Source organism: Mastigoproctus giganteus, chromosome 8 (genome assembly GCF_048544385.1).
Source record: "Mastigoproctus giganteus isolate SK-2022 chromosome 8, ASM4854438v1, whole genome shotgun sequence".
In the NCBI taxonomy this organism is placed as follows: Eukaryota; Metazoa; Arthropoda; class Arachnida; order Uropygi; family Thelyphonidae; genus Mastigoproctus; species Mastigoproctus giganteus.
Genome location: NC_143582.1, coordinates 37139614 through 37271019, shown reverse-complemented (window position 1 = coordinate 37271019; position 131406 = coordinate 37139614). Strand labels below are relative to the sequence as shown.

General features: G+C 36.2%; 1 protein-coding gene across 1 annotated transcript; it reads left to right on the top strand.

Annotated features, from left to right (window-relative positions):
* The first annotated feature begins 11022 nt into the window (after positions 1–11022).
* Positions 11023–131188, top strand: CCT8 (chaperonin containing TCP1 subunit 8). Its single transcript, XM_090379859.1, has 17 exons — positions 11023–11160; positions 24934–25024; positions 48793–48872; positions 56532–56663; positions 61732–61801; positions 75633–75761; positions 79635–79696; positions 83186–83323; positions 84406–84477; positions 93633–93806; positions 100129–100216; positions 103152–103267; positions 104064–104135; positions 117616–117708; positions 122938–123009; positions 126260–126379; positions 130932–131188. Exons 1-17 carry the CDS (start codon positions 11101–11103, stop codon positions 131004–131006), a joined length of 1644 nt encoding a protein of 547 aa, XP_090235985.1. The 5' UTR covers positions 11023–11100; the 3' UTR covers positions 131007–131188.
* The last annotated feature ends 218 nt before the right edge of the window (positions 131189–131406 follow it).

Here is a 131406-nt window from a genome sequence, read left to right as displayed (position 1 = left end):
CTATAGGCATGTTTTCAGGTTTCGCTGAAACATTCCCCTTATGCGTTGCACTATTTCACCAGTGACACTTAGGCAACCCATAAATCTTCCCCGTAGATCTAGACTTTAGTCTGAAATTGCTTTATACTAATTGTAAATCGACTTTCGTTGTGGTGGGTCCATTTTTGTCGCTTGTACAAATCACATTGCACACTAGTCACCGAATTTTTCTTTCTAAACTGAATAACGCAAAATACTTTTTTCTTTTTTTTTTACCACGAAGATTTTAACATGTTCCCTCTTGCGGATCTGACGGATATTACATTTTCGGTCCGGATTTAAAAATAAAAAAAATTAGTTTATAGTGCTCTTTCATCCGAAGGCATATTTTATTTTCATTCAAAATTTTGAACTGGCCTATCATATAATGGAAAAAGAGCGCGCGCGCGCGCGCGCGCACTCACGCACGCACTCACGCACGCACGCAGTGTAATATACTGTATTTACACTTCATAAAAATGAAATTAAAAAATAAAATTCAAGGTTGCCCACTTCTGGCTAAAATTATTACATATATTCAATGATGGTATGAAGTGTATCTTCATACAATCAACCAGAATCAAAACAAAATGCAGTAAAGTGATTAATGTTCAATACCCCAAGAATCCAACCAAAATTTTGTCATCACGTTTTTAATGGAAAATGTAGTTCAGCATAGCCATTTTGTAGAAACACTAAAAAAAAAAAAAAAATAATAATAATAAAAAAAAATAAAAAAAAGTGTGTGCCGAGCATGCAAAGCGGAAGTTAAGTGAAACTTCTTTAGGCGAACATTTAACACTTGACCAAGGATCCCGTATTGATCGTATGAACACCGCAGGCGATGAATCTGCATGAATGGAATCATAAGAGATATTAGACGTTCCGTTACCAAATCTAGTTTCGACAAGTGCTGTGGCATCGGATGATATTTAAAACCATTTGACTTCGATATAGCGGGAATCACTTTGTTCTTGAGAGAGCCACGGCAACTGTTACAGGCCGACATTTGACTTACATCCTCATTTGGACATGCTGTTTGAAGAAGATTTCGAGCTGCTACAATCTTCACATCGTTCTTGAACCAAAGCCGATCACACATGGAACAGATTGAACCGAAATCGTTATCCAGGAATGTATGTTTAAACTATGTGTGGATGCTTCGGTGTTTCTTAAAATCCTGTTGCTTGCACCTGCTACGTGTTGAACGATATGATGGAGTACTTCTAGCAGTCGGTTTTAGCTCTTTCGATTTTTGTTTACGACTGGGCTTCGAGGACACTTCGTCGTTTTCATTTGCAGTACAGCTTCCATGACTACTTCTTCCAAATTTATTTCTGGGGAGATGTAAGGCTCTAAAGATATGGATGGATCTTCTCCAGCTTCTTTGTTCGCTCCATCGCACGGTGTAATTTCTGATGTCGAAATAGTTTAGATCTCTCCTTTGTACTCAATGGAGGGAGTTTCGGTGGTCGCATTTCACGCCTTACAATGCTCACTATTAGTCTTCGGCATGTTGAATTATAATTTTTTTCCGTCGAAAGTTTTTTTATTAAATACCATGTTGAGTGACGAAAGAAATACATGACGCAATCAGTAGGGGCACTGATTGGGTCATGAGTTGGTCGTGCCTGGTACGGAGTGGTACAATGGTGGGGGGAATAATGAATAATTTCGTGTCGCATTTTCTTGGCGAGGCGATTTTTGTTAAGCGCGGTAGTACAGTGGTATCGTCACTTTCCTCCCCACACCGGGTGGAAAGGCCTGGGTTCGAATCCCGTCGATGACGCGAGGAACTTTAATGGGCTTTTTTTTTTTCGCTCCGTGGCTGAGTTAGTCTGTCTCAGGCGTAGATAGATGGTCCCCCCTCGAGAAACTGGGTTTTTTTCGTTCAGCAAAACAGGCAAATCGACCAGAGAACACATGCAATTAACAGACATAAGACACAACATGGCATATGAATTTAACTATTCGAATAGCCTAATATAATTTTAATATTATTATTGGCCATATGGTGCAAGGAATCTGAGGCTTATGCTGCACCAGCCAAAAAAATTTTGAGTTACCCTGAGAAACAAACACACAGAGAGATAGGTTCGTTTTTGGTTGGATTGGTTCACTGTTCGGTCAAATCACTTTACAATGGACACTCCATAACAAAATACCGTTCACTATATGTACTAAGCGCCGGTCATGTGATCACGTTTACGAATTGAATTTAATTCGATTAACGTCGATTCTAATAAGCGAAAATAATATTATCTGCAGGCTATAAAAGTAAAGATATGAAGCACAAATTTACACTTTATTACCTTACCAAATAAGAATATTAAATGATACGTGAAAATAGGAAGAATATTTTCCACAGGTTAACAAAAGAAAAAAAAAAAAAAAAAAGGTCAAGTAAAACCCCATGCATTCCCAATTACTAACCGTGACTAAAGCAGATTAATTTCGGTGAGCACACGAAAACCAGGGAATTTAGCCTAGTACGATAGCTCACTGTTCAGAATGTCTGCAATGCATTTAATTATGGTCAGGGTCTCATTTTTCGTTGCTTTTTTTGTCAATCCACGAATACAAGTTACTCCCAAGAAGTTTCACTTCAAAATCTCGCTCTTCCTGTGCGTAAGGAATACGACAAAGGAAAACGTTGAAAATACGGATCTTCTTTGGAAAGATAGGAAAGTCAGGAACATTAATCGCAGCCCATAAGAATCGAGGAAGAAAAGAAAAAAAAAAAAGCAGTCCCCATTTTCATTTATAATTAAAGTACTGTAGAAGAAACTGAGGAATTAAATTACACATTACTATGTAATTAAATTCTTTATTGTTTTTAATCCACTTATTATGCTTCAATAACTTCTTTATGTATAAATTATATTTTGTAATTTATGTTTTCATGAATGTTTGTTATATAACTTCTTGTATACCACAAAATAAAGTCTTGTCATGAATAATTTCTAAAAGAATCATAAATATTTCCTACAAACATTTGACTTGAACGAAACAGTGTGAAGCAAGTGTAAGCAATATCATGTAGATTATGGGGAATTTAGTGTTGCAAAGCCGAAGCATACTGTCGAGCTTTATTTCCAGACTAATCAAAGCTCCTTTAATGCTAACTATCCACTCAAACCTGAGTTAAGAAAAAGAAAACAGAGGAAAACTGAAATCAAAGCCAGCAGTCAATTTTCACTGTATCCATAATAAAATCTAAAAATGCCACTAATGCTTCTCTGAAAATTTCTTACTTGAACCGTTTCAAGATGGTGAGTTAGTATTAGTATTAGTATTAATACTAATAGTATTAAAGTGACAAATGATGCAAGAAGGCAGGCTTATAAAGCATCAGCAAAAATATAAATAAAATAAAATAAATAAAATAATAATAAATAAATTTTAAAAAAATACCATTTCACCATCCAACCCCTCTATAGTTTGATTAGTTTTTCCTTGAATTTATTCAAGATACCACTTCCACAACAACGGTTGGAAGTTCCAGCAATAAACCATCCGTTGGCATTGAAACTAAACTAACCTTAACTACCGAACCTGAACTAATCATCACAGACGGCCTAATCTCCGCACACCTATTCTGCAACCATCCTTCCTCAATTTGAATTTATTCCCCCTCATGCACATAGTCTGAGAAAGAGGTAGAATCCCATCAGCGTGAGTTGGCTAAAGCCATTCAAAGTCTTAAACACCTCAGTCACATAACCTCATTCGCGTCCCATCGATGACGTAAAGAATTTTATGGGCCTTTTTCACAACGTGAATGAGTTAGTCGGTCTCAGGCGAGGACAGCATGATTTTTAAATCCCGGAAACTTGGATTTTTCGTCCAGCAAACAGAAAATCGACCACACAACACACGCAATTTACAGACAAAAAACACGGCGCATTGTGGCCTTAGTCGCTGATGCTCCTAACAACAACAACAACAGCATCAGCAGCAGCAGCAGCAGCAACAGATCACCTCGCTGGTGTCTAGTCTCCAGACGTTGCAATCTACAAAAAAAAAATTGAAGCTTTTCTTGGTAAGCGCACCCCTTTGTTTTCCTCACCCATCTCATTGCCCTTCTCTTACACGTTCCAGCAACTCTACATCCTTCCTAAAATGAGGCCTCCAGACCTGTATGCCATACTCAAGGTGTGACCTGATCATTGCCTTATACAATGGGATAACCAACTCCTTATCCTTGTTAGCAAAATGTATTGACAAATCTCCATGAGCTTTCCTGGCAACCTGTCTGTGCTCCTCAGAGAACTTCATATCAGGCTCCACAATATTCCCAGGTCCTTTTCATTTTCCACTACCTCGAGTGTAGTAACATACAGTTGATATGCTACTCTGGAATTACTGCTACCCATGTGCAGTACTTTGCATTTGTCAATGTTAAACTTGAATTGCCATTGCCCATCTGCCTAGTTTTTCTAGATCATGTTTCAGCAGTATACTTTCATTACTGTCGTTAACTACACTGCCAACCTTTGTATCATCTGCACACTTATATATTAAGTCCGAAGCGTTCCCGATTGATGGTCTTTTTGCAGAATTTTCAACAACTGTGAGATTATGCAGGCAATACAAGACTTGCAGTTATCCGATAAGCAGTTATGAGAGGATATAAGCAATTTCAAGTGACATGCAAACTGAACGGAAAAATGACTTGGAACTTTATGAATGCTTCTCACCGCAGTTCGTTGAATAAACAGATTTATCGGACACTGCACAGTTAGCAATCATGGTGAGAATGGTATTTAGTGACTTTACTGTAAAAGAAGAGCTACTAAAAATGTTGCCTATGAAAAGGCCAACAAAAAATTAAGATATTTATAGAATATTTGAAAATCACGCAATGGAAATGGCAAATGTGACATCCACAAGCCTGCTTCGATCACTGCTGATGGGGTACTAGCAATGTTCGTCAACATCAATTTATTTGTTGCCCCCTGTAAAAAGGACGAATCCTTTTCTGACTTTTTATATTATTACTGTATTATTCACCAGGAAACTCTATCTGTTAAAATTCTCCCGTTTGGACATCATGAATATTGCTAAAAAATAATTAACTTTATTCAGGCTGAGCCTTTGCACCACCAAACTTTTTAAGACATTGCTCAAAGAGTTTAAAGAAAAACTTTTGATCTCATCTTATAAGCAGAAGTGCGATGGCTGAGTGGAGGTAAAGTTCTTGCACGTTTTTTTAAGTTTGATTGAGGACAAAACAGATTATATATACGAGGGTTTCCGAAAAGTAAGGTAACATATATTTTTTTTCTTAATAATGGTGAAAGGGAATGACATGAAACGCGGTGGACAGATAGACTCATTAATAACGTTCAAAAAGACCGCCAGCGCAGTGTTGCGGTACTGTCGTCTCACAGCAAATTCCAGTTGCAAAATGGCGGCTACCGTGCGAGTGTGGTGCAAAACAGGTGTTCGTGAAGTTATTCGCTTTTTGCAAGCAAAAGTCTTCACCAAGTGACATTAACCGTGAACTGGTTGCTGTGTATGGCGAAAAGGTGATGACAAAGAAGCAGGTGTATTTTTGGTGCAATGAATTTAAAGCGGGCTGTGTTACGTTGAAGATCGACATCGGGCGGGCAGGCCTTCATCGAGCAAGATAGGAGACAACATTTCGCGCATTAAGGGTATCGTTCTTGTAAACAGGCGAGTGAAATAGCACAAATAATGAACGTGAGTAAATCGACTGTTCACGAAATTGTTAACAATGTCCTTGGCTTTCGAAAGGTGTGCTGCCGCTGGGTGCCCCGGTAAAGTGTAAAGTGTGTTTAGGATCAAGCGGCACCAGGGATTTCCCAATCTCCGCGTAGTTTACATTGTGGGTGAACCAGTTGACTGGAAAAGACATAGATTCAAAAGTGTATGGACTTTGTACATGTATGATGCCTTGTACCGTTGTTCATCTGGTCATTTAGCCGCCAGATCCCTACTTAGGCCCGACGTTGTCCCATTTTCGCCCCGTGGAGGCAGACCAGGTACTCACTAGTATATAGTTCACTCTGGCAGGTCCTGCCACCTAATTTCCTGAGATTTCAGTGGCTAGGACCTAAAAAAAAAAAAATATCGCGTCAGCGTCGCGGGGAGCGCTTGAAGTCCAAAATGTTGGGCAAAATTAATTTAGATTGGTGATTTTAGATTGTCTGGGGCATGTTCACGTTGCTGTCAGATAGAGTGGAGTGAAGGCTGAAGACTGGGGGAAAGATAGACAGAAATATGGAGCCGAAAGGAAGGCAACTCCAGTTTACAGTGGGGCATGCCCATGCCCCACCAGAGGGAAGAAATAGGGTGACAGGGGGGAAGGGGCCAGCAAACTGTCCCCCCCCCACTCTGCCAGGAACAGGTAAGACAGTGAGCCAAACAAGGGAGCTGGCTCAGGTTGCCAATGTGGCCTGTGTGCATGAGTGGGAGCAAACCAGACCATAGGGTCAGGTCCACACCATCCAGAAAAACTTGAGGCCCAGCAGAGGCGATCCAATGTTGGTTTGGCTGAATAGGTTGTGCAAAATGTCACAGTTGGGAGTCATTCATGGGACTGTTGTCCCGTCCGGTAGTCAATGTTCTGGGAAGTGGAGTTTTGTCACTTCTCGTAAGAGTTCCAGTTTTGTCTTGCATGAAGGATCAAGCAGTGAAACCTGACATCTGGTTGGGGGTCTCTGAGAAGCTTTGTTTGACACATCTATTCGAAGTTTGCAGGCAGAGGAATGGTCAAGCGTCTAGCATACAGGTTCTGGGCAAACTTGGTGAATGCTATATATGAGGCTTCATCTTCCAGTAAGTAGTGTTCTCGGTTTTTGGGATTAAGGCGCACTTGGATGATTAATTCAACACGAAGATCTTCATAAAATTCGCAGTCATACATCTGGTGTCGCCAGGTCTCCACAGAGCCACATGCACACATTGGGTTGTTTTCGAGTCCGAGAAGGTGTAATTTGTGGCGGATCGCTCCATGTCCTGTTAGGAGATACGTGCTGTACAATCTAGGGCAAAGCCATACCGGATACTGTGGGTATATTTGTTGTAGATCGGGGAGGAACCTCCGCGTGACTTCCCCTTTTGTGGAGGTCGTCCAGTGCTGCTGCCATATTGATCGCAAATAGATAATTGTCAGAGGAGGACAAAGCAAAACGCATGTGGATGTGTCTGGAGAATTTGTTGCGATACAGCGACGAAGGAGAGGATTTTCTCGCTCGCATAGTCATAGCAGACAAAACGTGGGTTCATCACTTTACTACGGAGAGCAAACAAGACTCCATGACCTGGAAACATTCACAATCTCCTGTGCGCAAAAAATTCAAAACAGTTCCCAGTGTCCGAAAAGTAATGGCCAGTGTTTTGGGATCGCCAAGGCGTTCTGTTGGTGGATTTCTTGCCGAAGGGAGGAACAATCAATGCACAGTTTTACTGTGCAATGTTGGAAAAACTGAAAGCCAACGTTCGACGGAAACAACCAGGACTCCTGACAAGTGGTGTGAATTTGTTACACGACAAAGCAAATCCACACACTGCCCACACCACTCCTGAGTGGTTGCGCCGTAATCGTTGGGAAACTCTGTCACATCCCCCCCCTACAGCCCAGACTTAGTGCCTTCAGACTTCCATTTGTTCGGCCCTCTAAAAAAACACCTTTTAGGAAAGCATTTCACCACGGATGACGAAATTCATCAGGCGGTGCGCTGTTGTTTACTGCGTGTGGGCACGGACTTCTTCAGTACTGGTATTGATAAACTGATCCATCGTTGGGACAAGCCCATCAATAAAACTGGAGATTTTGTGGAGAAGTAGTGCATGTTCACTTATTTCTTGGTGTGTAATTTCAACTTCGTATTATTAAAAAAAAAACAAAAAAACTTTCCATTTCGCACAGCCTTAAATTTATTTAAGCCATCAACTTCCGCAACAACAGATGGAAGTCTATTCCAGCAATCAACTACCCGCTGGCTAAAGGCAAACTTCCGGACAGCTATTCTACAACTGCCTTTCTTCAATTTGAATCTATGCTCTCTCAAGTTCTTAGTCTGAGCAAGTGGAAGTATCCCATGAACATTGATCCTGCTCAAACCATATAAGGCCTTCTACACCTTGCATGTGATCTGATTGAGATATATAAGGCCTTGAAAGGGTTGAGCAAGCTGAATGCTGATGGGATGCTTATTATTTTATTTTTTTTTCTTTGAGGGTTTTTTTTTTTTTTGGTTGATGCTGCATAAGTTTGCTTTCTTGCATCATATGCCTCTACTAATGCTCATTCTAAAAGACCTGGGTTCGAACCCTGTCGAAGACGCGAGGAACTTTATTGGACTTTTTCATTCCTTGACTGAGTCAGTCGGTCTCAGGCGTAGGTAGCGAGGTTTCCGCCCCCCCCCCCAGACACTGGAGTTTTTTCGTCCAGCAAAACAGGCAAATCGACCAGAAAACACACGCAATTTATAGACATAATACATATATGCGTATATGAAAGAAATTACGGGTGACCCAAATATTACAATTTGAATTATTCCGCAGCACAGTTTGTTTCCCCCTTGTACTGAGCCGATTTTTCACTCCAACCGCATCAATCGGCCAGCTGTTCCAGAACTATCACTCCCTTCTTTCGAAAATACTCGATGTAATTTATTCATATTTTCAAAATATACGACCGTCCCTTAAGTAAACACGAAAGAAACAAGAATTTCGTTAAGTTTCAAGCCAGGCCCTGCAAACACTTTGTGGAAGTTGACTCTATGTACAATGTGATGCTATGCACTATATCTCGATAGTTATATACTAATACACTGGTGTGCAAAACTTAAGGAGCAGTCAGGTTTTCATCTGTAGCTTCTCATAGGAGTGGCCTGGATATGTGGATATGGGAAAAGCATACCAAAGGAACCTCGTGAGGTACAGATGAAGGAAACAACACCAACGCAACAACGGAAACAAAACGGTACAGAGGGACTTTATTCAAAATGGCAACATAGCCCTGGCTGCCATGATACAGATGCATCACTGCCAAAGATGGAACAAAGGTAAGAGGTGGTCCTCAGTAGGAGATATGGCCACCATTAATGTCGATGCAGGCTGCCCATACTTAGAACAATGTTCCTGCCATACTTAGAACAATGTTGTTGATAAGTTCTTGCGGTAACATCGTCCATTCCTCTGTCAGCGCCATCTTCAGCTGGTGAACATTTTCTGGTGGGTGTGGATGTGCTGCTAGGCGTTTCCCCAGAGCGTCCCATATGTCTTCAAGGGGATTTAAACGGTGTAACGGGCAGGCCAATCCATATGAACAATGTCCTCACTTTCCAAAAACATTATCAACAGCTGCAGTGCGATGGCTGTGGCGTTATCATCCATAAACACGAACTCGGGACCAATGGCACCTCGGAACAGACGCACATGGGGAAGGATTACGTCAGTAGCGTGCACCGGTTACATTACTGCCTTCCAGTATCTGGAGTTGTGTACGTCCATCCAAGATAACGCCTCCCCAGACGAGAACACCGCGACTGCCATGTCGATCCCTTTCAGTGATGTTTGCGGGGTGATACCATGTGCCAACCTCTCGCTAGATTAGTTGACGTACAGAATCACTGCTGAGACTGAATCTACTCTCATCCGTAAAGAGTACCTTACTCCATTGCGCTGCTGTCCAGTCCTTGTTTTCGACCCACTACTGTAAACGGTGTCTCCGATGGGCAAGTGTAAAGGGACACAGCGTACTGGCCGTCGGGCATACAGTCCACCTTTGTGGAGTCGCCTGGACACATTAACTGCGATATCCTGCTTCCTGTGCAGCTGGTTTGCAATGGATCCCGCTGTCTGGTGTCGGTCCCTCTTGGCCTGTAGGAATATATAGCCGTCATCCTTGGGCGTTGTTTTTCGTGGACGACCACCACTGGTCCTCCGAACAGCTGTACCTGTCGTTCTGAAGGCCGACCACGCACGTGAGACGATGCTATGGGCGATACCGAACTCTGCAGCCACACTCCTCGCACTTCGACCTTCCTCGATCTTCCCAATTATTCGACCCGGGTAAAGTCATCCAGATGTTGGCCATTTTACTGGCCATTTACTGGCCATTTTATTGTCTATAGAACTGTAGGAAACCAATCGAACATCTGTAACAATCATGCTCACTATTTGGTAATTTGCACATAACTGCTGAACTGCTGCTTTTATCTGTTTGTGAGCCCTATCATCACGATTCAAATTTTTGCATGTGCACCAGCTTTCTACTGAACGGCCACAGTTATGCAATCGCGACAGGCTGTTTCGTTTGATTTTGTAGTTGTAACCTTTAGAAATAGTGTTGGTCCTTAAGTTTTGCACACCAGTGTATTACAATATAAGCATTCGTAGAGCCGAGTGGTCAGGAGCGGGAGTAGCACACGCTCTTTGAGTAGACCGAGGTTCAAGCCCCTGATTGCTAAATACGGTCGATCTGCCTACCCACGTTGGACCAGCATGGCATATTATGGTCCATTTCCACACGTATCGTTGAGGAAGCTTCCATCCTGCAGTGGATTGATAATGGCTGTAGTTTACCTTTACCTTTTTTTATTACAATATAATTTTAATTTTTATTAATTATTTATCTATAAATTAAATAAAACTAAACTTAATTTATTCAGTTAGAAGAACATAATTACACAAAATTGCACATTTCTGATATTTGGCTATTGGCATCAAAAGTGCAAGTTTATCTACAGATCACACCATGTAAAACAGGATTTTTCTTTATAGAACTGTCTTTTATTCTTAGTACGTTTAGGAACAACTTAATAATGGTAATTTTTATGCACATAACACTGAATAATAATGGAACGCTTCTCAGACAAAGAAATAAATAATTTTTCTTAAGAACCAGAAGGAATTCCGGGTAATACTGTGTTTAATTAATATTTATTTTAATTTTTTACTAGAGACACCGATAATTTATACTTTTTTGCCGTACGATGGCGCTAATTTTTTTTTCCGGCAAAGGTGGGTTGGTTGGTAGTGTATCTTGTTCTCGTTGGATACCGCATGATCTCTTTATTTGTCTTTTAAGTTATTCACGTTAGTGCAATGGCTCTTCACGTTCCGAAAGCCCCAGGTTTAGCCCAAATGTTGAAAGATGGATCAAAAGTGAGTGTATTTTTCATCCATACCTACACGTGGTCATATGAAAAAAACGTTTTAAATAACTAATCGTGATAAAATGTATCAAAGAAAACTCATGTGCGTCACGCTTGCCATGCTGCTTGGAAATCTCTTTGGCTGTGGTTGTTTTTTTTGGGCGTTTGTCATCATAAATCCCATTAGGAATTTTATAATAAATATGTATATTATTTCTTCTGTGAGACTAATAGGAAGAGGTGAAAAGGGTTTCCCTCCGTTTTTTTGCACCACATAAAACGCAAGAATCGAGTTTTACAACGCATACAATAAATCAATTAACATAAAATTTTTTCCCCGAAGAAGTTTTTGTCTCGTTTTTTGTAGTCTGCGTTTCAAGCATTGGCTGGCTTATGAAATAGTTTGGCCCCCCCGAACCAAATTTATCACACAACCCCCCCCCCACACACACCCTCCAGTCGAGGTACCCAAAGCTCAGATTGTGGGATGGGGCTAATTTTATCCACCATTTTGAAGCTGTATTCCCGAAATTTGATAACTCATTTGTTTACGGTCTTATCCGCAGAGGGAAAGGTGAGAATGCACCTTGACGGGCATACTTCAGTTTCAACCCACTGTCTGGAAACCAGATGGCTGACAGCAGGGGCTTCTTCAGGGGTGAGCAGGAGGGGAATAGGCCTCCCCTAATCAACAATTAAAGAAAAAGAATGCAGGAGGTGTTCTAAAAAAAAAATCAAAAGCCTGGTCGCCATGCCTCCCTTACAATGATACCTGGACACACCACTGGCTGCTGAGTGAAATACAGGGCCAGTCTGTGTAAGGATCCTGTTTACATTCACAATTAAATAAAATTTATAATACAAAATTATCTAGTTTCACTAAAATCATTTTCACCATCAACCAGTACGATAAAATGAAACTATCTGTTTACCCAAAACTGGATTCACTAAGAAAAATTTCGATTTCTGAATTGCTGTTATCTGCTAGTTTTTATTACAAAAATCATTGTAATATAAAAGTAACAATGATATTGACTATCAGTTATGAAAAATGACAAAAGCAGACATCTCAACATTAGTGAGAGCATCATGATAAGTAATGTTCACATTGATATTATTAAAATAATAAAAGTAGAGCTATGCAGTCTGCAGTAGCCAAATTATGATTAGAAAAAATTATATTTTATAGGCTTAGTGAAGATGGTTTAGCAAATATTTGTGTTCAAACTTAAATTGACATCAAAGATCATACTGCATATACTACATACGTGCAAATTGATTCTTGATTGCCAAGTCTGCCCATATTGTATAAAAACAAGCGATTAAGGACACTGTACAAAAGCATGATCTCCATCTTGTTGCTTTGTGGTGACTCTTGTGATCGAATCTTTATTTACCACAAGAAAATTCATATGCATGGTACACCGTTAATACATTGCTTTTTCAGCTACCGGTAAGATTTATGAAGATTTAGATTCCTCTGGCCCCTGCTGGGGAGGTTCATCTAAAACAAGTCATTAAGCAAAATGTCAATAAGTGGTGATTTTTTCATATACTTTGGTGTTGTAATGATAAATGTGTTTCTTCAAAAAAAAAATTTAGTAGGCTTTAAATATATCTATTATCAACATGTAATATTAGTATTAGCTATATAGTGCAAGGAAGCCACAGGCTTTTGTGGCATCGGCCAAAAAAAAATAAGCAGATAAGAAAATAAAATTGTGCTTCCCACTGTGAGATAACTATCCAGTTGACCTTTGAATTTCTTCAAACTGTCAGTCTCAACTACCTGCAGAGGCAACTTGGTCCAGTACTCAGCAACTTCCTGACTAAAAGAAAACTTCCTATAATCTAGTCTAAATATTTTCCCTTGGAATTTGAATTTATGCCCCTAGTTCCGGAATTCTTTATAACAGCAAAAATTCCACCTTCATTCATTTTACTAACCCCTTTCAGAGCCTTATAAACTTCAATCAGGTTCCCTCTAAGGTACCTGGTTGCCAAGCTCAGTAGCCCACATAATTGAAGCCTTTCCTCATATGGTTGCCCTTTTGTTGATCTCACCATCAAGTTGTTTGTCTTTGGACCTTTTCGAGAAGTTTCTGGGTTTTTTTTTTTTTTTCAGATGGGGTTGCCATACTTCCAAATGTGGGCTTGTTACAATTGCCTTATACAGTGGAAGTATGGCTGTCCTATCTCAATATCTGTATGTAATAGGAAAAGACAAACTTTCCCGTTTTTGCATGGATAATGTAAAAACAACAACCTAGCTATATAACAGCATAAGAGAAAATTGAAACTTTGTAGATAAAATTGTAGAATAAAAAAATGAACTTTTTTTGTTATTTTTTTTTTAATCTTAATAACAGAGAGTGAAGCTTCTGTTGTAGGTTAGGGTCATTTAAAATATGCATCTGCTGACATCTTTGTTGGTGACATTTGTATACTTTTTTTTGTCTGCTAACTTTGCTGCTCCTTTTTGTGTCTTCCTATTTCTTAGCAGAGGTAGCTGTTTCAGCTTCTAAGTGGGTGAAGGCTTCTGACTTATTCCTTGGTTTTTATTAATTTTTGGAACAGTGACATTATCTTGCATTGTTTGATTTCTAAGTTCAAGGAATTCTTTGGTAAACAAATCTTCATCACATGATTTGAACAAATCTCCATTCTCAACACATGTCACAAACCAAATATTGGTGGTAATTTTCAAATGTTATAATGAAATATTGAACGAGGTATCCCTGTGTAGGGCAAAGCTAATTGAGCAGTAATGAGAGGTTGTGTACAAAATAGTATAAAGAAATTATATGAAGAGATTACTAACTACCTGAAAAAACACATGGCCTTCAGAATAGGATGAGACACAACTGAAGCAATATTTTTTATATTAATATTGGCACACTTAGCTCAGGATAGAAACAAAATGCTTGTTTTGCTACAAACAGGCCTTTGGCTCCATCAACAGAAGCCATTTGATCAAAACCCAAGCAGAACAATTTTATTGACACTGCCATGCTAAACTTTCTGAATACTACAGGAATACTATTATTATTGTTCTGCCAGTGGGAGGTCCACATATACAGTGGCGGATTCAAGGTAGGGGCACCGGGGCATGTCCCTCCCCCATTGTTTTTTGGAAAATACAATTGTTTAAATTCCCTTTAGCTACAAAAAAGTTTTTTGTTTTTTTTTTTCTCTTCATTGTTAACATAGGATTTTATCTATTTTTGCATTGTGGCTGAGCTGTTTTCAGCTGACTACAGTTGGCAACACTGATTCTAATGTGATTGCCATTCTAATGCACGAAATGGTGCCTCACCTGTCATTTTTTCTGGCAGGACAATTTTATCATTCATTAAGCAGTTCAGGTGCCTCTGTGGGCAGGAGCAGCAGTGCATAGCACACGCTTCTTGATTAGACCGGGGTTCGAGCCCGTGACCACCAAATACAGAGGATGCGGAAAGGTCAGGGAATGACCACCGCATATCCCTGGAGCAATATGGCCTTAGTTGCTAATGCTCCTAAAAACCAAATAACAAACAAACATTAAACAGTTCCTTAGAACCCTCACTTTGTTTCTTAAGTTAAGATCCATAGAAATACTTGATGCCAAAATTGAAGTTTGACTAATAGGCATGCGATACTGGGTTTGCTTCTCTGTCCAAGTCACAAGAAGTTTTTTGATCTCTTCAATAAGTTCATCAAGTTCTAATTGTTTTTCTTACATACCAAAATTCAATCTTATGTTTTTAAAAACTGGCACTGAACCAATTTCAGTATTAGACTTGCTCGCTTCTAAATGCTTGATTATATTTGCAATAAACTTTTGCTTTAACAGACGGCATCCACTGAACTAGGATTTTTGTCCTTATGTGATCTAGCGATGTAACTGTCTCAGGTTGGTAATGTTTGTCATTTCCCTCGCCATTACATCAGTAGGGAGTCATTTGAATCTCTAGTGAGGTTACTGAAGAGATCTCCAGAATCCAAATAAGCTTTAGTCACTCTGCATCGCCACTGTACTACACATCAAAATTACAAGCTATTCTGCTCTATACAAGTGCAGCAAAATATAGTATTACAGTATTTAATGTTTTTTATTTCATAGTACAGCACTTTTCGTAATAGTTACAACTATATGCATTTGTTTTGAGTTTAACAGAACATCAGATTTAGCAGATAGCCCTTTATCCCCTGCATAGTTTGTTAAAGAAAGGTGTTACTGTAATTTAATTTCAAGAGCAGGAGGCTTTCTCCTATATGTTTTCACTAAAATAAGCATTACTGGTGCTTTGCTTTTTCTTTACTGAGACATGGTTATCCCTCAAGATGTATGCTGTCAAGCAAAGCTTAACTGAAATGAACTATGTCAGTTATTAGCTTTAAAGAGAAATAACAAGTTGCTGATTATAAAGTATGTGAAGAAATAAATGTATAATTTTAATGTATTAATCAGTAATTGTATTTTAATTAATTAATTACATTATATACATTGAAAGTAAACAAAATGAAAATAATGCTGGTATGAATGTAAAATTTGGTGATTCCCTTTAGGACATGATATGACTCACTTTGGAAAGCCTGTTCAGCATTTCCCAAACTGTTTGAGGACTCCTGGTAGTCCATAGAGATATATATATATATATTTTTTATGTAAACCCCAAACACGAGAGGTATTAGAACCTATAGTACTTAGTACCGTGCTTGGATTGGATGTTGGGAAGAAGAAAGAAGATATTTGTTGACATTGGACTTGAACTTCTGTAGATTGTAATTTTCGGGAAATACGTATGAAGGAAGGTTGTTCCAAAAAACAGCAGTTGAATGAATAAACGAGGAAGATGAAAAGTTGGTTTTGTGAGTTTGAAGTTGGACAGTAAACGGATGTTGGCTAGTGGCGGCACGTGTTCGGACTGTTTTGAAAGAGAGAGCGGGAATTATAGAAGCCAATTCAGAAGAACAGTGCCCATGGAAATATCTGTAGAAGAGGCATGCAGCAGAAACAGAACGTCTATGAGACAGTGAGTGGAGAGACTGTTAGAGATGAATCATTAATTAACCTAACTGCCCTCTTCTGAACGGAATCAAGAAGCCTGAGAGAGGTTTTGGGGGCACCACCCCAGATGTGGGAACAATATTCCATGGTAGGGCGGATTTGTGATTTGTACAGAGTGAACAGCTGTTTGGAAGAAAAGTAACGTCGAGAGCAAAAGTGAAAACCAAGTTTTTTAGATGCAAAGGAAGCAATATTTGTAATGTGCTTGTGCCAAGAGAGATTAGAAGTCAGGGTAATCCCCAAAAGAGAGATATCCTCTCTCCCCCAGGCATATATAGATATGCCTGGGGGAGAGAGAGTCTGTGAATTATTTCTGAAATTTCTGATAAATATTTAAAGAGGTGGAAGAATTTAAACCACAGAAATAATTTTGTTAAGTTTGGGGTCCATGGAAAACTTTTCAAACTAAAAGGGAGATCTTTATGCCACTAAATGAGAGCTGCTGCTTTATGTTATCTGCTTGCCATAAGAGTTGAGTTTAACATACTGTACTAAAATGTGAAACAGATTTTGTATGAGCTTTGGACTAGAGAAAAAAGTATAGCTCTGTACCATATCCTAAAAACTGTCCATCTAAATCAGAATTTCACTCTGCTTAGTAGTTCATGGGTATGGTGCCATATTGAAAATATTGTTGGGTAATTATAAATTACCCAACAATATTTATTCAAATTCAAATATGTTTATTTGAATTCCAACAGTATATCTAGTGATTTTTTGATAAAGTATTAGATAACTGGATTTGGTACCTCACAAGTAAGTCAATTATATTATTATTTGGAAAGAAACAAATTTATGACAATGGACTTTTGACAATGAAAAAGACTATTATTATTATTAATCACATCAGCAGCCAAAATCCTCCTTACATTTGTAGTTGTACAATATTGATTATAGTAATCATATACACACATTAATTTTTATAAATTAAAACATAAGAGTGTAAATAAAATAAATTAAACAATGAATATTAAAAATATATTAACATCAAAAAGTGCAAAGATTCAATAAATTTAAAGTATAACTGTATAATAATCAGATAATATAATATTAAATGACAAAAACATTTAATACACAAAAGCAGAATAATTTATCTCTCATTTAGATAAATTAAGTTCTTGTTAGTTTAGATCAGAGGTGACAAAATTTTTTTATACCTTGTGCCCCTAAAAATATTTCCTGACTTTCACATGCTCATTGTTTTATAAATTTTATTTATGAAATATCTTGCAGAACAAGTGCAAACACTGTGGGTGACTACCCAGGTGTGAACCAACGTAAGCAGGGGTCGAGGTGTGACGCCCACACCACACGTATGAACGTCACTCCTCTGTGTTAGCCAGGCAATATTAGGTGGTAGATGACTCTCATCAACCGGGCAATACCACCACTTTGCTTATTGCGGCGGCTTGAAGTGGTGAAACCCATTTTAGTCTCCAGAGCAAAGTTCCAGTCAACCCTCCCCATCTCTTCCATCATGCAGTATGATTGATGTCTTTTGAGGTTATGATGAACACCATGGCGAGATCCAAACTTCCTTAAATTTCGAGGGAACAGCTCTAAAACGGTGTTCGCAGGCTGGCCACCAGTTAGTATGCTGGACCGAACCTATTGGTAACTCTCTAGGAGGCTTCCGGATCAGCTGGTGTATAATCTTGCTGCCTCTACTCTGCCAGATAGTGACTGGGGGAAGTCCAAGCAGTGTGTATGGAGGGGGGAATTGTGGAGGCCATGTTATGTCAAGGATCTGGGTATATTCTTACCATGTGTATATGCCATATCCAAAAATTTCATTTCCTCATATAGCATGTCCCCCCCCCCCTCCACTTTTACTTACTATTGAATACACCATGAATTGTCAAACTAATACAGCAAATTTATCTACAAAAAGATCTAAACCTCCCAAACACTTCCTAGTTCATTTCACAAATATACATGGTCTCAGTTCTAATCTCAATGATGTCCATTTCCACTTACAATCTGCCAAACCCCATGTACTTGTTTTGACAATCTCAGCTATCGGTTGATTCAACCACTGCTCATTTCAATTGCTCAAATTATTCACTGTATAATTCCTTTTGCCTCAAAGGTGGTACTTGTGCATATGTCCGTTCCGATATTCTCTGTTAGAGACTTGGTAATTTGGAATCTCCTCTTTTCGATCTTCTTTGGCTTAAAATCTCTCTACCTCATTCTGTCAAATTCATCTGTTGTCTCTACCCTTCTCCCAACTCCACTAATCACTTGGAGCTCTTTGACTTCCTCTCTTTGCCACTTGACTTTCTCCAGTCCAACTTTCCTAACAGTGAGGTAATTTTCCTTGGTGATTTTAATGCTCACAACTCCAGCTGGCTTCCGTTTTCTAGTCACACCAACCCAGCTGGTTGAGATGCTGAGGCTTTTGCAATTACTAATGACCTTGCACAGATTGTTCATTTACCTACCAGACAATCCTAACCACACGGCTAACACGCTTGATCTTTTTCTGACAAACAACCCTCCTAAGTACACGGCCGAAGTGAGTGATCTGAGGTCCTTTAGGCACCTCATATCACAACTTGGTGATTGTCTCTTCTCCAATGGAGCCTTTATCTCATGGCTATTCCCAACCTTGTGTTGTTTGGCATTACAAGAATGCAAAATGGGATGACCTGTGAGATTTCTTTTCCTTGGTCGGATTACTGTTTCAAAACTTCTGATGTCAACGTTTGCTCAGATCATGTCAGTAAAATTATTCTTGTAGGAATGGAATCCTTTATTCCACACTTCACCTTAAAATCTCATCCTTTATCTAAACTTTGGTTTTCCAATAAATGTGCTAAGGCTGATCAAGAGAAAAATGTTCCATATTGTAATTGGCTTGTTTCCAATTCTTCAGTTTCATTTTCTGCCTACACAAGAGTTCGCAACAATTGTAAAGCAGTTATTAATCAGTCCAAACTAGATTTTGAATTGGCCAAGAGTAGAAATCTTGCTCCTTGCCCTAATGGTAGCTGAGCATTCTGATTTCTTGCCAAAGCTATTGGCCGCAACTTTTGCCTATCTTTGCTCACCTCCGTCAAAACCGGATGGTTCTATTGTCACTTCAGCCAAGGATAATGCTGGTCTGCTAACATCCCATTTTTCTTCCAACTCATGTATTAATGATCTTGGTAAAACACCTCCCACCATTCCCAGGACGCTCCATTCAGTGCCTCCTGTGGTTTTCTGTTAAAAGGATGTCGGAAGGATTTTGACGAATCTTGATGCTAAGAAAGTTCCAGGTCCTGATGGTATTTCTCCACTTGTTCTCAAAACCTGTGCTCCCGATCTTACTCCTGTTCTTTGCTGCCTTTTTTCACTTTACTTTCGTATTCCAAAGGTATTTTTCCTCTTGCTTAGAAATTTGCTCATATCCAGCCAGTACCTAAAAAGGGTGACAAATCCCTCCCATTCAATTATCGTCCCATTGCAATTACTTCTACTCTTTCTAAAGTAATGGAGAAATCAATTAACCGCCAACTCTTAAACTACCTAGGAACCTTCTGTCCGATCAACGATCGCCGGTATGGATTCTGTCAGTGTTGATCCACTGGTGATATTCTGGCTTATGTTACCCATTTATGGACAAATTCAATGGAAAAGTTTGGTAAAACACAAGCAGTTGCTCTTGATATCTCAAAGGCTTTCGATCATGTTTGGCAAAGGTCTTCTAAACAAGCTTCCATCTTATGGTTTTCAAACTGTTTTTTGTAATTGGTTATCCAGTTTTGTCTCTGGTTGCTCACTGAGGGTGATGGTAGATGGCTCTGTCTTCTAACTTTTCCGTTAATGCTGGTGTCCCCCATGGTTCAGTTCTTTTCCCCACTCTTTTCCTCTTGTGTATAGGGGCTCACATCTGGTGATAATGGGCTTGGCACACCCAGGGTCGTGCACTGGATATCATCATTCTTATTTCTTGGTGATGTCCTTCTCTCTCTCTCTCTCTCTCTCTCTCTCTCTCTCTCTCTCTCTCTCTCTCTCTCTCTTTCTTTGAGGGTAACTCAGAATTTTTTTTTTTTTTTTTGCCTGGTGCAAAAAAAGCCTCAGGGTTCCTTGCCCCATATGGCTGATGATGGTATTAATGACCTTCTTCCATTGACCAGAAATCCTATCCATAGTTTTGCTGATGATAGCAAATTGCATTCCACTTTCAGTTTGAGAAACCTCGCCATGCTCAATCAGCTTCAACTTCTTGAATAACTGCTACCAATTCCTTAAATGTGAATCTCCAGGTAATTCTCCAGTTGGGCAAAGACAACTTGTTGATTTTAATCCTTCTAAAACTCAGTCCTGTCTTATATCTTGCAAAAAGGATTCTTCTGCTCCTATGCTTATCTTTGGTGACACTCCGAATTCTAGGCAAGATGATATCTCTCTTCGCGGGGGTTACGTTTCTGAGAAATGCCGTGAATACCGAAAACGCGAATGCTCAGTTATGGCTTCCATAGTAATAAAGGGGTTCGGTTCCAAAGTATGAAATATATAAGAAAAACTAGCCTAAAATTTTATCTGTGTATGTATGTATTATATGTACCTTCATAATGTGACTATGTACATAGACAGTACATAGTGAAATGCAAGCATATGATCGAAATGAAAATAAGAAACAATTTAATATTAAATGTAATATTTATTAGAAATTTCAAACAAATCTTTCAAACCAGCGCCTTTGCTAGCAAAAAAAACTTATCCCGCCAGTGCTATCACCAGTTTCGCTAAAGCGTTGATAAAGGAGTTTTGCCTTTTCACGAATGATGAGTGAACTTAACGGAATTTTATTTTGAGTTCGGTCTTCTATCCACAGATTTAAAGCCTTTTCTATTTTTTCTAATTTAACATCATGAGTTACAGAGCAAATTTTTGAAGCAATGAGCGCGTTTTCACAGACACTACAGCGGATTTTTTCTTCCGATTTTTGATTGATCGTACCGTTGACTCATTGATTTTATAATGTTTTGCCACTGAGGAGACACTTTCACCATTAGAAATTTTATCAAATAACTCAATTTTATTCGCTAATGTCATCATCTTTGATCTTTTCACATTTCCCTTGTTATTCGTAGCCATATTTTTGTACGGGTTAGAAAGAACTTGTCCACAATAAAGTCACTTTCTTCCGTTAACACACTCGAAAAAGTCTGTTTTACACTGCAAAACGGTAGATTTATCACTTTTATAAGCATATCAATTTATAAATTGATAAATTTATTCAATTTATAAGCATATAAATTAAAAGCAAACGACGAAACCTTCCATGACAAGCACATAACCACATACTGAACAAGGATTAGCGAGAAACATCCACGCTCGCGATTTTGTCACCCCTCTTCCCCCACCCACTGAGCGCTGTTTTGACCGGGAAAGATAATTTTAACCACGCCCATGTTTTTTTATGGCGGAAAATGTTCACGGCGCTTTAAAATTCACATTTTTTTTTAGGTTTCATTTTATATTAAATCAGGGCCGCGAATGGTGGGGGTTTACTGTATTGCTTCTTCTGCATCTAAAAAACTTGGTTTTCTCTTTCGCTCTCAGCGTTACTTTTCTTCCAAACTACTCTTCACTATGTACAAATTGCAAATCCACCCTACTATGGAATATTGTTTCCACATCTGGAGTAGTGCCCCCAAAACTCTCTCAGGCTTCTAGATTCCATTCGGAAGAGGACAGTTAGGTTAATTAATGACTTATCTCTAACAGAGTCTCTCCACTTTCTGTCTCATAGACATTCTGTTTCTGCTACATGCCTTTTCTACAGATACTTCCATGGGCACTGTTCTTCTGAATTGGCTTCTATAATTCCTGCTCCCTCTTTCAAAACAGTCTGAACACGTGCTGCCACGAGCTAACGTCCATTTACTGCCCAACTTCAAACTCACAGAACCAACTTTTCATCTTCCTTGTTTATTTATTCAACTGCTGTTTTCTTGAACAACTTTCCTTCATATGTATTTTCTGAAAATTACAGTCTACAGAAGTGCAAGTCTATAATGTTAACAAATATCTTCTTTCGTCTTCTCATCCTTTGTCTCTTTCATCAACTTTCATCTCCTCAAACCCGAGAGGTATTAGAACCTATAGTACTTAGTACCTATGCAGGTACTAAGTACTATAGGTTCTTATACCTCTTGTGTTTGGGGTTTCATAAAAAAAAAAATTTTAAAAAACAGATTCAATGTAAAATTTAGCTACGAGTATACATACTCATAAATTAATATGTGCTTCAGTACATTTAATCTCAAAGATTGAAATAAAATATGCTTCGTACCTGAATTAGTAGGATTTGTCCATCTTTTATTAAAGAAGCATTTCACAAAAACACAGCACCCTCTCCTGGCTGGGATGTGCTCTACACTCTGGGAAACTCTAGTTTGCTTAATACATTGAAAACTTATTAGTTACTGTAGAACCTCATAAATACAGTATCTTTGGGATCCAGCACATGCAGATTTTTTAAATTTTCAATTTTTTGAAGGTTATGCCCATACCCTAATATTCAGGGTAATTCGTTATTTTTATTAGATAATGCAGTAGTTTCTGATTCCTGTAATTTCCACAGAATGATAGTCACCAGCATTAAGCAAAAATGTTAACTCATACTGCTGGATTGGTCAATGTGTAATGTACTTAAATGTACTTGCCTAAGGAATAATGGTTGTAGATATGGATGGTGCAATTATCCAGTAATTTTTAATGAGTTATAAATTGCTATATGATTTCAACAATCAAACTGCTTTAAAAACTAAATACATACCACAAAGTACTATAATGTGAACCAGAATGTCTTGCAAAATGAATGATTTTATACATTACAAATGCATAGTAATAGTGACATACAGTTTAAGAAATATGTAAACAGAAAGAAATTGGTGTTAGAAAATTATTAATGGATCACAATGCATAAATATGTTACCTGCTTCTGGATTTTTAAGTATGGGTAGCCTATTCCCCCTCTCTGCCTTGTACAGTCGACTACACTTGGAGAAATGTTCAGAAGTGCCAGATTTATGAAAATTCTGTATTTTTGGGTATTGGATTTTTGAGGTTTCACCGTATTATCTTTCTATACATTAAAATAATTTCCCTCCTAGTGATATTTATTCAGCCAATGGGAGAAGAGGGATGCGGGTTACGTGGTAATATGTAACAAATACTAAAATACGTAACAGAAGCTTGTTTTACTGTTTAAGTGTGGTCATGCTAGATAAACCTCGTGCGTGCACTTTGTTTATTTAGCATGACCATGCGGTACCATTCTTGATTTCCATATGTAACGTATTTATGTATTCATAGCTGGGGAAGAGACACAGTGTTGAAAGCTTTTGTAAGTATTTTATTTTATCAAAAGGAGCAAGCAGGGGACGAAATTCCCTAGTAAATTATTAAAAAAGTTAAAAATTCATGGTTAATATTGGTTTTGTAAAACAAATATCAAGATTGATTTCATTAAGAAATGCATCAGCTCTGTTAATGTTCAAATTTAAGATTTGTTTTAAATTTTATAACACAATGTATTTTGCTCCCTTGGTGGTCCAGGTAGGGCCACCAAGGGAGCAAAATTAATATAGGATAACAGCATTTTAACATCAATATTATTACCTTGGATTAGAGAATATAACTTTCAAACTAACATATACATATTCCTTCTATCTTTCAGTCAGAAGGGAGAGACCAAAAACTTACACTAGTCCTTATAATTATTGGACTGGAAATTTTTACCTAATTTATTAACCAAAAACCTAATGAGAGATTTTTGTACATGCTCCTGCATTTTTATATTATTCCTTCCTCCGTTGGAGTGTGCAGGTACTTTGGAGTAATTGTACAGACTGACTCTAGGTTCTCTCAACACTGTAGATAGCCTGTAGGCAGAGCCGGCACAAGGGCTCTGCCTGCAGGCTATCTACAGTGTGTTGAGTTTCATGCGCCCCAGGCAAGACTTAAAATTTGCGCCCCGGTTGTATTCTGTACCGTCCATAAATCAATCTTTTTTTTTTTTTTTTTAATATATTCTTAATACCGTATTTAGATAATGTTATTTCTTTATTTAGAAATAATTATTACCTTATTTAATTTAAATAATTTTTTTAACCACTAAAAAAAATGGAAGGGCTGGCTACAGCACACAGAATTTTCTGGTAAGGATAGAGTTAATTATTCCATTATATTAAAGCCTTGGTAAAGCCATATCTTGAATATTGTATACAGATTTGAATCCTCCATTCCAGGAAGGATATGTGTGTGTGTGGGGATCTGCTAGAAAAAGGCTCAGCAAGGAGCAACAGTGTTGGCTACTGATATAAAGAAGCATTTCAAGAGTATGTGTGTGACCAGTTTTTATCAGTTGCAATGCGTAAAAACCAGACATTTACATGTAGACATATGAGGTATTTAGAAATTCGAAGAGCTTGAGTAAATTAAATGATAATAGCTGTTTTCTCTTGTAATGGGATGAATTTAAATGAGGAAGTATGGTTGTAAACTGAATATAAGCGCCTAATCTTGTAAAACTAGGTGAAACCAGCCGACTTTTTTTTTTTTTTTAAAGGTTGTTGCCGGAATAAGTCTGATTGCAGCGTATAGATTTGTCTTTATTAATACTAATTGTTTAAAAATGGATTTTATTTTTATTGCTCTTTTTAAATTATTACCTAGTAAAGTTTTAAAATTAGAAAAGGTTGCTAACCATTCTGTTAATATTTTCAATAGCATTTCCTTGGTATCGACGAAGCTGTATTCCGCAACATTGAAGCATGCTCTCAGTTGTCTCAGACAGTCCGAAGTGCATATGGACCTAATGGTATATTTATTTATTTATGCTTGTTTTAAGTTTGCAGTCTTTGAATTTCATTAAATGTAAACAAGACTGGAAAAGTCTCTTTCAGATATGGGTGCTTGGATTAAAGTAAAACCATGTCCATAAAGAGCAAGAAAAAAAAATTTTTTTCATTGTGTGGAGTAAAATTTATTTCACTCAGTATACAATTTGTTAGGTAACCCTTTGTAATGCATCATTTTGGTAGCAGTTATTATAACTTCGTATTTCCTTAGTGCTAATTAAATAGCAAGCATACAGGAGAAATAAGTCTCATTACAGTGTAGTTGTACTGTTTATAGAAAAAAATCACCACTGAAACCATGTAAAATATACAAAAATAAATCCACTAATAATATACACAATTTAAAACATTGAGAGCTTTTCAGGAAAGTTTCTTTTCTCTGGAAATGTTGATATTGACCATCCAGACTTATAACACAAAAATGTTAGCACCATGATGTTGTCTTTGCTAATGCATTCTCAGCTGGGAAACAATGGGAATAGCTCAGCCAACAGCACTTGGTCTTCTTCTGAATTGAAATATTATGGTCTCTAAGATGGATGTTGACATTCGTGTACCCAAACATCTAATGTATGGATTTAGCATTGATTCAAAGAAGCACCTGAGATTACTTTCAGTGGCATCATGAAACAATTTCATTTAATTACTCTAACAAAGGTTGATTAGGTATACACTTTTTTGATTTTGATTTGGTAGTTGTTGGCGCATCGGCTTCTGTGGCCATATTGAACCTCCCAAGGTTTTTGCAGTACTTTGATCCAAGCTCGAGGCGGGAATCGAGCCCGCGACCTTTGGGTTTCCGGGCAGGTACTTTACCCACTCGGCTAGCCCGGTCGGCTTAGGTATACACGTGTTTTAATACAATTTCAGAGTGAAACCCATTTGTTCGCTCTTGCATTTCAAGCTCCTCATCCCGATATTAAAGAGTGCAGTTAAGGAATTCTTCACATATATAAATGCAAAGAAGAGAATGACAAATCAGATTGGACTCGCATGTAATTGAGTGGGATAATGTTAGATACCCCAAATGACGTTGCAGCCTCCGTAGCCAGGTGGGCAGGAGCAGCAGTGAGTAGCACATGCTTCTTGATTAGACCGGGGTTCGAGCCCGTGAGCCACCAAATACGGAAGATGCGGAAAGGTCAGGGAATGACCACTGCATATCCCCGGAGCAATATGGCCTTAGTTGCTAATGCTCCTAAAAACCAAATAACAACAACAACATGACGTTGCAGATGAACTCAACAGTAACTTTGCATTGATATTTACAGAAGAAAAACCCTTTATGTCAATGAGAATGTATGGGAGCAAAGAGGAAAAATATGTTAATTAATGATAATGTAATTAATGAATTTCACATGATTATTTAATGAAAAAAAACTTTTTCGCCTATAGGCGAGTATGGCTCCTGGGGTTGATGGCATGTATCCTATAATTTTAAGGGAGGCAGCAAGTGAGTGCATTGAACCATTAAGGCTAATTATGAGAGTATCACTGGATTCAGGAGAGATTCCGTTGGGTTGGAAAAGTGCCAAAATTATCGCCAATAATAAAGGAGGTTCTAAGAGTGTAGTGGGAAATTACCAACTGGCCAGTAGTGGGGAAAATCATGGAGGCAATGATCGAGGATGGAATTGTGATGGATACGGAGCAAGGTTTTATAAAGGGAAAATCGTGTTTAAGAAATCTGGTTAGCTATTTTATTGGGGTCACTCAGCTGGATTTAGAGAGTAATTTCAACATTTTTATTTAGATTTTCAGCAAAGCATTTGACTCAGTCTCACATGAGCAGTTACTTTATAAACTGGAATAGGTTGGAATCACGGGGAAAATCCTTAGATGGGTACAGGATGGCTTCATTGCCAGAGGCAGAGGGTTGTGATAAATGGTTATTCCTCATATTGGGTTGATGTAAGAAGTGGAGTTCTCCAAGGATCAGTATTAGGACCACTGTTGTTTTTGATTTTCATAAATGACATCGATGAAGGGATAGAGGGCATGTCTAAATTTGCAGATAATGTAAAAATTGGTAGAGTAGTTAATGATCACAGCCAAGCAGAGCTTCTTCAGAGTGACCTAGATAGACTTCAGGGATGGTCAGAAAAATGGCAGCTATTCTTTAATTTAGCAAAATCCAAGTTCTTACACCTGGGGAACAGCAACCCCAAAATAACTTATACATTTGTTGGAGTTCAGCTAAAGTCAGTAGTGGAGGAAAAGGACTTCGGAGTTATGATGCGGTCAGATATGAAGTTCTCCGAGCATTGTAGACAGGTTGCATGGTGTCCTGTCGATGATTTATCGAACATTTGCTAGTAGAGATAAGGACACCATAATCCCATTATATAAGGCTATTGTTAGACCACACTTTGAATACTGTGTTCAAGTATGGAGACCGCACTTAATAAAAAAAAACATGAAACTTCTTGAAAGGGTCCAGAGACGGGTAACTCGCCTGATGAGATCGGCAAAAGGGCAACCATATGAGGAAAAACTTCGAATATGTGGGTTGCGCAACTTGGAAACTAGCACCTTAGAGGAGCCTTGATTAAGGTGTTAAGGCTCTGACCTGCAAAAGTAAAGTGAATGAGGATGAAATTGTCACGGTTATAAATGATTCTAGAACAAGGGACAATTTCAAGTTACGGGGGGAAGTGTTTAGACAGGATTGCAGGAAGTTTTATTTTAGCCAGCGAGTTATAAATTACTGGAATAAGTTACCTACATGGGTGGCTGGGGAAATTCACAGGTCAGCTGGATAGTTACCTACAGGAGGAGGAAATTACATAGGTTATCTTATTTTCTTTTATTATTTATTATTATTATTTTACTCTCTTTTTTTTTTTTTTTTTTTTTTTGCTGGTGCAGCATAATCCTTAGCTTCCTTGCACCATATATGGCCTTTACTACTAAATAATTTGCTATCGTATTGTGTCCCGCTTTGCAAATCCTGAAGAACCTATGATAAATTTGTATGCGTCTGTGAAATACGGAGTTTCAATGCTGTATCCAATTCTCTAGCTATTTCAGAATTTTGATTGTCAAGTGTTTCATCATAAATTTTATGGCAGCATCTGTAGTTAAAAGATTTGCTTCTTTGTGGCATAGCACATCTACAGCTAACTTTATAGGCATTAATGTAGATATAGCCACAGATAATAAATTATATTCATCCTCACAGAAATAAATACTTGAATCTAAATCAATTAAAGCTTTCTGCACATGATATCTCAACTCAAAGCTTTTAAGCATGGACAATAACTGTTCCAATGAGTCTTGGAATATAATTGCATGAAAATTTATTTGCTAAATTCTGCTGCAGTATACTTTTATAAATATTTATCATTTTGGTTGGTGGTTATTAAATCACATAAATCATAAACAATTATTTTTTAAAATTAGTACCGAAAACCGGTATTTTTGTATCAGTACCGGTATTTGAATATCGAAAAAAATGACCGGGATCCCAGGATCTTGGTGTTGTAAGTTCTAGTACAGATTCATACCTAGAAGAATTATTACAAGAGCTGAAGAACATCAATTAAGACATCATCAGTTTATGTGAAATTCAAAGAAAGGTGAAGATTTGTTCGAACTAGATGGACATTGGCTGTACTACAAAGGGAACAAAGGTGGATAGTGTGGTTGAATTGGGTTCCTGATCAACAAAAGATAACAGATTCAACCATATGAGTGGAAGCTATTTCCAAAAGAATTGCTTGCTGTGCGGTTAAACTAAATAGTCGCTATTCTCTTCAAATTATTCAAGCTTATGCTCTTACAAGTAGCTATAGTGATGAAGTTGAAGAATTTTATGAATATGTATTGCACATTTACAAGCAGGACTACTATAAAATTGTGATGGAAGATTTCAATGCAAGAATTGATAACATCCAAAATGGGGAAAGATCTGTCAGCCCATATGGAACCTGGAAAGAGATTATAGAAGCAATCTACTAATTGAATTTGTGGAGGAACAAAATTTGTTCACCATGAATTCATTCTTCAAGAAAAAGGCCCAATGAAAATGGATGTGGAAGAGCCCCTCTTGGAAATACAGTGGATTCCGGTTATTTGGGACAAATATTAAAGAACAGAACCAAATCGAGAAAATAGTCAGGGTTTTCTTTGCTTAATTGGGACAGCGTGCTGTTTAATCAGGGCAGGAGGTCGCAGCTCTCGAGATTACCCTGCGATTGTCTCTGACCTTACCACGTGGTCTGGTCGGATTTCTGAAGGTCACAACCATAAAACAATTAGCAGTTTCCGGTTTATTGGTCATCTCTGTTAGTGCAATCTATTATAAATGGATAATAAACTCTAAATCTTGTTGAATTTGCAATAATACTGACAGCTGGAATTCTGTGGGGTTTTATGTTATTATGGTGAAATGTGTTTTCCCCTTCCATGAAATCTTCAATCATATAAAAAACATAAATTTTCATAATCTTCTCTTCATTCCTATTTTTTAAGTTTTTTAACTTGTTATTCCTTATCTCACTTGCACATATCCTGTTAGTTGCAATTTGTGCGTGTCGTGTTCTTTGTTATTGATTGCTTATCTTTTTTACTGTTTTAAATTTTAACCCCCCCCCCAAATGTCAGTGAACAGAAATATCAACTAGTTAGTGTGTGCATATTAGAGTACGTATTAATTAAGCTATGCATGTGAGAGTAAATTTAGTTTTATTTTGCTAACATGTGGAAAATATTCTTCCAATTTTCACGTATCATTTAATTTTTTAATTGGTAAGGTAATAAAGTGTAAATTTGTGCTTAATATATCTTTACTTTTATAGCCTGTGGATAACATTCCTCCTATTTTTGCTTATTAGAATCACTATTTAATAGAATTAAAATTCAATTCACAGACGTGATCACAGTGACTGGTGCTTACTGCATATCATATAGTGAACTGTACTTTAACTATAGTGAGTCCATTGTAATGTGATTTGATCATACAGAGAATCAATCATTACAGTTGGTACCGTATTTTTAACTATTTACTTGAAACTTTGCATTATTGGAGCAGCTGCTTAATCAGACCAAAATGCACTAGTCCTGATATGTCCCAAATAAAAAGAATTCACTGTACTAGTGAAATTGACTTCATACTGACAAAAAATAAAACAGTATTCACTGACTGGTCAGTCTTGAAGCATATTAATGCTGGAAGCAACCATCAGTTACTCAGAGCAAAAATCAAAATTGATTGCAAGAAAGAATGAAAGAAATTGGTCAAGTCAACTAAAGTAAAGAAATCGACACTAATTAACTATTGAAAAATCGTTAAAACTCTGAACTAGAACTGTCCAATCGTTTTTGTGTGCTGTAAGACCTTCCTGACACAGATATTTCAACCGATAATGAAGTCATTGAGACTATTGTAGACACTACCTATGCCCTTGAACCTACTGTGAAACAAGAAAAACCAAATGGAATATCAAAAGAAACAATTGCCATGATGAAAAAGTGACGAGAAATGAAGCAAAGTGGTAACATAAGGAATAAGGTAGAAATGTGCAAATTCAGTGTTTATCTTGTCAAAGGAACACTAGAAGGTAATCAAGGGCTAAAGAAAGCAAAACGAAAAATGGTTACACACAAGAACCAAATATTTGGTTTGAAACTTGAGGATGGCACAACAGTAAATACTAAAATGAGCGAAAGAATTTTATTGAAATCTTTATAAGGATAAAGGACAACAACTGGATGCAATACCAGGTGCAGAAGCTGTACCAGAAATTTTGGTAGAAGTTATAAAATCAATGAAAGATGGCAAAGCAGCGGGATCCGATAAAGTCACTGTTGAAATGTTAGAAGCTGAAGGCCAGCTGGTATGTAAAACTCTAGCCAAACTATTTTCAAAGTGCCTTTTTACCTGCAGCATGGAAAAAATGCAGAAGCCATCCTACTGCACAAAAAAGGTGACAAGGCAGATTTAAACTACTAACCAGTAAGCCTATTACCTGTTGTCTACAAGGTTTTCACAAAGATACTTTCAAGAATAGGCATATACTTGGTGCAACACAACCTGAAGAACAAGTGGGTTTCAGAAGTGGCTTCAGTACAATGGATCACATTCAACAGCGCAGCCAGTTATAGAGTGGCACAATGAATGCAACCTTCCATTATGTATAGCCTTCGTTGAATATGAAAAAGCAATTGACTCAGTCACAAAACAAGCAATAGTCAATGCTCTAATCAACCAAGATGTGGACAGAGCTTACATCAATATTTTCCAATCAATATATGAAAAGGCAGCTGCATCAATACAGGTCAGCAATGATAAAGTTCAGATAAACATAGAGAAAGGTATCTGGCAAGGAGACACGATCTCCTCAAAACCTTTCTGCCTGTTTAGAAGAAATTTTTTGCAAACTAAATTGGGATAATAAAGGACTCAAGGTAAATGGAGATTACCTGAATCATTCAGGATTTGCAGATGATATTATTCTCTTTGCCAATGATCTTGAAGAACTGCAGCATGAAAGCAAGAAGTTTGGTTTGAAGATGAATATTGAGAAAACACAGGTTATATTCAACAAATTTACCAGACCAAATAAAATCATGGCAGATGGACAAGAACTAGGAGAGGTGGAAAGGTATGTTTACCGTGGACAAGAAATTTCTACAGATGGAAATTAAACAATGTATAAAATTGGCATGGCAATTATTTGGAAAGCTTAATATAGTCTTCAAGACAAACTTGCCACTTTGTCTCAGTTATTAAGGTAGGAAAAATGGATTTAAATTGATTAAAATGATTTGCAAAGAGTATTCTGTTTCTCATCTTGTACAGACTGAGTATTAGCATTAGTTGAGGCATATGATGCAAGAAAACAAGCTTATACAGCAACAGCCAAAAAAAAAAAAAAAAAAAAAACCTCATCCAGTTACTCCAAATGTCTGTCTAGTTCAGCCTTAAATTTATTTAAGCTATCAACTTCCGCAACAACAGATGGAAGTCTGTTCCAGCAATCAACTACCTGCTGGCTAAAGGCAAATTTTCACACATCTTTTCTACAACTGTCTTTTCTCAATTTGAATCTGTGCCCCCTCGGGTCCTTAGTCTGAGCAAGCGGAAGTATCTCGTCAGCATTGAGCCTGCTCAAACCATTCAAGGCCTTAGACACCTCAATTAGATCACCTCGCAGGTGCCTACTCTCCAGGCGCTGCAATTTACAGAACTTAAGCCTTTCTTCATGAGCGCACTCATTTGTTCCACTTGCCAATTTTGTTGCCCTTCTCTATATTCATTCTAGCAACTCTACATCCTTCCTAAAATGAGACCTCCAGTCAGTCCTGTACGCAGTAGTCAAGGTGTGGGCTGACCATTGCCTTATACAAAGGAATAATCACCTCCTTGTCTCTGCTAGTAAAATTCCTATATATCATTGACAAGACTCCATGACTTGCTCTGGCAGCCCGCCTGCACTGCTCAGAGAACTTGAACAATTAATCCCAGGTCTTTTTCATTTTCCACCTCCCTGAGTGTAGTACCACACAGTTCGTATGTTTCTCTTGGGTTACTACTACCCGTATGCAGTACTTTGCATTTGTCAATGTTAAACTTCAGTTGCCACTTCTCAGCCCATCTGCCTAACTTTTCTAGATCCTGTTGCTGTAGCATACTGTCTTTAATGTCATTAACAACCCTGCCAACTCTTGTATCATCTGCAAACTTGGACATTAAGCCTGATGTACCTTCATCGATATCATTCATAAATACACAAAACAACAATGGGCCCAGCACCAAACCCTGGGGGACTCCACTAATAACATTAGTCCACATAGAGCAGTGTCCATTTATTACTACTCTCTGCCGTCTTTCACTCAACCATCCCTTCATCCATTGCAGCAACTTGCCCTTAATGCCATTCCACTCCAATTTGTACAGCAGTCTTCCATGTGCAACAGTATCAAAAGCTTTCCTGAAATCCAAGTATATGATATCAAAATTATTTTTTGCATCCAGTTCCTTTGTGACCACATCATAGTATCCAATCAAATTGGTCAGATAAGACTTCCACTTAACAAACCCATGCTGTGTCTGAACTATGACTGCAGTTTTGGTGATCCTGTATCACCTCTTTAACCAGTGACTCCATTATTTTCCCCGGAACAGAAATTAAACTAACAGGTCTATAATTATTTGTGTCACCCTTTGAACATATTGGGGATACATTTGCACATCTACAGTCCATGGGGAGCTCCCCTGACTCTAAGGATGCCCTCATAATTATGGCTAAGGGTTTGCTAACTTCCCTCACTGCCTCCCTCAATATAACTGGATAGATTCCATCCTCCGGGTGCCTTTCTTATGTTTAACTACAACAATTTCTCCTCCACTTTGCTCTCAGTTATTACAGAATCATTTAGCTCCCTGTTAGAGTTTGATAAACTTCTGGCATTCCCCTCTTTAAATAACTCCTTGTGTGAATGTAGATGCATAATACTCATTCAGTGTATCAGCTACTTGAACAGGATCATCAGTAGTTGAACCATCTGTTAAGTGGACCAATCTGATTCATCCCCTTCCTTCTAGAGTTTACATGACTAAAGAACACTTTGCTGTTTTTCTTTGCCAAAAATTTCTTGTAATCTGCCTAATCTCCTTTGTGACTTGATTACAGAATAGCTTAAGAACTTAAGCTAGTCAATGGACTTAAGCTAGTCAAGCACAAGACCACAGTTGCTGGAAACCTGTTGGGAAAGCCTTCATCGTGCAGTGGGTCGACAGTGGCCAAAGATGATAATGACTGCTGCAGTTAATGTATTGGTGGATTATCAAATAACTTTGATGGTTAAATGATTTTATGGCAGGGAAGGTGAAAGAGAAACTGCTTTGGCTTAAAAGTGAACAAAACACTTGGGACTTATGGAATCTATCCAGTTACATTAAAAGAAGCTGCAAAAGACTCTTGCTTTCATCTTTTTTTCCGGTGTTTACATCAGACTGATGCATCAATACACTGGACTGTCTATTGGTTGTACTGTTTTACATACAATGTTTTTTTTTTTTTTTTTTTTAACCAAAAGTAGCATCCCCTTCCCCTACTAAGACTATTATTAGTATTAGTAGTGACAAATGATGCAAGAAAGCAGGTGTTTATAAAGCATCATCCAAAAAAAAAAAAAACTTCCCACATCACCTGTCTATCCCCTCCAATAGTTTGCCTAGTTCCTCTTCCTTGAATTTATTCAAACTACCCACTTCCCCAATAACAGATGGAAATTTGTGCCAACAATCAACCACCTGCTGACTAAAGGCAGGTTTCTGTACATATATCCTGCAACTATACTTATGTGTGTAGTCTGAGCAAGAAGAATGCCATCAGCATTGAGCTTACTCGATCCGTTCAAAGCCTTCGACACCTCAATTAGATCACTTCACGGGTGCCTAGTCCCCAGATGCTGCAATTTACAAAACTGAAGCCTTCCTTGATAAGACCACCCTTTCCTTCCCCTCGCCAATCTTGTTGACCTCCTCTGCACCCATCCCAGCAGATCTAAGTCCTTCCTGAAATGAGGCCTCCAGACCTGTATGCAGTACTGAACATGTAGCATAACCATGGCTTGTACAATGGGATAATCACCTCCTTATCCCTACAAGCGAAGTTCTTATATCATTGACTAAATCCCATGAACTGTCCTGGCAGCTTGTCTTCATTGCTCAGAGAACTTCATATGTGATTGCACAATTATCCCCATCTCTTTTTCATTTTCCACTACTGGGATTACTGCTACTCATGTGCAGTACCTTGCATTTGTCAATGTCAAACTTCAGCTGCCATTTCTCAGTCCATCTATCTAATTTTTCTAGATCTTGTTGCAGTAGCTTACCTAATATACCTTCATCAGTATCATTAATAAATATAGAAAACAACAATGGGTCCAGCACTGAATCCTGTGGGACTCCACTAATAATTTTAGTTCGGGAAAAGCAGTGTCCATTAATAACCACTCCCTGTCTTCTCCCACTCAACCATCTCTTTATCCATAGGAGTAACTTGCTTTTAATGCCACACCGCTCCAATTTGTATAGCAATTTTTTACTGCAACAGTATCAAAAACTTTTCTGAAATCTAAGTATATGATGTCAAAATTATTTTGTGCATCCAGTTCCTTTGTTACATCATAGTATCCAATCAGATTTTTCAGATAAGTTTTCCCCTTAACAAATCCATGGTCCTGCATTACTTCTTTAACCAGTGACTCCATTATTTACCCTAGAACAGAAGTTAACAGGTCTATGGTTACTCATGCCACCTTTTGATCGTCCTTTGTGAATTTTGATACATTTGCACATCCCCAGTTCATAGGGACTTCCCCCGAATCAAAGATACTCTCATAATTGTGGCTGAAGGCTTGCTTACTTCCTTTGCTGTCCCCCCTGATATAATCGGATAGTTACCACCACCTCGGATGCCTTTTTTATGTTTAGCTTAAACACTTTCTCTTCCACTTTCCTCTAAGTTATCACAAAATCATTTAAACTCCCTGTTAGAGTTTGATAACCTTCTGGCATCCATGTAAAATACTTCAGCTTGTCAGCAACCTGAGCGGGATCATCAATATCAAGTGGATGTATGTGATTCATCCCTTTTATAGTGTTTACATAAGAAAAGTCTTTGCATTCTTTGCCAGAGACATATTGTAATATGCCTTAGCCTTGCCTGATCTCCTTTATGACTTGATTGCAGACTGGTTTATTTATATCTACCATAGGCATCTGTATCACCTGATAATTTATGTGCATCCCATGCATTTTTCCTTCTCTGTCACATGCCTCACATAATTCATCTGACATTCTTGAACAATATTTCTTAGTTGGTATCAAAAGCCTAGTAGTTCTATGATTACTTCCCCCAGTGCTTCCCATTTAGAATTTACTGTTGATAATGTCATCAGTTGGCCTGCCGCATAGAATTTAAAAATTGTCTGAAGCCACTGTAGCCAGCCACCCTTTCAAAAGCAAAACCCTTTCTTGTTAAGTAAATTCCACATCACCATGCTGTGATTACTGTCACCTGGTGAGTCTTTTAATTGCAGAATCTTAATGTATTATGATTACCACATACAAATCTTATATCCCCAGTATCAGAGTAACACCATGTTTCTATTATTGTATACTACAATGTCAGCATTGCTAAGAAGTGTAAACGTGCAATCTATTATAAACAGATAGTAAACTCGATCTTACTGAATTTGTGATAATACTGACAGCTGGAATTCTGTGGGTTATGGTAAAATGTGTTTACACTTCCATGAAATCTTCAATCATAAAAAAAAATTAATTTTCATAATCTTCTCTTCATTCCTATTTTTAAAGATTTGTAACTTGTTATTCCGTTCTCACTTGCATGTATCGTGTTACTTCCAATTTGTGTGTGCCGTGTTCTTTGTTATTGATTGCTTATCTTTTTACTGTTTTGAATTTTAACCCCCACCCACAAATGTCAATGAACAGATGTCAACTAGTTAGTATGTACATATTACAGTGCGTATTAATTATTCCGATTATCACGTATATTCTTCCGATTTTCACGTATCATTTAATTTTTTAATTGGTAAGGTTATAAAGGGTAAATTTGTGCTTAATATATCTTTACTTTTATAGCCTGTGGATAATATTCCTCCTATTTTTGCTAATTAGAATCGCTGTTTAAAAGAACTAAAATTCAATTCACAAACGTGATCACAATGAACAGCACTTACTACACATTGTATAGTGAGCGGTACTTTACTTAGGTGACTCCATCGTAACGTGATTTGATTGTATAGTGAACCAATTGTAAAGCGGGAGTCCATTGTATTTTTAACTTTTTTTACATGAAACTTTGGATAATTGGGACAGCCGCTTAATCGGGGCAAAATGCAGTAGTCCCGATGTGTCCCAATTAACTGGAATCAACTGTATAAGGAAAGCACCTGAGGTGGATGGGCTCTATGCAGTTATATGAGAGGTGACAAAGGAAGTAAGCAAACCCTTAGCCATAATTATGAGAGCATCTTTGAACTCAGGAGAAATCCCCACGGACTGGAGATGTGCAAATGTATCCCAAATTCACAAAGGGGGATCCAAGGATGACATGAGTAATTACAGGACCTGTTAGTTTAACTTCTATTCCGGGGAAAATAATGAAGTCACTGGTTAAAGATGCATTGCAGGCTCATCTAGACAAGACTGCAGTAATAATTCAGACACAGCATGAGTTTGTTAAGGGAAAGTCTTGTCTGACAAATTTGATTGGATACTATGATGTGGTAACAAAGGAACTGGATGCAAAAAATAATTTTGATATCATATATTTGGATTTCAGGAAAGCTTATGACACTGTTGCACATGGAAGACTACTGTACATGGAGCAGTATGGTATTAAGGGTAAGTTGTTACAATGGATAAAAGGGTGGTTGAGTGGGAGAAGACACAGGGTGGTAATCAATGGATGCTGCTCTTCGTGGACTAATATTATTAGTGGAGTCCCCAGGGTTCAGTGCTGGGCCCGCTGTTGTTTTGTATATTTATCAATAATATTGATGACAATGTATCAGGTTTAATGTTGAAGTTTGCAAATGGTACAAAGGTTGGCAAGGTTGTTAATGACAGCAATGGCAGAGTTCTACTGCAGCGGGATCTAGAAAATTTGGGCAGATGGGCTGAGAAGTGGCAACTGAAGTTTAACATTACAAATGCAAAGTACTGAATATGGGTAGAAGTTAGTATACTGCATATGAAGTTTTGTGAGCAGTGCAGACAGACTGCCAGAGCAGGTCATGGGGTATTGTCAATGATATACAGGAATTTTGCTAGTAGGGAAAAGGAGGTGATTATCTCTTTGTATAAGGCATTGGTCAGGCCATGCCTTGATTACTGCATACAGGTTTGGAGACCTCATTTCAGGACTGATGTAAAGTTGCTTGAGCATAACCCCAGGGGCTCACATCTGGTGAGTATGGGCTTGGCAAACCCAGCTGGATATCATTATCCTTCTCTTTCTGGTGATCCCTCCCCCCCCCCCTCTCTCTTTCAAGGTAACTGGGGAAATTTTTTGGCTGATGCAGCATAAGCCTCAGGCTTCCTTGCATCATATGGCTTATAATAATAATAATAATGTACAGAGAAGGGCAACAGGATTGGCTAAGAGAAATGAAGGGGTCCTCTTACCAAGAAAGGCTTAAGTTCCGCAAATTGGAGCTGCCGGAGACTAGGCACCTGTGAGGCAATTTGATTGAGGTGTACAAGACCTTGAATGGGTTAAGCATGCTGAATTCTGATGGGATTCTTCTGCTTGCTCAGATTACGAACCAGAGGAGGCATAAATTCAAATTGAGGAAAGACAGTTGTAGAATAGATGTGCGGAAATTTGCCTTTAGCCAGCGTGTGGTTAATTGCTGGAACATACTTTCATCTGTCGTTTTGGAAGTTGATAACTTAAATAAATTCAAGGAGGAACTGGACAAACTTTTAGAGGGAATGGATGTTTTTTTGTTTTTTTTAGCTGATGCTACATAAGCTCATATGTTTGCTTTCTTGCATCACATGCCTCCATTACTATTACTATAGTATTGCTTGTGGGTGACAGTAACCCCAGAGTTGCATACCAACTGTGTGGTACTATACTCAGGGTAGTAAATAAGAAAGACCTGGTGTTAATTGTGTAGTCAGATATGAAGTTCTCTGAGCAATGCAGACATGCTGACAGGACAGCTCATGAGTTTCTTGTCCACGATATACAGGAATTTTGCTAGCAGGTTAAGAAGGTGATTATCCCATTGTATAAGGCATTGATCAGACCATATCTTGAGTACTGCATACAGGTCTGGAGATATCATTTTAGGGTGTGAAGCTGCTGGAATGAGTACAGAGAAGGGTAACAAGATTGGTGAGCGGAACAAAGGGGTTCTTTTACCAAGAAAGGCTTCAGTTCTGCAAATTGCAGCTTCTGTAGACTAGGTGCCTGTGATGTGATCTGATCAAGGTTTGATTGGATTCTTCCTATTGCTCAGACCACACTCATGAAGGGGCACAAATTCAAATTGAGGAAGCACAGTTGCATAACAGATGTGCAGAAGTTTGCCTTTAGCTAACTGGTAGTTGATTATTGAAATAAATTTCCATCTGTCCTTGTGGAAGTTGATAGTTTAAAGAAATTCAAGGAAGAAATAGACAAACAATGGGAGAGAATGCATAAGCGAAATGGGAGGTGTTTTTTTTTTTTTTTTGGCTGATGTGTAAACTTGCTTTGTTGCATCGTTTGCCACTGCTAATGCTAATTTCTGGTGCTTGGAGGAAATGTGCTTAAACAATAGTGGTGATCCTGTTATACCATAGCTCAAAAGAACAGGGTGTATAAATAGGAAGGGTGCTAAGCCTTGAAGGCAACCATATTGCCCTTAAGTAGTTTCCTTTTAAAACCAGTTTAATAGTAACTAATCTGCTTTGTGGTAGAGTTCATTTTCGCAGTCAGCTCCATTTATTTACCTCTTGGGCTTGATATTCCCCAGAAGATCTAAATTTAGCAGTTGGCATTCTTTTTTCTTGTGTGTGTTTGTAGGCCTAATGACTCTGATGAGTACAATGAACTACTGTACAGAAAAATAGTGGACCAGTAAATCAGAATGTCTGTTATCTTTTTAGATATTGACTGGAACTTGTGAGTTGGTAACTCAGACACTAGCAAACCTTTTGTGGATTTATTGGATGCCTGTTTTCTACAGCAGCATGTTAGAGAGGCAACAAGGGAGAGCAGTATTCTTTATCTGATAATCAGTAGTGATTCTTCATGCATTAAGAATGTGCAGATAAAAGAGGTGCCTCCGTAGCCAGGTGGGAAGGAGCAGCAGTGCGTAGCACACTCTTCTTGATTAGACCGGGGTTCGAGCCCGTCACCATCAAATAGGGAGGATGCGGAAAGGTCAGGGAATGACCACCGCATATTCCAGGGCAATATGGCCTTAGTTGCTAATGCTCCTAAAAACCAAACAACAAACAACAACAGCAGATAAAAGAACCACTGGGTAGCAGTGATCCCAGTTTATTGATTTAGGATTTACTTTGGTAACTACCATTGAAGGTAAAGGGAAGTTTTTGCTTTCGTAAAAGAGTTTGCAGTGGTCTCAGACAGTTTTCAGGTTTTAAATTCTATATAGTGAGATCAACTAATGATGTTACCAACAATAATTTTTAAATGGGAAGAATTTAGGGAAATAATTATAGAAGCTACTAGGCTTTTCATATTAACTAAGAATGCCGTTCAAGGCTTAGACCTAAATAGATATCAGATGAACTAATGAGACACGTGGAAGAAAAGAAAAATGCATTGAATGCATTTAATTATCAGGTGATACAGACGCATATGATCGATATAAACTAATCCGAAGTCAAATCACAAAGGAATTTAGGCAAGCCAAGACAGATTGTGAAAAATTTAGCACTTACCTACATTTTGATATTTTGATACTCCTCAAAAGAACAAGCAAATATTTTAATCTGAAGTCAAGTCACAAAGGAATTTAGGCAAGCCAAGACAGATTGTGAAAAATTTAGCACTTACCTACATTTTGATATTTTGATACTTCTCAAAAGAACAAGCAAATATTTTATATATTTCCTATACTAAACAAATTCTGATTAAAATTGATTTGAATTATTTTGTTTCTAGGCTTGAAATTGTTTTTTTAACTGATTAAGAACAAATAAAACTTGAAATAAATTTAAAGTTTTTCAAAACAGAATACCATATGTGGTGTCTGTCAATTTCTTATTCATTCTAAAGTGTCCTGTTACTCAAGAACGGTTGAAAAACACTAGACAGTCTCTCTGCTAATGGACAAAATATTTTATGGGATAGTGTTACTGTTAACAAAAGAAATCATGCTCATTGAACAATGAGCATGAGCAATGAGCTTGAACAATGCTTGATTGTTCAAGCACACATTCTACATGCTGTAGAATGTGTGCTGTAGAATGTTCTACATGCTGTAGAATGTGTGCTTGAACAATCCCCTTCATTTTAAATGTAGTCACTAACACCTTTATGCCACTGGTATGTACTGTTGATTTATATATCTACTTTTCCACCTTTTTCTAAATTGCAGGAAGACAGCTTTTATGTCTTTCAACAATGGAGGTAGCACCCTCAGTGGCAGAGGATATCAAATTTTCCAGTGGTATTTGTTTTTCATGAAAACATGTTTTTACAACAGCAAAAATGGATGCTCCAGTACAGTCAGTTTATATAGATTTTACAAACATCTCTTCTTTCAATTTACCATCATTATCGAAATAACGAACATATGCCATTAGAAGGGCCTTATTGTCAGTAACCGTGGATTCATCAATCTGGATAAAAAAATTTCTCATTTTTAGTTTGTCAATTGGCTTGCTCTTCAATGTTAACTGACATCTCATCAATTCGTCTTCGAATTGAATTGGTGCTCAATGGCAGTGCTTTTAAAATGCTGCAAGGATTTTGATGTATTACTGTTGAAATTACAGTCTCTAATGTGAGTCATATAAAAGTCTCAGCATGTGTATGAGCACTACCAGTTTTTGAAATGATTTCTGCAATTTTATAAGATACAATCATTTCATTTAACTTTATCAGGATGCTTCCTTTTTAAGTGATCTAAAAGTCTTGATGGTTTCATAGCCTCATTTGAAAAAAAACTATTACTCATAAGACACATTAGGCTGTCTTGAGTCAAAAGGGCTTTCAATAAAACCGTAAGCTAGATATTCATCCAGATACTATCGACACTTTTTCTTTTCAGCACTTGACACGATTCACAATGGGTTGAATAACTACAAAGAATTAAATAAAAAATATAAACTATTTCTATTTAACTCTTATAGCCCAGTTCACTCACAAAAACACTGTGGATCAAAAAACAACTTCCACGAGGAAACAATAAATCAATACTAATTGTCCCTTAGAAAATAGAAACGATAGACTGAAACATTTCCTCATCCCATCCATGTCTCATATATTGACCAATGAAACAAAAGAATAAATAAATAAACCACGCCCCACCAAGATTGCAGCTGTCGGAAAGGGACAAATGCCAAGGATTGCAGAGACATTACCTCTGAAAACACTTGGGCATTTAATGACTATGAAAAGCAAAGATGGTTGAATTAAATCACGCCCACTATCTTCCTTTTATCAAAATTTCTCACTCACTCTTATTGAAATCAGTTGCCTCAGGGGAAAAGAAAACTCAATGAGCGAAATTAAATAAAAGATGTTGTCGGGTGGGGATAAACTGTAATATTCATGATTTTTTCACCCCCCCCCCCAAACCAATTTTTACCTCAAAATTAATATCTCTTTCACCACTATCAGTGGTGAAAATATTAATTTTGTATATGTAAGAATGTGGCCAGAAGATGAAATAGCAATAGTATTTCAGGGGGGGTGAAAAGTGAGGGGGGAAGAAGAATAAAGGAAAGGTTAAATTACACAAAGACAGAAGTTGCTTCAATACCCTTATTAAATTTGTTAATTGTGATGAATTTGAAAAATATTTTTACTCTAGTAGAAATGGAAAAATGTTATGAAATGGCAATACAACAGGACCTTAATTCAGCAGAACATTGCAATTTCTTCAAAAATACAATATGATTGGAAAAGGAAGGTGCACATCTGATTAAATCTATTATGTATTATCAGAACTTCTCTTGAATGTGTGGGTTTTTTTTTTTTTTTTTTTCAATATTATTTTTGAGTTTTTCATCTACAAAGATAAATCTTGTATCACTTAAAAGTCTCAGTTAGGAATTGATTTTATGAATTAAGTAATTGACGAATTTATGAAAATGACTAACTGATATTGTAAATCAGTATGTTATAAGCATGATGATAACAGTTGAATTAGTGGCGTAAATGATAAAGGAGTTTCACTTGTATTTTAATAACTTTGGGTATATGTAACAAAACTATTCCTCAAATCTTTTGAAAGAAAAATTGAACGAAGTGTGACAAATGAGAGATATAAATAAAAGTGCCTGTCACTAGAAAGGGAATTTACTGATTAAATAAATCCTGTGAATGCTTGCATCCCACCTGCAGTTACATGCATAGAAAGAAATATTGAAATAGATGCAAAAACTACCAGTTATATGTCACCAGGAAAAACATTTTTAACCAACTGTAAGGGATGCATCAGGGTTGTAGAAAGCCAAAGGATATAGTTAATGTCAGGAGTATTATAAATTAAATTAAAAAAATTTCAGCTTTTGATTAGATCAACCAATGCTGATATAATAGGACTAACAGAGACCTATTCAGGAGGGATAGGGAGGGTCAAAGGGGGAAGAGAGCCATGCTTCTTATTAAAAGCTCTCTGAAAGTGATCAGACTGCACCCAGAGTCAGATCAAGTTCAGATGAACATTGTGTGTGTGGTGCAAGATGATGTAGTATAAGGAAGATGATAGACATCATATGTTACTGATCAAGTGATTGCCTCATTATGAGCAAATTCAACCTGCCTCTTATAGATTAGAAATTACAATTGACAGTACACTAAGGGGAGCAGATTTTTAAGTCATCATGATGATTTTTATTTATTCCAACATGTCAGAGAAAGTACAAGGGGCTTTAATATCCTTGACTTGTTCTTACCAAGGATCCAAACTGTATCCAAAATTTGATAATGCCAGAAATAATAGAGGGTAGTGACCATTGTCATATAATGGGTACTGTCCAAAGAGATTTCTGTGGTGAAACAAAAAAGGGGAGGACTTCAGTTTTGCAAGAGGTGATTCTGGTGGGTTGAGGTATTTTTTTTTTTTTTTTTTAGCTCTGTTAAAAAATAAATTTTCTGTTTATACTCCGGCATGACAACAAAGTCAGTAGAGTTTACAGTAAATCGTCAATACAAATATTTATCGTATTTAGTAGTCACGGGCTTGAACTCCGGTCCGCTCAATAAACGCGTGCTATGCACTCTCGCTCCTGACCACTGGGCTACGTCAGAGATAATCATATGTGTTGGATACAAGTTCATTATGAGAAGTATTCAAGGAATTTATCCAGAAAACTAAAAATGTATTTGTTTCAGAGGAGAAGCTCTGCAGAAAAAAGATGATTCCCATGTGAATGATGAGTGAGGTTAAGGAATACAAGAAATCATTAACAGAGAGAAAAATAAAAATGGAGGTAACTTCTTTTTCTGTGTGAACATAAATTGAACAGAATAAAAAAAAAAAGCATGGGATACTTCTTATAACAGACTGTTGTGTGAGGTACTGATTTATATGAATGTTATTAGCGTATATTGTCATTCTTCTCTTTCTTGGTGATTCTCTTTTACTTCTCAGGGTAACTCAGAATTTTTTTTTTTTTTTTTTTTTTGGCAGTACAGCAAAAGCCTCAGGCTTCCTTGCACCATGTGGCTAATAATAATATACAGTATATAACAAAACCACTGATTGGGGTAAGACCGAATACAAGAAATCATTAACAGAGAAAAATAAAAATGGAGGTAATTTCTTTTTCTGTGTGAACATAAAAAAGAAGATGAATCAAATAGGCTCCTTACTTGATCAAAGTGGAAAGTCGTAGAAAGCCTAGCAGAAGTTGCCAGTGAGTTGAATAGGTAGTTTGTAATGATCTTTACATTTGTAATAGCATTTGAACCATGAGGAAATAGTAACAAGGACTTATACTGCTGTAAATTAATACCTCTGTCTGTTTTCCTGAAAGACATTTGCTCATTTCACAATTTATATTGTCACATAATTTTCCCCAACTCTGAGACTTTAGTGACATTTGATTTGTTAATAATACCATTCGTTAAAAATGTTGAACCCTCACACTTAGGCTTTTAATTTTCTAGTATTTCAGTATGCACTTGCCTTTGTTGATATTCCATGTTCTCTGTTATATAATCCTGTTATTACTGATATATTTTGATATATCAGTCTTAGAGAAGAGTCTGTGGGGAAAGACTACTGAAGCTGAGTGAAGGCAAGACTGACAGTGGACGGCATACATCCTGTTATACTAAAAGCATTTAACATGAGTATATCGTCATGGTGGGGTTGTTAATGAGATCATTAAACTCTGGAATGATTTCCCTGGATTGGAAAAGCACTAGCATCTCTCCAATCCACAAAGATGGTGTGAAAGACGTGATGTGCAACTATAGACCAGTGAGTTTGACTTCAGTAGTGGACAGGTTCATGGAGTCTTATTAAAGATACAATCCAAAACCATCTTGATAGGAATAGTATCTTTAATGGATTACATACAGCATGGGTTCACGAAGGGAAAGGGTTGGGTGCAAGAATCATCTCTAATATTATTTACCTTGACTTCAGTTTGACACCTTTGATACTGTTCCCCATGAAATGTTATTATATAAATTGAAGCAAATTAGGATTAATAGTAAGATTCTTTTGTTGGATCAAGGGCCGGCTAAAAGATAAGAGACAGAGAATAGTCATAAATGGATATATCTAAGGGTGGACTAGTGCAGTGGCACGTAAACTTATTTTGCTCACGATCCCCTATATTAAATATAAAATTGACGCGACCCCTCAACGTAAACCCCGAGGTAGGATGACCAGATTTTTAGAGAACAAAAATGGCATTTTATAAATTATGTAGTAGAAAATTTTATTCGAGTACTGAGAAAGGAATAAAAAAAAGTTTTCTTTTTAAGTTACACATTAAGATAATTGTTTAATATTTTAATTGAATACAGCAGAAACAACAAATCAAATTCTTATTCTTCAATTAAGATTACAAAACAATAAAAAATGAACAATTATAAATCAAAACAATTAATGAGAATGATGAGCCTGGATAACCTATAATATTTGGTCCGTATTTGGCGCAATGTTTGAAATTACTAATCTCCTGTCATCTTCTGGATCAAGTCTGGAATGCTTTTTTGTTTTTATGGCTGTTAATTTTGAGAAACCAACCTCACATAAATATGTAGATCCCGAAAGGTAGCAATGTTTGTATCACCATTTTCAATAATTTTGGATACTCATCTCGAAGAGAAAGCCAAAATTTTTCCCAAGTAGTCTTGAAAAGAGCACCTAATGCTTTGTCAACGACGGTCGATAAGATCTACCTTTTCCTCAATGGTTATTTCGGGACATGAAGAAACGTCAAAAGCAAAGGTATCACGAATCCAATACACCTTTTTTTCTGGAGATACATTAAATCAGTTGGAAAAATTCTTAATTAGCATTGTTAGGTGGGTGGCAATGATATTCCTAAATTGTAAAATGTCAATATTATAACAAAATCAGAAAAGCATGGGAACATTTCAGTATTATAACACTCAAATTCAGTTTTCCAAAGATTAAGCTTCCCTTTGAAAGTTTCTATTTTATCACTGAGTATTAATATATTTGTTCTCTATCCTTGAAAACTTAAATTTAAATCATTAAGTTTTCAAATATATCAGCAAGGGAACTAAGTTTTTCAAGCCATTTTTGATTTGTAAACAATTGAGCAAGGTTCTGATTTTTATCTGATAAAAACAATAAAGCTTCATGTTTAAGGTCAAAAAGATGTCGCAACACTTTACCATTGGACAACCACTTTCTTATATAAAAGAAGCATTTCATTACAAAGCATTGTGAAAAGTCTGCTATTTAAGCTTTTTTAATAAAGTTTATCACACTTATCACATCTTTCAAAACTTTTTGCAAATCAGTTTGCATTTCCTTTGCTACTAATGCTTCTCTATGTACTTTATAATGCAATGATTCAAAACTATTTGGAGCAATTTCCTTTACTTTTCCTTTTAAACCTTTATTTTATCCTGTTAATACAGCCACACCATCTGTACAAATCATAAAGCCATAAAGCAGTTGTTCTACATTAGATTATTTGTTTGAAAGAAAATATTTATAACATCAAAAATCTTCTCGCTCGTTGTTCTGCCTCCCAAAGCCTTGCAAAATAGAAAATATCTCCCTCGTAGCAGTATCTCACATATACAATAATTTGAGCAAGGAATCTGTGAATTCATTTAACTGTATTGCAAAAATTTGACTTTCTCTCGATTGATTTAATGAACTGAATTTTAAGTTGTCCGCGATAACTGTAATACGCTGCGAGACTGTGTCTCTGAATAGAGGAATGGTATTTAAATCATTGCTGTACTTTTCTCCATTCATAATTGAAATCATTTTATAACAGCAGGGAGAACAAGAGATTCAGCAATAATATGTGATTTCAAATTTTTTCCTATTAAATACGAAACTTCCAATGATGCTCTTAAAGCTTTACAAGGAACTGTCGTGTGTTTCTTCATGAAAGAATTCGGACCTTGTACGGCGTTGGCATGTCTTGTGAAAAGGATTCCATATTTTTCATTATCTCTGGATGTTTCGTATGTGTCTTTTTCCATTTAATAGGTTTCATGCTTTTGTTAGCCAGTTTTTCGTAATGTATTATGCACAAAGGACGTAAAGTAAAGCCATACTTCATAAATTCTTCTTGATATTTTCTATTCTTTTTCATTCCTTTTCAGTCATTAGGCTTATAACACACTCCTACTCTCAGTTTTGCTTTCCCATTGAAGGTAACTGAAGGTAACGCTGCATGATACCTTTAGTTTTCTTATAGATAAATCTATAACCCCAGGGGTTCACATCTGGTGAGTATGGACTTGGTGCACCCAGGATCCTGAGCTGGATATCATCATTCTTCTCTTTCTTGATGACCCCTTTCTACTTCTGACTCTCTCTCTCTCTCTCTCTCTCTCTCTCTCTCTCTCTCTCTCTCACACACACACACACACACACACACACACACACACACACACACACACACACACACACACACACACACACACACACACACACACACAGGGTAACTCAGAAATTTTTTTTGGCTGGTGCAGCATAAACCTCAGGCTTCCTTGCACCATGTGTGTGACGATAATAATAATAATGTCAAAAGAAGAAATTCGATTCAAAGCCACAGCATTAGTCAACACCTACTCGTCCGACTTAGAAGTAAACTTTGTTGATGGATTCCTATTGTTTTCAGCACTATACAAGGACAAAACATCTGTGGCAGAATTAATAAAGGCACAAATAAAAGGTAAACTGATTACTAGTTTCCCAAACATACACATAACTTTAAGAAATTATCTATCCATAATTGGATCGAATGCTGAAGGAGAGTGCTCATTTTTGAAACTTAAGCAAACCAAGAACATGAGCCAAGATCCTTATCATTGTTGGCATTTCTATGTGTCAAGAACTATGTTACAAGAAGCTGAAGCAAGAAACATTTGTAATCTTAAGAAATGTTACAAGTAATCTAGATATTGTAGATTTTGTTTCTGTTTAATTTCAAGTATAATGTTGAAGTTTTATAGTTGCATTATTTTTAAAAAACCTTTTAAACCTTTTCTTCCCTGTTCTTTTACTTTTTTTTTTTTTTTTTTTCCTTCCTTCGTAGGCCCTAAAACTGTCGTACGCCCTGGGCACAGTGCCTAATGGGAAATCCAGCCCTGCTGCAATTACTTGGAGAAACACAGCTAACAGATAGCAGCACTTAGTTGAAATTTTCAAGACATTTCTTCGTAAATGGAGAAATTATTTTAAACATACTTGAAGTGACCCCGTGAAAAACCTATATACGTACATATACTCTGGGCCCATATGTTAAAACGTGTATATATATGAACTCCAGAAAAGGGTTAAATAACAATGAACTAATTTGCTTTTTCTCTTTTTTCAGGCATGAACAAAATGGTCATCAACCATTTAGAAAAGCTCTTTGTAACCAATGATGCTGCAACAATTATTAAAGAACTTGAGGTTTGCAGAACTAATTTTCTTTTACTATAGATGCAGTAAGCAAGTTTAGAAAATGCAAATAAATTCTAAGCATTTGTTACAGATTCAGTATATATAGCATTTCTGATCTTTTCTGCATGTGTATATTCTGTATACGATATTGTATATAGAAGACAGAATCACAATGTTCCAAGATACAATTTGTTAGGATTTCTTAACATTAAGAAATATTTTATTTTATTTTATAACTTAAAATTTCTAGAATTTTTTTACAGTAGATGGCATTTTGGTTACACATGCACAGTGTATTTTATTTTTATACATTCTTGATTTCATATCATTATTTTTCAGCATGTCTAAAAAAGCTATAAAATTCTGAATAATATATGTAATCTTTATTGAATACCATTTGGATATATATTACTGCTTATGGCCTGCTGGACAAGGGCTTAGCTTACATTGAGGAGCTGCACTCCTTTTTATATCCTTTTATTTTTGTTTAAAAAAGCTATAAAATTTTGCCTTTTGTTCATGAAATTGGTTTTAGAGACTAAAAATGATTGTTGAAGCATGGTAAATGCTTCCCCAAGAAAAGGATATTTTAATGGTAATTTCAACTGCTTCAAAGATGGCTGCAATATCATTGAGGATGATGCAAGATATGGGAGATCTTGCACACAACTTTTCAAGTTGGAATCAAGATCAAGGTGTGTTTGTTTTAATTGCGGTCTCCAGGGTTTCTCCTATATGCCGCTGTAGCATCTGAAAAGGCAAAAGCCAGGCTGGAAAGTGTATATATGTAGGTGTGTAAGTATGCGCCTTGTTATGTTGAGTGCTGGCACCTGGCAACTTTGCAGCCAGGGGACACCTGTCCCCTGACTCCATGTGGCCAAGGCTTGGCCACATGGATGTGCACCAGGGTCCACTTTCTAGCTGAGACTCTTACTGGGGCTATCAGGCAAGCCTGGGAAGGTTTCACGTTGGAATATCATTTGATAGTTACCAAGCCATCATGTCTGATATTTTTAACATGACAAGATTATGCAACTTCTCTGTTCCCAATTTTTAACAGCAGATTAGATGGAAACAAGAGTTGAACTTTCAGAACTGGTTGAGATCTGATCATAGTCCAGATTGCTAAAAATAGTAGTGGCATGAGATGAAATATGTTGTTACTTTTATGATCCATAGAAGAAGCATCAGTGCTTTGAGTGGGATGTCTTTGATAAAGAAAAAAATTTGGATTGACAGGTGTAAAGTAAAGCTAGAAATATTTTTTGACTATACATGCTTAATTTATACCAGGTCATACTGTTTATAATACTATGGGCTTAAAAATCATTAAGCATTAAGCACTTGAGAAATGTAATCAAGAGAACCAATCTGTAAGCAAGGAAATATCAGAAATTGTGCTTCTGCTGATTGTGGGACAGAATTTCTGAATACATTTCCAAACACTGTAACTGTCTTCAACACCTTCCTTATTCGTTTTACTTTGTGCTGTGTGATTTTTATTTTATTTTTTCCTAAATTAAAGAACTCATTAAAGGTTGTGGCAACTACAATAATGCAATTTTGGCAGTAAAAAAAAGCTTTTTTTACTGCCGAAGGGAAAATTGCATGAATAGTGAAGGTGATTATTTTTTAAAATTCAGTCTGGGAAATTCTTAACACCAGCAGTTGTCAAAACTACAGAGACTGTTTAAAAACCTAATACTTTATAGGAGGCTACCTTTTGGCTTATAAGTCCATCCTGCAAAGTAACTGCCATATCTGGTTTGGAAGTAGGTATTGTTGGTTGCAGCCTAATTTGTCCTCTAATTGTCCCAACGGTTCTTAGTGAGTTTAAGGTCTGGCCAGTCCAACTTTTCATCTTCATGATGTATGAAATGGAGCATTGTTGTGCTGATACTGATGGGACCCATTTTTGTAGTACTGCCATGGTGTAGGTAGTACATAATTCCAAAACATCCAAGTGTTTATATGGACTTAATGGTTTCTGGCACCAACAGATCAAGCCTGAACCAGCCAAAATGGCTCCATACCATCAGACCACCCCACTCAAGATGATAATCTGAGCAAGAAGCACTATCTGATCAATTACCACACTCAAACATCCATTAGTATGAAACATGTAGAGAGAGAGAGAGAGACGATTCTTTAGCACCTTCTGCCACTGTTCTGGAAACTATAATGTTGGGAATGAAACAACTACAAATACTCTTTCATATCAGTCCCCCTCGATATTGGGTTTCTTCCATTCATGTAGATGGTTGACTTACTGACAGATACTTCTGCAGACAACGTACATGAGGCATGCCTCTTAGTTCATAGACTACGTTCTGTAAGTTGGTGGGGTTGCCCAGACATTTTTTTTACAGCTTTGCATCTTTGAATAACATCCACTATAGTAGATTTTTGGAGGTTCAGATGAGTCCCAGTTGCAAATTGCTATTGACATGGCATCCAGCCATCAACTCACATTAACAGTCTATAAATACCAATCCATTACCCATACTGGCTTCTAACATACTGCTGATGCACAGTAGTCCCACAAGGTTTATATTGGTAAGTCTGAGCTGACATGCATTCATAAAGTGCTTTACACAATATTGAAGGAATTGTGTCAGAATGCCTTTTGGTCATATAGTGTATTCTTAGATCATCTTAAAAATGTTTTATGTATACACATAGAAGTATGTGTCCAACATACAACATGTGTACAACCATATACAAAAATGGTTGTACACATGTACAACCTTGTACTTAGTTTATTATCCCATTGGCAGGTGTCCAGTCCCCTTTCAAATAAATCTTTCCCATTCATCAGCCAAATTGCTCACTCACCTTAGCAGACTTAGTGTGTTTGCATATTTATCCATGTGAAACTTGCATAAGATTTTTGCCCTATCTATGAGCAGATTTTTCTCATCTATGAGCAGATTTTTCTGCTCATAGATAGGGAAACCAATGCAAATCTGAATATCACATAAATTGTGAAATATGAGAGGTGTTTGTGAAGTTGAGACTGCCCACTGCAATGTGGCAAGGTTGGGGGATCCTGAGTTAGTAGTATAGAGAGCACAATTAAATCTAATGTCATGTAGAAAGCAAATATGTTTCACTATGGCAAATGCAAACAATCTCATGTGGTATGGATACTGAGCTAGTAGTGTAGAGATCACTTTTTAAACTTATGTTTGCAGTCATGTAGAAAGTAAAGCATATTTAAATACAGCACATGAAAATGATAATTTGTATTCTTCAAGGCAAAGGTATGTAATTGAGGTGAATTTTGCGAAGCTGGGAAAAGTGCCAGTAGATGATTGAGCTTATCCAGCAAGTTTATATGCTAATTACATTAAGTTGGGCATCAGTATTCAGGTGGTGATAGCATTTTGACCCTTTAATGGGGCTTAAAAAATAAGTTGCATCCACATATGTATCATAGTATGCTGGTCACCAATCAATTTTTTGGGAAAAAAGGCAAAATAATATTTTAAATTCTTAATTTTTAAAGTACAGTAGACTCTTGATTTTCCGGGATAGATGGTAAAAAACAAATCCCAGATAATTGATTTCCCAGTTAATCCAAAAATACAGAAGTCCCCGACATACGTAAGAGATACGTTGCAGGAATTCTTACTTCGTCGAGTTTTACGTAACCATGGAACGACTAATAACATATTGCTACTATATTATTATTGACAAATCTGAATTCAGCGCGATACTTGATTATTAGTTTAATTTTCTGATCCAAATCAATTACTTTCCTTTTCTTGGTAGATTTACTAGTAGTGCTATCACTTATCTTAGTCGGCACCATGATAACGGTCAAAATGAAATTTTCTGTAAAGAACTTCACAGGTTTAAGGCAAAAACTCACCATTATCACCCCGTGCGAGCTCACATTTTATTAAAGCACATTTCTGGAGATCACTACCAAAAAACAATAAAAACAATTTCCACTTTCCGGGTTATTGGGCTTTTCTGTTCGTGCATCTAATTATAAAAGGTAGTAAACTCATCTTATTGCATTTGCAAAAATACCGATAACTGCAGTTCTATAGATTTTTACGTTATCATGGTGAAATGTGTGTCCCCTTCACTGTTATTTGTTATTTATTTTGGTTTTTAGGAGCATTAGCAACTAAGGCCATATTGTTCCGGGGATATGCGATGGTCATTCCCTTATCTTTCTGCATCCTCCATATTTGGTGGTCACGGGCTCGAACCCCGGTCTAATCAAGAAGTGTGTGCTACACACTGTTGCTCCTGCCCACCTGGCTATGGAGGTGTCCTCCTCTTCACTGAAATCTTCAGTCATATATTAAAAAAAAAAAAAAAAAAAAAACATAAATAAATTGTAAGAATCTTCTCTTCTTTTTTTGCTCGTTACTTCGTATCTCATTTGTGCAATCCTTAAAAAAAAAATGAGTGAAAAAAAATTTATGTAAGTCCGGGACTAACTGTATCGAAAAATGTTTAGCAACCTACATAAAAAATAGGGTGATAGATAAAAAACTTACCACGTACTACTCGCATGTCCAATATGATGCTTTCCTTTATTTTTTACGATGTTGTTCACCAACATTATAATGGTTCACCCTTAAAGATTTAACGGATGAACCGTTTTCAAAATTTTCAATAATTTCAAGTTTTTGTTTAACTGAAAGCACAACTCCTTTGCGTTTACCCATCATTTTCGCGATTTCTAAAGAAAAAAATAAAATTATTTACTAAAAAAAAAAATTTCGACATCCGTGACATAAATAACGAAACAAAATTTGTCTTTTTGCTGTGCAACGGAACACAACGCACTAAAACAAACTAAACATTTGGTCTCTTTTTTTTTTTTTTTTTTTTGAGCGGCGGGTGTGAAGACAGCGGGGGTTGCAAGATAATAGATACATTAATCTCCCAATTACAACTTATAATGCCGCTTCTTGTCACTTATTTACGACTTGCACCTATTCTAGTTATTACTTGAATTTTATGATTTCTGGTTGGTTTTTTTTTTTAAATTTGGAGCCTTGAAGTGTCCCAGTTAATCCGATCCCAGTAAATCGAGAGTCTGCTGTATATTGGATGATAGCAACAAATAATATCTTTAGCAACAGTAGCAGCCATGAAATGGGGGAAATTAAAACTGAAACCAAAACTAGAAAATTAACATAGCTATGGGTAAACAGTGGATCTATTGTACAAACTTGGAGAAAGAATTTTTTTAATGCTGTCCTTCGTGAATTAAAAAATAGTCAGTGATGCATATCAGCTGAAAACCCATATTTGTGGAATACTAAAATTCATGCTCAGGAAATTTTATTAGATATAAATTTTTTAGTTTTTTTTTTAAATTTTGGTCATTAGGATACTAGATTGCACTCACTAGAGGGTTAAGGATGGCAAGAATGAACTTCTAAACACAAAGCAGCTTCAAATCAGAAGGGTAACAAGAAGACCTTCTTACTTGAGTGTTATGCGACTTCCATCAAGCAGTTTCATTTTTTGCTCGATTAAAACCAATTGATCTTTCATTGCTCTGGAATATTGAGAACACATTTTTTGAAATATGTAAAGAAACATATTCCAAATGAGTGTGCATTAAAAAAAAATTATCTGGACACTTATTTCTCTCATGTTTTACAGATAAATAGGGATGAAGTTGTCAAAAAAAATATTTTGATTTTTGATAGTGAAACAGCTGATGCTGTGGGATGTCAGTCTACATACATCTGAAGTAATTGAATGGTAAACAGGTCAATTTTTTACAAATGCTCTTTCAGTGCTTTGGACAAGTAAAAATGACATAGCTCCTTACATAAAAGGAAGTGGTAAGAACTCTTAAAATTCTTTCTTTTTTGCTTCACATGACTTGTTTAGCATGTGCTCCACTGTTGCAGAAGAAATATGTTATTTATTTCCTGATATTGAACTGTCGGTGTCTGGTGGCAAGAATATTTTTCTCAATAATACATATCTTCTGTTTTTCACGGAAATTGCATCTGGACTTGCACTGCTGTTCTAATCTATTCTGATGATGTGGAGGAGGGGGCAGGGATTTCTGCTGCATTTTATTCACCAACAATTTTGGTGAGGTGAAAGATATCTGTAAATTGGATGAAGGGATTGTCTTCAATATGCTTCACTAAAAAACTGCTATTGAAGGAGTCAGATCTATCATTTATTCTTGCTTTTAAAATTACTAGCTGTCATGACATCACTTGAAAAGGGGATGAGACTTACTTTGGGATTCCTTGCAAGTAGCTAGTGATATTGTGATTGAAATTAGCTGTGCCCTAGGCATTAAGATGTGCACTGTATGCAAAAAAATGTGATAGTGTTTTTTGCTGACCAAGATTTATAGAAAATAAAAAAGGTTACCAAGATTATTGAAGGTCATTCTTTTGAAATTGATGTGAATCTCATAAATGCAGCATGTTTATACTCTAATCCAGGAATAGAGAATTCCCAGTTGTGGGTGACTAAATCTGTGCTGGCATCTAAAATGCAAGCTGCATCTGGCAATTACATTTTAGGTGCTAGCTGCTGCTGATAAAAATAACTAAAATGTTTATTTTTATCAGTGGTGAAAGATGCACTGGAAAATAATACATATTTTTCATTTTAATAGCAAATACATATTTATGAAGTGTGGCTAGAAAGATTGTGGTATGTATACTGAATGTATACAAAATTATGCATATTCAATAAAACCAACTTTAGAAAATATTAAATTATTCATTCCACAATCCATAATATACAGTGACACTGAGCATGGCACTTGCCTTAAAAAAATTATCACCTTCCTGTTCTAATAAAGAAGCAAATCCAATCCTTGTTGTGCTACTTTCAGAACTCTAAACTGATGATCACCTTCTGTTGTATTTCAGGACACATATTGCAATCCTCCCAAATGTATAGATTAGACTGCCAAAAATTGTTGCGACTCTGAATGTGTTTACCTCTAAGTACCATATATAGGTTATAAATAAATCACATCAAGAGTGTGCGTGCAGAAAAACAGACATAAATTTGGCAAGCATGAAAAAATAAGTTGTTATAAATAAAACATGAACTGAACTGTGGAACAAGTTTAGATGAATTAGATGGAAGCTGTACCTGCTTGGGTGCATATCAGCCAATACACACCTGAACGCCTTTTCTACTCGTTAAGGATGTTTCTCCACCAACAAATGTTTACACTACCAAACACAGTTAACCATTAAACTTAAGTATTTTATTGGCTATGTCCATTAATCAAGTATCCAAGCATTTACCTTATAGTTTTTATGAAACCTACAGCAACCATTGATACCATTAAACCTTACAGAAATAATGCAGATATTGATGAATTATTCCTGTTCCTAAAATGCATTTAACTTTATGTCCACATTTAATATACTTCCAAGTGATTTAATAATGCAGTTTAATTAACAAAAGAACTGTAGCCTCATGACCAATAGATAAATAGGCAAAATTTAGCCTATCTTGCTCTTGCCAGTAAATCTTCATATTAACAACTACAGTAATGTCATAACATTGTAATGACTTAAGTCTTATGAAGACTATTTAATTATAAAACTATAAATCTAAAATAAAGAAACTAAGAAAGTATTTAAGTTTTCAGTACTTTTTTTATTTATTTATTTACTTATTTTTTATCCTCAAAAAATGTAGGTTCAGCATCCAGCAGCCAGAATTGTTGTATTGGCTTCTCAGATGCAGGAACAGGAAATAGGAGATGGAACGAATTTTGTTGTAATGTTTACTGGAGCTCTGTTAGAGCAAGCTGAAGAGCTTATTCGCATGGTGAGAGATATAGCATATTATAATTTTTGTAATTTCATTGTTTTTTTTTATAATCTTAATCCTTTAATACTCTGCAGTTTTAATTTTTATTGATAAACATAAGATGGGGGGAAACTTGTTATAAAAAAAGTGCCATTGAAATTAATGGCACCTATAACTCCAAAGTACTTTGTATTTGAACAAGGGAACCTAGGTAATTCAGACATATTTTACTTTTGCAATAGCAAATCCACTGTAACAGCTGTTGATCACAATCTTGTCTATTCTTTGGTTAGACAAGATTGTGGGACAATTTCAAAATGGTGGGGGGGGGCTTTTTTTTTAAATAATAAAAGGTACAAAGGTAGTTAATATAGAAATTTTAAATTGTTCATTTTTTATCCTGTCTGACCAACAATGTAGGGTTTTGTGAATTTTACTTAAGGATTATTCAAAATACATCTGCAATGAAATTTGAGCTGTGAATTGGCTCCTGCAACTTGTGAAAAGCTTGTTTAATTCAAAAAGACTGCTAAAAGATTCCTACTTAAAATCGTGAATTTATTAATCCGATAGCCCTGGGCTGTCAAGTTTTCGTAACTTTGATCAATTTTGGGTTGTACTTTGGCTGTATATAAGGAGTTTTACTTTAAAATCCTCGCAGTGTTACCACCCAACAACAAAGTCAAGCGATCCATTTTGAAGCCTGGCATGTTTTTTTTCTTCTTTCGATATGAAATTTCTTTTAGACATTCGTTTCCAAAAAAAGTCCTGTTTCATCTATGTTAAAAACTTATTGAGAAGTTTAACACCACTCTTCTATAATTTTTAGAAGTTCTTTGAAAGTTTCGGCTGCTTCTTGATCTGCACTTGTGACTTCTCCCTGGATTTTAAATCTATCTTACCAACTTAAATGGTTCCACATTTTTTTTTTTTTTAAAGGTGAGCTTTCTTCAGATAATCATATAGGCTAATCACTTTTTCTTTAATAATATTTAACTAAACGGAATTGTGCATTGGATATTATCTTCAATAAAATTATTTAGAAGTCTCTCCATTTCATTTATAATAGCCAGCCTAGTTGTTTGCAGTGGAGCAGCTGCCTTTCCCACTGCTAAAATTAATTCTTTACTTTTTCTAATTGTTCTTACAATTGAACCTGCCAGTCCTAAATTATTGCACACATCCACTTGTTGAACGGAATCAATTTGCTTCAAAACGTATAATTTAATTTTAAATTCAGTATTTTTCTTACCTTAGTAGGCTTCATACCACGTCCAGATGCTGTTCCTTTTTAATTCTAATCTGCCATTATTAATCTTCGAAGATGTAACTGCGTTGCATTAATTATGATACAATGTTTGAGTAAACTATCCATTACAGGCGATGTCTAACTCTGAACTGAGTGATGACGAGACTTCGGATAAATGCATATAACGCAAATATTACAAGCAGTATACATGTTTATTTTTTTAAATGTTGATCTTGGAACTACGTAACAAGTCATCATAGTGCAATTAAATTAGCGTGAGAAAATTTTGCACGCTAATTTAAGTTTCAGCGTGGGAAACTTTGCTATTCGTTTTCGACTACATCAGATGAAACGTTTTCATTAAACATGCCAAAATTTCAATCTGTACTTTGGTAAAAGAGCGTTATAGTGAGTTGTGACAGCATTAGAGTGAGATATGGGTTATAATATAAAAACAGCGTTATAGCGAACCGCATTATAACGAGGGCCTGCTATATATACATATATATATACTTATACGTATATTTGAATAATGTTTGATAAGTTGAAAACTGAATCTTTCATAATAAAAAATAAAAAGGTAAAGCAAACATCAGAGGCAGCAAAAAGCATATTCCTCTACATGATGCTTGAAATATAAAAATAAATTAGAACGAGGATTAAAAAAATAATAAAAATAATGCCAGCAGCATGGCAAGACAGAAGAGCGAAAATAGTCAAAATTAAACATAACGATCAAACCAACAGGGAGGAATAATATTAATAATAACTAATAGGGAGGGTAACAAGAGTAATAATAATTACTCTTGTTACTCTTCTCTTCCCTCCCTGTTGGTTTGAACGTTATGTTTAATTTTGACTATTTGTACTGCTGGCATTATTTTTATTTTTTTAATCCTGATTCTAATTTATTTTTATATATATATACGAGGGTGGTTCAATAAAGAATTGCCCTCACCTACTTCCACATATTGCAGAGTCAGGATATTTTGTGTGTAGCATCATACATATCTCTGTACTCATGTAAAATTTCAGCCCAGTGACTTAATTTGTTTTTCTCTTACAGAGCTAAATGTGTGACGAAGTAGCATCAATGATAAAGTTGAAGCCAGACCTGTAATCCGGTATCTGTTCTTGAAGGGGAAATCTCCTAAAGAAATCCATGTGGATATGACTTCTATATATAAGGATGAAGCCCCATCCTATGGCATTGCGAAGCACTGGCATAGGCAGTTTAGGTGTGGTCGGACATCGGTAGAATCTGAGTCCATTCTAGGTTGTCCCCGTTCAGCCATTGTTGACAGCACGATCATAAAAGTGGAGTTGTTAATCATGGAAGATCCAGATATCTGTGCGTGAATTGTCCCAGGAGGTGAAGATTAGTGTGGGCACTGTTGAAACAGTCCTTCATGACCAACTCCATTTACGGAAATTGAGTGCAAAATGGATTCCCCAATTATTGACTGGTTTTCAGAAAGCTGATCGACAACAGAAATCACAAGAGTTGTTAGCCCTGTACCAAAAAAACCTTTTCTCTCGTCTAATCACTCAGGATGAAAGTTGGATACACCATTTTGACATCATGGTTTCCCCCCCCCCCACTAAGAGGGCAAGGGTCCAAGTGTCAGCAGGAAAGGTCTTGCTGTCAGTGTTTTGGGATGAGAAAGGCATAATAATGATTGATTACCTGCTGAAAGGTAGAACAATTACGGGTGCCTATTAGCCAACTTACTCACCAAATTACTGGAGAAAATCAAAACATGTAGGTGTGGCATGCTGTCCAAAGGTGTGAGTGTTTCAAGTCAATGTCTCAGTTCACACTTCTGAAATTGCAACAACACAAGCGGCCACTTGTGGATATGAAATACTGCCCCATCCAGCCTACTCACCCAATCTTGCACCATCTGATTTCTTGTTTCCTTCCCTCAAATGATTTCTTCGGGGGACCCACTTCCCTGATGATGAGACACTCATTTCTGCAACAGAGTCATGGTTCAAAGACCAACCTCACCACTTCTACAAAAATGGTATCCATAGCCTCGTCCATCGATTGGGAAAATGTGTAAATTTGCACGGTGGCTATGTAGAGAAGGACTAAAACCTGTGCCACGAATAAACAGGCTAGCACCTCTTCAGCTAAGTCAGGGCAATTCTTTATTGAACCACTCTCATATATATACACAGTGGGTGGATTCCAGTTATTTGGGCCACTGGTTAATCGGGGCAGCCGTTTATTTGGGACAAATCAAGAAAAATAGCCAGGGTTTACTTAATTTAATCGGGACAGAAGACCGCACTCGAGATTACCATATGATTGTCTCCGACCATATTACCTGGTTCGGTTGGATTTCTGGAGGTCACAACCATAAAACAATTAGCAGTCCCCTGTTTATTGGGCTTTTCTGTTACTCAAATCTATTATAAATGGTTAGTAAACTCTATCTTATTGAATTTGCAATAACACTGACAAATGGAATTCTGTGGGTTATTATGGTGAAATCTGTTTACACTTCCATGAATTCTTCAATCATATAAAAAAAAATAAATTTTCAGCATCTTCTCTTCATTCCTATTTTTTAAGCTTTGTAACTTGTTACTCCGTTCTCACTTGCACTTATCGTGTTGCTTGCAATTTGTGTGTGCCGTGTTTTGTTTTTGATTGCTTATCTTTTTTACTGTTTTAAATTTTAACCCCCACCCACAAATGTTACTGAATAGAAATATCAACTAGTTAGTATGTACATATTAATTAGACTATGCACGTAAGCATAAATTTATTTTTATTTTGCTAACCCGTGGAAAATATTCTTCCGATTTTCACGTATAATTTAAGTTTTTAATTGGTAAGATAATAAAGTGTAAATCTGTGCTTTATATCTTTACTTTTCATAGCCTGTGGATAATATTGCTACTATTTTTGCTTATTAGAATTGTTGTTTATAGAATTAAAATTCAATTCACAAACGTGATTACAATGACTGGCGCATACTACAATCGTATAGTGCACAGAGTAATAATATCTTACTACTCTGTGGTATAGTGAACGGTACTTTACTATGGTGAGTCCATCATAACGTGATTTGATCGTACAGAAAATCAATCATAAAGCTGTATTTTTAACTATTTACGGGAAACTTCACATAATTGGGGCAGCCGCTTAATCGGGCCAAAATGCACCAGCCCCGATGTGTCCCGAATAACCGGAATCTACCGTGTGTGTATATATATATATATGCAGTGCTGCCCAAAATTTTTGAGAATGGAATTGGAAACCAAGGTTTTTGTAACTTACTTAAGTCTACCTTTATAGTGCTCTTCCTTTTGTTTAGACTTAATATACTGGCCCCAATAATTCTGCCATTGTTAGAAGCATGTTCTCCCCCCCCCAATACCCTTCAAGCATCTATGTGACTTTTTGCTGAAACTCTACTATTGAGTAAATGGCAGTTTGTCTACCTTTAAGCCTTGAAGCCATCTGCACTTTTGTGCTTTTGATAAAACATTTCCAAACACTGTAACAGTTATGTGTTTCTGAACCTGTTTTACCAAACTGCGGGGGGGGGGGGGGCTTAATGTAAACTGTTATTGTACATGTTCAGTAAGTAACTATTTAAAAAAGGAATAACAACATAAATGGCATGTATTAAGGAAACCTACCATGAAAGTTTACTCTCAAATTTCACTAGGAAAATTTCATGATGTTATTAGTAATGTTGTTATCTAGCAGTTCTCATAACCTAACTAGTACTTCATATAAATGTTATTTGAAGCTAAGTGACCAATTGAGTCCTTTAAATTTTAATAAATATATAAATATTTTATACTTTTTTATCTCAGGGGTTGACGCCAATGGAAATTCTTGAAGGGTATGAACTTGCATGTAAAAAAGCATTGGAAATACTTCCAAGTAAGTAATGTACCTCCTTTCAAACATGTAGTGTTGATTTATTATTATTATTTTTTCTCATGGACTAATGATGAAAAATGCAGTATATCATTTACAAATTACAGTGTACTATTTACAAATTATGGAAGTTGTAAATAGAGATATCTTCATGATATCAGTATGGGCTTGATCAATTTGATTAGTTTCATTATGGTCTTGTTTGCAACATAACTTGCACAATATGGCCCAAGAGGCCCTTGTGCCAAAACCCCCAAATACAATAACAGCAGCATAACTCATTGTTCATCAATGTTGTAACAAATAACTGTAATTAAAATGACTTCTTAGGTACAAGGGTTATTTCTTTTCTAAATACCTGCTTTGTTTATCTGCTTATTATCTGGACTTATCTAAATGAATGCTTAGAAATACAGAGATTCAAACCATTCATTTAAATAAGTTTCATCTGACTAAATTCATTGACTTTGAGTATATTAGGATGTAGCAGAGATTAAGGCAGTTTGAGATTTTTTTTGCACATGTATAGAAATTTTAATATTTTCTGTTTTGTTTATCTAGTTATATGGAGTGCTTTTTCAGGACTATGCATAAAGAGAATGACATGTGGTTGCCCCGTATCAGAAAGCAGCAAATTGCTATCAGCTCCAGCAATAAGAGGTTCCAGAGATGTGTGATGAAGTCAACGTGTGATGGATGCTTACTATAGTAACAACTGACCAGATCTTTGTGTGCTTATCTCCATGGCAGTTTTTTTTTTTTTTTTTTGGTAGTTGTTGGCGCATAGGCTTCTGTGGCCATAATGCACCTCCCAAGGTTTTTTGCAGTACTTTGATCCAAGCCCGAGGCGGGAATCGAACCCGCGACCTTTGGGTTGCCAGGCAAGCACTTTACCCACCTGGCTAGCCCGGTCGGCTCCATGGCAGTAATGGCTAACTTAATGCTAGGACAGCAAGTGTTTATAACTGTTGTAAAGGGTGTGGGTATTAAATAATGAGACTGTATGCACAGCCATTACACTATGCACCTGTGAAACAAAGGCACGGCAATGGACCTTGAACCTTTCCCTGGTTGTCTGCCAAGTCACATTCCAACACTCTCATTTGCTTTTCAGTGAGACAAGTTTTCATTATCTTGTGTTTTTGCAGTTTGCTGGAAAAACAACAGACAAAAGAACCATGAATCGATCTCAAAAACCTCGATAAAACTATGATGAGAAAAAAGAAAACACGAACTGAAAGTTATGAGTTGTTACATCAAGTTTAAGGGTAAGATACTCTTTCAAGATCTCATGTGTTTGAATGGCATAAAATATTTTTAGAAGGAAGAGAGAATGTGGATGATGGTGAATGACCAGGCCTTCCAGTATCCATGAAAACTGATGAAAATGTGGACCAGGTAAGGACATTGATTAGAAGTGATCATCATTTGAGCATTAGAATGGTTGAATCAGAACTCAATATGGACAAACAGTTAGAAATAAGTTTGGTCAGACTAAATTCGTTGAGTTTGAATATATAATGATATTGCATATAGCAGAAATTAAGACAGTTTGAGAATTTTTTGCGCATGCATAGAAATGATAATCTTTTGTGTTTCGTTTATTTAGTTATACAGAGTGCTTTTTCAGGGCTGTGCACAAAGACAGTGAAATGTCCTTATGCTTGACAATGTTCTTGGAAGAAATGTATGGAAGTGTGTGTGTGTGTGTGCAAGTCCAAGGTAATTATTTTGAAGGGAATAACTTGTAAGGTATGAAATATTTCATTATATTTATTTTATTGCAACAGTCTTGTTATTTAATAGTCACACCTCGTATGCTGTATAATTCTGCTAAGAAGTGTCAGGAGGAATTTATGAGGAAATTTCCCATTATCTGTATTTCACTGGACTATGACCCAGAACTTAGGAAGTAAACTGGGAACCAGAGGAGTTTTATTGGAGAGTAAACCAAAGTGAGATGTGAGTATTAATAGGAGTAAAATTAGTGGTTATCTTGAACATTTGCCGTGAGTCCCTTAAGTGTTTTTTGGCAATCCTGGAAATGGGGGTGTCGAAGAATGCTGCAAGAAGAAGAAATTATTAAAACTCCAACCTCACCAGTGATGTTGCAGTCTTTGCAGCCAAAAGGTACTGTAGCCAGGTGCTATTTTTTCAAGTGATTCCTTTGCTCAGTTCAAAGTGGAGAAATTCACCCAGGATTTACATTCTCCCCCAAGATGAGGCATGATTTTATTTGTATGGATAATTAAACACATCAACATCTTTTAATGGGCTGTGCTCTTTACAGACACAGTTAATTCAGAGAAGATGAGTCCATATTGTACCCATTTCTTAGGGAATTAACAAACTTCTCAGTGCAGGCACTGAGAAGTTTACTATAATAATTAATGATAAACACCAGCCAAGAAATTAAACTGAAAATTTAATATAAAATAAAATAAAATACAATAAAGATTAAAATATAGTTAAAAGCAGTAAAATATCTAAAATAAACTAGGTTAAAAGCGATAAAACAATGAAACCTGGAGCTTTCGGAGACTGCCGTCTCCTTCTTCAACAGCATACTACTAGTGCTAAGACACATCCTTAAGTGGCAGGCCCATGGCACTCGTGCACGTAGTCATCAGACACATGATCTACATTTTCCATGCGCGTATCGGAAACGGAAGTGGCTCAGGAGCGTGTCAAACAGAACCGGTCATCCCTTCTGAGGACAACTGCCTCAAACGGGGTGTAAACGGGTCCCCCTGTCCCTAGTTATACAGAGATCCTAGATAAACGGGGCGACGTTTAAAGGACCGTCTGGGGAACACACGACCGCTATCAAGACTGCTAACTATGCGAGGTCTGCTGTGGCAGAGCATTTCTGGGAAAAGCAGCACCGGATCTCCCCTGAAGACGCGGTCATTACTGACCGCGCCCATGGATTTTGGGAACGCAAGTGGCTCGAGAGCTTGCGAATCGGTTCATCCAGTCACAATACTATTAATAGGGACAGGGGGACCTGTTTACACCCCCAGTTCGAGGCAGTTGTCCTCAGAAGGGATGACTGGTTCTGTTTGACACGCTCCCGAGCCACTTCCGTTTCCGATACGCGCATGAAGAATGTAGATCATGTGTCTGATGACTACGTGCATGAGTGCCATGGACCTGCTACTTAAGGATGTGTCTTAGCACTAGTAGTATGCTGTTGAAGAAGGAGACGGCAGTCTCCAAAAGCTCCAGGTTTCATTGTTTTATCGCTTTTAACCCAGTTTATTTTAGATAATTTACTGCTTTTAACTATATTTTAACTATATTGTAACTATATTTTAATCTTTATTGTATTTTATTTTATTTATATTTTACTGTATATTATTTCATTTTATTTTATATTAAATTTTCAGTTTAATTTCTTGGCTGGTGTTTATCATTAATTATTATAGTATGGAATTTCCCAGCCCCATAGGCCTGTTTGAAGATACTGAGAAGTTTGTTTGGTGAAAGGGTAACAAGTGTCATGGATTATAACCACCTGTTCTCCAGACGTAACTTCCTGTGAATTTGTGGGGTTATTTAAATGATATTGTATACAGAATGATCTTTTCTTTACACAGAAGAACTTGGGAAAAACATTGAAGTTGTAGTGGCCAAACCCCTCGACGTGGGCACCTGTATGGTGAGGGGACCTCCCAGTGATGCTGCTGGTCTTCCAGATTAGCATCACTGGGATCTAACGGCATACCTTGGTTCCAGGGTTACATCGTTGGAATTCGGCATGTGCAGCCGTGCGCCGCGACCCATGGAATTCGGAAAGAGGGATCTTGGTGGTTGAGGGACCCAGCCTTAATACACCACTTTGGCCCCTGCTTCGACAAGACGGGTGGTCCCGGACCGGCCCGACTGGGGTCAATCGGCGGGTGGTTCTTACTGCTAGGGGCAACTGCGTTCCAATAAGTCTCCCTCCCTTTGGTCCTGGGACTGGATCAAGGCTTATTGAAAACATGGGTATGGTGCCTCTAAGCTAACTTGGCATCCCATTCGTGTATGCAGTACCTGCTAGTTCGCGAGTGGGCATCCCCTTGTAGGGCTCCGTGGTGGGTGAGGTACTTAGGGCATCGGAAATTTTTATCTTACTCCTATGAGTAATTTAAATCCTTCTCCTTCTGGGGGCCCCAACAATGCCCCTACCTAATCGATCATCAGAGGATAATGACACCAATTCTGCTAAAAGAGCCAGAACTGAGGAGAAAACACCATCTGTGACATCTCTTTTCCTCATTCTCCATTCCACCGGAGAGCAGTCAATTGGGAAAATGTCACCTTTCTTTATCCAGAAATTTTTATCTTACTCCTATGAGTAATTTAAGTCCTTCGTCTTTTGGGGCCCCAACAAGGCCCCTACCTAATCGATCATCAGATGAGAGTGACAACAATTCTGTTAAAAGAACCAGAACTGAGGAGAAAACACCATCTGTGACACCTCTTTTCCTCATTCTCCATTCCACCGGAGAGCAGTCAGTTGGGAAAATGTCACCTTTCTTTATCCAGAAAGGATTAGAAGGGATGGCAGGTTCACCTAAATCGGTAAAACGGCTGTGTTCTGGAGATATTTTAGTCGAAGCATCAAATACAAAGAATGCTGAAAAAAATTTTGAAAGCCACATCTATAGGGGGAATACCCATCATCGTAACCCCTCATAAAACTCTGAACTCGTCACGAGGTGTCATATCAGAGTGGGATCTTCTTCACGTTTCTGAAGAAGAGATCTGCTCTGAATTAAAAGAACAAGGAGTGACAGCTGTGAAGCGAATATCCATGCGAAAGGATGGGAATCTTGTCCCTACCCAAGTTCTCATCCTAACATTTAACACCCCACGGCCTCCAAGTTCCATCAAGGCAGGGTATTTAAACTGCCCAGTGAGGATTTACGTTCCAAACCCACTGAGGTGTTTTAAATGTCAAAAGTACGGCCACTCACAAACAGCTTGTCGTGGTAACCCTGCCTGTGCTCGATGTGGTGCTAAAGATCACAAGAGCAAGGAATGTCTAGCTCCTAAGCCTAATTGTACTAACTGCCAAGGAGAGCACCCTGCATACTCTCGAGCATGCCAGCGGTGAAAAGATGAAAAGGAAATTCAAAAATTAAAAACGGAGCTGAACATCTCCTACCCAGAGGCCAGAAAACGCATCCAACCAATAAATAGTGGGAAGGCTTCGTACGCCCAGAAAGTTTCTGGTAAAATTACCATTGGGACCCAAACTGATATGACTCTACCCCCAAGGGACTCTTTTACTCCCATTGCTCGCTATTTATTGAGTTCACAAAAGCCCACCCAAAAATCGCAGTCAGTTGCCACTCCAATATCGGTACCTCCCAGTGCTCCAGCATTAACAACAGCGAACACTAAATTAACATCACAGAAAAGTGAACTGCCCACTTCAGGGCAAGAAATAATGGATGTCGAGACCAAGGAGGTACATGATGAGTCAGTCTTGGAACGCTTTGCGGAGGAAGAAATGGACACAGGACAGCATCCACACTTCCCCAGGAAAGATAAATCCAAAACTGACAAAATTAAGCCCTCAACACCTCGGAAGCCACCTGATGGACCCACCAAGTCCAAATAATGGCTAAATTCCTACAGTGGAATTGTCGTGGATTCCGGCAAAATACTGATGACATCAAGGCACTTCTGCAAAAGCACAAACCAGCTTGCTTTTGCATACAGGAGACTTATTTAAAGGAAAATGATGACCCCGCCATGCATAACATTACCGTCATTCGTAAGGATAGAATTGTAGATGGTCCTGCTCATGGAGGAGTCGCAATCCTCGTTGGCAACCAGATCCCATTTCAGCCTTTGCAGCTTACAACTAGCACTGAGGCTGTAGCAATTCGCCTTACAGTGGGGTTCTTATTAACTGTCTGCTCTGTTTATTTGCCACCTGGGATTGACATTTCCCAGAAAGACCTTGATGATCTTATCATGCAATTGCCTTCCCTTTGTTTAATTCTTGGGAATTTCAATGGACATCAATGGAAGGGGACGAGTCATAGAGCATATGCTCACTGACAATGACCTCTCCCTCCTAAATGTGGGAACAAACACCTTCTTCCACATGCCTACCCGTACATTCTCTGCCATTGATCTTTCTATCTGCTCCCCTTTTCTCCTTCCTTCACTTACTTGGGAGGTAGAAGAAAACCCATATGGAAGCGATCACTTCCCCGTGATAGCCACCCTAACTAGTGGTAGACTGTGTCTGCCTTTTTGTTTAGCACGGTGGAAAATTGATCAGTCTGACTGGAATGCCTTTCAACATCTGGCAAATCTTGACATCGCTACAGTCAGTCAGGAGCCAATCAATGAAGCAGTCATGTATGTCACAGAAACGATTGTCCAAGCAGCTGCAATCGCAATCCCAAAATCATCCAGCCGGTTCCCACTATTTCCCAAACCTTGGTGGAATTCCGAATGCACAGCAGCAAAAAAAGCACAAAACAAAGCCTGGGGGATATTCCACCGATATCCCATGACTGAAAATTTAATATCATTTAAATGTGCACGTGCGAAAGCGCGTTATGTACGACATCAGAGCCAAAGGAAATCTTGGATTCGTTTTACATCTTCCATAACTCAGACTGCTAGCTCAAAAGTAGTCTGGGATAAGATCCGGAAAATGAAGGGAAAATATCCACCATGCCCTTCAGTGATCCTCGAGCACAACGGATGTCCAATTGCAGATCGAACTGCAGTTGCAAATACTCTAGGGGAAACATTTGCAATAACATCTTTTCCCGCAGAGTTTTTGGCCCTGAAAAAGAAAAACGAGAAAAACCCACTGAACTTCTATTTAAAAGGGCTTGAATCGTATAACAAGCCCTTTTCACAGGAGGAGTTAAATGCAGCACTCTTTCTCACGCATGCAAGTGCTGTGGGGCCTGATGACATCCACTACGAAATGTTAAAACACCTCTCACCACAATCTAAGGATCACCTTTTAATTTTGTTTAACAGAATTTTTCTTAATAAACAATTTCCGGATTCCTGGTGGAAAGCAATCGTTCTTGCCTTCCCAAAACTAGGAAAGGATCCTAGAAATCCAAGTAACTACCGTCCTATTGCTCTGACAAGCTGTTTGTGCAAGATCCTGGAAAGAATGGTGAATTCTCGCCTTGTATGGTATTTAGAAACAAATGGTCTGCTTTCCAGGACACAGTGCGGCTTCCGAAGAAATAGATCCACTCTGGATCATTTAATCCGATTGGAAACGTCCATTCGTGATGCTTTTATTAAATCCGAGCATTTGGTAGCAGTTTTCTTTGATATTGAAAAAGCGTACGACACAGCCTGGCGATTTGGAATATTAAAAGACCTCTATAACTTTGGTCTTAGAGGTAACCTTCCTCTTTTTATTAAAAACTTTCTTTCAAATTGCCAATTTCAAGTCCGTTTAGGATCCACACTCTCTCGAGTATTTTGTCAGCAGGAGGGAGTCCCACAAGGATCCGTCCTAAGTGTCACGCTTTTTGCAATCAAAATGAACTCTATCACAGAACAACTTCCTCCCATGGTGAAAAATGCCTTGTATGTTGACGATTTTACTATATTTTGTCATTCATGCAATATGAGGGTCATTGAAAGGCAACTGCAGAAAACAATTGATCACATTACAGCTTGGTCTTTGGCTAATGGGTTCAGATTTTCATCACAGAAGACTGTTTGTGTACACTTCTGTCGCAAACGTAATCTTCATCCTGACCCAGAATTAAGGCTTGGGCAAAACAACATCCCAGTTGTAGCAGAATTCAAATTCCTTGGACTTATTTTCGACAAGAAGATGACATTTTTACAACATATTTGTCAGCTTAGGACAAGATGTGTTAAAGGGCTTAACATCCTTCGTGCCCTTTCGTCAACTTCATGGGGCACAGATCGTTTTACCGAGCACTTGTCCGTTCCAAACTCGATTGTGGGTCTCAGGTTTATGGTTCTGCTAGAGATAGTGCACTTCGGTGGTTAGATCCAATCCACCATCAGGCCATCCGGACAGCCACTGGAGTGTTTCGCACATCTCCCATCCTAAGCCTTTACGTTGAAGCGAATGAACCATCTCTGTCTCTTCGACATAAGCAGTTGTCCTTACAGTACGCCTTCAAATTAAAATCCCTGCCCGATCATCCCACGTGGCCATCCGTTTTTGAGCCGCTCTGGGAAAACCTCTACAACAGTCGGACTGCCAACAAACCTTTTGGTATTCGGATTCAAGGGCTGTTGAATGAACTAGACTTGACGGTAGACAATGTTGCCCAGTCACCAAGGCAATTCCTTCCACACTGGCTTGCCTATTTTCCAACTTGTGACTTCTCCCTTAAGATCTGGGAGAAGGCTACAACTCCACCATCTGTCTACCAGCAACTCTTTGTATCACATAGACAGCAGTATTCTGACTTTCTACCAGTCTATATAGATGGCTCAAAGTTAGAATGTTATGTGGGATCTGCTGTTGTGTTCTCTCACAAAACTTTATCCAATAAGATCCAACCAGAAGCTAGCATTTATACTGCAGAGTTGCGTGCAATAGAAACAGCCCTAGATCACATTAAAAATAACAACTGCCAAAGGTATATGATTTATTGTGATTCATTGAGCGTGTTACAGGCTCTAGTATCGGTGAGGTTTAACCCTCATCTGATCCTGTCCAGGATCCGGCAGATTCTTTTTTCTCTCGTGGAATTAGAATTTGATATTCGCTTTTGCTGGATCCCAAGCCACATTGGGATCCGGGGAAATGAATTAGCTGATACCGCTGCCAAATCAGCCATTTCCCTGGATAATCATTGCCTGTCAGTCCCCTGTACAGACTACAGGCAAATAATACGCTCTAAATTATATTCCCAATAGCAAGATTCTTGGCACGGACAGGCCACAAATAAACTACATCACATTAAGCCTGTAATTACGCAATGGCAGTCCAGTCTACGCAGGGTTCATAGAGAGGAAGTTGTTCTTGCTCGGCTCCGCATAGGTCATAGTCATCTAACACATTCCTATTTGCTGAGGGCGGATGACCCACCTATGTGTGCAAGATGTGTAACATTATTTTAACCTTCCGTCATCTTTTCATAGAATGTCCTGTTTTTATAGAAGAACAACGCTTGTGTTTTACCGCTTTCAATAATTTGACTGAACCATTTACACTCAGTCAGATTTTAGGTGACAGAGACAACATGTTTGACGTTTTTAACTTTTTACACTCTATTAATTTTTATACAAAGATCTAAGTTTTATATTTTTACTTTACTTTATACCTTTATTACATAATAGTTAATTGCTCGACGTGGTAGCCTAGGCTACCAAATTGTATAGTAGCCTTTTAACTTTGACTTGGCGCATTATGACCTAAGTTGCCAATGTGCCATTAAAAACTAAATCAATCAATCAATGTAGTGGTCAACATATCTAGAACAACTGAAGCATGTGGGTCAGAATATTTTCAGGTGTGTGGAATGCATGAGCTTATGGATACTAATTTCATCATCTCTAATGAAGATAAGTAGACACTGCCATACTATATTTCATGAAGTCGTGCTCTCTGTCTCTGCAAAAATGCCGGTGAGCACCATCCTGGCTTGTCACTAGTGATGGGAATAACTGACTGATTTCCATAATCAAATGATTAATAATTGAGAGATTTTAATAATGAGAATAATCAGTAGTCACTGACTACTAATCATTCATTTATATCATTTGAATAATATCATTCAAATGATATATATGTATATACAGTGCTTTTTTTGGGATGGTAAGGCATACCGGCACCTTTATTAACAGGACGTGTGACATTTGGATGCAGTGCACTTTAAAATTTGTAATACAATCGATTCCGGTTATTTGGGACACATTGGGACTAGTGCATTTTGGCCTGATTATGCTGCTGCCCCAATTATCCGAAGTTTCACGTAAATAGTTAAAAATACAATGTAACCCCCTTCACGTAAATAGTTAAAAATACAATGTAACCCCCCCCCCCTTTACAATTGGTTCACTGTACAATCAAATCACGTTACGACGAACTCACCATAGTAAAGTACCGTTCACTATATGATGTGTAATAAGCGCCGGTCATTGTGATCACGTTTGTGAATTGAATTTTAATTCTATTAAACAGCGATTCTAATTAGCGAAAATAGGAGGAATATTATCCACAGGCTATAAAAGTAAAGATATATTAAGTGCAAATTTACCCTTTATTACCTTACCAATTAAAAAATTAAATGATACGTGAAATTCGGAAGGATATACGTGATAATCGGAATAATTAATACGTACTGTAATATGTACTTATTTAAAATAAATAAATGCACAAGGCATAATACTTTAAGAGTTTGGTATCTATATAATATCGGTGTTTAGATACACCATAGATAACTCTTAATAAACTACAAAGTAGTTGTTGTAGGCATCATTTGCTGTTTCTCATATTGTTTCTCACATTACAAATGATGCCTACAACAACTACTTTGTAGTTTATTAAGAGTTATCTATGGTGTATCTAAACACCAATATTATATATGTAATATGTACATACTAACTAAACTAGTTGACATTTCTGTTCAATGTCATTTGTGGGTGGGGGTTAATATTTAAAACAGTAAAAAGATAAGCAATCAATAACAAAGAACACCGCGCACACACAAATTGCAAGTAACACAATATGCGCAAGTGAGAATGGAGTAAAAAATTACGAAGCTTTAAAAATAGGAATGAAGAGAAGAGCCTGAAAATTATTTTTTTTAATATGATTGAAGATTCCATAGAAGTGTAAACACATTTCACCATAATAACCCACAGAATTCCAGCTGTCGGTATTATCGCAAATTCAGTAAGATCAAGTTTACTATCAAGTTAACACAAAAGCCCAATAAACAGGTGACTGCTAATTGTTTTTATTGTTTTATGGTTGTGACCTCCAGAAATCCGACCGAACTACGTGGTACAGTTGGAGACAATTGTAGGGTAATCTTCAGTGCTGCAGTCTCCTGCCCCGATTAAACGGCATTCTGTCCCAATTAAGCGAAGTAAATCCTGGCTATTTTCTTGATTGGGTTCTGTTTTTTTAAGATTTGCCCCAAATAAAAGGCTGCCCCAATTAACCGGAATTCACTGTATTCCGTAAATTATTTTCACATGTTTACCTACTATTCAAATAAGTTTAAAATTATTTAACTAAATTTGCATTTTTCACTGCCTATTGTTAAGATATTTCCTATATAAAACTATATAACTATTTTTATAATTCTAAATTACTCAGTTGGACCTCTGTTAAATGAACTCCTTTTATAGCGAATTATTTTGACTTCCCCTTGGAAGTTAGTTCTGCATTTAATATACTTTCCATTGAGCGAAGAAAATTTTCATATAGTGAACGGATTAGGAGAGAATTAACTCGGTACGCACTGTTCGCATTACTGGCCTTTAGGCAATTAGTGCTGCTATGCAAATTAAGAGAGCTAAAGGGATTACCATTCTACAACTTAGTGGTACCTGGAAAAACCTATCCAACCACCTGTCCCTCATATGGAGAAGTCATGCTGGTCAACAATGAGAAGATCAAGGGGTATTCCCAGTGGGCTCTGATCCACCTTCTACTGCAGTGGTGTCCAAACTCTTCCTGTACAGGGGCCATATTGAAAAAAAAATTCAGTTAGATTTCTTTAGTGTGTTACATTTTCCATATCTTGTTGAGTGTAAAAGTAAAATTGAAAATATTCAAAAATTTACATTTAACACAATTACATTTAATGGGAAAAAATTTTTTTTGATAATTAACAAAATTTAAAATGCTGTTTTAGTTGGACACTGCTGTGAATCAACTGTAACCATCCCGTTCGAGAATTAGGAGAGAGTGATTTACTTTTACTCTGACAAATAATCATCTGTTGTTTCGCGGAAGTGCGTTATCCACATTTTCCTGTAAATTTTCCCTATCTCTGTTTACATGGTCACAGTACCTGAATATCCAAATGACACTGACATTTTGGTAGTTTAAAAAAAAAAAAAATGAATAGAAAAAAAAATTCAAATTTAACTACATGTAGTTCAGAGAACTAGTGACAATATTGATGACAAGAGAAGGAAAATGAGGACAACAAAAGTATTAAATCTTCTAAACATGAAATGTTGGCATTTGGTGAAAATGAAGTTTGAAAATTGCCGATTAGGTTACATTTAAATGAAAGAGATGCAATTTGTCAATTTCGGGAATACCTAATTGAAAAGACAGTTTTGGAAGAATTGAAGCATTTGATGGATGCTCTGAATACAATACCAATTTCATCGATGAATGTGAACATGGATTTTTACAAATGAATCTAACCTTCAGCCCAACCAGAGCTTCGTTGATGACAAAACAGTTTCTTCACTACTCCGCTGACCTGCTTCAGAAACGTCATTCAGCAATAGACACAAACAGTAAGAAAAGAAGTCAGCGTAGGGTGTCAGACAAGAACTTAATAAAAATTTGGAATATTCCACAAAAAACTTTATTATGAAATTATTTTTAGGGTCCGTATCTAACGAAAGACCCTTATAAATGCCACTCAGTTGTCTGTCTGTCCGTCCATCTGTTACAGCATTGTATCTCTGAAACCACTCAACCTATTGACTTTAAATTTTGCATGGGTTTGTACATCGTGTTGGCCAACATAACGCCGTATTGATCGTTGTTGACAAAAATTTGTCTGAGAAATGGGGGGTAAGGTGTGGTGGGGACAAAATGTCAACAACATACAGCTTATTATACACCGTTGGAAAGAGCTCAGTGAGTATGTTTAAAATATAATTAAAAATGGCAGTGCCCAGACAGGAAAATGTGAGTAATTTTTGTGTCCCCCCCCCCCTCTATTTACGTCACTAATGGAGCTAAAAATTTAAAAATCACATTAGCTATGCGTTATTCGATGCTTATCAAGGGAAAACTATTCTGATTGAAATCTATCATTTACTTTTTGTGTTAAAATTAAAAAACCAAATTTTTATTGCACTTCGATAGCACGCTCCTTTGTATTAAGTTACTCTCCTTTTGGTTACAAAAACGTTGCTAAATAGTTAGTTAATAATTCTATAAAGGTCATTTATGAATTTTGCGACGAGAAGTATTTTTTTAACAAATTTCAAGGCTGGAGTTGTCCCGGCAAGGTGATACTCAGAGAGCCGGTGTTGAGGCTGCAATGATGGGGTCTTGTACGCCCCTCACCTGCCAGTCGCTTCTTTAGGAAGAAGTCGGAGCCGCTTCTCCCACCCTTGTCATTCACAACAACTGGAAAGACTCAAATAGACAACGTTTTCATTAGTTTCTCAGTTTTAGACCAAGCCAGGGTACTAGAAACTTTTTTCAGTTACCATAAAGCTCTCTATTTGAGATACTACACTAACAACCATTCGTGACTACGGACCCTTCATCATGAGTGCCCGGCACTCAGTATATTTAGAGTACTTTTCATATCCTTTTTTTAATTTTCAATTTTTCCTGATAGCAAAGAATGAGTACCGGCACATATTTTTATACAGGAAAAAAAAAAAAAAAAAAAGCACTGTATATATATATATATATATATATATATAATCAAAATAATTGATTATGATTTTTCAATTTTGTCCATCACTACTTGCCACCAGAGTGGCAGCAGTATGCCTTTGTCATCTCTGTGAATGGTCCTCAACCTGTCTGTACCTTAATGTACTTGTAATTGTGTATTATTATGTTAGCTTGTTCCTCAAACCCATCTTTTTTAGGCAAGTTCACAAATGTTCAAATATATATATCCTTTTTTCTTACTTTTAGACCTCACTTGTTTTGAAGTTGAAGATGTCAGGAATGTAAATGAAGTTGTGAAAGGCCTTAAAACTGCCATTATGAGCAAACAGTATGGTAATGAAGATTTTCTAGCTAAACTGATTTCAGAAGCTTGCAGTAAGTTCCTTGTTATTTTTAATCCCTTATTATTTATTTATTTTATTATTTTTTTAAATTTTAATTTATTTTATTTTATTTTTTTTTTTTGACAGATATAATTAAAATTTAGCATCTGTGATATTTTTCAGCAGATAAATTCTAAATTAGTACCTGAAATACATATAACTATTAGGTAAATTACATTTCATTCTTATTACTTTCTGTGATAGGATAGTAGTTTTGCCAGTTATCATTTGGAAAGATCTGGGTTCAAGTTGTAGTGATGACAGATAGAATTTCTTTAAAGGCACCCCCCCCCTTTCCCCTACTAGTGATTGCAATTACAGGTAGTTCTCGACTTTAAGAGTTAATTCATTCCTACCGCGTGATCATAAAGCGAGAATTAAATCCCATAGACATGATGTTAAAATAGGGGTTACGTTCTCAACAATGAAATTAGTTAGCTAATTAATTTATGTTTAAACAATGATTGATTTATCCAAAGAAATTAAAACATAGCCTGTAAAATCAAGCAAAATTATATTAATAAAGAAATTACTTATGACTTACAAATTTTAAAGAATGTTTATTCTTCATCATTGACTAAATGCACATTCGTTGATCACTTATTATTGGCTCGGCACTCGTTGGTTTCTTGCACAAGGAGTTGTCTTCTTCAGAAATGCTTCAAGAGGTGTTTGTTTCCAAGATAATCTTCTATTTTCTTTATAAATTTCAATAGATTCATAAGCATTTTTTAATGGAACGCATAAATCGCAAACACGATTTGCACAGAGTAACACGTTTACGAAGCTTTAAAAAAAAGGAATGAAGAGAAGATTCTGAAAATTTGTTTTTTATACGATCGAAGATTTCAGTAAAGGGGAAACACATTTCACCATAATAACGCAAAAAACCACACAATTCCAGCTATCGGTATTTTTGCAAATGCAATAACATCAAGTTTACTACCCGTTTATAATTGCTTGCAGTAACAGAAAAGCCCAATAAACCAGAAAGTGCAAATTTTTTTATGGTCGTGACCTCCAGAAATGTGCTTTAGAAAAATGTCACAAAGGCGTTCAAAATTGGTTCTTATAACAGAACATATGATAATGATGAAAGTGTAGTGCATTTTATTGATTTGAATTGGTGCCGACCAGGCTAGCCGGGTGGGTAAAGTGCCTGCCTGGCAACCCAAAGGTCGCGGGTTCGAGTCCCGCCTCGGGCTTGGATCAGAGTAAAATGCAAAAACTTTGGGAGGTGCATTATAGCCATAGAAGCCGACGTGCCAACAACTAAAAAAAACAAACAAATTTGAATTGGTAACTAATACAATTTGCACTATAAAAACGACTACCTTTTCACCTATATAGCGAAAATTTTTACTTCTGAGGTTGTGGAACAAATTGCCAAAAAACAATGTGTTATTGGGTTCACAATACGATGGTGTCTCTGGAACGGATTAATATTGTAAAGCTGGGTACACTGTATTGTATAACTACGCGCGTGGTTTGAAATGCGATATTTATGAATGTTTAACATTAATTTTTTGCAATTAATGTTCATATTTTCGATTTTGTTGATACTTAATACTTTGAAAAAAAAAAAAAAAAAAAAAAAAAAAGGAAAAGAAACTCGTAAAGCGAGAACTGCCTGTAATTGATCTTAAATGGTGGGTTCTGTCTATTGGCCTGTGAAAACATATTTCTGTAGTTATAATATACACCGACCGGTATTAGAAACTGCATGTATCTGACTGTGTAATAAATAACAGGTGCATATGTGTATATGGTATTAGATAAATCACCAAATACAAAATTCAGTTAATATATATTTTTTATTTTTTTTATCACACCTTTTAGAATTGGCTTCTCTGTGCATAGGTGGTGTATGTGACAGATATGCATTGAATGTTTTATTTTCTAACTTTTTTTTTTTTTCTTTTTTCATATAATGTATACTTGCTTACCCTTGCCCTTATGCATTCTTTTGTGTGATTTTGCTTCCATTATATTTGGTTAGATAGATACTGTGATAATATCTGGTCTACTTTCTTAACAGTTTCTTCTTGTCTACTTAGACCCCCAACTCTCTCATCGAATTCTATCTCCTTGCATATCTGTCTGTATTATATCCAGACCATGGGATTGTATTTTTTCATGTTCTGACCTTTTTTGAATGTTTAATTTTCTTGATATACCTATTCTATTATCTTTGATATTTTTCACTTTGATCTCTGCCTTCTGTTTTCATTTGCAGAGTATTTGTGCTAGCCCACCTAAATGTTACGTAAATTGATCACTGCATTATATCCTTTTTTTTAAAATGTTTTATTATTTGTTTATTTTTTTTTTATAAATAAAGTTTAATGGTTAGGGCAGGGATACTTATTTAAATGTATATTTTTTGTAAGATTGAGCATGTTTTTAGTTACAGAACATGGTTCCTTGTATTACTATATATCTTCAATATTGATGCGAGTTTTATTTTGCATATAATTGTATATTTTAATTACTTTACTTACTAAAAGCATTTCATTTGTAAATTGAGTTGTCAAGAATAATGAAAGTAAGTAGCAACTTTAATACAAAACAAAAATTTGGTTGTCTCCAAGAATATTCTAGAAAAAAAAAGAAATATATATACCACAAAATTAATACAGCGGTAAGGGTTAATTGTGCTTGGCAAGGTGCATTTCTGTTGCCTGAGTATCAAGATATCCTAACAGTAAAATGAAAATAAATCATAAAAAAAAAAAAAAAAAAAACTGAAGTGACACTTCTAGTGCAAATACCCAATCCTCTGTTCAAGGATATGCACCCTCACATCCATCAAAGGAAGAGTGCCACTCTCCTTTTTAATTTGAGGCTCAAGACTATCCCTCATTCTCGTTATTATGTTTAAACTTTTTCTGTCATTTTGTTTACCTTAAAGAACTTTATTATAAATTATTGATTTATTAATTACTATATGGTTTAGGCCTGTTAATTGGTGGAATCGACTCAAGCAACTATAAAGGGTGGTGGCCATGGTATATGTTAATTTTGAATTTAGTTTATTTGTTACTTTCATTGTGTATCCAGATTTGGTGGTTGTGGAGGTATTACACTTCTAGAGGTGAGGCATTGCATTTGATTTTTTTTTTTTATTTTTTTTTTATTATTATTATTTGATTTGATTTAAAATTGTTTTAGACTATCTTGATAAGGTACATTGCATTAGTACACTAATAGTTACATTAATCTTGTGCAATAATTACTATTCTCTTTCTATAGTAGTCTCAAAAATAAGTAGAAATTTTCAGTAGAAATTTTTCCATTTCAAAAGAATTATTGCAGTATGTACTTCACTCGGTTAGCTAAATGGAATTTATGAAATGTAATCAAAGTGTTCACAGTTGCCATATTGTCATGCCCCGCCAGTAGAAGGAGGACCTTCATTTAACAGTGGATTTCTCTTTATTTTTATTGTAAGTGAAAGGAAGAAATGCATATGTTGTATGTTATTTTTTCTGTCTGTTTAACTGTCATTAATTGTGAATATTGTTCACATGCTACTAGGTAACAGCTGTGTACTGGTATAACACAATGGTCTCTTTAAAATGGGAGTCTTCACTGTAATTGCGATAGTTAAGGGTTCCCTCCCTTGAGGATGATTTTCCTGCACTACTGGTTTTAATTTGGATAAATCAAAACCTTGACTATCAAAGACTTTATTGCATAATGCTTAAATAATTTCTACTGCTTACATTGATTAGTTGTTTTTCTCATTTATTTTTTAAATGCACTGAAATTCTCCATATTTAAATAAAAACTAATGCACATAACGATTACTAAAAATTGTATTCTTTTTAAAAGTTAGTTTTATAATTATTTTTTTCTTTTTTAGTTTCTATATTGCCTGAAAGGATAGCATTTAATGTGGATAATGTGCGAGTATGCAAAATTTTAGTAAGTTAAAACTTTTCTCTTTAAATAGCAAATACAATTTCATGAAATATGAAAATGACTAATTCATATTTAGAATTAGAAATGTGGATTTCATTATTAAGACAAAAAAGACATAAAATAATTTTTTCCATTTCAAAAGAAATATTGAGTATGCATGTTTTCATTATTTCAGTTTCTACAGAATTGAAATAATGCATAACATCATGTGTTATGCATGTGTTTCAAACAATTTGCCCATTTATGTACAATGTCCTTCTTCCAGTACATCATATCATCTGTTATCAGTGTTTCCAAGTAATACTAGACATTAATAACAGGTGACAGCATGAAAATAGCTTTGAAAATCAGAGGAAATATCACACTTCAGCTTTAGTTGCCCAAGTTGTATTTTTGCAAGTCGAAATTAAAGAAATGCCCCGGAATTAAGTTTCAGAAGTTGATGAAATTGAATCAAGTGATATGCAGATAGTGGAGAGGATATTATTTTATCAAAAAAAGTAATTGAATTTGTTTATTTGATTTTGACAATTTCACTCTGATGTTGAGCTATCAAGTTAAAATGAGAACAAATTAATATGTAGAAGCATTTATGTACTTCATTTTTATAAAACTTATTTTAAGATACTTAAAAAATATTACAAATGAAGAAAAACGGAAAAAATTAATCTTTGTAACAAATAGCAAATCAAAGGTTAGTGAGTCAAACTTAAGTTGGTATGATATGTAGAAAGGATGGGAGAAGGGAGTTTAGCTAAACAGATATTTGAAACAAAATGAATAGTGGTAGGGCCAGATGAAGATGACTTGATGGTGTAATGCAAGCATTAGAAAAAGGAGGGCTTATTCTGGCTAGGGATACAGATCTAACAGGAAACAGAATACTGTGGAGAAAAATAGCTAATGTAAGGCTGATGGTCCAGTAGGACTGATCTGCACTACCATAGGATCCTGTATGCCCACTGAGTATAACAGATTTGGATGATGGTGGTGGTTAAAAATAGGCCCAGAGCCACTCCATGAACAACATAATCAGTATTGGAAACTCACTTCCTTGGTCCCAGATATGATTAGTCAACTTCAGGGGTTAAGAATGTCATTTTATTTTAGCAAAAATAAATAAAATTATTTTTGTTGTTAGATATGAGTTGGTAGTATGATTAAATACAAAAATTCACTCAAAAATATTTTTGAAGTGCATAAAGTACAGAAATGCTTTAAAATTACATACAGTGCGGGCCACATAAATTGCATCACCCTCTTAAACTTTTAATATTTCCTTAGTAACTCCTTCTATAGGAAAAATAGTGATATTGCATTATCTTGTTTATAAAAGCATCCACCTGTTGCTATCTGTCTTCACTTCCTGTTCAGCAGTGGTATGGCATACATCACTTAACCCCAGTGAAGAAAAGCATAATTATTGCTCTTGATGATGGGGAGGGGTTTTCTAGTTGACATATAGTTGCAAAAGTTGGCTGTAACCAGTCCATTGTCAAGGTTACTTAAAAAGAAATGTGAGACTGGAGATGTTGGAATGGAGTGAAACAGAAAAGTACTGCAGCACTGAACAGAGTTTTGAGGCATGTGCAAGTTCCATGGACCTAAAGTCCAGGTGGAAGGACCATAATGGGGTAAATACAAGTGATAAAACTGCCCTAAGAAGCCCTCGTTGACAAAATCCACAAGGAAAAAATGACTAACCAGGCTAAAGAACAAGCTGATTGGACATTTGTGCAGTGGAAGTCCATAATATTCTCTGATGAATCTAGTATAGATTGGATGGTAAATGCTACATTCATAATAGATCTAACAAAGCTTGTCACTCTGACTATTCAGTCAAAGTAAAGTTTCCATTTGGCCAGATGATTTGGGATCACGTAGGGAGCAAAGTACAGTCAGTCCTCGTATAGCACGATAGTTGTGTTCCTAGAAACCCTCGTGCAATGCAAAATCGTACAATACGAACAACAGGCCCTATGGGAAAAATAGGGTTAGGTGCCAACCACCCAAGATTGAACACACATTTGTAACCAAAACATTACTCACCACAATAAATAATCGTAATAAAATACGTATTTTATTACAACTATTACGTAATAAAATATTGCTAATGCCTTTGCTTCTATCGTAAGCAAACATGTTTTTTGTTTGATTTTTTATCCAAACAGATGACAGCCGTTCCATCTCTTCCAATTCTTTGTGTCTTGATCTAATGGATTTTAATTACACTTTGAGCTGTTCCTGCTATGAAAATTGTTTTTATTTTCTCTGCATTCTTTGTAATTCCCGGCGTTGCCTCATTTAGGGCTGTAGCACGTTCAATATCACATGGTCTTTCATTTCGCTCAAAGCGTTTCACAATTTCATATTTTTTCTCTATCGACAGAGGCGGACTGGCCATAAGCCTTACCGGGAAAACTCCGGTGGGCCAGAGGCCAGTGTGATTTTGGCCATAAACCATAGTATGAGGCCACTATAAATTTTCCCGGGTAAGAATTTTTGACCCAGTCCGCCTCTGTTTATCGATATTGCGTTTCTTTTTCTCTCTGAATCTGCAGTGTCTTTACCGGGACGCTTCCTTTTCACACCTTTTAAGTATTTTACTCATTTTTAGGGAATAAAGCACAATTGCAAAACGAGGAGGCAAGCTTGATACACATAAACAAAGCTGCACGCGTGTAGCAGCTGAATAAACAACACTGTAAAGGCAGAGACACACTATTAACACCTCACATTTTACTAAAGCACATTTCTAGGGGTTATTACCATAAAATAATAAAAACAATTTCCAGTTGCGTTTGTGCTAGTGGAATCTGTTATAAACTGGTAGTAAACGCGATATAATTGCATTTGCGATAATACCGATAGCTTCAATTGTGTGGTTTTTTTACGTTATTATGGTGAAATGTGTTTCCCCTTCACTGATATAAGAAACATAAATACATTTTCAGAATCTTCTCTTCATTCCTATCGTGTTGCGTTCGGTTGGGGTGATTCTGCGTTCGACTGCCATTTCTTGTAAACACAAAGGTGAATTGTGCATAAGCGAATTCGGTTCGTGTTATATAAGATATCGTTCCCCTATTTATAAATCGTGTATGATTGAATTCGTGTAATGTAAACACGTGTTATACGAGGACTGACTGTAATGGGAAGAAGTGCAGCCTCATATGAATATTTTTTAATGTTCTTGATTTCCGCACTCTTTAAAATCTGACAAAATGGACAGATAAAGACATTTTTATTTCTTTTCTAATCTAATAGTACCCAATTTGGATCACAACCTCCCCTCCCCCTCCAAGTTCATTTTGTAAACTTAAATCTCTAATGTATGATGTATGGACATTTAAGTATTTTTCAGAGAAACTGCATTGCACAGCTCTTCCACAAATGGAAAGTTTATGAATGATTGCATATGTATTTTACTTAAACAATTTAGAATAGCAGTCTACATGTATTGATTGTATAATATTTGATGTCCTTTTATAGGGTTCAGGAATCCATAGGTCAGAAGTGGTCCAAGGAATGGTATTCAAGAGACAGGTTGAAGGAAGTATTGCAAGTGCTGATAATGCCAAAGTAGTAGTGTACACTTGCCCTTTTGATAATGTTCAAACTGAGACAAAGGTTGGTTCTTTATGATTATTTGAATATATAAAGAAAGAAGTAAATAATAGATCAAACAACTGCAACAGTGAAAATAATATAAGGCTTTAGTATAAAAACAAATAATATTAGATGTAAAAGAGCAAAAGCCAAAACATTTTAGACTTAAAGGAATAAATTGTTAGAAACTGCTAAAGAGGCAAAAAAGATTAACGTCAACCACGAATCCTTTCTGCCTTCATAATTCTTACTTTTATAGAATTGCTTTTTTTTAGTTTACAGTAGTAGTGGTATATGGTCTTTAAAAATTTATTTTCACTCAGTTCTTTTTATTCATATGTTATGTGAGTCCTTGCTTTGGTTTTCATTATGATGTCTTTCTCTACCTTTCTGTATTTTATCAGTAAAAATGGTTCAGGCATTGAAACAAGTGACATAAGTTCTTGGTTGTGCAGTTATTGAATACTGCTTGTCAGTTGTGGGCCTAGCAGCTTTTTGAAGGGATCAGATTCTTGGTTGATATCTTTTTTCGTACCATTGGATTATTATTAATTTGATATTTCAATTTTTAGATCATGTCTCGTTTTGTAGTTCTGACCTCTCTGTTTTTGACTAAATTCTTTTATTTTGGTTTTTTTAGTCATGATAGACACTTAATTTTTTCTAAATTATTATTTTTATTGTATATTCTACTTGCTTTTGCCAGTTATTTTCCTGCTACTTAGGATTGTTGTGCTTTTGACATATAGGTGTACTGTTAAAATCTGATATCTGTCTCTCTCACTCTGTCTTTCAGATTTTTAGCTAATCTCTTCAGTAGCTTCTAAATTTAACTCTTTTGATTTAAAATATTTAGACTTTCCCCCTTTTACATTAGTGATGCAATAAAGCAAGCTTATATAGCATCAGCCGAAAAAAAAACAACAACAAAGAACCTTCTCATTTCAACCGTCAACTCACTCCAAATATTTTAAAATCCATATTTATCATAAGGGAGGGTGTAGGCCCTATCTAGGACAACCACACACACACATAATTTTATTAGATTCAGTACTTAATAGTATGTGTATGACTGCAACTGTATTTTTTAAATCATATTTCAGGGCACAGTTCTGATCAAGACAGCAGATGAACTGAAGAACTTCTCTCGTGATGAAGAAAATCTTTTAGAGCAGGTAGCACAAGCGGCTTTTCTTTTTATATATATATATATATATTAGTTTACATCAGCAGTACATTTAAGGAGCAAAAGTGTGTATTACAATGGGTGCTGCTTATTTTGATCACTTTAGGACTCAGCTAAACTGATAATAACTGAAGAAACATGAATGCAGCTGTTTATTATGCAGAGTGGAAATGTGTACTTAAAAAGGTTGGAAGTGGGCAGAAAGAAAACATAAAAATCAAACAATATAAAATACTCTAATTTGACTGTCCACTATTTCTTTGAGAAAGCCATCGATAAAAATGAAACCATCATAATTTTTCTGTAAAGTCATACAAACTGTTAAAAACAAAATATTAAAATCAAGCATTAGTAAAGGGTTAATGCTACTGTAAAACATTGTTTGGAAGGAGTACAGATACAGTACTTTTATGGAGTAATGACACCAACAACTTTACAAATTGTACCAAACAACAGCAGTAGCCACACAATGTGTCAGTGTTCTGGTTCAAGAACAAATTGGAATGTTATGCAATAAGGAGATAACAAAAACTGAAATGATGATTATGATAAACATTTTTTCTGTGTATTAGTGTAAATCTGAGGAGGAATCATTCCTTGGGGTGAAAACAAATTTTCACATAAATAAAATTTTTATGACCATGATGTGCTCTTAAATACCTTTCAAAAATCATTCTGAAATTGGGTCAGAAGCAGTAATGAATGAGCTGTTTAAATCCAGCGACTGTGAACAGATCAGTGGTCAAAATGTGTTGAAGTAATGATGCGTGCCACATAACTTTTTATGAATGGGCTTAGTAATATTTACTGCTCTGAAGTGGATTGATTGTGCAGGTGACATGAGCATAACCCACAGGAAAAGAAATGTCCTATTTATAGTCTGGTATGACCACTTAAGTCAGAGAAGTTTACAACTTTGACAGGAATTCAGGTAATGTATTTAGAGTCATGCTGGCTTAAACCATAATCACCAAAATGTGTGCATCATAATCACTAAAATGTGTGCATCACTGTATGATGTCTGGAGATTCACAAGGCGGAAATCACCACACTATACTCCATATGGTCATTATATGCCGACCGGGCTAGCCGGGTGGGTAAAGTGCCTGCCTGGAAACCCAAAGGTTGCGGGTTCGGATCAAAGTACTGCAAAAACCTTAGGAGGTGCATTATGGCCACAGAAGCCGATGCCCCAACAACTACCAAAATAAAAAAAATAAAAAATATAAAAAAAAAATGGTCATTATGTGAAATTCTCCCATTCAGCCTGCTATATTTTTAAGTGCCATATGGTTTTGTTTATCTGATTTGTCAGATAAAAAAAAATCACTAAACTTCTGCAGTTAGCACAATGGTTTCAGAGTTGTTAATACTATATGATATAAATAAAAATAAACAATCATAGAAGTAATACTTTTCTAGCTCAATCCAAACTTGATTTTGAACAGGCTGAAAGTAGAAAGCTTCTTTTCTAAATGGTAGTTGAGCCTTTTGGTCCCTTGCCAGAGTTATTGGCTGCAACTTTGGTGTCTGTATATATACTTCCACTTCTGTTACAACCTGATGGTTCTGTTGCGTCTTCAGCTAAAGATAAAGCTTATTCATTCTAGAGTCTTGCTTTTCTTCCATCTCTTATATCAACGTCCCTGCTGGTGGTCTTCCAGCTGGAGGATATTTGAAGAGTTCAGAACAATCTTTATAGCATTTCTTCACTTTTTTCAAAAACCTATTCTTCTAGCTTTCTTGTTTTGCATTGTCTTCTTACTTCTGCATGAAAATTTTTGCTCATCTCTAGCCACTTCTTAAAAGGGGCAACAAATCCCTCCCTTCCAAAGTTTTTGATCATGTTTGGTGTAAAGGTCTTCTAAAGAGGTTCCCATCTTATTGGGTAGCCAGTTTTCTCTCTGATTGCTCACTGTAGGTGACTATAGATGACACTCTTCTTCTGACTTCTCCACTAATCCTGGTGCTCATTGACATTGTCAGATATTTAAAAAAAATAGACATTGATAAAATATATCACATAATAAACTGCTACATAAAAAACTCGATGAAAATAAATTACGATGAAATAATTTCTAAAACTTTCCTTCCTTAGGGGGACCAAGCTTTTCAACTTCCGTTGTGTTCACAGGCCAAAATACTAATGCACGATATATGTGTGTTCCCTGCGATATTTATGGGAGATTACTTGTTAATACGTATGCGTGTAAAAGCCCATGAAGCCGAGATAAGAAATGGGTGTCATATGTTAATCGGGTTATTTTGTATTCTCATTTCTAAGGTTTCCACAATTAGTAATTTTGTATAATCGTGTTGTATGTTTAAAACCTTAGCCTCATTGAACAGGAAAGTGATTCTCATTTATAGCATGGAAAGACAGTTCTGATGCTATGGCTCGTAATGCTCTAACCAACGCAGAATGTTGTTTAAGACGTGTGTCCAAAAGACACCTTGTCGATCCCACATAAGAGGAATCACAATCTCTACATGAGATACTGTATACTATGTTGTGCATTTCTATGGGAGAAGAGGGAAGGACGGAACGATTTTTTAGTATGGAGTGAAGTTTCTGTGTTTGTTTTGCTATTATTTTGAAATCTGTATCTTTGAGAAGGATATTAAGTTGCCTGTACCATTGTTCAATGTATGGAATTGTAATAAAATGTTTTTTGTTAATTCTATTATTGTGTTCTATACTGTCTTTAGCCTTGTTTAGCCTTCAGCTTTGTTATATTGTTTGACAAGATTTTCGAATACCGCAATGTCGTTACGGAGAAACCAATAACCCTATTGCAACATGTCCAATACTACCTCCTTATATTTGAATGGTAGGGTTACATTACATCAGTGTCAATCAGGATGATATTTGCCACCTACCCTTACAGATACAGTACAACGTGCCCACATACGGACAAGATCCACGTGATTCACGATCACTACCATCACGTACTCAAACAAAAAACACCGATAATTATAAACGGGTGACGGAATCTTTCATTATATGAATTATCGGAACATCAGGTAACACTTAGGAAAAAGGATTGAATTACAATTTACCCCCATGCATACTTCCAAAGAAACAAGTAGTGGTAGAATTAGAATATTGTCTAAAGGACATAGGATTATTAATTAATTGTCTGCACAAAGAATTGTTAATCCAACAGATTAACAGAGTAGTAAACACCACAAAGGACCCATATTTACCCAGGTTAATCAAAAATAAAAGTATAGCGTTGAGAAAATTATGGGAAAATAAGGACATTGCAATTCAGAAAAACAAGAAGTTGATATCATGGTATTCAAAAATCTTGTCAAACAATATAACAAAGCTCTTACTGAATAAAGAAAAATGAATTATATCTCCATGGCGCAACTGAAACATCTTAAGGCGAGGACAAGTAACATATTCATATTATTTGGACAAATAAAACTTCACAAGACTGGCCATCCTATTAGACCTATAGTCTCATATAAAAACTCGGCGTTTGCACCTTTAGCCTCACACTTACATTATATAATAAAGCCATTTAGACAAGTACTGAATTTCAGTATTAAAAACTATGACACGTTATTTACAAATTTAAAGAATCGTGGAATAGGAGATGGGGGACAAACTATTTTCATTGGATGTTGTATCATTATATACTAACGTTAACGTAGAATGTGCATTGGACACAATATGGGACCTTTTCAACAGTATAAATCAGACCAGGTTTCCGAAAAAATAAATTTTTAACTTGGTTAAACTTTTATTCCAAGCGAATTACATCTCGTTTCAAGATAAAGTCTATAGACGAATATTCGGTTTACCAATGGGGCTAAGTCTTAATGGCCTAATCACCGAGATTTGTGTAAATAAAATATACTTGACACCATTTTTACCTAGGATTACATTTTATGGGTAGTATTTGGGTGACATCCTTATCATAACGAATTAGCAGACTAGGGCTTTCAATGGATTATCAGACTTGGGGGCTTTCAATGACTTACGTAGGAGGTTGAAATTTGAGTTGGAGAATGAGAATGTACAGACTAGAAAGATTGATTTTTTAAATTTTACACTTACAAGAGAGGGGGACACAGTTTTTAAATTTTACACTTACAAGAGAGGCGGATTACAGTAATACAGGAATGTTCTTGCATCATAGTAGTTAGCATTCATTTACTTACAAACGTTCCATTATATTTAATCAGTTTACTAACACTTATAAATACACTACAACACAGACTGCATTAAATATAGAAATCAAAGAACTAACAAATAGATTTTTAAATAGGGGATATCCTCTTACCACCATTAACAGTATTAGACTACAGGTTAGAGACAGGGTGAACAGTATAGAACACAATAATACAATTAACAAAAAACATTTTATTACAATTCCATAAATTGAAAAATGGTACAGGCAACTTAATATCCTTCTGAAAGATACAGAATTCAAAATAATAGCGAAACCAACGCAGAAACTTCACTCCATACTAAAAAATTGTTCTGTACTTCCCTCTTTTCCCATAGAAATGCATGACGTATATAATATCTTGTGTGGATTTTGTGATTCCTCTTGTTTGGGATCGACAAGGTGTCTTTTGGACACACGTCTTAAACAACATGCTGCGTTTGTTAGAGCATTACGAGCCAAGCCGTCAGAACTGTCTTTCCAATGCGTAAATGAGAATCGCACTTTCCTGTTCAATGAGGCTAAGGTTTTAAACATACAACACAATTATACAAAATAACTGAATTAACATATGATGCGCATTTCTTACCTCAGATTCACGGGCTTTTACACGCATGCGTATTAATGAGTAAACTATAAATATCGTAGGGAACGCACACATTGCACATTAGTATTCCTACCTGTGAACACGACGGAAGTCAAAGCTTGGTCACCTTAAGGAAGGAAAGTTTTAGAAATTATTTCATCATTGCGTTTTTTATGTAGCGGCTTATTAAATTATATATTTTATTAGCGTCTATTTTTAAAAATATCTGACATAATGTCTTCAGTCACTCGAGGTTGCATGGAGAGTTTAATGGTTCTGGGGTAAGGTTGGGGCTTACGACTATGATCCCAGGGCATTGGATCATTCATGTACTAAGAGGATTGAACACATTTATCTAAAGTGAGCAATAATCCCAAGCTATATTTCTTCCTTTGACAGTAGCCAAAGGATGGGATACAGCTTCCCCCTGATAGAAGAGAAAAGAAAGGGGAAAAAAAGAACTGCTATGTGAAATATTTTTTATCAAGCTATTTCAACACTGCTGTTAGTATTTTTCATATGATGCAAGAAATATCTAGGCTTTTGCTGCAAGGCAAAATAAAAAATAAGAAGGAAATAAACTCCTTGCATATTCCTCATCTTGTAAGTGCTGATCCATCCTATCTTTGAATTTTTCCCCTGTCAGTCTCAACTACCCATGGAGGTAACTACTTCCAATGATTTCCAGTTCATTGGTTATAAGAGAAGTTTACCTCAATATGATACGTAGAACACTTCTGTATGATACTCTCCAGAAATTAAAACGAAACAATTAAAAAATCGAAAATCTTACATTACAGTAAGAAATAATTAAAAATCAAATTAACACAATTAAAAATTAAGTAAAAAATTAATTTAACGAAAAGGCTAACTACCTAAAAAAAAGGAAGGAAAATCGTTTTGCAATTTTTTCGTTAATTATTTTTTAATTTTATCATTTTAATTTCTGGAGAGCATCATGCAGAAGTGTTCTACGTATCATATTGAGGTAAACTTCTCTTATTCTTTTACATATATTGATACCAACGTAGAACTTATTGAGCATTATAGCTCTGGTTCATACTATACAATCCAGTATATACCACTTGCTCAAATAGAATTTATGTTCCTAGTTCTAGCATCATTTATAATTGAAAATTTCTCCTTGAATAATTTTACTATCTGCTCTCATGGCCTTATAGGCCTCAATGAGATCCTCTCTAAGGTGCCTAGTTGCCAAGCTCTGTATCCCACATATTTGAAGTATTTACTCATATAGGTGCTGTTTTCAGATTTACCAACACATTGCCCCTCTTTGGACCTCTTCAAGAAGTTTGATGACTTTCTTTAGATAGTATCCATAACTTAGTACACAGTACTTGAATGAAGTGTAGTCTTACCATTGCCCCATACAGTGGCATAATGAATTCCTTATCTCTAGAACCAAATGTCCTATGAATCATTATATTGTGATTATTTCCCAAGCATAAAATCTTGCATTTTGCATCATTAAAATATAGCTGCCACTTTACTGACCATCTCTGAAGCCTACTAAGTCATTCTGAAGGAGTGTTTAACTACTTCCAATAGTGTTTGCTTGGTGGTGGTCATTAATCACTCTCCCAATTTTGATATCATCTGAAAATTTTGACATCCCCTGTATCCTTTCAATGCCATTTGCCGTCTGGCTCCTTTTTTCCTATCAGCAGAAGCAGTATTCATGAGTTTGGAAAGAAATCTACTCACTGTTGAATGATTACAAGACACTATAAGCAGTATGAAGGGAAGAACATCCTTCCTCGTGTAAAGCAACAATAGCACTCTTTCTTTGTGGCGTCAATTCTTGCAGAACGTGCTTATATAGCTGAAAGTAACAGCTGATGCAATATTACATCATCACCTATACATGTCAATCTTATCTGATGCAATATGTAAGAAATATTGCCATATACTTACGTTATTCGGGTGACAGTTACAATTTTAAGGGGTGATGCACTTCCTTTGAACACCAGTGTATGTAAGAAATAGCCCGGAAAAGTCCAAAATGTTTGAATTAACAATTCATTATGATTATTTGTACCCGAGCCAAGCCTGAACATCCTTTGTGTTACTGCATGGGCCCAAGGGCCAGACCCGGGCTCGTGCAGACTTCTAATCTCTTCATAAGTGACACCATGTTCACAAAGCTTACGTACATGCAAAGTGTGCACAAACTGTTTGAAGCTAATAATACTATATTAAAACTACATTTAATGTACATATTTATTTTTTTCCATACAAATTACATGGAGGGAAAAAAATAATAATCGTTTAATAATTGTTAGATTTCTGTTTGTCAGATCTTAATTTTGGAATGACTCAACAAATATTTTTAAAAGGCCCAAACAAAATTTCATGAAAATCCATCTGCTGGGAGTCAAGTTGTTATATGCAGATGGATAAATATTATGAAGAAAATGGATTGATATATATATATATATATATCGATCGATACATATATATGTATGTATGCAAATGTGCCTAAAAATGAAGAAATGTGAAAATTATAAGAGTAACAGTGTGATCCCAATGTTTCAGAAGTCATCTGGAAGAAAAACAGTATGATTTACAAGAGATGGAGCTATTCTCTGCAAGAGATGACTAATAGAGGAGCGGTAAGAGTATCATTATAGATGAAATAAATAAGTCAACGAAAGGCTACACAGTAGCAAACATTCAGCATTCTTGATGCTTGCTACTAATAGTGAAATCAAGGATAGGGGCATGAAAATTAATAAAGATAAAGTAAAACCATGCTAATGAGATAAGCACTAGAAAAGGAAGAGGCAAAGTCAACCTGAAAGGAGAATTTCAATTACCTGGGGAATGAAATGACACAGGAAGGAAATGAGAAGAATGTCCAGCAGGTATTTGCTTCTACCAAAAGCATAAGAGAGCTGGCCTGGCAAGAGAAGTTCCAAGGAAGTGCCTTGCAAAGAATCCCTGTGTAAAACTTATTTCCTCCCAATTCTAATATATGCTGCAGGAACATGGACTGTAATAGGAGGGCAGGGTATAGGTCTAAGAAATGAAATCCCCAAGCACCATGGTGGGAAAAAAATAGAATAGAATAGAAAGAAAAGGAGTGACAGTATAAGGACTGGAAGGAAAAACTTAGAAGAGATCAAATTTAAAAAATGTGGTGAAGGTAATTCAAACATGACAGCAGGATGGAGGATCAAAGAATATCGAAAAGGGCATTGGAATTGAAGCTTAGATGACAATAAACCTAGAGAATGACCAAAGAAATTGTGGATAGAGAGCAACTGGAAGAAGGAAAATGTGTTAGGGTTATTCAGAAAGGAATAGTGGGGGTGGGAGGGAAAGAAAAAAGTGACAGTCAGTGATCCACTGCCTAATCTAAGTTTTTTAGTCGGATAACGTGAGAAAGAAGGTTGTTGTTTTGTTTTGTTATTTGGTTTTTAGGAGCATTAGCAACTAAGGCCATATTGCTCGGGATATGCGGTGGTCATTCCCTGACCTTTCCGCATCCTCCGTATTTGGTGGTAACGGGCTCGAACCCCGGTCTAATCAAGAAGCGTGTGCTACGCACTGCTGCTCCTTCCCACCTGGCTACGGAGGCGCCTGAGAGAAAGAAGGTACTGAATGGAAACTCACATAACACTTCCATTATTCACAGGTCATTAAGAATAGCTAATTGAGACCACCCACTATCTGATGAGAAACCAGTAAGTTTTCTCATACTGAGTTTCAAGGCAGTATCTCGTATTTCAAGAAAATAACAAAATAGCTTTACAGTGAAGTTGTTTTAAAATAGTGCTTCTCGAGGATATGTGTGGATACCAAAATTTTTTGCCTTAATATCAAGACTATAGCATTATTTACAGGAGTTAAAATCCTCTGATTTTTGCTAAATACATAGGACAAGGTAATCTTCAATTTGCAAATTTATTTTATAGGTCATTAAGCTTTTGGTACATTAAGTACTCAGAGTTATGTCAAAGCAGCTTGCTATTGGGTGTGAAGACCATGGGATTACTGTCAGAAGGTTGATATGTTGAAAATATTGGTGGATAGCATGCTTGCCATTGTTGAAGAACATTTACACATTTCAAATATGCACATGATTCCTTTTATCAAAGGAGCCATATTTGGATGTTTGTGTAATTATCTGTTGTATGAGAAAACTATGTATTTTATTTTTACAGCAAAAATTATAGGAATAAAAAAGTTATATGTATCAAAAATGCAGGCAGCCTAAAAGGATGCATTTTGCATTAACTTTTATTAAGCATAATTTAATAACTAACTTTTAGGTTGATTGTTGGTAAGCAGGCTTTATGAAATATACCTTCATATTTTTTAGTGTGCTTATTATATATGATTTTTTCTCCCTAGCACATCAGATCTATAGTTGATACAGGCGTTAAAGTTGTAGTATCTGGTGGCAAGTTTGGAGATATGGCTTTGCATTATCTCAACAAATATGGACTTATGGCAGTACGCCTAAATTCAAAATTTGACGTTAGAAGGTTATGTAAAACTGTGGGTGCCATTGCTCTGCCCAGAATGGTGAGTAATAAATATTTAATTTTTATAGTTAAATTATGTGGAATCTGATTTTGTTCACTAAATTTCTCATTTAACAAAATAAAAATAATTGCTTAGATTTATTAGTGTTGATTACCTATGATTTAGTTGAAGGTTTCACACCTTCCAAATTCAGGATACATCTCCTCTGGTGTAACTGTGACAAATACTATATGGAGATTATGAATACACAAACCATTAATTGCATTTTGCATTTTTTAAGCCTGCTATTAGCAGTTGTAAAATTATCCCTTAGACAATGCAGACTGTTTCTTGAGAAACCTGAAGCAATACCTAAGGTAAGCATGATCAAGTCATTTGTCATTTGTAAAATAAAATACGATCATACCATGCTGAAGGGTTAGTTGCAAACAGCAACCAGTAATGTTAAAGAGGTTCCAACTGCCACCTACATATGAATAAATATAAAAATTAAAACTTCAAAAATAAATAAGCAGATACCTATACTCAACCACAGCAGCAAGTTTCCTGCTTAAAGTGTGGTGCAGCTGCTGCCAGAAACAAGCTGCACTCCACTTGTCTCTTAATGCAATCATCCACTAAAGAAGCAAAAACCTTAAAAAGGATAGCAAGTTTAGGGGCACCACAATGATCATTTCTTCAAGAGGCATTGGCCTTGTGAAATTCCCAAATATGCATTTCTGCCTTGTATTACTCACAGCAAAACAGCTGAGGTTGCCCTAATGTGAGACAAGACAAGCAACATAAACAGAAAATGTCTTAAAACAAAATATAAATTAGATGCCAATGGCCCAATTGACAAACCAAACCAAAATGCAAATATACAACATAAATCTGTTATCCCAATAACATGGTATATAGTGTTTTAATTTTTCACATCATTTGATCATGCCGTGGTGTTTTTTTTTTTTTTTTCTTCCCCTCCCAATTTTAGTCTATTTAGATACAGATAGTATGAGTGATACATTACTTTTTCTATTTCTCTTTGATATGGTTATCCTTATTTTAATTTAGTTTAAGTCATCTGCATTTTTTGCCTTTTAACTTTTTTTTTTTTTTAAGTTATGTTTGGTTAGAAAAAATTTGCAGTTTTTCTGTTTAAAAATAAAATTATAAAATTTCAGAAATAAATAAACAGAAGCCTACACTCACTTAGGGAAAACAGCAGCATGGTCTCTTGCTTAAAGTATGATACCACTGTTGCTAGAAACAAGCTAGGAAACTCCCACTGCACTTAACCCAACAGATGAATGAAGATACTTGCTAAAGAAGGGAAACCTTGGGGGGGAGAAATTTCAGAAATCACAGTGACCAGTTCTTCAAGAGACATAGCTTTGCATTATCTCAACAAATATGATGGACTTATGGCAGTACGCCTAAATTCAAAATTTGATGTTAGAAGGTTATGTAAAACTGTGGGTCCCAAAGGAACTAGTTATTGTTGGTGACTCTATTGTGGGGAATATATTGCGTAAAAAGGATAGATGGAACAGGACCAGGGTATGTCTGCCAGGGGCAAAAGTTGATGATGTTCTAAAGCATATATCATCTTTTAAGGGCACAAAAGGTGATCTTGTACACGTTGGCATCAATGACATTAAGAGTAGATCTGCAGATTTACTTAACAAGGTCAATGTTGCAAAAAAGTCATGAATTAGGGTCAAATTTGAAAGTGTCTGTAATTCTGCCTAGACACGATAGGAGGGAGTATGTGATGAGAGCCTTGTCAATCAATTTGCCCCTGGAAGGAATGTGCAAGGCTCAAGGGGTAGAATTTTTTTCAGCATGGTCTGTGCTTGTTAACAGGAGAGACTGCTTCTACAGGGATGGGATACACTTATAGAAAGGGTGCAAGAATATTTGCTGATGCTATCGAGGCAGTGTTAGGTGGGTCGGAAAACTGCTAGCTTGGGGGGATTCACAGACTAAAAGGTCAAAAGTAGCCGCAGGCAGAGGTGAAGGTGATTCTTGCACAACTTCTATTAGAATAAGTAGCGACCTGGAGTGAGGGGTGCTGGGGGTTTCAGGGACTGATGGCAGTCATTGTGAAACAGGGGGGTATATGGGATGTGTTAGGGTAACTAGGAATAAGAATAAGTGCATGTATACTTGCATGTATACCAATGCTAGAAGTATAGTAAATAAATTTGATGAATTTGAAGTGTTGGTCAAGACATCAAAGGCAGATATTGTTGGGATAGCAGAGACGTGGTGTCACACAGATATAAGGAATGCAGAACTGGAATTTGGGGAGTACAATGTGTACAGACAGGATAGGAAGGGAGGAGGTGTTATGCTGTTAATTAAGAAAAACATAAAATCAAAAGAAGTGCATCCAGTTGATATAGATGAACAGTGCACTGTTGAGTCAGTTTAGTGTGACATAAGCACTGCAAAAGCAAAAATAGAGTAGGAATGTGTTATAGGCCTAATGACTCAAATGAGTACAATGAAAAATTGTACAGAGAAATAGAGTGGGCTAGTAAATCAGAATGTCTTATAATGGGGGATTTTAACTTCCCAGATATTGACTGGAACTTGTGGGTTGGTCACTCACACACTAGTAAGACTTTTGTGGATTTATTGGATGATTGTTTTGTGCAGCAGCATGTTCGAGAGGCAACCAGAGAGGGTAATACTCTTGATCTGGTTATCAGCAGTGATCATTCGTGTATTAAGAATTTGCAGATAAAGGAACCACTAGGTGGCAGTGATCAGTGTACTGATGTGGAATTTACTTAAAGATATAATTACCATCAGGGGTAAAGGAAAGGGTTTTTGCTTACGTAAAAGTGAGTACAGTGGTCTCAGACAGTTTTTAAATTCTGTACAGTGGGATAAACTGACAATGTTACCAACAGTAAATTCTAAGTGGGAAGCATTCAAGGAATTAATCGTGGATGCTACTAAAAGTTTCATGCCTATTAAGAAATATTGTTCAGGGTTTAGGCCTAAATGGTTATCAAATGAACTAATGAGACTCGTGACAGAGAAGAAAAATGCATGGGATGCATATAAATTATCAAGCGACTCAGAAGCCTATGGCAGATATAAGCTAGTCTGTAATCAGATCACAAAGGAGGTTAGGCAGGCGAAGGCAGATTACGAGAAATCTTTGGCAAAAGATGCTAAGAAAAACAGCAAGGATTTCTTTACTTATATAAACTCTAAAGGGAAGGGGATGAATCTGATTGGTCCACTTGATATCGATGGTTCGACTGTTGACGATCCTTCTCAGATAGCAAACAAACTGAATGAATATTTTGCATCTACATTCACACATGAGGAGTTATTAAGGTTTGAAAATGGCAGAAGGTTATCAAATTATAGCAGGGTGCTTAATTATTTTGTAATAACTGAGAGCAAAGTGGAGGAGAAATTGTTGAAGTTAAACATAAGAAAAGCACCTGTGGTGGATGGGATCTATCCAGTTATATTAAAGGAGGCGGCAAAGCAACTAAACAAACCCTTAGCCATAATTATGAGAGCATCCTTGGATTCAGGGGAGGTCCCCACGGACTGGAGATGTGCAAATGTCCCTATTCACAAAGGGGGATCGAAGGGTGACACGAGTAATTACAGACCAGTTAGTTTAACTTCTGTTCCGGGTAAAATAATGGAGTCACTGGTTAAAGATGCATTGCAGGATCATCTAGACAAGACTGCAGCAATAATTCAGACACAGCATGGGTTTGTTAAGGGAAAGTCTTGTCTGACAAATTTGATAGGATATTATGATGTGGTTACAAAGGAACTGGATGCAAAAAATAATTTTGATATCATATATTTGGATTTCATGAAAGCTTTTGACATTGTTGCGCATGGAAAACTATTGTACAAATTGGAGCAGAATGGTATTAAGGGTAAGTTGCTACAATGGATAAAAGGATGGTTGAGTGGGAGAAGACAGAGGGTGGTAATTAATGGGTGCTGCTCTTCGGGGACTAATGTTATTAGTGGAGTCCCACAGGGTTCGGTGTTAGGTCCACTGTTGTTTTGTATATTTATCAATGATATTGATGAAGGTATATCAAGCTTAATGTCGAAATTTGCAGATGATACAAAGGTTGGCAGGGTTGTTAATGACAGTAATGGCAGTGTGCTACTGCAACAGGATCTAGATAATTTGGGCAGATGGGCTAAGAAGTGGCAAGTGAAGTTTAACCTTGACAAATGCAAAGTACTGCATATGGGTAGAAGTAACCCCAGAGAAACGTACCAACTGTGTGGTACTACACTTAAGGTGGTAGAAAATGAAAAAGACCTGGGAGTAATTGTGCAGTCAGATATGAAGTTTTCTGAGCAATGCAGAAGGGATCCTCTTACCAAGAGTGACTTAAGTTCTGCAAATTGCAGTGGCTAGAGACTAGGCACCTGCGCGGTGATCTCATTGAGGTGTATAAGACCTTGAATGGGTTCAGCATGCTGAATTCTGATGGGATCCTTCCACTTGTTCAGATTACGAACCTAAGGGGGCATAAATTCAGATTAAGAAAAGACAGATGTAGAATAGATGTGCGGAAATTTGCCTCTAGCCAGCGGGTTGTTAATTGCTGGAACAAACTTCCATCTGTCGTTGTGGTAGTTGATAGGTTAAATAAATTTAAGGAGGAACTGGACAGGCATTTGGAGGGAATGGTGTGATTTTTTTTTTTTTTTTGGCTGATGTTTCATAAGCTCATACACTTGCCCTCTTGCATCACATGCCACTACTACTACTACTACATCAGCCCTGTAAAAATTCTCAAACACTAATTTCTATCATGGATCCCTTGATGCAAAGACCTGCACGGTTTCTCATATTGATAAAATTTCATATGTCAGAAGTAATGAGTGATCAAAAGATATTAATAGAATTTTTACTGATTCTCATGTGTAAAAGTTTCAAGTATTAATAAATTATAATAATTAGTTGGAAAAGTCTAAAATTGCAATTTCTTCAAAAGAAAAGTGGCCAGAAGTAATAGAGTGATTGGCAAACTCAAGGGTACCTGCACATTTTGCATTTACTGAATTTTTATGGTACGTAATCCTTTTAAACAGTGTACAGCAGGTTAAGCCTTGAAAAGAGGAATAGCACCATGGGCACACTACATTGTAAGCAACTTTGTTGTTGAGGAAGGACATATACCTTCTTTAACATATTTTACATTTAAAGTATGGAAGTTTGCCTTAATAGCAAATGGTATTTTATTTTGTTTTGTTTGCTTAGATATTTCTTCAGGTTTCTTGAGAAGCAGTGCATATTGTCTAAGTGATATAGGCTTAAAAAATGCCAGTTGCAGTTAATGGTTTGTCATTCATAATCTCCACATATAATGTTTGTCATAGCAATATAAAAGCAGATGTATTCTTACTTTGGAAGGTGTTGAACCTCAGGCTAAATTACAGGTATTTAATGCAAATTAAGCGGATAATACTGAGGTTTATGAAATTTTTATTTATTTGAGACATAGAAAGAAGCCTTACAAATGTTATATAGTGATCAGAAATGCCATCGCTGGATAACATTTGTAAGGTTTCTGAAGTCAGTTGGTACAACTGAATTTTTATGAGACAGTGCCACAGTAACTGAACTAAATACACTTCCTTAGATATTGTACTGTTTTGTCAATTAAGGAGGTATGTGAAAATTTTTTGTGTTCACTGCAGATTTCATAGTTGATCTACACAGGGTTTCATTTAGTTTTTTTGGCATCCACATGTGGATTATTATCTGTCCTTTGCTCAGATCCAGCACCTTCCTCAAACTGTTTAAATGCTGCATGACAGTGTGATGATGGTTCTTCAAGTTGGTTTCGGTTTGTTTTCCAACAAACCAAAATTCACTATTCCCAATCTGATCACAAGAGTTTTAGTTTCCTTCTTCATTATACTGTTTTTGGTAGTTTTAATTTATTATGGTATATTTTTGATCCCTCACCCTTCTCACATCTCGATCTACAGATCAGGAAATTGGTACGGTCATTTCACAATAAATTCCATCTGATGGTGCAAGGGTTGTCATCTTGTGACTGTGATTGATATCAGTACTGTAGGTCATGCGTCTTAAAATCTCCCATGCTTCATTCCATTCAGTAATTATGAAATGCAAATTTCTATATTTAGTGAACTGAGTATTATTTTTCATTTATTTATTGCTTTGAAAAGTTTTGCTAAGACATCATTTAATGAATTGCTGTCGTTCTTTGTGAAAATGTATTATTTGAAACCTCAAGAGCAATCGGGGATTATTATAATTCCTTAAAGTAGAGCAGAGATATATTTTAATATATTAATGATGTATAATTAATAATATATAATTCTTTATGCTTGTTTTCAGACTCCTCCTACACCTGAAGAAACTGGATTCTGTGATAGAGTATATGTTGATGAGGTGGGAGATACCCCAGTAGTCGTTTTCAAACAAGGTATGTTATTTGTGCCTTATGTTTACAAAATGAAATTCTCTGCCCCTTAACAATAATAAATATGCTTAATTAATTTTGAATCTGGGTCAATACTCTTAGAATCATGAGGTATTTAAAAAAATTGGGCACCATTATTTTTAATTAAATATATTTTTTAATGAAACAGATTCTTTCTTTTAAATAGTCTATTTATACCTGTAACAAGTTGAGCAAATACAAGATATATATCTAGTCCACCTACCTTTCCTTCAGAAGCAGTTGTGGATGAGCCATACCAGTAATTTTCAAACATTTCCCAGAAAAAAGGGTTTTCCTACCTTCAGCACCTTTCACAGGCCATATGAAAAATAATGTGGCAATAGTCTTTTTATAAGAATTTTTAAAAACTTTAGCTTATTTAGGTTTAGCTAAGAAGTCCCAGAAGAAACTAGCAGAAACTTTTTAGAGAAAATAACTTGCTGACTTATGTGTTCACATAAGTCAGCAAGTCATTTTATGTAGCATTCTAATTAGATGAAATTTAATGAAATCTGTTGAATGTAACCTGAGATATGTTTAAAACATTAGATTTCTATTGGTTTAGTTTTAATGAAATTTTGACTGATTAATGTTTCTAAAAGAGCTAAATATAAAATTTAATTTTCAATGAGATTCAAATTCTTAAGCACAGATGAGTGGATGGATAGCAATCAGATGAACTAATAGTTGTTTATGCATTTGTGAACATGCCTGAAAGTAAGGTGTCTAAGATGCCCTTTGCAACCATTCACATTATGAAATGGAGAGCATTCGACTGAAGGTTAATTTGTTGACCTATGATCAAGCAGTATTCAATCCACTATCAGAAAATATATCACATTATATGCCCACCTTTCAACTAAAAGTTGCATTTTGTATTTTAACACGGCATTGGCTTTAGCATTATTTATTAAATTGACAAATATTTTTATTGTAGTTGACTACTAGAAGCAATCACAAATCATTGCAAATTTTTAATGATAGATTAAAAAAAAAAAAAAAAAAAAAAAAAAAAAAAAAAAATGGAAATATTATCTAAGGAAAAGAAAATCTAGAGTTGAGTTTGAAATGTCAGAATTTTTTGAACTGTCAGGCAGAGTCTACTTCATTTTCCCATTAGTCATTAAGTGTAATAGTAATTGCTTGATATCCAGTACAGAAATTCTGAAACTTCTGGGTGGAAGAAGAGAGTAGTAGCTCTTCATGGGATAATGATATTAGTGGATTACCACAGGGTTTCATGCTGGCTCCATTGCTGTTTTCTGTGTAAATTAATAATGTTGATAAAGGCATATCAGGTTTGATATCTAAGTTTGCTGTTGATGCAAGGTTTGGTAGTGTGGTGTGGTTAATGACAGTAATTGGGTATACTACTGCAAAAAGATCTTTTTTGCAAAAATTGTAAAAATTTCTGAAAAATTAGACAGATGAGCTTGAGAAGTGGCAAATGAAGTTTAACATTGAAAAATGTATGATACTGCCTATGGATGACATTAATCCCATATTAACATGAAAAATATCTAAGGGTAATTGTGCAGCCAGATATGAAGTTCTCTGAGCAGTGCAGACAAGCTTCCAGGACAACTCATTAAGTTTTGTTTATGATATATACAGGAATTTTGTTAACAAGGATAAGGAGGTGATTATCCTTGTTTAAGGATAATTACCTCCTTCAGTATTAAATTCTCCCCAGCATAAGGTTAGGCTGCATCTTGAGTAATGCATACAGCTCTAGAAGCCTCATTTTTGGAAGGATGTGAATCTGTTGGAATGGATGCAAAGAAGAGCAAATAGATAGAGGGAAACAAATGGGTGTGTTCTCACCAGGGAAGGCCTTGGTTCTGAAAAATGCAGCATCTGGAGACTAGGCACCTGCAAGGATTACTGATTGAGGCATTTAAGGCTTTAAATGGATTGAGTAAACTCAATGCTGATGTAATCCTGCCTCTTGCTCAGACTATACATGGGGGAAAGGGGGCATAAATTCAAATTGAGGAAGGGTGACTGCAGGATCGATATGTAGAAATTTCCCTTCAGCCAACAAGTAATTGTTTGTTGGAGTAGACTTCCATCTGGTGTTATAGAACTGTGTAGTTTGAATAAATTCAAGGAAGAACTAGACAAACTATTAAAGAATATGGACAGGTGATATTCTTGTATCATTGTCACTACCAATACTGAATCTTGTAGTGTGTGCCATTAGCTCTCTGAGGGTTACAGTTTACGTTTCTCTTACATAATTAATATTAAATTCTCCTTCCTCAGCATGAGGTTCTAGTTGCCTTATCCTAGGCTATTTTGAGTCTTTTATAACAAGAATACACCCCCCCCCCAACTTCTCTTTGAAAGTTGCATACTCATATCCACTTTATTTTTCTGGTTTCAGGGTTGCCAGTTTTGTAATATGCTATGAAAACTTCAGTATGCTGTTTAATAATAAAAAATAATAATAACTAGTGGGCTGCACTCACTTATTTTGATAAAATAAAATACTTACAGAACTTTTTTGATGCTGTGTGTATGTGTCTCTTCCTCAGCTATGAATACATAAATACGTAAATATGGAAATCAATAATGGTACCGCACGGTCATTCTAGATAAAGTGCATGCACAAAGTTTATCTAGCATGGCCATGCACGCTAAAACAGAAGCTGGTTTTACCACAGTAAAAGCTTCTGTTGCATATTTTAGTATTTGTTACGTATTACCATGTAACCCGCATCCCTCTTTTCCCATTGGCTAAATAAAAATCACTAGGAGGAAAATTATTTTAATGTATAGAAAGATAACCCAATAAACATTGTTGTGACCTTTTTTCGAATATGAAACAACACAAAAATAAATTGCAATAATGTTTTTTTTTTTTGAAGTTTGTTTATGATAGTTTTATTTAAATAAAATCTATTTTCTGCTACAGACAGTAAAGACTCCAGGATATCTACAGTGATAATAAGAGGTTCTACAGATAATCTCATGGATGACATAGAGCGTGCTGTTGACGATGCTGTAAATAATTATAAAGCAATTACCAAGGTAGTCCTTTAAAATTGAAGTGATTTTTATACAATCTTCAGTGTAGATTTGTCATTTTCATTTTTGCTTAATTACAGTTGTAAACCATTATAGAACCCTATAATTAACCCTCTGTATCAGACAAAATTATTCACTTTTTGAAACCAACTATTTCAGCACTGTATTGAAAAAGTATATTTCAATTAGTTTTTTAAAACTTCCTTCTGTGATCCACTTTAGCCATGTTTTATAACTTGTTTATTACCACCTGCATGTGGTTGTTATCTTCACTGTTGGTGAGCAAAACTTGAAATAAACAATCAAAAAACCTGTGCCTTTCAGCGGTTGATGATGGCAATAAACAACATTTGACACAAGTAAAGCATTGGTATTAGAAGATGCTGTGATCAAACATGAGGCCAGTGCTTTTAATGATTGGACAGTAAAAATAGCCACTAACCATAAATTCATGTTTTAATATGCAAAAAGAAAGTTAACAAAGCCTAAAAAACATTTTCTTTTATTTATTTATTTTTTTTATGGCCAAACTTCTTCAGTAATAAAACAATTAATGATCAGACCAAAATTCAAACCAGTAAGGAAGGAAAACTAAAATTCACATTGGTATCATTTTAATAGATATTTTTATTTTCAAATTTAAATTGTTTTCTTGGTTAGTAACCACCATTTTGTCTGGCAGAGGGTTAATTATGCTTTTGCTTCAAACACAGTTGCTAATAAGCTGGATTAATTTATATGGTTTACCATTTCATATAGCATATGTTGGTAATTAACTAATGTTTTTTTTTTTAATTAGGATAATCGGTTTGTTCCTGGAGGAGGGGCAACAGAGATAGAACTTGCCAAACAAATTACTTCCTATGGCGAGGTGAGCATATTGAGAAATGTTAATTCACATTAGTAGCATAATTGTTTAAATTTCAGAATGTAATAATTGCTATTTATTTCATATAATCACCTAAATTATGTTTTTTTAGCTAGAAAAGAAGAATAAACTAATAATCAAGTCAACTAATAAGCCATGGGGCAGGGGGAAAAATGGTTAATATCGACCAATGATTAACCCTTTGTGAGTTTGCTAAATGTGGATGGGCTCCTGGTAGTGAGATTTCTGCTATGGCTGGTTCTGTGGAGTGAAGATTTTAAAAAATATATAAAAATAAAAAACTTTGTTCTTATATGCTTTTAAATATTAATTTGTGCTTAAATATTTTGATCTGGTTGCCCAGCATTAGAGTAAATTTATTGCCAGGGGTCAAATCCGAAATTTTTAAGAAAATTGTAAAAAATAAATTTAAAAAAAAAGTACTTATTATTTTTAAGGCAAGTGATATCATTTATATCTATTTTTTTATCATTCGATACAATTTCTTAAATTTCTAGATCTCAATTCCTGAGAATTTCAGCTTTTTTAAAAAATCAAAATCAGTCAACAACAGCTAACAATTGTGATCACCTCCTTTGTTTTTAAAAGCTACTTTTGAGTTTGTGTTCTATTAAAACTCTGTTAGTCTATGTTAGTTGGAAACACAAGTAGACATGGCAGAATCTAATGTAAATTTTACATAAATACTCCTGTGCAGGTTAATAAAGCACATTGAATGGCATGTTATTTGAGATTAGTGCCATTCGATTTATCTAAACCATAGATATAGCAAAACTCCATTTTTTTTTTTTTTTTTTTTTATGTGAACCCCAAACACTAGAGGTATTAGAACCTATAGTACTTAGTACCGTGCTTGGGTTGGAGGTTGAGAAGACGAAAGAAGATATTTGTTGACATTGGACTTGAACTTCTGTAGATTGTAATTTTCAGGAAATACATATGAAGGAAGGTTGTTCCAGAAAATGGCAGTTGAATGAATAAATGAGGAAGACGAAAAGTTGGTTCTGTGGGTTTGAAGTTGGAGGTAAATGGATGTTGGCTGGTGGCGGCACGTGTTCGGACTGTTTTGAAAGAGAGAGCGGGAATTATAGAAGCCAATTCAGAAGAACAGTGCCCATGGAAGTATCTGTAGAAGAGGCATGCAGCAGAAACAGTGCATCTATGAGAAAGCGAGTGGAGAGACATCTGTTAGAGATGTATCATTAATTAACCTAACTGCCCTCTTCTGAATGGAATCAAGAAGCTTGAGAGAGGTTTTGGGGGCACCACTCCAGATGTGGGAACAATATTCCATGGCAGGGCGGATTTGCGATTTATACAGAGTGAGCAGCTGTTTCGAAGAAAAGTAGCGCCGAGAGCGAAAGAGAAAACCAAGTTTTTTAGATGCAGAGGAAGCAATGTTTGTAATGTGCTTGTGCCAAGAGAGATTAGAAGTCAGGGTAATCCCCAAAAGAGATATATCATTTTGCCTAGAAATCGGAGTGTTGCTAAAGATAAGCATATGAGCAGAAGAATCCTTTTTGCGAGATATAAGACAAGACTGAGTTTTAGAAGGGTTGAAATCAACTAAGTTGTCTTTGCCCCACTGGAGAATTACCTGAAGATCGGCATTTAAGGAATTGGTAGCAGATTTTCGAGAAGTTGAAGCTGATTGAGCAGGACAAGGTTTCTCAAAATGGAAAGTGGAATGCAATGTGCTATCATCGGCAAAACTATGGATAGGATTTCCAGTTAATGGAAGAAGGTCATTAATATACAAGAGGAAAAGAGTGGGGGAAAGAACTGAACCTTGGGGGACACCGGCATTAGTGGAGAAGTTAGAAGACAGAGAGCCATCTATCATCACCCTCAGTGAGCGATCAGAGAGAAAACTGGATAACCAATTACTAAAAACAGTTGGCAAACCATAAGATGGAAGCTTGTTTAGAAGACCTTTATGCCAAACACGATCAAAAGCCTTTGAGATGTCAAGAGCAACTACCTGGGTTTCACCGAACCTTTCCATTGAATTAGTCCATAAATGGGTAACATAAGCCAGAATATCACCAGTGGAACGACACTGACGGAATCCATACTGGCGACCGTTGGTGAGACGGAAGGTATCTAGGTAGTTTAAGAGTTGGCGGTTAATTGATTTCTCCATTACTTTAGAAAGAGTAGAAGTAATTGCAATGAGACAATAATTGGATGGGAGGGATTTGTCACCCTTTTTAGGAACTGGCTGGATATGAGCAAATTTCCAAGCAGAAGGAAAAACACCTTTGGAATAAGAAAGTGAAAAAAGGCGGCAAAGAATAGGAGTAAGTTCAGGAGCACAGGTTTTGAGAACAAGTGGAGAAATACCATCAGGACCTGGAGCTTTCTTAGCGTCGATATTCATCAAAATCCTTCTGATATCCTTTTGACGGAAGACCACAGGAGGCATTGAATGGAGCGTGTTGGGAATGGTGGGAGGTGTTTTACCAAGATCATTAATACATGAGTTGGAAGAAAAATGGGATGCTAGCAGGTCAGCTTTATCCTTGGCTGAATTGACAACAGAACCATCTGGTTTGGACAGAGGTGGGAGCAGAGATGGGCAAAAGTTGCGGCCAATAGCTTTGGCAAGAGACCAGAATGCTCGGCTACCATTAGGGTAAGAAGCAAGTTTTCTACTCTTAGCCTGTTCAAACTCTAGTTTGGACTGATTAATAACTGCTTTACAATTGTTGCGAGCTTTGGTGTAGGCAGAAAATGAAACTGAAGAATTAGAAACAAGCCAATTACGATATGCAACATTCTTCTCTTGAACAGCCTTAGCACATTTATTGGAAAACCAAGGTTTAGATAAAGGACGAGATTTTAAAGTGGAGTGTGGGATAAAGGATTCCATTCCTGCAAGAATAATTTCACTGACATGATCTGAACAAATGTTGACATCAGAAGTTTTGAAACAGTAATCCGACCAAGGAAAAGAAATCTCACAGGTCATCCCATTTTGCATTCTTGTAATGCCAAACAACACAAGATTGGGAATAGCCATGAGATAAAGGCTCCATTGGAGAAGAGACAATCACCAAGTTGTGATATGAGGTGCCTAAAGGACCTCAGATCACTCACTTCGGCCGTGTACTTAGGAGGGTTTTTTGTCAGAAAAAGATCAAACGTGTTAGCTGTGTGGTTAGGATTGTCTGGTAGGTAAATGAACAATCTGTGCAAGGTCATTAGTAATTGCAAAAGCCTCAGCATCTCAACCAGCTGGGTCGGTGTGACTAGAAAACGGAAGCCAGCTGGAGTTGTGAGCATTAAAATCACCAAGGAAAATTACCTCACTGTTAGGAAAGTTGGACTGGAGAAAGTCAAGTGGCAAAGAGAGGAAGTCAAAGAGCTCCAAGTGATTAGTGGAGTTGGCAGAACGGTAGAGACAACAGATGAATTTGACAGAATGAGGTAGAGAGATTTTAAGCCAGAGAAGATCGAAAAGAGGAGATTCCAAATTACCAAGTCTCTGACAAAGAATATCGGAACGGACATATGCACAAGTACCACCTTTGAGGCGAAAGGAATCATACAGCGAATAATTTGGGCATCTGAGATGAGCAGTAGTTGAATCAACCGATAACTGAGATTCTGTCAGAAAAAGTACATGGGGTTTGGCAGACTGCAAGTGAAAATGGACATCGTTGAGATTAGAATTGAGACCACGTATATTTGTGAAATGAATTAGGAAGTGCTTGGGAGGTTTAGATCTTTTCGCAGATAAGCTTGCTCTATTATTTTGACAGTTCATGGTGTATTCAATAGTAAGAAAAAGTGGGTGGGACATGCTGTATGAAGTAATGAAATTTTTGGATATGGCGTACACATAGTAAGAATATACCCAGATCCTTGACATAACGTGGCCTCGACAATGCTCCCCGCATACACACTACTCGGACTCCCTCCAGTCACTATCTGGCAGAGTAGAGGTAGCAAGATTATACACTAGCTGATCCGGAAGCCTCCTAGAGAGTTACCAATAGGTTCGGTCCAGTGTACTAACTAGCGGCCGGCCTGCGAACACCGTTTTAGAGCTGTACCCTCGAAATGTAAGGAATATTGGATCTCACCACGACGTTCATCATAACCTCAAAAGTCACAATCATACTGCATGATGGAAGAGATAGGGAAGGGTTGACCGGAACTTAGCTCTAGAGACTAAACATGGGTTCCACCACTTCAAGCCTCCAATAAGCAAAGTGGTGGTATTTCACCGGTTGATGAGTCATCTACCACCTAGTACTGCCTGGTAACATAGAGGGGCGGCGTTCCTCCATGTGGTGTGGGCGCCACACCTCGACCCCTGCTTACGTTGGTTCACACCTGGGTGGTCACCCACCATGTACTTGTGCATGGAGGTTATACCCAGGATTACTAACAGTCCCACCATCGTGAAGGTGCAAGCAGAGGATTTGGCTGTCACAGACCTTCCGGACTTCGCCGAAATTGGGCCCACTCGACTTGAGTGTCACACGAATATCAGTTCCATCAGCATTTTAGACTCCCGGGTAGCAAGTACAGCTTGTCTGGCATACCTGAGAGGATGTCTGTGACAACCTCAAGGACCTTATTTTGTTGTGATCTTCCAGTTATTTGCTTTATTAATGGGTGCTAGCCGTGGATAATATTTCATTCAATGTATTCTATTAATAATTAGCAGTATATTTTTCATCTCTGAATTTGTATGTTGATATTATATAATTTTCCTCTTCTAGGCAAGTGCACTTTATTTGGACTCAATGCTGCTTTCCCATTAGTTTATTTCTTTCTTTTTTCTATTTAATGTGTGTTTTAGGCATATGTAGTGTTAAGTTAAAATATAGTGCAGTAATTACGTTGGATACTTTACTATGGTTTCGTTTCAGTAATTTTTGTGACTTTCCTTAAATTTATGTTGGATTATTTTGTGTATGCGTGCATATATATTCACCAGTGCAGTGTGGAGGATGCTACATAATATGGGTTACCACAGTTGTGCCACCATCCTCAAGCCACTAAATCACTCTGACTAATGCCAGATGCATCTGCCTTGGTGTAATGGCTGCTGTTCTTGGACCATAGACCAATGGAAAGCTGCATTTGAAGTGAAAAGTCATAGTGCATGATCTACCGATTTTTTTTTTTTTTTTTATGAAAACTCCAAACACGAAAGGTATCAAAACCTATAGTACTTAGTACTGTGCATGGGTTGAAGGAGAAGTATGGGGGGAAGGGGATGCCGTGGGTTTATATATATGGGTTTCACCACTTCAAGCCTCCAATAAGCAAAGTGGTGGTATTTCACCGGTTGATGAAAGTCATCTACCACCTACATCTGGGTGTAGCGGATGCTTGAAGAAAGCCACCTGACAGGCTGTATTGTCCTGACAATGAACAATTGTGTGCTCTAGGGCTGTTTTTCATGATTTGGCCCAAGACCAAATGCTAAGGTCTATCTAGATATCCTAGACAATATAATGCACTACCTACATTATCGCGATGTGTCAGATAAGGCACATACCGATTATCAGCAGGTCAATGCTCCCTGTCTTGCTGCTCACATTGTGATGGACTCGTTTGAGGACATGAGCATGTACTGGCCAGCCCAAGAACCCTGCCCTCAATTCTATGGAGAAACTGCCCAAAAACAGAATTGAACTGGTTGACGCATTGAAGGCTGAATGGTGGAAAATACTGGATGACATTTGCAAAAAAATAGTAGGAAGTGTTCCATGAAGACTAGCGACTGTTGTGAAGGCCAAAAGATTCAGCACACATTATTAGTTTTCCTTTAAATAAAGGTTTGTAGATATGCAAGTGTTGGGTTATTAACATTAGGGTTGTGTGTGTGTAATAAAAGCCCATTACTATCCTGTATTAGTTTCAGTATTGGAATGATGCAGGGAGCCAAGCTTACACATCATCAGTCAAAAAATAAATAAATAAAATTAAAAAAAACCTCTTCCTTGTGTATATGGGAAGTAAAATTATTATCCAGTATTAGTATTGGCAAATGGTGCAAGGAACCAAGCTTACACGACATCAGCCAAAAAAAATAAAATAATAAATAAACAAACAAACAAAAAAAAAAAAACTTCCCACAGCTGTCCATCTCAGAAAATTTGTCTAGATTCTTTCTTAAATTTATTCAAAGTACCCAATTCAATAATGCCATTTCCAACAGTGGAGGTGGCATTGTCAAATCATTGTTGGAACTAACATCCATTTGGAAGTTTGCTCCAACAATTAGTTATCCTCTGGAAGAAAGCAATTTTCTGCACATCTCTCCTTTTTATTCTATTCTTAATTCTTTAAATTTATACCCCTTATGTGTGTTGTCTCAGCAAGAGTAAGGATGCCACCAATATTGAGCTTACTCAATCCATTCAAAGCCTTAAACACCTCAGATCTTGCAGGTGCCTAGTTTCCAGACACTGCAATTTTCAGAGCTGAGTTTTATCTTGGTGAGAGTATCCATTTGCTCCCATCAATAACCTTGTTGCTCTTCTGTGTACCCATTTCAGCAGATAGTAGTGGTAATGGCAAATGATGCAAGAAAGCAAACTTATATAGCATCAGCAAAAAAAAAAAAAAAAAAAGTTCACCAATCCATACCCCTCAAGAAGTTGTCTAGTTCTCCCTTGAATTTATTCAACCCATCCACTTCCACACATCTATCCTGCAACCATCTTCCTCAACTTGAATTTATGCTCCCGCATGTGTCTAGTCTCAGTAAGTGGAAAAATACCATTAAAATTCAGCTTACTCAATTCATTCATGGCTTTTAACACCTCGATCACACGATTACCCCCAGGTCTTTTTTTATTCTCTACTATCTTGAATGCAGTGCTACGCAGTTTGTATGTTATTCTGGGATTACTGCAACCCATATGCCGTATCTTGCAGCAGTTACTATTAAAGTTCAGTTGCCACCTCTCAGCCCATCATAATTTTTCAGCCTTGTTGTTGTAGTAGTATACTCTGATTACTATCTTTAACCACCATGATAGCCTTTGTGTCATCTGCAAACTTAAACATTGTCTGATATGTTTTCATCAATATCAACAATAAATATTGAAAACAACAGTGGGCCCAGCACTGAACCCTGGGGGACTCATTTAATAACATTAGTTCAAGCAGACCAGTTCTCATTGATAACCACTCTTGTCTTTTCCCCACTCAGTCATTCCTTTATCCATAGTGTGAATAATGACATTAGCTTGCCCCTAATTCCATGCTTCTCCAATTTATATAGCAGTCTTTCATGTGGAACAGTAACAAAAGCTTTTCTGAAACCTAAGTATACAATATCAAGATTATATTTTGCCTCTTGGTTGGACAAGATTGCCACTAAACAAATCCAGGCTGTGACTGCCATTTAACTGCATTCCTGTGTAGATGGTCCTTCATTATTTCTTTCACCAGTAACATTATTTTTCCTGCAACAGAAGTCACGCTGTAATTACTCATATCACCCTTTGATTCCCCTTTATGAATTGGAGATACATTCGCACATCTCCAGTCCATAGAAACCACCACTGAATCCAGGGATGCTCTAATAATTATGAATAAAACTTACTTATCTCTTTTGCTGCTTCTTTTAATATACAGGCAGTCAGTCCTCGCTTTGCACAGTTCCAATATGCACGAATTTCAGTTACCATGGTTTAGTTAAATAATGCTAGCCCCCCTAGTGGCAAAGGATGCAAGAAAACAAGCCTATACAGCATCAGCAAAAAAAGGCCTTCCACATCACATGCCCACCCCCAACAGTTTGTCTAGTTATTTATTCAAATTACTGACATTCACAACAGCAGATGGTTAATTACCTGCTGGCTGAAGTCCAACTTCCATACTTCTGCCCTGCAACCATCCTTCCTCAGCTTAAATTTATACCCTCTCATGGTGTAGCCTCAGCAAGAGAGAGAGAGAGAGAGAGAGAGAGAGAATGCCATCAGCATGTAATTTACTCAGTCCATTCAAGCCCTTAACACCTCGCTCAGATCTCCCTGCAGGTGCCTAATCTCCAGACTGTGCAGTTTGTCTCTCATGATAAGAGCATCTCCCCCCCCCCTCCTTTGTTCCCTCCACCAATCTGGTTGTCTTTCTCTACACCCATTCCAGCAGATCTGCATCACTTCCTAAAATGAGGCTTCCAGGCCTGTATGTATTTGCACCATTAAAACTTAAACCAACCAACCAATCCAGACCTGTGTACAGTACTCAGTGTGTGGCCTAACCTGACCTTGTACAAACGGATAATCACCTCCTTATCCTTGCCAGCAAAGTGTGTGTATATCAAACCTCCACAAGCTGTCATGGCAGCCTGTCTGCACTGCTCAGAGAACTTCATATTTGACTGCACAGTTACACCCAGGTCCTATTCATTTTCCACCACCTTGAGTGTAGTACCACACATTTGGTGCATTAATTGAGATTCCTACTGCCCGTCAAATTCAATTACCATTTCTCAGCCCATCTAATTTTTCTAGATCAAAATAGCAAGATATTGCTTCATGTCTTCAAAGTTACCATGTCTCGAATGATATAATTGTTAAATACCAGGTATACATTGATTGTGCCTAGAATGAAAATGGTGGTGGTTTGTGTGTGCGTGTGTGTGTGTGTGTTCTTTGTCAGCAGAACTGAATTGCCCATTATTATTTACACCTGTAGCCCAACCATTATATCTACTATCACAACTGGGCGCCTCCGTAGCCAGGTGGGAAGGAGCGGCAGTGCGTAGCACACACTTCTTGATTAGACCGGGGTTCGAGCCCATCACCACCAAATACGGAGGATGCGGAAAGGTCATTCAGGGAATGACCACCGCATATCCCGGAGCAATATGGCCTTAGTTGCTAATGCTCCTAAAAACCAAATAACAAACAAACAACAACAAACTATCACAACCATGTCTCCAGGTCTGATGAGATGAAATTTGGCAAAAATTGGCATGTATGTTTTAATTACAGTTCATCCTGTTATAACACATCTTACAATGCACATTTCAAGTTATATGCATGAAACCCACACATCACCATGTTACACCCTTTCTCACTGGCGTTTATAGTTGTCTATGAGTTCATGTTGCATATTTGGATCTGTTATATATTTTGTGTGTAAAAATTTATATACAGCTCCTATATATACAGGGTGATTCACTACCAGTGCGACAAACTTACAGGAGGTGTAGGGGGCACAAAGACGAATCGGAATCACATAGCATTGCAGGGTCCGAAATGCCTTCTTCATGCGGTAGAGGACGTTGAACGGGAGGTCGCGTGAACAGCGATCCCGCTAGAAGTCAGCATTTGCGAACCGTTTCTGTTGAAGAAACCAAGTAGCGAAAGTCCTCCAGAGTGGATAATCCGCAGGCTCCAATGATTGGACACGTTGCAGATGGTATGAACTCATTTGGTTTGTTGACAGTATCCTCCATACAGTGGATTGGGAAATACCCAATCGTTGGCCTATCGCTCGAGTACTCATACTCGGATTGCCTTCTGCAAGATGTAGGACATTCTCCTCATTGTCTGGCGTCCTCGTCGTTCGCTCTCGATTCATGGTACCTCTCGTGAAACAACCAGTCTCACGTAACCTTCTGTGCACACGTGCGAAAATCGTATGATGATGAGCACGCCTGTGCGGGAAACGTTCCTGGTACAAGCGCAGAGCAGCGTTACAGTCCACAGCTCCATACCTGTTACACCTGTTACAGTCCACAGCTCCATACGCGAGGTGCATGTCGGCCAGTTCAACGTTTGAATACTCGTCCATCCTACTGCCTCGGGAACCGGTTCGCAAATGCTGACTTCCAGCGGGATCGCTGTTCACGCAAACTCCCGTTCAACATCCTCTACAAGTTATATGCATGAAAGTTATATATATATATATATATATATATAACTTTAATAAAATGTAGGGTAAAAATAAAATAGTGTACTATTGTAGAAACATTCCTAAATAATTTAGAAAGTAGAGTCCAGATTAAAAGAAATTTAGTGGTCCTCCCGTGATACGCACCTGTTTCTGAATTACGTGGAATATCACTATGTGTAAATGTATTCTACAAACAATACATACAGACAGATAAATAAAAATAGTAGAACATGCCATAATATCGAATTGAATAGAAAAGGCTGACCATTATGCCCCATCTCATCAGTGGCCCATGAGATCATAATAGTCAGGGAACCACTGCATTTCGAACACTAAACAAATCCATGCCATGACAGAATGATACTATGGTCAAACTGCCAATGTAATAGTTTTGCATAACTATGGTCCATGTGCAGTGTTGAAATTATGGGATAGAAAAAATAATGCTCACTGCTCACGTGGAAAGTCTGCTCTGCTATCTTATTTTTTATTTTTGCTGTCTAATATTCGATTCATTTGGATTTAATTTGAATTATATTCACATGGTAGTAGTGCGATGAATTGCTAACGCTGCATCAGTGCTGCCCTCTATAGCCCAATCTATTTCCAGAGATATATATGTATATATATATAAAAGTTTAGCAGTTGCTTTGTCTGTTTAGTAGTGTGGTTCTTTCCACATGAATATTACTTTTTCTGTCCCATAATTTCAACACTGCATATGGACCACCGTTATACAAAACTATTGCATCAGCAGTTTGATCATAGTATCATTCTGTCGTGGCATGGATATGTTTAGCATTCGAAATGCAGTGGTTCCCTGACTATTATGGCCTTGTGGTCCACTGATGAGATGGGGCATAATGGTCAGTCTTTCCTATTCAATTCGATATTATGGTATGTTCTACTATTTTTAGTTTTATTTTTACTTATCTGTCTCTGTATTATTGGTAGAATACATAGTGATATTTCACGTAATTCGGAAACAGGTGCCTATCATGGGAGGCACCATTAAATTTAAATTTCTTTTAATCTGGACTGTACTTTCTAAATTATTTAGGAATGTTTCTCCAATAGTAAACTATTCTTCTTTTTATATGTTAAATTTATCTTCACTCTACTGGTTTACCACATGCAAAGTGTTGTGATTTTTTGCATGATTGCTGCCACTGATGTCTGCTCTGCTATCTTTAAATTTTATTTTTATTTTCATTTAATTTTGCAGGCGCCTCCGTAGCCAGGTGGGAAGGAGCAGCAGTGCGTAGCACACTCTTCTTGATTAGACCAGGGTTCAAGCCCGTGACCACCAAATACGGAGGATGCGGAAAGGTCAGGGAATGACCACCGCATATCCTGGAGCAATATGGCCTTAGTTGCTAATGCTCCTTAAAACCAAATAACAACAAACAAAATTTTTTAATTTTGCATTTATTTTCACCATCTAATATTTGATTCATTTGGATTTAATTTAAATGATATAATATATATATATATTCTTACTACTACTACTACTGTAAACAGTGCCGACCGGGCTAGCTGGGTGGGTAAAATGCCTGCCTGGCAACTTAAAGGTCGCGGGTTCGAATCCCGCCTCGGGCTTGGATCAAAGTACTGCAAAAACCTTGGGAGGTGCATTATGGCCACAGAAGCTGATGCGCCAACAACTACCAAACAAAAACAAAAAAAAAAAAAAAAAAAAAAAAAAACTGTAAACAGTTGAAATTTTAGCAAAAATAGTTTCTGACATGGATCTGGACATCAAAAGAAGCCACATGCCCCAAAAAAGAAAAAAAAAAATTGAATGAGCTGGTATAGTGTTACAAATTTATTTTAGAAGAGAAAAAAAGTAAGCTAGATAACCAAACCAACCTTGCATATATTATTTTAAAAATCTGCCCCAATACAAGATTTCTCCCTTCCCCTGAAAAATTAACCATCAAAAACAAAACAGTAATGCTCATGTATTTTATTTAAATAAATTTTTATTCAATAACAAAGTTTTAATATATTATTTATCAATCATAGCATAAAATGTTTTGATAAGTTTGAAAATGAGAAAAATATTGATAATTTATATTATGGAAATATTGCTTTATGGAATCTGTCCCTGACTATTATGTGAAAATATGTATGCTATAATATGCATTTCTGTTATGTGCCATTTTTTTCAGATTGTGTCTCGTGTTATAGGATAATATATACTAGTATTGATTGTAGTAGTCACCTTATGTTTCTCACCGTAACTACTAGTTGTAGTAAAATTACTTCGGTTTTGAGTGTGTTCGCCTTAATCATTCATATGAACTTCATTATAACAAGATTATGTCCCCCCCCCCCAGTTATCATTATACAGGTAGTTCTCGACTTTACAAGTTAATTCGTTCCTAGCGAGCACTCGTAAAGCGGAATTAAATCCCATTTTAACCCCTATTTTTTAAAATAATGTTAAAAATAGGTGTTACGTTCTCAACAATGAAATAATTAGTTATAATTAGTTTATGTTTAAACAATGATTGATTTATCCAAAGAAATTTAAACATAGCCTGTAAAATCAAGCAAATTATAATAATAAAGAAATTATTTATGACTTACAAATTTTAAAGAATGTTTATTCTTCATCATTGACTAAATGCACATTCGTTGATCACTTATTATTGGCTCGGCACTTGTTTTCTTGCACAAGGAGTCGTCTTCTTCAGAAATGCTTCAAGAGGTGTTTGTTTCCAGGATAATCTTCTCTTTTCTTTATAAATTTCAGTGGCATGCATAAGCATTTTTTAACGGAACATACAAATTGCAACTAACACGATTTGCCGGAGTAACAAGTTTACGAAGTTTTAAAAAAAATAAAAGGAATGAGGAGAAGATTCTGAAAATTTATTTATGTTTTTTTATACGATTGAAGATCTCAGTAAAGGGGAAACACGTTTCACCATAATAATGCAAAAAACCGCACAATTCCAGCTATCAGTATTTTCACAAATGCAATAACATCAAGTTTACTATCTGTTTATAACTGCTTGCATTAACAGAAAAGCTAAATAAACCGGAAAGTGCAAATTGTTTTTATTGTTTTATGGTGGTGATCTCCAGAAATGTGCTTTAGAAAAATATCACAAAGGCGTTCAAAATTGGTTCTTATAACAGAACATATGATAACGATGAAAGTGTAGTGCATTTTATTGATTTTAATTGGTAACTAATACAATTTGCACTATAAAACGACCTTTTAGAGAGTTATATAGCGAAATTTTTCAACTTCCAAGGTCGTGGAACGAATTACAAAAAAAAAACAATATGTTGTTATTGGGTTCACATTACAATATTTTCACAATACAGTGGTGTCTCTAGAATGGATTAATATCGTAAAGCTGGGTACACTGTATTGTATAGCTAGGCGCGTGGTTTGAAATGCAGTATTTATGAATGTTTAACATTCATTTTTTGCAATTAATGTTCATATTTTCAATTTTGTTGATACTTTGGGGAAAAAAACTCGTAAAGCGGGAACGGACTTTATTTAACTTTTTTTGTATCTTCCCAAATAAAATCAAGATTAAACAGAAGTTTTTATTTACTTTAGGCACTACCTGGTTTGGAGCAGTATTCTGTTAAAAAATTTGCTGAAGCTTTAGAAGCAATGCCACGGGCCTTAGCTGACAATTCAGGCATTAAGGTAAGCTTATATTGGAAACATCTGAACCATTGAAAAGTATTTTTTTTTAAATTGTTTAATAGTAGTTTAAAACTGTTTATAGAACTGTTTTATGCAATGTAGATTAGATGTCTATTGAACTTACTGATAAATAATGCAATCAACTTCACTTTTACTGACAAACTTATTTTAACTCTATCCTACCCATTCTTATATTCTGTACATGATTAGAAATGGCGCCTCCATAGCCAGGTAGGCAGGAGCGGCAGTGAGTAGCACACACTTCTTGATTAGTCCGGGGTTCGAGCCCGTGACCACCAAATATCCTGAGGTCATTCTAAAGGTCATAAAGGTCAGGGAATGACCACCGCATATCCTCGGAGCAATATGGCCTTTGTTGCTAATGCTCCTAAAAAAAAAAAAAGAAAAAGAAAGAAAGAAACATGATTGGAAATGTTCTTTTTCCCTTAAAGCTGTATTCATTATGACAGTACTAATATTTATACAATTTTATACCAAAACAAAAAAAAATAAATAAACATAAACAAAAAAAAAATTTTTATTATAATTTTGTTCACCAGTGGAGAAGATTAATGTTACTTATTTTTGGTGGATACCACCACCCATACGGCACCATTTCAAGGCTTGTTGGCCTCTCATTGGTGGGTGGGTAGGCATCCTAGTGATACAATGAGTATTTTTGCAAGTTTATTGGTTTTGCCAAGATTGCTTTGTTGTTACAGTAATCAAAATTTTTTTCATTGTTATAAAATTTTTACAATAGAAATATATATATATATAAAAATTTATTGGTTCTACTTAGGGTGTTAAATGTAGTAGACCTAAAACTTAGTGTTGCACTGTTTCTATATTATCTATTCCATTTTGTAGGAAATTGAAATATTGTTTTTATTTGTTTATTTATTATACATTTATTTCAAGAATTACTTCCCCCCCCCCCCTTTTGAATATAACTATGTATTCAGTTGATATAAACATGAAGTTTCTTTTCATTTTAATTAGCCCAGTTAGTGAAGAATTTATTTGCCGGGTTGGGAGGTAGAATCTGCACTTTCACCTGACATGGCTTAGCACTGCAAAGACTAAAAGTGAAAACAGAAGCTATTATGATTGATACAAAATATTTGTATTAAGCCTTTCAAGAGATTTCTGGACTATGACCCAGGGTGTTTTTTTTTTTTTTTTTTAACCCCAGAGGAATTTAGAAGTTTGTAAAAATTGAAAAGCATATACATAAATACTTTTAAATATAAAGTATTTATAGCCAAAACTGTAGGGGCAGGATTATTGTCAAAAATAAAATCAAAATTTTGCTAAAATGAAAAAAAAGGGGGGGGGGATTAGAAAATAAACTTTACATGTGTTTTTCCTTGCAGTAACATCTGTATTTATATGTATTATTTAATTCAGGTTCATCAACTTCTGGATCCAAATTCCAGTATATTTTTTAAATTTTGGCTTAGGTAAGCCCACTTCATCTTAAATATTGTTGAGAGTATACTCTCAAATGCTGATTTTTTAAACTATTTTAAATATAAAAAAAGAACCTTCAGAATATCCATATATATATACATACAAAAGGTTTAATGATGGCATCTGTGACAGGACCTGGTTGATTGTTTGGGAAGTGGCAAATTAATAATTTACAATTCATTCGTAGTTGGTGAAAAACAGGGTAACATGGTTGCTAATGCACCATCCCCCTGTAATACTGAATATGAAGTTTAGCCATGATCTACCTTTTGTTCTTAATAGGGAATAGTTTCTCAAGTGGTTAGCTTTCACTATGACAGTCAACAAATTTCAAGATCAACATTTAATCATAGATCAGAAAAGCCAATCTTTTGGCATAGTCAACTGTTCTTTGTCTCATGTAGAACTATGATCTGCATCAAAATTCAAATTACAAGTGCCAAAGATCTGGCACAGACTAATATGGTGCACAATATTCTGTACAAAGAAGTTTTTAGCAATATAACTACAGGGTAAGAAATGGGCTAGTATACATTTTTTTCTTTTTCAATTTATCTGTTGTTATTTGATTGGTTTGACCCATACTAAATATAAAATTTGCTCTAAATCATTCGTAAAAATTCAAAATACATTTATTATACTGACTGTTTTGTAGCGCCAAGTGTTGGCAAGCAGGGTAAACAGGGAGTAACACCTGCAATAAAATTTATTATTGTAATGCTAAAATAATCAGAATGTTTAATAATATACTGTATTGTTACATATCATATGTAAAGAAAATGATAATTATTATTTTTAAATAAAGAAGTGCACCTGTTTCAACAAAAGATTGTTTCATTTGGGTTGTGGTAATATTGACTGTTCACATTTTTTTTTTTTAATCCATCAGTCATGGATTTCAAAAAATACTAGTGTAAGTTTTGTATTATTATTAGTTCTGCCACTAATAAGACAAAAGTATGAAAGTTCAAATTTTCTTTTTGTGTTGTTCTTAAGTGAAGTAAATTATATATAAGAAAAATATAGAAAAGTTATAACGTTAAGAAACTGTGCTTATATCAGATAAATAGCTTTTTCTCAATTTCGATTGACAGTGATATCAAAAAATGACTATACGCTATATCAAAAGAGGCTGAGGATAAAATTAGGACCCAGTGTTTTTGTCCTACAGTTTATATCATTAAAATTGAATAAGTGGACATACTACAATTCTAGGGAAAAATTAAGTATTTTCTGTGTGTATATATATATATATATATATATATACACACACACATACACACACACACACACACACACAGGGTGATTCACTACCAGTGCGACAAACTTGCAGGAGGTGTAGGGGGCACAAAGACGAATCGGAATCACAGCATTGCAGGGTCCGAAATGCCTTCGTCATGCGGTAGAGGACGTTGAACGGGAGGTCGCGTGAACAGCGATCCCACTGGAAGTCTGCATTTGCGAACCGTTTCTGTTGAAGAAACCAAGTAACAAAAGTCCTCCGGAGTGGATAATCCGCAGGCTCCAATGATTGGATGCATTGCAGATGGTATGAACTCATTTGGTTTGTTGACAGTATCCTCCATACAGTGGATTGGGAAATACCCAATCGTTGGCCTATCAATCGAGTACTCGTACTCGGATTGCCTTCTGAAAGACGTAGGACATTCTCCTCATTGTCTGGCGTCCTCGTCGTTCGCTCTCGATTCATGGTACCTCTTGTGAAACAACCAGTCTCACGTAACCTTCTGTGCACACATGTGAAAATCGTATGATGAGGAGCACGCCTGTGCGGGAAATGTTCTTGGTACAAGCGCAGAGCGGCGCGCCTGTTACAGTCCGCAGCTCCATACGCGAGGTGCATGTCAGCCAGTTCAACGTTTGAATACTCATCCATCCTACTGCCTTGGGAACCGGTTCGCAAATGCTGACTTCCAGTGGGATCGCTGTTCACGCGACCTCCCGTTCAACGTCTTCTACCGCATGATGAAGGCATTTTGGACCCTGCAATGCTATGTGATTCCGATTCGTCTTTGTGCCCCCTACACCTCCTGCAAGTTTGTCGCACTGGTAGTGACTCACCCTGTATATATATATACACACACATACCAGTTTTTCCTATTTCTGTTGTTTAAAAATTGTATTTCTACCTACTGAGAGCATAAATTCTCTTCTCCCATTATTTTCAGTATTTGCTGAAAATAATGGGAGAAGAGGATTTTTCATGGTTTTACCAGTTGGAAGTTACACTGATCCGTAACTCCTGCATTCAGCAAGGGATATTGGTACTTCCATTCTTAGATATGAGTTACACAATCAGATTTTCAACTGTATGAGAGATGGTGTTTTGAAATGTAAATCAGTGATAAGAATTATAGATCTACTCTGTGTAATTTGCTGTATTTCATATATTTTTGGCTCATATAGTCATAGTATATATTTTTATAATGTATATTCACTGTCAGAAAAAATTGCCCCACGCTAAAAGAATTATTGAAATTTCTTTAAAATTTGCATGTAAGCACAATCATGGCGATATATGCAAATGACTATAAGTTAGAATGAAAATTAAACAGGATATAGAGCCATTAGACAGTCAGTGAACATGCTGCTATTAGTTGCAAAAGAAGACAATAGTGATAAGTCAGTTTGTCAGAAAGGCTTTAACGAAGGTGAAATTCCTGAGGCCGTCTTTATGAACAGCACACATCCAATTGAATGAGTTTGAATGGAGTTGCATACTCAAGCCATGAGGCTGGAGTTTCCACTTGGAAAATTGCTGTTCACATTGGACAAGATCCAAGTACAGTTAGTTGATGATGACACTAGTGGATAGCAGAAACACAGCTGTTGTCCAAGGTCTAGAGTGCCAGAGTGAAAGGATCAGATAATTTGCCAGCAAACTACCTCTCGTGTTGGAACATCAAGCATCAAGGAGCATTATTAATAGACGAATGGTAGAGCCAACTTGTTCATGTTGTGCTTTGTGCCATCAGTGGTGCAGATAAAACTAGCTGAAATGAAAAATGTAGATAATGTTTAGTGACAAGACAAGGTTATGTACCTTCTTTATAAGAATATTTCACTATTGGTTTTTTCTCAAGATAATTTCACGGACCAGTGTTACACTGAAACCACTTAGACTTATCCTTTTGCCATTTTTCAGCCAGGACAGTGTTCAGCCCTATACCAGTAATGTTGTCAGACAACATTACTGTTATATGGCTGACTGAACACAATATCAATAATGTTGATGTCAGACAATTTCTCTGTAATGTGAACTCCCTGGTCTTCTGATTTGTCTCCTGTCTGAGACGTGTGATGGGCTGACAGCTTACAGCCATGCCTGAACACACCTAAACCATAGCAGCATTAATCCATACATGGAGGAATATATCTATTGGCAAAGATGATAGATATCAAGCACCTTTTTGACTCAGTGCCAAGATGAAATAACAGCTTGCATTTCAATACTGGAAGAGGGTAATGCTTTGTACTGATGTATACTGATTTTTTGTATTAAATAAAGATATTTTATACTGATGTTTTGATCATTTTTGGACTTGGCATTTGGTATACAAATAAGCAAGGGTAAAGTCATTTCTTGCCTTTACCCTTGTTTATTTGTATACCAAAGTTCAGCAATGATAAAGTGAGATAATTTTAATGACACTGGGTATATAATTATTATTTCAGTAATGACTGTTGGAATATGAAATAATTGTTGTTTAATGGTATTTAAATGTTTACCTGTAGACAACAGAAGTAATTTCAAAGTTGTATGGTGCTCATCAAGAAGGAAACAAAAACATTGGAGTTGATATTGAGGTAAATAATTGTATTAATTTTATTCTTTGTGAAAACATTTAGGATACAAAATTTTATAATGTAATGAAACCTGTGAAATCTAATGTTAGTATTTGTGTTAGTGTATTCCACTCTCACTCCATAAAAAAAATAACTTAATTTGAAGTGCAGCAAAAAATTGTATTTAATTTAGATGTTTACAAAAATATGTAGTGAATGAATGATTATCTACTGAGATTAACTTGCATGTTGAAAATATTTATGCAGATCAAATCTACTGGTCTCATGTCAGTTATCAAGTTTCAAAATTCAAAAGGTAATAGACAATGCATAAGCATTTCAAATTAGATCTATTTTGAGGTTACAAATACTTAAAAAAAATTGAACATGTTCACATTAAGACTTTAAATCTTGGCAATGATGTGAGGAATTTTTATGAACCTTTTTCACATAGCTGGATTAATTGGTTTCAAGTTGCTTCCCTTCCTCTCTTTTCTTGTAAACCCTGGTTTCTTTGGACCAAAGAATATATTGTTTCTCAGTCTTAGCTGCATTAGCACTTAACAAAAACAGGAGGCACTGCACAGGAAAGAGTGGCATAGTAATTTTCTACAATGAAGTTTCAGAGGGATCACATTGAGATAAACTAATCTAAGGTAAAAGATAATTCACTTTGATTAGCTCAGTTCCTGATGGATCTTGCAGCATCAGTATTAGATTATGGCAAATTTTTCTACTCTGATTTTAGGTCATCTACTTCTTTTCAGTATTCATCTCTATTTCTATATTTTTGCTTAAGTTGATGGAAAAATTGAATTCATGTTATTGAAGGGAAGTATGTATTTATGATAAATGTTAGATTTTGGAGTTTTCTTCTGTGAATGGTTGATGTGGAATTGCAGTCCCTTCTGTTCTGTGCAATGATGTTAACATCTGGGGAAGCCAGAAAATATGTGTAAAAATTATGATGTTCAGGATTGAGAAAAGTACCACCTTGGAGATCATAAAGGGGGCTTTCATGACTTTGTTGTTGACAAATAACTACCACAGATTATTGATTAAAAGAAATATTTCAAGTGCTGTTAGAACAAAAACCACATGTATTAAAGAGTTTTTTTTACTAGCATAGTCTTTTAACCAAAGAATTTAAAAATGAACTGAGAGAGAGAGAGAGAGAGAGTCTTTCTTGCAACATATACGGCATGCAGGCCATGGGTTAACAATTCCAAGAGACCAAAGTGAAAATAAACAAACATATTAAAAAAAAAAAAAAAAAAAGCATAAAATGGCTTAGTCCAACTGTTGTTGTTGCATGGAAAGCACTTGCTTTCTATATCTTTTAACACATGCAAATTTGTGAAGATCAGAATCAAGTTTGTAGACCTGGGAGAGTATCTGAAAAGGGAGGAAACGATCTGTCAGGAAAAGTCTCGTATCTTGAGACCCAGTCTTAGATTAGTCTGCAGTGTAGAGGGGGGGATTCTCCAACAGCATGTATCCCATATGGATGGCTCAGAGATAAGTCCCAATGGGGGACCCCCATGGCAGATTGGATTTCTAATGGCCCATTTCAGAAGCCAATATGCAATGAGAGGCTTTTTTATCATTTGGGTGGCCGAAGCCCAGACATCCGATGCGTACGGTAACGGTGGGTAGATAATCATTCCGATGTATTTCTTAAAAATTTCAGGATCTTTGATGTGCAACATTTTGTTTTGTTGTCCAAAGAAGACTCAATACCCATGAGGTGAGTTTATCCAGATGAGTATTAAAACGGAGTTTAGGGCCGAACATTACACCTAAGTCAGAATGCTAAATTACAACAGGGATTTGGGTGTTTCCAAAAGTAGGAGCAATCACAGGATTGGTCTTCAGAGAGAACATCATCATCATGGTCTTCCCGGGGTTGATCGTCAGGCCAAAGTGCTGTAGAAAGGATACAATTTCCATAAGACCATTATTAATGTGGTTAGCGATCATGATGAGGTTGGGACTAGGCCCAACTGAGGTAAGAATCAGGGCAATAATTGCTGTGAATAACAATCCACGACAATAACAATGCTATGTTGTATCCAATTTGAGTTGCTATTTCAACTGTTAGTTGATGAGATTTAATATGCTGTCATCTGAAATGTCTTGTATATATAAATAATTCTGTGCATGAGTTTTGGCTTAATCCCATCAGTTAAAAAATATAATAATAAAATTAAATATGTTACTCTTAAATTAAAATTTCTGCCACACACTTTTAAAATGCATGTATAATATCATAAGAAGTGTAAAAAAGGCTTTAGCAGTTGAAAATGGACTGCATTAATGATCAGATGCCAAAATTAGTGGATCTGTAATATAGAAAATATTTTTAATTTTAATGAATTAACTGTAAATTTTAACTGCCGGTGATGAATTTAGAGGTCCACATGACTGTATAGTTTCAGCACTTATGCAAGTGCTGTTGTAGATTGGAGGAATTTCTCAAAGCATCTTTAATCAGGACTCAGTAAATCACTCTCAGGCAGAGGAAGTAGGCCCTCCCGAGTGGGTTATTCTGTAATTGTTCATGTGACATGCAATTGGCCTCTGAACGCACTTGAACAATATACATAGCACAGACATAAAAGACAATGGAAAATAAATGCATCATCTGTATAACTGCACTTGAGATTGTGTCAAAATAAAAGAAAAACAAATATGTGCTTTTACTTTTTTGGGACTGGCTCTTGTTAACTCTTGCAATAATGTTAACACTCCCTGCCTTTGTCACCATTCTCCAGAGCAGTGTTTCTCAACCAGTGCTCTATTGAGTACTCATCACTTCACTTCAGTTCCGTCGTAATTTAATAAATAAATTTTTACATAATTTATTTTGTTATTTAGTTCATTTTCTGAATCATTTATATACACTAAAATTTTACAGAAATATTTGTTATAGTGCTCTGCCTAAATTGGGGAATACTTTGATGCCCGCATAGTCTACTAAAGGTTAGTGATGAGCATAATTGAGAGATTATATGATTACAGCAAACAATATGATTATTTCATTAATATTCATATCATTTAAGAAAAGGTTCAGACACACGGCTCCAAGTAATATGTTGTTTGTTTGTTTTTTTTACAAAAATATAAAAAATACTGGATTTGAAAATTATACAATTTTAAAATTCTGTATTTATCACAGAACATGTTTCATAAAATGATTTGTATACATTAATTTGTAAATGTTATACAAGTGCAAACATAACATATTGTTCTTTATTTCTTTTATTTTCAGGGAGATAGCCCAGTAATAAAGAATGTAGTAGATGCAGGCATTTTAGACTTATACCTCACCAAGTATTGGGCTATTAAGTATGCCACAAATGCTGCATGCACAATACTTAAAGTAGATCAAGTAAGTTGAAACTGAGTTGATATACAGCTATATCTGCATTTAGTTTTAAAAAAAATTTTGTAATTCTTGTTTTGAAAGTTTACAATATTCGTTAATTTTTGTTAGTGCGGTGATAAGTAGCCTTCTTTGAACTTAGCCTAGACGTTAAACAGTGCACATTCAAATGTATTGAGTTGCAAATGAGGAAATACACATCATGGGCTAAAAGAAGCTGTTTTGGTGGTCACATTTCATATCACTAAATTTGGTATTTCAGTACAAAAAGTTTCTTACATTCCCCCCCATGTTAATTAGACATAATTAAGAAAAGTTTTTATCACCTCTTAATCTTGTAATAGTTTGTGGTGTTCCATTCCTAAATATGGCTTATAGAGTGCAATATTTGTTTCCTATGACTCCTCTGTTGGAGAATATTTCAGCAAAGATTTTACACCATTTATCATCATATAACTCACCAGGCTAGAAGTATAAAGAACAGAGTAGCGAGTTGAATGCTTAATGCCTACAATAATGTGAAGTTTTGAAAGAGCAAAATTTTTACAAAAATGGTTCTGAACATCAGCAAATTTCCACTTGCTACAAATAGCTTATGCCAATGGAAACTGCAAACACAGTTTACTCTGTAGTATTTCAAAAAAAGTGTAGTACAACACGGTGCTGCTAAACTAACACAAGTGAAGCTTTATCATTAGATGCAAGTTAAATTTTGCATTCATGTGGATGGAGTTACTGATAGTTCAGTTTGTTCGAGATATTTGACATCTCACTACATTAAACTTTCAGAGTGGATAATGTGTATCTGCATTATCCACTCTGCTACAGGCCAAGAATGAGTTCCAACATTGTACAGCTTTGAGGGTTATTCAAAAACTTGAAAGCAGTTTCAAAAAAAAAAAAAAAAAAAAAAAAACCTTGGATATGATATTTCAGAGTATCCAAATTTTATGTTGTTTTAATTGTAAATTAATTGCTGTAACCTTTGTACATTGATTTAATGGAATGAGGCATCACGATGCATTGTAGAGGCAAATTCACTATGTGTTATCTCTTCCTTTATATGTCCCCAAAAGATTTTTTTTCAAGATGAGTGAACTGTGAAATTAGTCCTGATGTAAACCTGCAATTGGAAAAATGGTTCAAAGGTAGAAGGGTAAAGTAGACTCTCGATTTTCCGGGATAGATGGTAAAAAAGAATTCCCGGTTAATCCCAGACATACGTAACAGATACATTCCAGGACTTCTTACGTAAGTCGAGTTTTACGTAACCACAGAATGCCTAACAAAATATATCCTTGATATATCAAAATTACAAAAACCACATGATATCAGTAGAATGAAGAAAAATAGTTATGTATCTTTGATTAGTTCAATTAAAAAATTTATCCAGGGACAGAGGTGAAGTAGCCAGAGTGGCACATAAAAAAAGAAAACGCGTATGTTATTGTACTGTAAAAACTGATATGTATTTCGTAGCCCTGGTTATTATAGTTGACTTCATTGGTGTCGATCTCTTCACCGCTTCTCGTATTCTGTCTTTCTCCTTTATTATCATCTTCACCGTTGCCACTGTCAAATCTGAATTTCGCACGATACTTGTTGATGTTTGGTCATTTTCATACATCCTTATTATTTTAATTTTCTGATCCAACTCGATCGTTTTCCTTTTCTTGGTAGATTTACTAGTACCGCTGTCACATCCTCTTGGTCGACACCATGATAACAATCAAAATTAAATTTTCTGAAAAGAACTTCACAGAGCGAAAACTCACTTATAACCCCATGCGAGCTCACATTTTACTAAAGCACATTTCTGGAGGTCATTACCATAAAATAAAAAACAATTTCAGTTTCCAATTGGGTTTTTCTGTTAATGCAATCTATTATAAATGGATAGTAAACTCGATCTTATTGCATTTGCGATAATACCGATAGCTGGAATTCTGTGGGTTTTTACGTTATGGTGAAATGTGTCCCCCAGCTGAATCTTCAGTCATATAAAAAAAATATAAATAACAACATAAGTTGGGGACTGTGTCGAAAAATGTTTAGCAACGTATGTAAAACGTATGGCAATAGATAAAAAAACTAAAAAACTTACTATGCACTACTCGCATGTCCAATACGATGCTTCCCTTTATTTTTTTACGATGTCAATTTTAAATTGAATAGCTTCCCTTTATTTTTTAGAATGTCTCATATGGTTTGGTCACCAACATTATAATGGTTCATTGGAGATTTAACAGATGCATCATTTTCAAACTTTCGAATAATTTCAAGTTTGACAACTCTTGCGTTTGCCCATAATTTTTGCAATTTCTAAACAAAAAAAAAGTTACTATAAAAAAAAAATTCTTACCTAAATAACGAAACAAAATTTATCTTTTTGTGGTGCAATGAAACAAAGCAATCGACGTGGCACACTAAAACAAACAAACATTTGGCCTCTTATCTTTTTTTTTTTTGGAGTGGCGATTGTGAAGACGAGGGTTGCAAGAGAATAGAGACACACTTATCTCCCAATGACGACTTATAACGCCGCTTCTTGTTCCTTATTTACAAACTAAATAAGTTTGCAACTGGCAAAATATCTGTTTATACCTATTCTAGTTATTACTTGAATTTCAAGGCACCTCCGTAGCCAGGAGCAGCAGTGTGTAGCACACGCTTCTTGATTAGACCGGGGTTCAAGCCCAGTCTAATACAGAATACCACCAAATACAGAGGATGCGGAAAGGTCAGGGAATGACTACCACAGATCCCCGGAGCAATATGGCCTTAGTTGCTAATGCTCCTAAAAACCACCAAATAACAATAACTTGAATTTTATGATTTCTGGGTTTTTTTTTTTTTTTTTTTTTCCATTTGGAGTCTTGAAGTATCCCGGTTAATCCGATCCCAGTAAATCAAGAGTCTGCTGTACCTCCAAGAAAACATTCTATTTTTTTTTTTTTTTTTTTTTATGTCTGCAAAAAAGGGAGCTTAGTAATTCATTGCCCAAATTCAGGATATTTAGCATGGGGCTGAAATCCCAGCTGAAGCACTTATACTTTTTGCAGTTCCCATTGCATTAAATACTGCGTTGTAGATTAAACACTTTTATTTAAAAAGTTTGTTACATTAATGTATGCATACTGGTTTTGAGAATACCCAGTTTTTCAAATCCCTCTATTGATTTTTGTAAAAAGGTTGGCAACGATACTTATGCAGAGACTAATTAAATAAAATTTATTTTTGGTACAGGAATTCTAATTGTCAAAGAGCCAGCAAGGATATCGTATATTACTGTATTTGCCCAGATATAAATCACAATTTTCCCCAAAATTTATGCTTTTAAAAGCAAGGCGTAATTTATAAGTGGGAAGAGGGAAAGAACCGTTAAGATTATTTAGATCTGTCTAATAAGCTAATAAGCTTCATCTTATTAGCTAATGCTTTGATTAATCAAATCAATGCAGACTTGGACTGTTAAGAACCTGTTTACCTAGAAATTCAAATTACCATGTCTTAAGTAATTCATATCATTATATTTTGAGAGATTTGAATTTTAACATTTCCACTCCATACCTGCGAACATGGCATTCATAGGTTCTCACCCCCAAACTACTAAATATTTTTCAAGCATTCTGTATGTAGTATGAGTATTCCACATTTAAGTGTCAACACTGAAGCGAAAGTGGAAATTAATGCAGCACGTGTGCAATTTTATGTCAAAAATGATGTAAATATATATTTTGATTTAAAGGGTGTGACATATTCACTAGTGGAAACTAAATATAGCATCTCTGTATATTTAACAAATACCATCACACTTGTACAACACAGAATTGCCCATTACCAAAACTTTTTTTTAATGAAAATGATGTATTGGGAATACTATTCAACCAATAATGCTGTGTAGTTGGAGCTTGTTTAGTAGAAAGCAGCTGTCCCTGTAGCTTACTGGTACATAGTTCCAGGTGGGTGGTTGGAAGAGAAGTTGGCTGCTAATATTAACTGGTTTCTGTTTGAAGGAGTTGCCTATGTTATAGCTTGCAATTAATTACCAAATATTCACTGCATGTAAAACATAACATGCTTACACCACTTACCAGTCAGTACTTTTGTGCTAAGTATTGAAAACCTAACAGTGCTATAAACAAATTACTGTAGTGGCATCCATATAGTATATACAATGTATACAGAAGGCCAAATAAAATATGATTTTTGCAATTTTAAGAATTGTAACATCTTATGTAATACTGGTAATTTTTCTTGCTGTACGTAGCATGTGTAACCTCAATGAAATCAGTTTGCTGAACTGCAAGAGTATTTTAGCAAATAAGATTTCCTTTTAATACTAAAAATAATAGTTCAGCAAGATTTAAAAGTGTCTTCATTAATAACCTTCTGCAGTCAATTAATTTACAAACAAACATTTAGAATGTGTGTCTTGAAATGTTATCGAAAACATTGGCCAGTTATTTGCCATTATTGGATAAAGAATTTGGTAGCTTTAAATTGAGTTATGAATGTTATGTAATAGTTCTTGATGACCTTTTCTTTCTTTTCACAGATCATCATGTCCAAACCTGCAGGTGGTCCTGCACCTAAGTCAAATGCTGCTGCTGCTTGGGAAGATGCAGATTAATGATTTGTAGGCCTCTTTTTTTTTTATAAGTTGTGCATTTTTTAAAGCAATTTGTGTCAAACTGTAATGCTTTTGTGTGAAGTTTATTTTGTACTACATCTGAGGAATGAGGAATCTTTGTCCAAAATGCATCTAATTTATGTGACATTGTTCACAACCACTTATCTCCTGCCTTGAAATACCTAGCAAAAAAATATAAAATAAAGTCTCATCTCATAGATTTTTGTTTATATATATATAGAAAACTGGGCTTAGCATACTAGATATATTAATCAAAACTACATGGTATAATTTACTTGAGAAATGTTGCTTCCAACCCAAGATTTTTTTTCAGGATTTAAAATGTAATGCAGTAAAATTAAGTTATACTATAGTAAAATTTACAAATTGTAGAAACAAA

Coding starts and splice junctions, on each gene's coding strand:
- CCT8 (XM_090379859.1), top strand. CDS start 11,101: ATGGCTCTTCACGTTCCGAAAGCCCCAGGTTTAGCCCAAATGTTGAAA. Junction 25,025..48,792: donor AAGTGCATATGGACCTAATG/GTATATTTATTT, acceptor CTCTTTTTTCAG/GCATGAACAAAATGGTCATC. Junction 61,802..75,632: donor AGCATTGGAAATACTTCCAA/GTAAGTAATGTA, acceptor TCTTACTTTTAG/ACCTCACTTGTTTTGAAGTT.